This window comes from Thamnophis elegans, chromosome 12, assembly GCF_009769535.1.
Source record: "Thamnophis elegans isolate rThaEle1 chromosome 12, rThaEle1.pri, whole genome shotgun sequence".
NCBI classification, from domain to species: Eukaryota; Metazoa; Chordata; class Lepidosauria; order Squamata; family Colubridae; genus Thamnophis; species Thamnophis elegans.
Genome location: NC_045552.1, coordinates 60,095,619 through 60,237,772, shown reverse-complemented (window position 1 = coordinate 60,237,772; position 142,154 = coordinate 60,095,619). Strand labels below are relative to the sequence as shown.

Here is a 142,154-nt window from a genome sequence, read left to right as displayed (position 1 = left end):
GTTGGAGAATGCAAGTTGGCTTTGAATAGCTTTTTGGAGTGCTCAGTGGCTGTAGAAACAGGGAGAAAAGAAGGGTCAATACCTTTTCAAGAAGGAGTAGTTTTCACAGATTGCAAAGTGGCAACAAAATCACAGAGTTGGGAGGGATCTTGGAGGTCTTCTAGTCCAACCTTCTGCTCATTCAGGAAGCCCTACTCCATTCCGGACAAATGGCTGTCCAATCTCTTCTTGAAAACCTCCAGTATTGGGAGCACCCCCAACTTCTGGAGGCAAACAGTCCCATTGGTTGGTTTTTCTCACTGTCACAAAGTTTCCCCTTATTTCTATATTGTTTCTCTCCTTGATTAGTTTCCATCCATTGTTTCTCGTGCTGCCTTCTGGTGCTTTGGAGAATAGCTTGACTCCCTCTTCTTCTTGGTGGCAGCCCCTCAAACGTTGGAAGACTGCCATCATGTCACCCCGAGTCTTTCGCTTCATTATAACAAAGGTAAAGGTTCCCCTCACACATATATGTTAGCCATTCCAGACTCTAGGGGGGCGGTGCTCATCTCCGTTTCAAAGAGCCAGCCCTGTCCGTGGTCATGTGGCCGGCATGACTAAACGCCGAAGGCGCATGGAATGCTGTTCCCTTCCCACCAAAGCTGGTCCCTATTTTCCTACTTGCATTTTTTACCTGCTTTCGAACTGCTAGGTTGGCAGAAGCTGGGACAAGTAACAGGAGCTCCCTCCGTTACGTGGCTCTAGGGATTTGAACCTCCAAGCTGCTGACCTTTCTGATTGACAAGCTCAGCGTCTTAGCCACTGAGCCACCACATCCCCTTTCATTATAGTAGACATACCCAATTTCTGAATTTCTGAAAAGATCAGATGCCACAATCCTTTCCCTTCAAAAGGGCATCAGTGCAAGTACCAATCCTAGAATTCCTTCAGTGTGGAAGTTTTGTCTGGAGCTGTTAACCTCCAGGAATGCAGAAGCGTGGGAGACTGCCTTGCTTCACGCAGAGGAACAAAAGGGGAGATTGAACTGGCGAAGGAGAATATGTTTCATGGGCATTGCCCAGAATTCTTGGCAATTCCCCGTGGCGGCATCCGTGGCCTTCCGTCAGAGGCTCCTGGGTTAAAATAGATCAATTTGGGAACAGATCAAGGGAGCTTCAGGGTCTGAAAACTTCACTGGAAGAGAATGGCAAATAACATTTGCAGGCTCTCTCGATGCTTTTGCCAACTCATCCATAATGAGTTTATGACAAGTCAATTAAGCAGAAAGCTTTGTTCCCCTTCGGCATCCGGGGTTTTTTTCTCCTAAAAGGGAAAAAAAAGAGAGAAGACGGGACAAAAAGAAGGAGGAGAAAGGAAACCATTCCGTGCAAAACTGATAGAAAACTCCCAGCGGCTGGATCTCCTTGGAGATCTGGATTTTGAGAGGCGAAGAGCTGCAGAAGGGGGTTTAGCATCAATCTAGATTTGTTTTGAACAGTTTGTGACATGGGTATAAATAGTTGTCAGGTTTTTCAAAGGAAATGACTGCTCTGGGTTGCCCGAGGTGCTAAATCTCTTACCTCCCCTTGTGCTACGTATCCAAATACATCTCAGTCCGTATCAGGGGTGTCAAACTCGATTTCATTGAGGCTGCAACAGGGTCCTCTTTGACCTCTCAGGGCTGGGGGCAGTGGGGGGGGGCGTGGCTGGGGTGGGCGTGGCCAAGGTGGGCGTGGCCAGCTCAACGTCACTCGTGTTGGGGGGGGGCACCTGTTGTGGCCAAGCGCTAACGCAGGAATTCCCTGAGACCCTCCTTCCTTTTTTCTTTCCTTCCTGCCTTCCTTCCTGTCTCTTTTCTCTCCTTCCTTCCTTCCTCCCATTTCTCCCCCTTCCTTCCTTCCTTCCTTCCATCTCTTTCTCTAACCTTCCTTCTCATCTTCTTAGCTCCTTCCCTCCTTTCTTTTCTTCTTTTTCCTTCCCTCTTCATTCTGCTTTCTTCTTCTTCTAACATTAAGTTGCTAACCCCTATGAAGCGACCCTACTCCAACCTCTGCCACCGGCACCACAGTAAAGGAGAATATTGTGACTGAAGGTTGAAATGAAGGTTCCTTGGTGCCCTCTGAGCTTGGTTGTTTTCTGGCAGGCCTTTCATTACCCAAACTAGGTAACATCGTCAGTGCTATTAGGCTAGCACTGATAATGTTACCTTGTTGGATAACGAAAGGTCTGCAGGAAAACAACCAAGCTCAGAGAGCACCAAGGACCTCACAGGCCTCCCCCCACTCCTCCTCCTCTCCACAAACCTTACTCCCTTCCAGCACTGATGATGTTCCCTAGCTGGGCTAGGAAATGTCTGCAACAAAACAACCAACTGACTCTCTGTCAGGTTTCCGAAAGATGCCCACATTAATTTATGAGCCTCGAGCCAAGTTTCAAAAGAAATCCAGTCATTTATTAGGAGCGACATTTTGGCAATACCCAAGCAGAGTCAGATCTGACCTCACACATGTTACGACTGAACTTTGCCCCTGTTTCCCCCCCTCCCCTCAGTCTGTGTCATAAATCACATTACCCAACGAGGTGCTCCAGCAGGCTAGAGAATTCCACGCCTCGGAAGCCTGCTGCAGTAATCTGAGTTCCGATCCTGGCCGAAGGTATGCGTGGAATGTGCTCCCCCCTTTCCTCACCTGGCAACTCGATAACCGAGACGGAAGTGCTTTGTGAATTGACACCAACCTCAGAGAGCACCCAGAACCCCTCATTAGCATTACAGTTTTCAGGTGCGCCTACGCACAGGTAAGTGAGCCGCACGAGGACCCTCCCTGGATGAAAGTCCTACAGGAGGTTAACATTAACAAGATGAATATCAGATTATTTCAATCAATACACGGAAGCTGAAGCCGAGCAAAGGCATTTTCAAAAGCAAGAGAATAAAAGTTAGCAGTAACATTAAATCAGCAGAGGCAGCCAGACTGGAAAACTCTGTGTGACATTTTAAGATGCCTTCAAGCCCTAAAATACTATGATTGAATTCATTATCTCTCTGCCACACACTTGTACCATTTTCTTCCCAATTCTTTTTATTAACAGGAGCCCAACATAAAATATTCCACCATTCTGAAATATGGGAAAGGTTCAGTCAGGGGTTTATTTTTAACCGAGGAAGAGTATTATGCTGCGCTCTTAACGATCTGCAGACGAATTAATCAAACATGGTCAAACAAGAGTTAACTTCAGGTTATTTTGTGCTTTTTCCAAACTGGTCATTAGTTTGACCAAAACAATATTCCACAAAACATGGGTGGCCAGCCCATCCAACTCTGATAAATCTTCCAAAAAGCATAATATTGCTTAGATTTTTCTTTTTCTCGGTGCATCGTTTCTAACTATTGCTTAATTTCGGTGTTTTCAAAGTATATTAAAATAGTTCCCATATATGCCAGGAAAAGTGGCTCAGTGGCTAAGATGCTGAGCTTGTCAATCAGAAAGGTCGGCAGTTCGACAGTTCGAATCCCCAGCACCGCATAACGGAGTGAGCTCCTGTTACTTGTCCCAACTTCTGCCAACCTAGCAGTTCGAAAGCCCGTACAAAATGCAAGTAGAAAAATAGGGACCACCTTTGGTGGGAAGGGAAGAGCGTTCCGTGAGCCTTCGGCGTTTAGTCATGCCGGCCACATGACCACGGAGACGTCTTTGGACACCGCTGGCTCTTTGGCTTTGAAATGGAGATGAGCACCATTGCCCCCTAGAGTCAGGTACCACTAGCACATATGTGTGAGGGGAACCTTTTATGCCAAGAAAAGAGACGTGGCTACATATGAATCACACTGTATGGTGGGAATTTAATATTTCCAGGCTGGGAATGTGATTTCTGTTTAACGCTACTATTCGCAGTCAAGATCTTGAAAATAATCTCCAAGGTCTGTACAGTACGTTGTTCTGTCCAATAGAACTGGAAGGTCATATAATAGTGTCTTCTTGGATTCATTTTAGTTACCAAGTGAATTATTTTTAGATTCTATTCTTCTTATTGTTTTGCTCTTATATGCATCATCCCCCACGGTCACATGATCGAAATTAAGATGCTTGGCAACTGACTCATACTTATGACGGTCGCAGTGTCCCGTGGTCACGCAATCCCCTTTTGCAACCTTCTGACAAGCCAGGTTTAGTGGAGAAGCCAGATTCTGTGAACAACCATGTGAGTAACTTAACACTTGCAGTGATTCACTGAGCAGTGGTATAGCAAGAAAGAAATTGAATGTTATTTGAGGAGACGGTAGGGATGAAGAAATGAAACAGTTATTCCTCCATCTGGGTTGCGAATTTCATCCGTGGGCACCTACGGGTCCCTTTTTGTAATGACTCTCCTCCCCCCACCATCTTTTTTCCCACCCTGAAAGGTATTTTGCAAACTTGGGGCTTCCTCCGAGGATCATAGGGGAGAGAATAACTTGGTCCTTAACACCAATAAGACCAAGTGGACTACAGAAGGAATAGATCAGCCCTTGCTCATCCATGGAGACCGAGTGGAGCAAGGGGCCAGTTTTAAGTTTCTGGGTGTTGTCATAAAAAGAGGATCTGACCTGGGGCAACTCACACTGCGGCCCTGGTCAAAAGGGCCCAGCAGAGATTATACGACCTGAGGCTTCTCAGGAAGCAACAACTGAAGGGGAAACTGCTGGTGACCTTCTACCGCTGCACCGTAGAGAGTAACTTAACTTTCTGCCCCTGTGTCTGGTTTCCCAGTTGCACGGTGGCAGATAGGACGGAGCTCCAGAGGGGTCAACGTCATTGCCCAGAGGATCATGGGTTGCCCCCTCCCCTCTTTGGAAGAGCTTTGTAGCTCCCGCTGCCTTAAGGAAGCTGAAAGCATTCTTCAAGATCCAACTCATCCTGGGCACCCTTTTTTTTTTTGAACTATTACCATCAGGCAGCCGGTACAGGACAATAAAAACAAGGACCAATAGGCTGAAAAACAGCTTCTATCCCAGGGCAGAGACCTTTCTGGATTCTATTGCATAGTCCAGTATTAATACAATATCAGGGGTTTTCAATTCAGCCGTACAGAATGTGAGGGATGGGTGTTTGTATTTGTATTTTTATAGTTATAATGTACACCGCAGATGGCATTTAATTTCATCATACGAGGTGCAATGACAACGAAGTAAATTAAACTAGTGCCTCCTTCCTGTTACACGGTGACCTAATTTGGAAGCTGCGGTGTATAAACAATTGTGTTGATTGTTAGGGGATGTGCTAATCCCTTCATCCAGGCATGTCTTCGGGGTAGCCTGAGATGGAATTCTTAACACAGTCTTGGGTTTCGTGTTCTTGGGGGCAGAGAAGGGTCGGTGTGTGTCTGTGTGTGTGTGTGTGTCTTTGCATAAGTTAATGTTCAAAATAGCTCCAGCAGATCTCGGAGGGAAACCGGGGCTTCTGCCTCCTTTGAACGGAGCTATTGGGTTGTCTGCCAAATCCAACTTCACATCATGACTGGCGGCCGTTTCCTCTACTCCCAGCCTTGCCAAGGACGGCCAGCTGTGTGGCGCTGCAGCCATTTGTGCTCGCAGACAGATGGAGTTCTGTCTGGGGCCAGGAAGTCGCCATTGATGTGTGCCAGGAGTCAGGCAATTGCGACCGAATATCAGAAGGAGGGTGGCCGAGCCAAAAAGTGTGTACATAAAGCGTGTGAGGGTGTAAAGAGGGGAGATTCAAAAGGGCACTGAAGGCCCGGGGTCCTTTATTACCTTTCTGAACCAAAGAGCTGTAAAAATAAAAGGTTCACAAACGCCAACCTTCTTTTACGAGGTTCTCTGGCATCCCTGCATTCAGTCCCAGGCACGCAGAAGAATCCCCTCGTGTCCCGGTTGCCTTTCTCCCTGCTTGTGCGAAGGGAATTCGCTGCTGAATTTTCCTTCAAAAATGGAAAGAATTTGGGGGAAAGTCTGCAGGTGCTCCGCCAGTTATTTGGTGCAGGGGGAAGCTACAATGAGGGTCAGAAGCCCTGCAACCCACCTCCTAGACGCAGGAGAAGAGCAGGCAGAGGCTGGGGGCTGGGGGTGGAGTTAAATCAGTCATCAGCATAGAATCCTTACGTCTCCAGGAATAGAATGGAATACCGGAATAGAATAGAATGGAATAACAGAGTTGGAAGGGACCTTGGAGGTCTTCTAGTCCAACTCCCTACTTAGGCAGGAAACTCTACACCATTTCAGACAAATGCTTGTCCATGGTTGAGCCTTCTTGGAACTCCTGAAAGGACTTGGTTGTCGATTGGAGATAGATGATGTCATATCCCTCTCCCTCATAACCCTCCCCCTAGACATCATCTCTCTCCAGTCTACAGCACAGTCCTTTCTGTGTCACGAGAGCCACCTGAGTGGTTCCAATGGGTGTGTGGAGCCTTCTTGGAACTGTTGAAAGGATCTGTGTTGTAGTCCTTTCAACACCGTCTACAACACAGTCCTTTCAACAGGTCCAAGAAGGCTCCACACACCCATTGGAACCACTCAGGTGACCCTGAGGACACAGACAAACCTCCAGGTGGCCTCAACGACCCACAAAAAGGATGCAAATGTCCAGCTGTCTGCAAGGAACATAAATCCATTCCCCACCATCCAGTCAGAGCTGAAGAAGCTCCTTGGATGAGAAGCGAAACGTCTTCAAAGAGAAACCATGAAGTCCCTCTTGAAAAAAAGCACCTTTGGGACAGTCATGATCTGGGTGACGGAGATATAGATATTCAGTGTGGAGGGAGCTTTTCAAAAATAGAGTGGACCAGGATGATACAGTATAAGATCTCCTGACTTGAGCAGGAAATTGGACTGGAAGACATCCAAGGTTCCTTCCAGCCCGGTAATTCTATGTTTGTATGGTTTTCCATTGAATGGAAAAAGTTGACCACAGAAACAAGGAAAAATAAATAAATTTGGTCTAAGCTTTCTCACCTTAGTTCTCTCCTCATGTAAAGGAATGGTGGACATAAGCAGCCCCCCCGCCCTTTCAGTCAAGGAAGTCTTTGTGTATGAAACGCCTTTTGGCTCTTCATTACGGTGATCTAAAATGGTTGGATCCTGTTGTGGCCCACCAGTGGCCAGTGGAGCTGGCAGCAGATCAGGACAGTGAGGAGGTTGTGGAGGAACCTGGGCCAGTCCTGGACTCTGGGGAAGGCTCTGATGAGGAGGGCTCTGTGTCGGAGGCAGAGAGGGGGCCAGGGCCGTCTGACAGTTATCAGCTGCCTTCGGAGTCAGACATCAGTGGGGCAGAAGAACAGCTGGAGCCTCTTCCCAGTGTGCGCATGCACAGAGTTGCCAGAAGAAAAGAACAGCTCAGAAATCAGGGTAGACTTGGGAGTAAAGTCACAGGTGGAAGGTGATTGCCCCCCCCCATAGGAAATAATAGAGGAGCGAAAGGGGAGGGGGCTTTTTCAGGAAACATTTCGGTCATTAGATTCGTTTCAGGAGTGTGAAGATCTGTCTGTGAATCCCAGAGACTCTGTGCCCAGCCTTTCCTTGCAGAGCACCTCAGTTGGAAAATATCTACATGGCAGCTTTCCAAGCTTGATAAGGTCTGTAGTCATAAATATTCCTTTGAAAGACTGTTTGCCAGGCCTTGGCTGAATGTGAATGAAAGTGGTTTAATGAATTTAACAAAAGGGGTTTTGTCGGGACCAGGACTCTGCGTCGTGCTTTTTGGGGAAGCCCAGGTCAAAACAGATCCTAGAAAAGGATGACCGCCTTTGCTTCTGATGATTACAATCCCCTGACTTTTCATTTCCAGATCAGCGCCTGAGTTTTGGGTTCTTCTGTTTGTTTTCTGAATTGCTCAGAGCGCCCCTCCCCCCCTATTCCCCCAAAATGTCCTTTGCAGTCTTGGGACCAAGGCAGGAGACATAGAAATGGAGGATCTAGGAGATTTCTGCTCTCTGAAGATCCCCTCAAGACAACGGCCTAATTGTACATTGCAACTGAAGTTGTGAATGATTAATGCCCCCCAAATGGAACGATTAAATATGTAGCAAGTGTGCCTACCAACTAGATTAATTTAATTTAATTTTTAACTGAGCTTACATTTTAATTGAAATGAATCACCTTTGGTTTCCCTTGCATTCACCCATCGAAGGACAGCTGTTTCTTTGTAATAATTAGGGGGGAAATTGTGGCCTTTGACCTCCAAATGAGGCAGGGTCTTTGAGTGGAGAAGAAGAATTTTTCAAGGAGGGAGGTTTTACTTCTGGTCCAGGAACTGGCTAAGCATTTATAATTACAGGCTGTCCTTGAATTAGGACCACAATTGAGCCCAAGATTTATGTTGCTAAATGAAACACTTGTGAAGTGAGTTTTCCCCATTTTACAACTCCTCCTCCTCCTCCTCTTCTTTCTCCCCTTCTTTTACATCTTGGGGCGAAGGGAAAGGACGCGACAAGAAGTATGAGGAAAGTGACTTTTATTCAGCTCATAGTGGAACGATTCAACGAGGCGTATTTCGCGCCCTACATTTATACCTCCAGGTTTGAGTGAGGGACCAATGGGGCGTCGAGTAGCTCGACCAATCAGGGCGAGGATTGGACCGGCTCTGCCCGGGAACCAATCAGGAAGAGTCCTTTGTAGCTCGACCAATCAGGGCGAGGATTGAGCCGGCTCTGCCCGGGAGCCAATCAGGAAGAGTCCTTGTTCGCGCGCTTGTATTTCCCGCGCTAGTATTCAACACCCCTCCCCCCCCAGTCATAGAGTTCCTTTAGGAGGGGCAAACATAGTCTTGTAGGTAGGCGGGACGGTGGCGTTCTCGTCCCGATCTCCGTGGTTCCCCGGCGGTCGTCGACGGGGGGGGAACCGCTGGCGGAGGCGTGTCCGTGGTGGGGGCTTGAGCCGACGGCGCGGCCCCGCGAGAGGGCACTGGCTCCGGGTCCCGTGCCCGATGTCCGTCCGCCTGGGGTGGCGTCTCTGTGGCCAACGGGGTGTCTGGTAGGGGCCCCGTGCAGTCCGGTTGGGGTGTAGGTTCAGAGTCTCGAGAAGGGCTCCGCGGAAAAGAGTAACCAGCTGGGGTGCGCCTGCCCGGAAGGTTCGCGACGGCTTGACCCCCGTTCGCCGGGTGGAAACGGTCCGTGGGGAAAGGAGTCAATGGGGGTGGCTCCTGTTGAGAGCAGATTTCTGGGAAGCTGGGGCCGTCTCTTTCCGCAGGGAGGCGACGCCTTAACTGGTCCACGTGTCGCCTCCATTGTGTCCCGTCGGCCAGGCCGACCCTGAAGGAACAGGGGCCGGTCAGAGCTGTGATGGTTGCGGGAACCCACCGTGGATCCCCGGAAAAGGAACGGGCCCATACAGGATTCCCTAACTTAAACGCGTGGGACGGAAGGGCCCCCAGGTTGCTTGGCGGATCTCCTGCGTAAAGTGGATGGAGCCTGTCTAGGGGGGTTCGCAATCTCCTACCCATCAAGAGCTCCGCGGGACTTTTGTTGGTCGTTGGGCAGGGTATGGAGTGCTGGCTCAAGAGATAGGCCGCTACTCTTTCTTGCCAGTCGCCCTGGTCCATGCGGCCCAAGGCTTCTTTTGCTGAGCGAACTGCGCGCTCCGCCCGGCCGTTGCTAGCTGGGTGATAGGGGGCTGTGGCCGCGTGTCTGATCCCCTGTTCGGCCAGGAATTCTTGGAACGTGGTGGAGGTAAACTGGGGCCCGTTATCGGAGACTATCACATCCGGTAACCCATGGGTAGCGAACATCTTACGGAGAGCCCTTACTGTACTCTCTGCTGTGATGGAGGTCATGATTACTAGCTCCACCCACTTGGAGTAAGCATCGACCACTATCATGAAGTTCCGGCCGTGGAAGGGGCCGGCGAAGTCGATGTGTAAACGGGACCATGGGCCTCTAGGGATCTCCCACTCTCGAGGGGCGGCTATGGGGGGATTCGGCCTAGAGTTTTGGCAGATCCTGCATCGGCCTACGTAGTCTGCGATTTCTGTGTCTAACAAGGGCCACCATACGTAGCTACGGGCTAAGGCTTTCATTCGTGCTATGCCTGGGTGGTTTTTGTGGAGTGCGGGCAGGATTCGTGCTCGTAGGGCTGTAGGGATCACTACCCTATCCCCCCAGACAAGGCAACCCCCGTGAAGGGCGAGTTCGGCCTGTCGCACTTTGAATGGGCGGAAGTGTTCCGCTACCTTTTCCGTGGGCCACCCCCTCAAAACCCATGAAGCGACCTGAGATAGGACGGGGTCAGCCTTTGTGCAGGCTGCCACGTCCGTGGCAGAAACGGGGAGGTCGGATTCGGCAATGGACAGAACAGAGAGCGCGGGCACGTGGGCTGTGTCCGTCTCTGGCAGGGGGCAGCGGCTCAGGGCGTCTGCGTGTCCTAGCTGTTTGCCCGGACGGTATAACAGCGTATACGAGTACGCCGTTAGGAACTCTGTCCAGCGTGTCATGCGGGGGGACAAGATGGGGGGAGTCGGCTTGTCACCCGCCAGTAGCCCCAGGAGGGGCTTGTGATCCGTGACTAGGGTGAACTTTCTACCATAAAGGTAGTCATGGAACCGCTTAATGCCGGACACTGCAGCCAGGGCTTCTTTATCGATTTGGCTGTAGTTCCGCTCCGTGGAGGAGAGTGTCCGGGAATAGAAGGCTATGGGGGCTTCTGAGCCGTTTGGGAGGACGTGGCTCAGCACCGCCCCTACGCCATAGGGGGAGGCATCGCAAGTCAGAATTAGAGGCATCCTATCGCTGTACTGGATTAGGACTGCCGATGAAGTTAAAATATCCTTTATAGCCGCGAACGCGTGCGCTTCACGGCTACCCCATTTCCAGGCTGCTGACCGGTCAAGTAGACGGTGCAGCGGCTCAGCTAGTGACGCCTTGTGGGGGATAAAAGGGGCGTAGAAATTTAAGAGCCCCAGGAATGCTTGTAACTCCGCCCTAGAGGTGGGTGCGGGTGCATTTTTGATGGCGGCAACTTTGGAAGGAGTGGGGTGGATGCCTTGGGCATCAATGAGGAACCCCAGGAATTCAACTTTGGGAACTGCAATTTCGCATTTGCTGCGCTTTAATTTCAGTCCCGCCTCCCTGAAACGTGTGAGGACCTCCCGCAGCGTTTTCAGGAGCTCCAAGTGGCTGGGGGCTGCGACCAGGACGTCGTCGAAGTAGGGAACGACGCCTGGGAGCCCGTGGAGCAACCGCTCCATGAGGCTCTGGAAAATCCCAGGGGCGACCGAGACGCCGAATTGCAGACGGCGGCAACGGAAAGCTCCGCGGTGGGTGACGATAGTCTGGGCTGTAGCCGCATCGTCGTCTACGGGAAGCTGCTGGTAGGCCTGTGCCATGTCTAGCTTAGCGAAAATGCGGCCCTGTCCTAAGGAGTGGAGTAGGTGCTGTACTACGGGAACCGGATACGGGTTTGCCTGTAGGGCCAAATTGATGGTCGACTTGTAGTCGGCACATATTCTCACCGATCCGTCGGGTTTGACCGGGAGGACTATGGGGGTTTCCCAGCGGGCGTGATCTACGGGCTCGAGTACCCCTTGTTCAATTAACTTATCGAGTTCCGCATCTACCTTTGCTCTCAATGCGAAAGGGACCCTGCGTGCCTTTAGCCTAACCGGGGCGACCTGAGGATCGAGGCAGAGAGAAATGGGGGTACCCTTGTAACAACCCAATTTCCCGTCGAACACATCTGAGAACTCGTCTAGGACGCTATCTACGGGGAGGGAAACTACCCTGTGTACCCCTTCTATGGTGAGGCCCAAAGCGGAGAACCATTCTAACCCCAGGAGAGCGGGCAGGTTGTTCCTTACGACTAAAACTGGGAGTTTCCCTTTAAAATTTCCATATTCCACCCGGATGTGGTATAACCCAGCTGTGGGAATCCCATTTCCCTGGTAATCTAGGAGGGAGACCCTGGCGGGGCGCAGCTTTCTCTGGGGGACCCCGGGGCAAAGGCGGGAGAACAAAGCCCAAGATAGGAGAGAACGGGATGAACCGGAGTCCACCTCCATTTGGCAAAGCTGACCTTCGAGACGGACGGCGGTGCTTATTTTCCGGTGGCCGGCGGGAACGGGGGATGCCTGGTAGACCACGCAGTCGGCGCTGGGGGGCTGGTAGGTTGAGTGGCAGTCCTCCGTGCGCCTCGCGGGACGTGGCTGCTGGCGGCGTGGTGGTGCCGGGCGCTGGTCGCTGGGCTGCATAAACGACGGGGCTGGCAGGGGAGCCCGGCATACTCTGGCGAGGTGTCCTTCTCCTTGGCAACGGCGGCAGACGGCAGAGCGGTACGGGCAGGCTGTGCGGCTGTGGCGGCCGCCGCATCCGCGGCAAGGTGCGTTTGAGGCCGGCTGAACGGGTGCCGGTGGTTGCTGGGGTGGCCTCCGTTTGGGCTGCAGCCTCATCTGGCCGACGATTTCCTCCTCCTCCTCCTCCTCGTTTTCGGCAGGGGAGAGGTCGTCGACGAGGTTCGTCTGGGCGAGCGGCCCCGCGACGGTTTGTGCGGGGGGGTTTAGCTGGAGGCGTTCCATGTCGGCCGTGGATTGCTCGGAGAGTTCGGCGGCTCGCGCTATTTCCACGGCTTGCATCAGGGTAATCTTGTGATTCCGGAGCAATCGGCCGCGTAAGTGTGCGTCGCGGACCCCGCACACAAATTGCTCCGCAAGGTTTTCCTCCAGGTCTGCAAAATCGCACTGGGCGGCCACAGTGCGCAAGGCCTCCAGAAATTGGCTAATGGATTCATTAGCCCTTTGTACTCGGCGGCGGAAAGCGAAACGGCGTGCAAATAAAGAGGGTGAGGGAGCGTAGTGGTTCCTCAGCCTGGACATCAGCTCGGCCCACCCAAGTTTGTATGCTGGCCTCGGGGCGGCCAGGGCTCTCGCAGAGGCGAACATGGACGGCTCACAGCAGGACAGGAAGAAGCTGCATTTCTCCTCATCGGTCTGAGCCTGGTTTTTCGAAGCGATCAGGTAACACTCGAACCGCTCCATGAATCCGTCCCATGATTCTCCGGTGGCTCCGCCGAATGGCGCGAAAGGAGGAAGCGATGACGCCATCGTGGTGTGGGGCCGGAGAGGGGAGAGGAAGGACGAAGAAAAATTCGCGTTCGCTGCCGGAGTTCTCGGTCTGACGATAGCGTTCGGGCTGGTTCAGACGCGGTGGCAGCTGGCTGTTCTTCTTCGTGGTCGCGGGAATCGGGATCCCACCTTCGTCGCCAGTTTTACATCTTGGGGCGAAGGGAAAGGACGCGACAAGAAGTATGAGGAAAGTGACTTTTATTCAGCTCATAGTGGAACGATTCAACGAGGCGTATTTCGCGCCCTACATTTATACCTCCAGGTTTGAGTGAGGGACCAATGGGGCGTCGAGTAGCTCGACCAATCAGGGCGAGGATTGGACCGGCTCTGCCCGGGAACCAATCAGGAAGAGTCCTTTGTAGCTCGACCAATCAGGGCGAGGATTGAGCCGGCTCTGCCCGGGAGCCAATCAGGAAGAGTCCTTGTTCGCGCGCTTGTATTTCCCGCGCTAGTATTCAACACCTTCCCCTCCCTCTCCCCCCCCTCCCCAAGAAAAAACAGTCCAGTTGCCTTTTTTAAAAAAAAGTTTTATTAACTTTCTACTATTACCTTAATTACTGCTTAATAAACATTGTCTGGGTCATTTCTTTGCTTAGCAATACAAATTATATTCCTAATCTTTATCCCTTTTTCCCCAGCCATTGATAAAATAAATCCCATGTTTGGTAGCATTCTGTATCTTCTTTGTGTTTAATCTTCAACGTCAGTCTGTCCATTTCTGCGCAGTCCAATGTCTTTTTCATTATCTCTTCATCTTATGGTATTTCTTCATTGTTCCAATGCTGTGCAGATACAATCCTCGCTGCTGTTAATATCTGCAATCTTCCTATATAAAAATAGCTGTGTGTGTGAGTGTGTTCCAGCATAACTCTGGAACGCCTCGAGCAATTTCAACCAAACTTGGTACACAGATGACTGACTCTCTGGAAACAAATACTGTGCGGGGTAAGACACCCCTAACACCCCTTGGGATGTGTGTTCTGTTAAGATGCAGCCTGTTGTACCTTAAAATGGCTCCCACCGTACAGCGCAGTGCAGTTGCCATGGTAATAGTTTCACAGTACTCCACAAGGGGGCTCCCTCTGGTAAGGGGGGAAATCCAACATTAGAAATTACGTTTGGTCCAAACATTTTCCCCCTATAAACACCTAGGCCACCGCGGGTTATCGGCTAGTATTATATAAAAGAGTCTGGTTGCCTTTTGAAAAAGCATCCTTGACTTTGAGAGAACCATGATTGAGAACCTGATCTACAGGGGGACCATCCTAGGTGACCCAGAATTCCTGGTTTTTCTCCTCCAAGGGTAGAAAAAGGATTCCTGCCCCTTTGCCATCTTCAAAGCTCTTTTAGAGGGTAAAGGTCCTCCCCTCCGAAGTGGAATTTATCTTTATCTGAAGGACAAAGTGAGAAGACAACCCAGAATCATCTTAAACTCTCTTTTCCACAATGGTCTGGTGCCATTTGCTGCTGTGATGATTAAGCAAAGAACAGGCCAGGCATATATATATATGAACCAGAAGTAACTGCTGAGCTATTTGTTCCTGGGAGGAACACATATTTTTGATGTTGGGATATTTTTGTGTTTGGAAAGTGCATCATTTCAAGTGGCCAGTCCAGTCCAGTCTTGAAAGCTTCCAGGGATGAAGCTCCCATAACGTCTGAAGGCAACTTCTCTTCCATGGGCTGATTGTTCTCATTGTCAGAAAATTCCTCCTTATTTCCAGGTTGAATCTCTCCTTGCTCAGTTTCCATCCGTTATTCCTTGTCTGGCCTTTGGGTGCCTTGGAGAATAGTTTGACACCACCAGCCCTTTCCTCTCTGTGGCAGCCCCTCAAATACTGGAAGATTGCTATCATGCATCATATCAGATGTAAAACTGTCCACGAAACGTGTATATCTTTTTCTTGAAAAGTCTGCTGTGGCTCGCAAAGAGGATGTAGGAAAATGTCTGCGTGATTCCTGCAGGGTTTTTTTATTAGAAAAAGGCGTCACCCCAAATTTTCAGAGTCTACGCATAGCCCCCCACGCCCTCAGACCCGAAGGCAGCTTTCCTTTCTGCTCCTTCTCTGAAGACCCGGCTGCGGGGATCAGAGGGGAGGACTTAGCACAAATGTGAACACAAACAAATCTAATGATGTGAACCAAATAGACAAAATAGGCCGAGAGCTTAGAGCTCTTTCCAATTGAGGAAGAGAGTTTCCAGAGCCCTTTGCCAAGTGCAAATTGTGATGAATTATGAGCGGGGTTGGGAAAAAACAACGGAGAAAAATATATGATTAAAAGGCAGTCATTTCTAGCAACAGTCGCCTCAGTGCAACACACAAGCCATTTAAATTAGACACATCAAAGGGGAACAATTCACCATCGGACAATAGCGGGAAAGTTAGCCTAGCATTCTTTATTCCTAATTTGGCTTGTTACCTTCTTGAACTTCGGCTTTTTATTTTTTGTTTTAAATGCAAGCCATTCCCCCCCCCTCCCCAAGTCAGTTCAATGAACATTTTCTCTTTTTCTACGCTTGCCTCGAGGGACACAAAACAGAATTTCCCAGTGTGGCTTTCCCAATCGTTTCCCAACAGCATTCCCAACCCTTTTAGCATGGCTGGCTCGGGAATTCTGGAAGTTGAAGTCCTCCAGCCTTAAAATGGCCAAGGTTGAGAAACACTGGAGTTTAACAGATTAAGAGAGTTGGAAGGGAGCTTGTAGGTCATCTAGTCTAACCCCCCGCCCAAGCAGGAGACCCTACACCATTTCTGTCCTGTTTCTTCTTGAAAGCCTCCGGTGATGAAGCTCCCACCACTTCTGAAGGCAACTTCTGTTCCATGGGTTGATGGCTCTCACTGTCAGAAATTTTCTCCTTATTTCCAGGTTGAATCTCTCCTTGTTCAGTTCCCATCCATTATTTCTTGCCTGGCCTTCGGGTGCCTTGGAGAATAGCTTGACCCCCTCCTCTCTGGGGCAGCCCCTCAAATGCTGGAAGACTGTTATCATGTCTCCCCTGGTCCTTCTCTTCACCAGACTAGCCTTGTCCAGTTCATTGTGCAACCGTTCATCGTGTGTTTTAGCCTCCAGTCCCCTCATCATCCTGGTTGCTCTTCTCTGCACCCTTTCTAGAGTCTCAACATCTTTTTTATAGGGTGGTGTCCAAAACTGGATGCCGTACTCTAGGCGTGGTCTTAACTCTTGGTTGGAGTGACATCTTCTGCTCGGCTGGGAGACGTGTATTTCTGTGTCAAAAGGGGGCTTCCCTTAATAACTTTATTTCCCTATATAGATTGCTTTCATGACCTTGTTATAATTAGCTTGTTAATGAGCTATTTCCAGCTAATCCATATAATTCTTCTGACAGCTTGACAACTTGGGAGATTAACACAGTTTGACCAATATCTCAAATTCACTGGCATAGCTGGGGGCTCCCCCCCCCACACTTCTCTTCTGACAGTAGCGCAAAGATACCCATCTTTGATTAATGCACTCTACTCTGTCTGTGAACTCACATGTAGCTCCGAAATGCAACCCCATCCTTCACCATAGTTTCAGAGAATTAACTGCCAGCTACGTCTTGTGGTTTCCTGCCGGTAATTTCGGCTTCCATTCCGAAGTCACAAATATTTATCTCTAACTGTGGCTTGGAAGGTCCTTGCAGCAAGTTCAGGAGCCTCATTTTAGTGGGCTGGAGTAATGCATGGGAGGGAGGCCCGCTGGTTGAAGGCCTAGAATATGCAGAGCAACGGTTTCTGAGAGATGATGACCTTTATTAAAATACATCCAAGCTGCCTGTCAGTCAATTGCCCTATCAAGTAGCCGGATATGGTTAGGAAATATGCGCGTCCATCATTATATAATGCGGGATGTTCAAGTCCCAGCTCGTTTTGAAAGGCGCTGTGCAGATATTCATCTCAGTGGTGCAGCTGGGTTCCTTCTGCCCTCCAGCAAACCCTGCCTTGCATCACAGAATCAGAGTTGGGAGGGACCTGGGAGCAGTGGAGAAATCTTAAAAAAAAAATTGGTACCAGTTCAGTGGGTGTGGCTTGTGACTGGGTGGGCAGGGCCAACACTTTTTCACTTTTTAAAGCATTTTCTTCCTGCCGGTTTGGGCGAATAGGCAGGAGAAAAATGCTTTGAAAAGTAGTGGGGGGGAAGCTTCCGACGATCGCTGTGGATCAGCTGTGAGCAAAAACTTTTGGGTACCGATCCAGTAGTAATGGTGGCAGGAACCCACCCCTGCTAAGGCGGGACTAGAGCTCACCGTCTCCTGGTGTTTGGCACAAAGTCACCCAGCTGGCTTCCATGCCTAAGGCAGGACTAGAACTCACCGTCTCCTGGGTTCTAAGCCAGCTCCTTCGCCACTGCAGCAAAGTGGTTCACCGGTAAAATAGCCGAGAAGTCGATTTGTCTGATAAGGTTGAAGCTGTCCAGGATGCTTGATTGAAGAGAAGGTGCCCAAAGGAGATGCCTTCCGCTTGGGCTGCCTCTCCCCACACCTGGGAATCCTCACCTGAAGCGTTTGATGAATTCACCTCCGGCTGGTTTGTGTAAGAAACAAAAGACAAAATTAGGAGTCTGTTGACATCTTTTCCAACGAACGAATTTCATTACAAGGCAGAAGCTCTCGTGAACTTCAGCTCCCTTCATCGGATGCGGCTCACGGGAGCTTCTGCCTTTCAATGGAACCCATTCGTGGGAAAAGGGGCCACCAGACTCTTAATTTGGTTTCCCCCGGTGGACCCACGCGGCCCCCCTCCCCCACGTTCCTTGCGGAGCCCAAGAAGGATCAGGCAGGCCAGGAGAGTCTCCCCCTGGAGATGCCTCCCCCCCCCCCCCCATGGCTGCTGTCAGAGCCAGAGAAGGCCGGAAGGAGGTCCACCTATTGTCAGGCCTGCAGCCATATTTGCTTGTGGATCTGTGGCCTGCCACACTTTCTATTACTGTACTGCGCCTTTCCTGTTGTGGGAAAATGGGAGGAGGGGATTGTAAGGAGTCAGATGCTATGTAGCCATAACAAAATCCTTTCCAGAAATCCAAGGTCATCCTTTGTCTCTGCACCTCTGCACCTGACCGGAGCTGGATGGGTGGAACTGCCAGCAGGGCAGTGGGAGATTGGACCGTGGGATGGACTTGTGGGTGTGGAGGGGGAAGATCTTGAACTTTCAACTGGGTGGGGGAAACCGGGAAGCCTTCAGATTCGGCTTTTCCCAGATGTGCCAAGATGGCTGTCTTCATCAATTGGAACTTTGAGGAATCCTTTGCCTTGGACTCTGATTTAATTTTGGATGCTATTTGAAACCCTGACAGCTTCTCCTGAAAGCCGTTTGTCTTTGCCCTTTAAGATATCGCTTCTTTGAAACGACATGCCGGTTTCTTTGCATGCTAAGGAGCTGGCCTTCCGGGGCTGGAGAAGAGAAGTGAGGGCAAGCATGTCAAATCCTCTAATAGCATCCGGTAGGTAAAGACCATTTTCATCCTCGGCAGTGGGGATAAATGGACTTCTCTCGCCATGCGGGGACAGTTTGATGAATGGAAGGTCCACACCAGATGGCCGTTAGAATCCAAAGTGCACTCCTTGGATAAATACGCCATTAATCTTCCTGCAAACACCTTCCCAGCTTGAAATACGGGGCAACGGAGGAGCTGCAAAAGTCAGAACCGAGAGAATTTTCAGGTGATGACAGGCTGGAGGTGTCTTCTCTCCCTTCCTCTCGCTCCTACCCTCCGGACGGGAGCCAATAAAAGAGCGAGCAGCTTCGTTAACCTTGGTTAAGCTTCCTGGTAGTCAAGCATGTGGTGTAACCAAGGTTGGTTTGGTTAGTTGATGGCATAATTAATCACCCCAGCCTCCAATTTGGGGCAATATGATGGATGTGTCAAATACAATTGCTGATTTATATCCTCCCTCCCTTCTTCCCTCCCTCCCCCTCCCTCCCTCCCTTCCCTTTCTTCCTTCCATCCATCCATCCATCCATCCATCCTTCTCCCTCCCTCCTCCCTTCTTTCCTTCCTCCCTTCTTCCCTACCCTTCCCTCCCTTCCTTCCATCCATCCATCCTTCTCCCTCCCTCCCTCCTTCCCTCCCTTCCTTCTATCCATCCCTCCATTCATCCTTCTCCCTCCCTCTCTTCCTTTCTTCCTTCCTTTGCAATTTTAAGTTAGCTTTTTAGAGCATTTTCTCAAAGGCTGAGCTGTTAGGATGCTCCTCAGTGATATACATACAGGAAAATTTATTTTGCAAAACTTTTGCTGTGGGAGTGAGAGTTTTAAAAAGCATTGGAATATGACTGGCGATGTATGTTGGGTTTGGCCCGGAAAATCTGCAAGGAAGGTTCAAAAATAAAATCAAGGTGGCAGCCACAGCCGTGTCAGTCAATCGACGCGCCCCACATACCTGCTTTGTAAATGACGCTACTGAAGTCTTTCCCTTCGCCAGGAATAACCGCCAAATGGCTTATGCGTTGAAGGTTCCCATCCTACCCTTCCAAACTGGGGGATTGTACGGGATCCCTCCGTTTCAACTAAAACAAGGAAAGCTGAGATGGTGCCATTTTATTGGCACCTTCCTTTGTGAAGATGGAAAGTTTGATGCTCTTTTTATGATCACTGGTTGCTCTCTTGTGATGGAAACCACTGTCACTAGTTATAAAATATTCATGGCATTTTTTATAACCTCGGTTCGCACATTGCTCTAGGCCAATATGTGTCTCTATCTCTCTCTCTCGCCTCCCTCCTCACTCCCTCCCTCCCTCCCTCCCTTACTCCCCCTCCTCCTCCTTCTCTCTCTCTCTCTCTCTCTCTCTCTCTCTCTCTCTCCCTCTCTCTCTCTCTTGGTTTTGACAATGTATTCTGTGTGAATCTGGCCAGCTGGGATTTATTCAGCTAAACTGCAGTGCATCTCATTTGATTGTCATTGAGTAAATGCTACACAAAGGTCATTGCTGTTTCTGGAGCCTTTTATCTTATTTATTAAATTTATAGGCTGCCCATCGCACTGAGGAAAAATGACTTTGAGTAGCTAAAACATGCTTAACCGCAGTCAGCTATTAACTCAGCCGAATCTCCTTCCCAGGAGTTCAGGCCATTATAAATTAAAACAAACTGGATCAAAAATGATCCATTGAGAAATACGAAGTCCTGCCCCACATATTTTGAGAAGTGTATCCCAAGAGCTGTTCTGTTGGAACATCTTCATGACACTTTCTCCCTCCTAAGGAACCAAAAGACAGTTTTAGATGCAAGAGATTGGAACAAGAAGCCATGGGTGGAAACTAATCAAAGGGAGAAGGAACGTAGAACTAAGGAGAAATTTCCTGACAGTGAGGACAATTAAGCAGTGGAACAACTTGCCTTCAGAAGTTGTGAATGCTCCAACACTGGAGGTTTCTAAGAAGAAGTTGGATAGCCATTTGTCTGAAGTGGTGTAGGGTTTCCTGCCTGAGCAGGGGGTTGGACTAGAAGACCTCCAAGGTCCCTTCCAACTCTGCTATTCTATGTTTTTTTCCCCTATTTGGGGTAACTTGCTCATTTGCATGCAGTTTGGATATTGCCCTAATCAGCATTTGGGAAATCTCTTTGATATGGCTGGCCTTCACAGTAAACTCTCTATTAAGACAGGAGTTGGGGAGATTCCCTTTTGGCTACGTTTTTATGGAGGAATCACCCTGAAGGATAACTCCTTGGCTGAACAGGAGATCCTCGTAGCATGGCTAGGTGGGTGGATGGAATACAGGACCCCAGGAATTAGCCAGTCGGCCAATAAATCCCTCAGTAGCCATAGCAATAGCACTTAGACATATAGTGCTTTGCAGGGCTTTCCAGCCCCCTCTGAGGGGTTTACAGAGTCAGCCTCTTGCCCCCAACAATCTGGGTCCTCATTTGACCCACCTCGGAAGGGGGGAAGGCTGAGTCAACCTTGAACCGGTCAGGATTGAACTCCTGACAATGGGCAGAGTTAGTATGCAATACTGCATTCTAACTACAGGGAGGGAGGGAGGAAGCGAGGGAAGGAAGGAAGGAAGGAAGGAAAATAGTAATAGCACTTAGACTTACACACCGCTTCCCACTGCTTTACAGCCCCCTCTGAGGGGTTTACAGAGTCAGCCTTTTGCTCCTAACAATTTGACCCACTTCGGAAGGAGGGAAGGCTGAGTCAAACTTGAGCTTGGTGTGATTCAAACTGCCAAATTGCAGGCAGGCGTCAGTCGGCAGAAGTCACCTGCAGTACTGCGCTCTAACCATTGCACCACCCACAGGTTCCCACACCACACTCTCCCCCGTGTGATGGGAAGAAGGCCAAGGAGCCGAGGAACGATGCGCTTTGGAGCAGCTTCCGCGCTCCCCTTCAGCCGTGTAAACCCCCCAGACTTTGGACCGTCTCCTCCCGTCTGGACAGAAATGTCTGCCTGAAGAAGAGCAGCTTTGAAAGGATGGATGTGCCAAGAGCAACTCATTCCCCACACCTGCTGCCTGTGGCTTGGCACCGAACACAACCTGCACGCGGCTTTCCTGAAATGTAATCACTGTGTCACCTCATTGAGTGCTTAATCTCTGAGAAAGTTCCCTTTGGCCTCTCAGCAGGATCCTTCCCAGCCGCCCCCCCCCCCCCCGGTGCCTCCGTGTACCTTCTGCTCCTACTGCAAAGGGGTCCAGGGGGGAGGGAGGAAGCCGAGAACTCTCCTGGGAATCCTTCAGGTGCCGTGGGACGGTGGCCTCCCCCCCCCCCCCCCAAGCTGATCCGAAGCATAATGACACTGTTGGCTCAGCGTTCACTAAACAGGATCACTGGGTGGGCATCAGGCAAAGAACTTTCCGGCATAAGTAATGCAGGCAGGTAACTCTTGACAGACAACCAGGGGTTTAGTTCTGCGGTGCAGTGGTTAGAATGCAGGATGGCAGGCAAACTCTGCCCACTGTCAGCAGTTCGATCCTGACCGGCATCAAGATTGATTGCCTCAGCCTTCCATCCTTCTGAGGCTGGTAAAATGAGGACCCAGATTGTTGGGGGGCAAGGGGCTGACATTGTAATAGCAATACAGCACTTATATGCCGCTTCACAGTGCTTTCCAGCCCTCTCTAAGCGGTTTACAGTGTCAGCCTCTTGCCCCCAAACAATCTGGGTCCTCATTTGACCCACCTCGGAAGGATGGAAGGCTGAGGCAATTATGAGCTGGTAACACTCGAACTGCTGACAGCCACAGTCAGCAACTGCATTCAGAGAATGCTGTAAAGCACTGTGGAACAGTACATAAGTGCTATTGTCCTCCTTCTCCTCCTCTTCCTCCCCTTTTTTCTTCTCCTCCTCCTCGTTTTCACCTTCATAAGGAGAGAGGGAGGGAGGGAGGGAGGGAGAGTAGCCCTGTTGGTGCAGTGGTATTGCAGGCTAACTCTGCCCACAGTCTGCAGTTCGATCCTGACCACCTCAAGGTTGACTCAGCCTTCCATCCTTCCAAGCGGAGTAAAATGAGGACTCAGATTGTTGGGAAATATGCTCCAAAGTGCTACAGGGCGATGTATAAGTACTATTGTTATTGGTATTAGCAGCTGTTCACAGTTTCAACTGCTTTGGGAGGAAAAGTGACTTACAACAAGTTCTCAGACTTACTGATTGTTATAAGTCAGGTGATCAACATTGGTGACTGGCATATGTTTACAACAATCACAGCATCCAAGGGCCATTAGATCACAATTTGCAACCTTATTTGTGTATACATGGAAAGGTTATCGAAGCAACTGGAGGATTTCTTGGATGCCAACAGCATCTATTGGAACCAGGACGAATGATGAAATATTTGCCGAGGTGGCGCAGTGGTTAAATGCAGCACTGCAGGCTACTGCTAGATCAGCAGTTCAGCGGTTCAAATCTCACCGGCTCAAGGTTGACTCAGCCTTCCATCCTTCCGAGGTGGGTAAAATGAGGACCCAGATTGTTGGGGGCAATATGCTGACTCTCTGTAAACCGCTTAGAGAGGGCTGAAAGCCCTATGAAGCGGTATATAAGTCTACTGCTATTGCTATTGCTATTGTGTTTAAAAAGAAATAAAACCTTTGAATGGAACCAGGAGACGTAGGGATTTTTCTGAACTTGTGATGGTTTGTGATGACTCCTGTGTGAAATGAAACATGGAAATATTCCACACCGGCTGGGCATTTCATTTCTCCACCCCTGACACCCGAAACCCACTGATCTGTGGTGCTGATGGACAGGGACCTTCTGCGACATCTTGCTCCTGATTTGTGCTGGGCCAGAATAGCAGAGTTCTGTGTCCAGAGTTCCCGAAACTCCTTCCCAAATGGCACCTTGATCAAATCCAGTTTCGAGCTGACAGCTGCTCTGACCAAGAGGAGGAAACATCTAAAAGAGCTTCTCTTGATGAAGGAAATCATCACCGTATGGAACACCTGGTGCAGAGAAGAGCCACAAAGATGATTACGAGACCGAGGGCTAAAACATACAAAGAATGGTGGCAAGAACTCCGTACGACTAGTTTAATTAAAAGAAGGACATGATCACAGTGTTCCAACATCTAAGGGGTTGTCACAAAAAAGATGCCAACTGGTTTTATTGGCTAAGGCAGGAAACCTTGTAGTAGACAACCACTTAAATAGGAGCCAGCCGTGTGCAGCAGCTGCCAAAAAAGCCAACACAGTTCTAGGCTGCATCAACAGAGGGAGAGAATCAAGATCACGTGAAGGGTTTTAATACCACTTTACAAGGCCTTGGAAAGGCCACACTTGGTATATTTGCATCCAGTTTTGGTCACCATGATGTAAAAAAAATGTGGAGACTCTAGAAAGAGTGCAGAGAAGAGCAACAAAGAGGATGAGGGGACTGGAGGCTGAAACACGGATGCAGCAACTGGGTATGTCTAGTTTAATGAAAAGAAGGACCAGGGGAGACATGGCAGCAGTCTTCCAATATCTCAGGGGCTGCCCCAAAGAAGAGGGAGTCAAACTATTCTCCAAGGCACCTGAGGGCAGGACAAGAAGCAATGGGTGGAAACTAATTAAAGAGAGAAGCAACTTAGAACCGAGGAGAAATTTCCTTAATCAGTGGAACAACTTGCCTCCAGAAGTTGTGAATGTCCCAACACTGGAAGTTTTTAAGAAGATGTTGGATAGCCATTTGTCTGAAGTGGCTTAGGGTTTCCTGCCTAAGCAGGGGGTTGGACTAGAAGACCTCCAAGGTATCTTCCAACTCTGCTATTGTATTATTGTATTATTGTAAGTAGCAGCCAGGAGAAGAGAGTTTTCTTATTACAATTAGAGTCCTAAATCAAAAAAATTCTTTCTAACCCGGCTAATAATAGTTCCAGGAAATTCCAGGAATGGGATTGGAAGGATTATCTGTATTTACAGGTAAATTAATGTTATAACTAAGCGTGTGTATGCTAACTTTGGAGTCCTTATTGCTACATGACACTCCTGATTAATTTAATTCTTCGAGCAAAAATTAATTATTGCCTGACAATGGTGAAGTTCATTGATTCCCTCAATGGATGAATGGCTTGGGAAAATATGAGAAATAGCAAAAATAATTAAATTAACATATTACATGAAACACACACACACACGAAACCTCAATTGGCCTCATCGAAACAATTGTTTGGAACCTTATTAGACTCCTGTGGCTCGGAGTGATGAATGGTATCGTAGACCCTCTGCGTGGATGTTTCTTTTCTAGTTCAATATTATCAATATTCTCTCCCTGATTGTCTTCATCGTTATTGTTGGGAATTTGGGACGCAGCAGCTGACCCTGCTCTATTCCAGAAGCTTCTTTAAAAAAACCAAATACATTTTCTTTTTCACTGAAGAAGAAAGGACTGTGCACCAATCACCAGGAGACTGGGAGTTCTAGTTCCACCTTAGCCATGAAAGCCAGTTGGGTGACTTTGAGCCAATCACCAAGAGGTTGTGAGTTCCAGTTCTACAGAATAGGATAGGATAGGATAAAGGAGTTGGAAGGGACCTTGAAGGTCTTCTAATCCAACCCCCTGCTTAGGCAGGAAACCCTACACTGGATATCCAACATCTTCTTAAAGGCTTCCAGTGTTGGAGCATTCACAACTTCTGGAGGCAAACTGTTCCACTGGATTGTTTTAACTGTCAGGAAATTCCTCCTCAGTTCTAAGTTGCTTCTCTCCTTGATTCGCTTCCACCCATTGCTTCTTGTCCTACCCTTGGGTGCTTTGGAGAATAGTTCATCTTTTTGGAGGCCTCCCCAGAACAAGCCTTGTTCCTGGGCATTAAGAGGAAATGCGGCTAGTGGCAAAACAATTCAACAGTGAGGTTACCTTATCCCTCCCTTTATCCAAGGCCGTTTTCCCGCCTTCAAAGCAGGAGAAGAAAATGGGCTTAACAGCAGTTGAAAATGACACAATTTTTCATTTGAATCATATTGACCAATTTTTTTGGCGGGTGGGTTGCTACCTGTGGTGTCATTACCTGCAGCTTTATGCATTTCTAAGATCTCCCGTTCAAAATTGGCTTTCAGATTGACTCTGAGACGCACGCAATCTTTCTCGGCAGTATAGACTGTTTTGATAAAGATTCCCCTCGCACATGTGGGCTAGTCGTTCCTGACTCTAGGGGGTGATGGTGCTCATCTCCATTTCAAAGAGCCTGCGCTGTCTGAAGACCTCTCCGTGGTCATGTGGCTGTCATGACTCAATGCCGAAGGCGCATGGAACGCTATTCCCTTCCCCACAAAGGCGGTCCCTGGTTTTCTACTTGCATTTTTACATGGTTTCCAACTGCTAGGTTGGCAGAAGCTGGGACAAGGGAGCTCACTCCGTTATGCGACGCTAGGGATTCGAACCACCGATCTGCTGACCTTTCTGATCAACAAGCTCAGCGTCTTAGCCACTGAGCCATTGCGTCCCTCCTGTTTTGATAACCCTAGTCTAAATGTAGAGGAGGAAAATGAATGAGCTTGTTTCTGCCATGCCATTCACATGTATGTTACGCCCATCGCTCATGTTTAGCAGTATCCAGCGTAAGTTCTCTGGACTGTGGAAATGAAACATCTTTCAAATTTTCTACCTATGAAAAAAGAAACAAAGTATTAATAACAGAACAACAGAGTTGGAAGGGATCTTGGAGGTCTTCTAGTCCAACCCCCTTTTTGAGCAGGAGACTCCATGCCACACTGGACAAATGGCTGACCAATCTCTTAATCTTCAGGGTTGGAGCGACCGCAGCTTCTGGTGGCAAGCCGTTCCACTGGTTAATTGTTCTCATGGTAAAGAAATTTATTGTCAGGCCTGCAGCCCTCTTTTCTTTTGGGTCTCTGGCCTGCCACATTTTCTATTATTCTACTATGCCTTTTCTATTGTGGGGAAATGGGAGGAGGGGATTGTATGGAGTTAGATGCTATGTAGCCATAACAACATTCTTTCCAGAAAGCCAAGGTCATCCTTTGCACCTGACCGGAATTGGATGGGTGGAACTGCCAGCGTGGCAGTGGGAGATGGGACCATGGGATGATGGGCTTGTGGATGTGGGGGCAAGATCTTGAACTTTCAACTGGGTGGGGGAAACCGGGAAGCCTTCAGATTCAGGTTTTCCCAGATGTGCCAATGTGGCTCTCTTAATCAATTGGGACTTTGAGCGATCCTTTGCCTTGGACTCCGATTTACTTTTGGATGCTATTTGGAACCTTAGTTCTAGGTAGCTTCTCTCCTTGATTAGTTTCCACCCATTGCTTCTCATCCTGCCTTCAGGACAGGAGCCTTGGAGAACAGGTTGACCCCCTCGTCTATTTAGGAGCCCCTGAAATTGCGTCTTCTTCTTGCAGAGAAATACGACCACCATCCAAATACGGTGAATTTCATGAGTTCTTTGCATAGATCAGGATGCTTTGCTGGTTGATTTTAAGATTACTATACTTAGGAATAATTGAGCCATCCGGTTTTAATCCGGTTAAGAAAACGCCTCCCGTCCTTTGTCCCATCTCAAATGTATCTTCTGCGGAGCAGATCGGAAACCCAAGGTAGGGAAATGGGTTTCCCTTCCATCTGTCACTTCTTCTGTCTCAACAGTCCCACCTGGTCAACCAAGTAATGGGGATTTATCGTATTTTATTTGTTAGAATTTGTCAAAGGAGAACAAGGATCCCCTCTATGACTGGAGACGCCTTCCTTGGCTCTTCTCACTTTCAGCCAGCTCAAGCCTGTCTCCTTCTCTGCTGCGACCTCCCGAGTTCTGCCCTCATCCCGGCTTATCCTGGTAGCTTAATCACCACGAAAGGTTGCTTGGAGTGCAATTTTTATTCGTGTTTTTGGAAGGCCTGGGAGGAGGCCGGGCTTGGAACGGTTCCTGCTCAAACCAGATCCCGGTCTTGGGAGTCCAAGGCCAGAGCCGAAGGCAGGAAGGGAGGCCAGAAGCTCCCAGCATGCCATTTCCAGCTCAAACTTCCAGGGTTGGCGCCATCTCAGAGGCATAAACGGTTGAGTCAATCCCGCCTCAGACGTGCCAATCTCTACAAAGGCTCGTCAGTTGTCAAGCGGCCAAGAGCGGCTGAGGCTCCGCCGGCTTCTTTGGCTCCTGCTCAGAGGAGAAAATGCCTCCATTCCTCACCACTGCGGGGAGAAGTTAGTTGTTGCTTATGAAGTTAACCGATTCTTCCAGAAGTTCTCATAAATGTCTTCCGTTTGATCTGGGTGTCGGCCTTTGTCAAGCCAAACAGATTTATCAGAGGGGGGTTTTTTCCTAAGAAAATTACTGGGTGTTTCCACACACACCCCGTTCATCCACTTGAAAGTGAGGGCGCACCCAGAATTTTTGAAACTAGCATTCTCCCACTGTGTGTTTACAACAGGGAGGGAGGGAAGGAAGGAAAAAAGGGAAGGAGGGAAGGAAGGAGAGGGAGGGAGGAAATGAGGGAGGAAATGAGGGAGGGAAGAAGGGTCAGCGGTGGGTCATGTCAGGGGAGGGTTGTTGGGGTTGAAGTGCTGGGGGGGGGGTGTTGTGTGGGTTGGTTGAGGGTCATTGCCGCGGCTGGTTAGCTGTGCCATTAATATGAATTCCGAGGGGTCCACGGGAGGGGAGGGAGCAAGGAAGGAAGGGGGGAAAAAGAGGGAGGGAGGGAGGGAAGCAGGGAGGGCCATTGTTCTCCCCCCCCCCCCCGCTTTAAACAAATGGAGCCAAAATGCAGAAAGTCCCAAGTGATGGAGGTTAAAAGAGCCTCTGTCCCTGGTTATTCCGCATTTTCCCTTTCCTCTGCCTCTTCCTTTTCTTCCCATTAGAAAATAAAATAAAAGAATGGCTTTGGAGGGGAGGCTAATCCTACGCGAGCGAAATGTGCAGCTTTGTAAATTAATCCCCTTTTATACCCCGAGAGTTTCGCCTTTTGTCATTTGAGCAGCCGAAAAGCCGGGCTTTGCCGCTTGTGCCGGCTCACGGGACGTTTGAAATGCAAACTCATTCTCACGGCGGCCTTGCTCTGCCACAATGGTGCGCTTGAGCTTCAGGGAGAAGGAATCAGAGCCGTTGAGCCGGAATATTCTGAAGTTAAACTGCTTTAATAAGGCCGGAAGGCAGCGGGATGAGTCCCTTCCACATTAAGCGGGCTTCATTAGCACAGTCGGCAGCCCCGTCTCCGTCCAGCCCCTTCCTCTCATTCCTCTGCATTGGGAAGTACACGGCTTTCACTGCAATGTTCCAGGGCAGAGAATATTTTTTTTGGGGGGGGGAGAAAAGCTACACCAGGGCAATGGTTTGTTGCGCCGTCAGCCAGATGTTCAGACTGGGTGTTGCATTTTGGTCCACCCATCAGGTTCTTCCAATGCCAGCGGCTCAGGTCAGTTTGCCTGAACTGGTAGTAACAAAAATGCTATCGGTTCGGGCAAACCGGGATTTCCGACAATCAGCCGTGACACGTGATTTACATTTGCTAGAATCCTCAGATTTCCTGCTTTCTAGATAATCTAAACTGTCTGGCACAGTGGATTCCCCCCCCCCCCCCGTGTCCCATTTTGATGCTCTGCACATGCGCACTCACATTTGTGAAGCGGTAGCCAAGTTGATTTCACCCCTGCCTGGAAGAGGCAGATGTGGATGTTTTACGGTGTTCGAGGTCTCCTCACAGGATGTAACCTAGCAAAGCTGCCTTTTGCAATTGACTGACGGTGGTTTTGTCAATTCCACTGGGGTTCAGGTGGTCCTCCGGGTGTTTGGGGATTGCGCCCAAGGCACCTATGACTTTTGGTTCTACCTTTGCTGCCTTCTTTTGCCACACTTGTTCTAGTTCTATTTGCAGGTTTTTTATATTGTATATTATATTTTTATTATTGTGGCACAGTCAGCCAGATGTTCAGACTGGATTTGGCATTTTTCTCCACCTATCGGGTTCTTCCAAGGTCCTGGGATAGGACCCATGTGGACGTTTAATGGTATGAAAGATAGTGTTGCCAGTTGTAAGCTGTTTTGAGCAACGCTGCCTTTTGCAATTGACCGATGGTGATTCTGTCAATGCCGGTGGTGACAAAATAGCAACAGCACTGAGACTTATATACCACTTCCCAGCGCTTTACAGCCCTCTCTAAGTGGTTACAGAGTCAGCCTCTTGCCCTTCCAACCATCTGGCTCCTCATTTGATCCATCTGGGAAGGACGGAAGGCTGAGTCAACCTTCAGCCAGTCAGGATTGAACTGCTGGCAGGGGTAGAGTTAGTCAGCACTACTCTTTTCTCACCACTGGGAGGGAGGGAGGAGGAAGGAAGGAAGGAAGGAAGGAAGGAAGGAAGGAAGGAAGGGCAAAGCACTAGCAGTAGCACTTAAGACTTATATACAACTTCACAATGTTTTCACAGCCCTCTCAAAGCGGTTTTCAGGTTTTCAGCCTCTTGCCCCCAACAATCTGGGTCCTCATTTTACCCACCTCGGAAGGAATGCTTTGATTTTGTTAAAACTAGGGGTCACTTTTAAGATGTAGCAGAATTCTTTCTTAACGTTTTCCTTGCCAAAAAAAAAAAAAAAAAAACCAATTCTGATTTATTTGAGACTTGCATCGTTGAAGGCCTGTTTGCTCTTGCGTCCAATTTTAGTGTTGTTAAGCAATTGTGATAGCAATATCCCCATGCTTGTCTTTCTTTGTGCATAAAAGATACCCATGAAGAACTTGTGATTTTAAGGAGGCCTCCTTTGGCCACCCCAATTCTGGATCTGCTAGGTGGCGGTACCAGGGGTTTCTTTGGGTCAGGGGTTCGCCCAGGTTCGGGGAAACCCATAGCTAACATTATGGCCGGTTCGGAGAACCTCCAAATACCCTCCCCTCCCAGGGGTCTCCACGCAGCCTGTTTTGGATGCGAGGGAAGTGCAGGGGGAAAGGGGGGAACGGGCTTCCTGGAAGGCTGGAAACAGCCCCGTTTCTGGCCTCCACGGGGCCTCCAGAGCCTGGGAGGCAGTTTTCGCCCTCACGGGGGCTCGAGGAAAGCCGCTTGAGCCTGGGGAGGCTGAAAAATGCCCCCCCCCCAATGCAGGAGGCCGACCAGGCCATGCTCACCATGCCTACCCAGCAACCGGGCAGAGACCCCGCTTTGAATCCCGCCCACCAGAGAAACCTTGCGGAAAGTTCAGAGGGATCTTGGAAGGCTGAGCATCTTGTTTAGTTCCGTCTTTTGGTTACCTAGAATCTCCTCTGGATTATTTACATCCAGACCGCTGGCACCTCTCCCGCACGGGAGAATTTCCCCAGCCCTGCAAGGGAGCGGGAGGCATTTCATACCCCAGACATGTTTCTCCTCCGGCAGACTGCAAGTAATCAGAGCTACGAAAATTGGGCTGATGGATCGGGTAGATTAATCAATGGGGAATAAATGTTTGCTTGATTAACAGGTGCTCTCGACTTAACAGATTTTTAATGCAGCTATTAAAAAAACAGGGGAAGCTGCTGGCACGATCGGAAAGATATTTTTCATGAGGCAACGGGTACGTTGGGAAGGGTCCAATCTGGCAGGGAGGAAGACTGAAGCCTGGAATTAGCCTGGAGCCACTATGCCTTTTACTTTGACTTTTAATAAATTTATATGCAACCCAATCCCGTGGGACTCCGGGCGGCTACCGGAAAAAGGACCCAGGCTGACCCTAAGTTCCTTGGAGCCTTATCTGATTGTTCCCAAGGGAGCCAGGGCAGGAATGGGGATGGGAATAGAATAGAATAGAATAGAATAGAATAGAATAACAGAGTTGGAAGGGACCTTGGAGGTCTTCTAGTATAACCGCCTCTTAGGCAGGAAACCCTACACAGACAAATGGATATCCAACATCTTCTTAAAAACTTCCAGTGTTGGGGCATTCACAACTTCTGGAGGCAAGTTGTTCCACTGCTTAATTGTTGTCATTATCAGGAAATTTCTCCTCAGTTCTAAGTTGCTTCTCTCCTTGACTAGTTTCCACCCATTGCTTTTTGTCCTACCTTCAGGTGTTTTGGGGAATCGATGGACTCCCTCTTCTTTGTGGAAGCCCCTGAGATGTTGGAAGACTGCTGTCATGTCTCCCCTGGTCCTTCTTTTCATTAAACTAGACATACCCAGTTCCTGCAACCGTCCTTCATATGTTTTAGCCTCCAGTCCCCTAATCCTCTTTCTTGCTCTTCTCTGCACTCTTTCTGGAGTCTCCACATCTTTTCTACATCGTGGCGACCAAAACTGGATGCAAATATTCCAAGTGTGGCCTTACCAAGGCCTGATAAAGTGGTATTAACACTTGATTCTCTCCCTCTGTTGATGCAGCCTAGAACTGTGTTGGCTTTTTTGGCAGCTGCTGCACACGGCTGGCTCCTATTCAAATGGTTGTCCACTAGGACTCCAAGATCCCCCTCACAGTTACTATTATTGAGTGAGGAACCACATACGATGTACCTGTGCATTTCGTTTTTCTTGCCTAAGTGTAGACTTTTTTTTGTTATGAGAAAACCTGAACTTTTTTTGCTACTTTTTGTTATGTTACTGGAGCTCACCCTGTTGAATGGAGTTGGGTCTTGAACCTGCAATTGTTGATGCTCCATCTGACAAGCTCAGTGTCTTTAACCGCCGAGCCATCACACCCCTTAATTCCAAATGAATCCAGGCTAAATAAGTGGACTATCTGTGTACATTTGAGAGTTTGCACAACCTGCTTCCCCCACAAGAGTCACAAAATTACCACCCGTGGCTCCATCCCAGTCCTTAATTAACGGTTACCTCCTGCACTCAGCTCTGCAGTCAGTGAGTAGAGATGCAATCCATAGAAATGGTGTTTTGCTTCAATGTGTTGGACTCAGAAGGCTCATTCTGAGATTGCAAGGGCCCCCTCTGGTGTTACGTATCTGCCCCTGCTTCGTATACGGAGAGGATCTTGCTTAGCAGAAGGTGTAGGAACTACAGCAACATGCAATGAGAGCAAAACCAACAACGAGAAGAAGACCGGTTCTAGTTCTTGAAGTTGGACAGGAAAAGGATGGGAGGAGGAGGAGGAGGAAATTAGAAGACCAAAAACGGCAGTGCAAGGGTTGAAGGCCTTGATTTTAAGGTCAATCCTATATTGTCCACTTGTCCAGCGTCATGTTTAACCTCTTTTCACGGGTACCTAGAAAAAGGTTTCTGAGCACAGAATCCAAAAACGAACAGGAGGGTGAACGATCTCAGTACTTCAGCCAAGAATTCAATCCCGTCCGGTTCTCCAGAACTTGCTGGAGAACCTCTAGAGGTCCTGACCCCACAGAAGGGACAACCAGTGGTGGGTTTCAAAATTTTTTAGAACCTCTTCTGTAGGTGTGGCCTGCTTTGTGGGAGTGGCTTGCCAGCCATGTGACCGGGTGGGAGTGGCCAACTTGTAAAATGTGGTGAAACTCACTTAACAACGCTCTTGCTTAGCAACCCAAATGTTGGCACAGAAACTCTGGCATTTGAAGCACGCAAGTCTTAAAGCTGTCAAGTTACAAGACCCTCGCACCCCTAACCCTTTAGAAAAAAACACCCCAGGGGTGTTCAAACTTGTGGACTTCAACTCCCAGAATTCCTCCTCTCGCTCTTCATCTTGATGATGTGCGGACGGGCGGGGGGAGGGAGCTGGAACCGGTTCTAAACGGCACAGTAGATTTGTGGAACCTCTTCTGTAGAAGAGGCTGGAACTACCCTGGGGGCATCCACTGCGAAGCACATGTTGCTGAAGGAGAAAATGAAACGACTCGCCCATTCAAACCAGAGCCCTTCTCCTAGCCAGAGAGCAGGAGGACGAGTTAAAGCAAGCGCTCGTGGCGTCATCTGGCCAGTGAGTACCTTAACCTCGCCTGAGGGATGCGCTGAGTCCTTTTGGTACTCCACCCTCTTCTTAGCTGCTCACAGTCCTTTCTCAGATTCAGGGGGCCGAGCCATCCTTTGGCCGCGTCTCACACCTTCAGGCTTCCAGTAGGAACACTTGCCTGCTCCCGGTGTGCTCAAAGGCACCAGTGGCTTCACTGGCGGGAGGGAAGAAAAGAAATGGGAATTCAATTCAAGCTGCTTAGAATTTCCACGAAGCTCCAGCTAAAACTTCAGTGCCCAAAGTCCCCAAAAGTATTTTAGAAGCAGCTTTGATGCCCTGCGCCATTTTTTTCCTCGTAAGCATTTTTTAAAAATTGAGTTAGAGAGTATTGTAAAATGCAAACTACAAAAGTAAATAGAAGAGCAGTGAGGGGCGGAGGGGAAAGGGGGAAGAGAAGTGAGGAAAGGGGGGGGGAGAAAAAGTAGCATGGACTTCCGACTCTCTCCGTTGCAGTAAAATCAGGCTTTAAAATTAAATCACAGCTTTTTGCTTTTCCCATAATAGTATGAACAAGTCATTTCTGTAAAGATCTATTGGTAAAACCCAAAATCAAAGTTTTATTCTTTTCCACTTTGAGCACAAAGTTCAGAAACGGTCTCTGCGTGGAAACAAAAGCACTTTCATTCTTTTCTTTAATCAAAACAGTCAATTTTGCCATTTCAGCCGACTCCATCGGCTTCTGCAACCATCGGTCCATGCTGGGAATCGAAGTGCCCTTCCGTTTTTGTCCATTCAATAGTCTTGCTGCAGTCAACATATAGAGTAATAATATAGACAGTGAGGAGGTTTGGGGAGGAAGCTGGGCCAGCCCTGGAGTCTGGAGAAGGCTCTTAGGGGGGCTCTGTGTGGGAGGCAGAGAGGGGGTCATGGCCGTCCGACAGTTATCAGCTGCCTTCAGAGTCAGACATCAGTGGGGCAGAAGAACAGCTGGAGCCTCTTCCCAGTGTGCGCATGTGCAGAGCTGCCAGATGAAGGGAAGAGCTAAAGAACAGGGGTCGACTTGGGAGGAAGGCCACAGGTGGGGACGGTGAATGGCCACTCCCATAGGGAACAAAGGGGGAGCAAAAGGGGAGTGGAGTTTGCAGGAGACAATTGGTTCATCCCTGCATTCTTGCCAAGTATTGCGGAGTCTGAAAGATATCGACCTGGCCACTCTCCAAGCCTGATAAAGGTCAGTACTTGTGAACTACCTTGAAAGGCCTTGGGGGAGGAAAGGCTTTGCTGGAGAGGAATTCACTGTCAATTAAATGAAAGCGGTGATCAGGACGAGGGCTCGGCTTCGTGCGGCTGGGGAAGCCTCGGTCAGAACATTGAGCCAAAGGAAGTTTTTCAAGAGGCACCTGGACTTCCTGTGTTTTTCCCTGAAGATGTTTTGCTTCTCATCCAAGAAGAACTGGAGGCGTTTTCTGAATGAGAAGCAGGGGTGAAATCTATTTTTTTTTGCCCACTGGCTCTATGGGTATGGCTTGGTAAGGGGGGGGTCACGTGACTGGGGGAGTGTGGCCAACTATTTTTCACTTTTTAATGCCTTTTTTTCCTGCTGGTTCGGGCAAATAGTCAGGAAATGGTTTAAATGGTTTAAAAAGTGGAGGGGGGGAAGCTTCCGACAATCACACAGCTCACAGCTGATTCGCACTTTCGTCAAAATTTCATCACTATTTGAAGCCTTTTTCCCCTGCCTCTTCACCCCAGCTGACAGGAAAAAATTCCTTTAAAAAGCGGGCCGGCCGGGGGGGGGGGGGGGGAAGAAGCCTCTGACAATCACGCAGCTCACAGCTGATCCACGTGATCCTCGGAAGCTTTTTTTTACTACCAGTTTGCAGAATCGGTTTGGCTGAACCAGGCCGAACCAGGAGGATTTCGCCCCTAATGAGAAGCAAAACGCCTTCAAGGGGAAACCAAATAAGTCCAGTTGCCTCTTGGAAAAAAAAAGTGGCCTGAATGACCGAGAATCTCCTTAGACCTCCAACTGGAGTATTTTGGGTATCCCCCCCCCCCCGTCTCCTCTGCAAATGTTTCGCTTCTCATCCCTTCGTTGCTGCCTCCGTTCTGTTGTTATTGTTCTGAGCAATAACCGAGCTACAGATCACTTCAAATGGGGCCTCCAGGCCTTTACAAAGATACCGAAGGAAACCAGGGAGAGATTAGGATTTTGCTCTTCAATTGGGGGGGGAGGAATGGGGGCGGTTTGAATACTGCCTCCTTCCCCCCATCACCACCACTTGTCTTGCAAGACGCGTTGGCCCGCACCATTGCAAAACTGGCTTCAAGTCACCTCTGGAGCCCAGGTAGTCATTCCAGCTGGTTCACGGGCGAATTGTGGTTTTTACCAGTTGTGCAATAAATACTCCGATCATCAGAATGAAGGCAAAGGGGTTGCAGGCCTGTGCTGAAGGAGTCATTTGGCGCTTGCAACCAGCAGAAAAGATGGACGTTCGTGTCCCCAGGTGACCCCCTTTTCAAAGTGGCCAACGCAGGAAAGCCCAAAGTTCCCTTCGGCTCTGCCTCCCTTCAGGTTCCTGGAAACTAATCCAGGAGGGAAGGAACCTGCGATGAAGGAGACGCTTCCTAACATCGAGGACAATTAACCAGTGGAACAGCTGGACTCCAGAGGTTGTGGGTGCTCCATCACTGCACAGTCACTTGTCTGAGGTGGTCTAGGGTGTCCTGCTTGAGAAGGGGGCTGGACTAGAAGACCTCCAAGGCCCCTTCCAACTCTGTTATTCTATTCTATTTTCTCTACTCTACTCCCTACCCAACCCTATGTTCTACTCTACTCTACTCTACTCTACTCTTTCCTCTATTCTATTCTATTCTATATACCTTAAAAATGTTAACTCTTGGATGAGTGAAGCATCTTTCTTAGTCCCCCTCAAAGGCCGCCTGGCTAACTTTGTCAGGGCCAAAAGCGAGGCTGATCTGCAATGGAGATGCCATCCACATCCCAGAGGCCCTTGATGCTTAATTAGATCAACCAGGAGCGGGCGAAGAGATTGAAAGGAAAGTAATTAAAAACGAGAGTGCGGGAGGACTTTTCTCTAATACACAATGCAATTAAACTGCCTCAAAAACAGTTGGACAGTTTGACACTCCCGAAGCCTAGGTGGAGAACTTTAGGAGAGGTGGCGTGTTCAGTTTTCAAATTGTCCCAAGGGATGCATCGGTCTGGTGTGTGTGTGTGTGTGTTTGACTTCTTCTTCTTCATCATCTTGATGGGATTCTAAGTGAAATGACTCTTTAGGACAGGGGTGCAAATCTAAGGGGTGCTTAGATCTGGCGCATGGGGACAGCCTGGAAAAAGGAAAGGACTGGCTTGTGGTGCCTCTGAGTACCACCACCACCCCCGGTGCCCTGGGTTCACTGGCAGAGGGTAGCAAACAAACTGAAAACAAAAGAAAAGCAGAAATGTTTCCCCTTTTGGTTTGGAGCATGCAAGAAGGGACAGGAAAGGAGAAAGGGAACGGCAATGAAGAGGAAGGGAAGATGGGAAGGAAGAAGGAAGAAGAAGGAAGGAAAAAGAAGAGAAGGAAGGGAGGAGATTATAATGAGAGGGAGGGAGGGTCTCGGGGAAGTCCTGCCTTAGCCCTTGGCCACCACAGGTGCCCCTGACATGAGTGACATTGAGCTGGCCATGCCCAACCCCGGCCCTCTGGAGTCAAACCCAACCCTGATGCAGCCTTCAGTGACACCGACTTTGATACCCCTGGTTTAGGAGGTCTTCTTCTTTCCATGCGTGAATGGCCAGCACCGTATCTCCTTCCATGCCACTCATCTGATGCCATCGAGTGACAGGGGTGACGAGGGCAGTCCCAGCCGTGGCAGGGAAAGAGGGGGCCGTTAGAGGCAGAAATTAACATTGGGGAGGGGGGGGGTGTCCTGGTTCTCCCTTTTCACAGAATTCTCTTTTGGATCAACCCCACCGGTACAAGCTCCTGCAGGGGGCAGCCTTGCCTGGATTCAGGCGGATTGAATCTGTTAGGAAGTCCTTCATTTTTCTCTTAGCAACTGTTCAAAGGCAAAACGGCACTGGAGGAAAAAAGGGATTTATGACCAGTCTGTGCACTTACGACCATAGCAGTCATGTGATGACAATGGACAGGAGGCTCCGCCTGAAATAGTCATGCCCACCATGGCTGTCCTTCTGGGAATGGACAAATAGTCCCCTTGCCTTTGGCATCGGATTGGGGTCTCGAAGTCCCAAAGGAGAGAAGCCACCTTGGCTCCCATCAGGCTCAGCTCCAAAATTATGCTTCACGCAGCCATCGGAGGCATCAGTCAGGAGACGGCGTGTTCTCAGAAGGTCTCCTGTAGCCCGGTTGACTGAGGAGGATGTCCAGTTCAAATCAGCAGTGAGAAGAAAGGGAGGGAGGGGGGGAGGAAGGAAGGAAGGGGAGAAGGAGGAAAGGAGGGGGGGAAGAAGGGCGGGAGGGAGGAAAGCAGAGAGGGAGGAAGAAGGAGGGAGGGAGGAAAGGAAGAAATGAGAATGAGGAAAGGGAAGGAAAGAAGGGAGGGAGGGAGGAAAAGGAAAAAAGAGAAGGAGGGAAGGAACAGAGCAGAGGTGGGGTTCCTACCAGTTTGCACCTATTAGAACCGGTTCATCAAATCTACCGAACCGGTTAGAAGAGGTTCCACCAGTGGACCCGGAAAGCAGGCCACACCTACAGAAGAGGCTCCAAACATTTTTTGAAACTCACCACTGGAACGGGGGGGGGGAAGGAGGGAGGGAGGGGGGAGGAAGAAAGGAGAAGGAGGGAAGTAAAGAAGGGAGGGAGGGAGGAAAAGAAGGAAGGAAGAGGGAGGGAAGAAGGGAGAGAGGAAAAAGAAGAAAGGATAATGATGAAAGGAGGGAGGGAGGAAGGAAGGAAATATGGATAAGATGGAGCTATTAAATTAAGCTTTGAATAGTGGTTTAAGGAAGGGAATTTGACCTGCTGGGTGCAAGTTTCTCTTCTTCATATGCAGGCGGAAGTCAGCCTACTGTGGATGGGTTTTTCACTTTATTTTATATATATATACACAGACACACACATGCAACAGCTCTGTATCTCTCTGTGTGTGTTTGTTATTTCTTCTAACCATGAGAATCTCTTCAGGAAATTTGCTTAGCATCTATAGAAATTAGACGCCTCTCTGGAGTATTTTTCATTTCCTCTCGGCTATTTATTTATGTAGTTTCCAACAGAACTCTTGCTGGGTCATTGAATAGGAAACAGGCAGGGCCAGCTGTTCAACCAGCACTTACAGCCCAGCAGGGCCCAGCCCCATCAAGGGCAGAAGCTGTTCCTTCTGATTGACCAGAAACTCCTTAAATAAGTTTTAAAAACCCTTCCTCACGTCTCGGCAAGTGGCGTTTCCTATGAAAGTCAAAGGGAAGGTGTCGGATGCTTATGTGCCTAGGCAGATTCTTATGGAAAGACGGAATGCGTTTCTTCCCATGGAAACAGGCGGTAGAAATCCTCCATTTGTAAAGAAGAAATCCTATTCTTTCTCCTTTAAAGGGAAGGGAAAGTCTGCCTCCCAGAGTCTTATCCTACACGAATGTTTGGTATTCATGAATTCCCAAAGTCCCCACCCTGGGCCAAGAAGAGAAGCCACCTTGGCTTCAAAAATTAGGCTTTACACGACAATCACAAGGCATCACACAGGAGGTGCCATGTTCTCAGAACAACTCATGGCCAGGCTGACTCAGAAGGACGCCCGGTTCAAATCAGCAGTGTGAAGAAGAGGGAGGGAGGGAGGGAGGGAGGGAGGGAGGGAGGGAGGGAGGGAAAGAAGAAGGGAGAATGAGGAAAGGAGGGAAGGAGGGAGGGAGGAAGGAGAGTGGGAGGAAGGGAGGAAAAGGAAAGAAGAATGAAGAAGAAAGGAAAGAAAGAAGAGAGGGAAGGAGAGAGGAAGGAAGGAAAGGAAGATGGAAGGGAGAGGGAGGGAAGGAAGGGAGGAAAAGGAAGGAAGAAGGAAGGAAAGAAAGGAGAGAGGGAGGGAGGGAGGGAGGGAAGATAACCCTGGACCAAAGAGAGAAGCGATCTTGGCTCCAATCAATCTCGGCTCAATATGTTTTGCATTAATTAGAGTTTCCCAACACTTTCTGGCTTTTAGTGGTGTGCCCGAGACGACAGTGGCGTTGTGACGCATTGCAGGCATGTTTTTGAAGGGTCGAGAGGCTTTCGTTCCTACGTCACAGCCGCCACCTTGACTCAATCAAGAGTCCTTCCTGACCCAGGAGAAATTGCCATTCCGCCGTGACTTTTAATAAGGATTTGGATCTCTACTGAAAGGATCTGAAAAAACCTTGGCAGCTTTCGCAAAGTTTCAGCTTTGCCTAGAACGATCCTGAAGGAAATCCAACTGCTGTCAGCATTCATGGGATTGTCTGGGAGAGTTTGATCCTTCAGAAAAAGTAGATGTAAAACGAAAGGCCTCAAATGAAGGTTATTCCTGTGATGGGAAACTACTCCAGTTCCCTTTCACAGCTTCCTGCCAGCCGCATCTTCTTATATCCTTCTGGAAACCAAAGTTCTGTGAACACGATAATCTGATATGTCTACGAATTAAAAAGAAGCGTGACAGGTAGTCCTTGAATTACGGCGGTCACTTAGCAACCATTCAAAGGTGCGACAGGTTCCCCTTCCCCTCCCCAAAGGTACTTACGACTCGGTTCTAAAGTTCCCAGAGCCTCCTCGTGGTCACCTGACTGAATTTTGGGGCGCTTAGCAACCAACCCACATTTACAGCGATTTGCAACATGGCGACCATATAGTTTTACTGCGGTTTTTGCCGGAAAGCAGGCATCGGCTTCTGGTTCCCAGCAAAAATGCCCCATAACGATGGGTTTCCTTAATGACCACAGTATTTGCTCAAAGAAAGGTTGAAAAAAAATCAGGTTGGTTACGTAAGAAACTGCTTTACAACCATTCGTACAACCTCCGATTGTAATTGGCGGACTCCATTAAAGTTGTAAGTCGAGGACTATCTGTAAAGTGTAATAAATCCACCCTGTATCCATGCCGTCCCATGAGCAGATCAATTCTGGGCCTGTAGAGGAAGGAGTGATAGAACGTGGGGGCGGCGTTAAAAGAGGCACCAGCCTAGAATCCTTACGTAGCCGCAAGGGAGCTAAATCCAGCCTCCCTTGAATTCTGTTAACACTTAGCTAACCCCTAGTAGTAGGTGCTAACCCTTAGTTGAGGAGAATCCTGTGCATAGGCCTTTTAGCAACAAATTACTTTAACTGGGTCTTTTGCATTTGACAGGTTTTTTAAACTTAGAATAACTTTATTGTCATATACACTAATTGGCCTCCATCAAAATGAAATCGTGCTCCCTACAGCGCTCAAGGGGTCACCACCTCCAATATACACTACATCAGTGTTTTTCAACCTTTTTTGTGCAAAGGCACACTTTTTTCATGAAAAAAATCACGAGGCACACCACCATTAGAAAATGTTAAAAAAACTTAACTCTGTGCCTATATTGACTATATATAAGGTGTTTTTCCCACGGCACACCTTACACTATGTCACGGCACACTAGTGTGCCACGGCACAGTGGTTGAAAAACACTGCACTACATGATCATGACAAAATCAATCAATCAATACAAAATTATGCATATATCCACATATATTATATGACATGGAGAAATAGGGTAGCCCAGTCAGAAGCTGCTAGCCAAAACCTTGGAAATTTCTGGATAGGATAAGATAGGATTAGAGTAGAGTAGGATAGGGTAGGATAGGATAGGATAGGATAACAGAGTTGGAAGGGACCTTGGAGGTCTTCTAGTCCAACCCCCTGCCTAGGCAGGAAACCCTACTCCATTTCAGACAAATGGTTGTCCAACATCTTCTTAAAAACTTCCAGTGTTGGAGCATCCACAACTTCTGGTGGCAAGCAGTTCCACAGATGCATTGCTCTGTCAGGAAGTTTCTCCTTAGTTCTTGGTTGCTTCTCTCTCCTTGATTAGTCAAAACTGGCCCAGTTGACATGAAGAAACCAAGACCTTTTCAACTGGGAAGCGTCTCCCACTACTTCCATATAACGAATTCACTTGCTACAACTCAGTCTTGTTTACTCCTGATGAGGACAATCCTTTGGGCTGTTTCTCCTCGCGAAAAATACGTTCCAAACTATCACTCTGGAGAAGTGAACTGGCGGCTGTTGTGCTCTCTTGCCACTAAGCATCACTGTCATCCCCCCCCCTCCTGTGTTGCTCTGCAGGTCAGCCCCTCAACGTTGTTTGCAAAGCCTTTTTCGGCTTCAGTGGTGAGTCTGGCCCCATGATCTACTGGACGAGAGGGGAGAAATTCATCGAAGAGCTGGAAAACCATGTGAAAGAAGGCGAAATCAGGTACAGATGATGTTGTTGGCATCCCCCCTCCCCACCTCGTAATTTAGAAAACTGAGGGTGGGGAGAGAAAAATCTGTTTCATTTCCAGAAGTTAAAGTTAACAGCCCGTTTAATCTGAATTGCAAATTATTATCCGTGTTTGGAAGCTGATTTGCTGGGAGTCTGCTTTGAACAGTTAATCCTGGTGACTTTTGCAAAACAAAAAACAAAGCCATACAGAGGCAGAACCTATTTGTATTCCCCAATTATATTCATTTAACTAACGGAGGAAAATATTTCCTGGTATTTGCTCTCCAAAGAAGAAAGTTCAGTTTTTAAAACAATCTTTGTTGGTCTCTATGTTTTTGGTGAGCTCGATGCAATCTTTTTATTTTAGAGTTTAACTATTTTGGGAGAAATCTAGCCTTCTACGATTGGCTGGATTAACAGATTAATCAACAGAGTTGGAAGGGACCTTGGAGGTCATCTAGCCCTACCTCCTGCCCAAGCAACAGAGCCTGGAGCGTCACCTTGTGGAAGGTTGTTAGAATCAAATCCCCAGAGAACTGAGTCTTCCTGAAGTTCTGACCCAGCTCCCCAAACACCACAGACCCTCTGAGGTGAACCCAAAGAAAGGAGCGCCAGCAGCCCCGGCAAAAGAAATTCTCCAGCAGGCTCACAAGTCCATCCGGCAGGGAGACGAATGGTTGTCTGCCACACCTATTCACCTGCTCCCCCTGCCTTTGATCCCCAGAGCTCGGGTGGGGCTTCATTAGCAGTGGTGGCTCTTCCGTCTGAATGACCGGCCCATAGATTTCCCCTGCTCTCCTCTCCTCTGCCTTCTGCGCATCTGTGCATCAGGCACTGGGCCCAGCTGTTCCTCCTCTTCCTCATCAGCCACCTCCAGACCTTGAGGGCTGACGGACGGCCCAGGCTCTGCCTCTGCCTCTGCCTCTCTCTCTCTCTCTGCCAGCTCCATTCCAGAGGTGGGTTCCTACTGATTCAGTCCGGTTCAGCCAAGTAGGTAGTAACTCAGCCTGCCACGCCCTGGAACCAGTTCTGTCGGCCATGGCGCCATCTTGATTTTTGGTTCTGTGCAAAAACTTTTGAGCAGCAAACCGGCAATAATGCCGGCAGCAACACCCCCCCCCCTGCTCCATTCCCTCTCCTCCCTCGGAGCCCTCGGGCTGCCTTGATGCCGACCCTGACTCCCACGCTTCTTCCTCCCCCTCCTCCCCCTCCTCCTCCTCCTCCTCCTCCTCCTCCTCCCCCTCCTCCTCTGACTCGGCCACAACAGAACCTCATCCCTCCTTGGCCGGCTGCTGACGAACCCTCCAATGTTTCTGTTTTCTTTCAGGCTCCTCAAAGAACACCTTGGAGAAAAAATCGTGGAGTTAACATTAATCTTTGACATTGTGAAGGAAGCAGACCTGGCCAATTACACCTGCCACGTGGAGAACAGGAATGGGAAGAAGCAGGCGAGCATCATTCTGAGAAAACGAGGTATTTTTCTCCCTTTTCCTTTTTTTCCCATTCCTCTCTCCGCCAGCATAGCTGTGAATTCTGAAGACATGAAGGCGTCTATTTTTCCCTCCTGAAATATATATATATATATATATATGATTAGATCAGATTAGATTAGATTTAGATTAGATTATATTAGATTTATATGCCGCCCTATTCCCGGAGGGACTCAGGGCAGCGAACAACTCAAGGGGGGAAAGGGAGCACAAAAATACAAGACAAGCATTTAAAATAGCCAACAGCCACACAAGTCGAGAGGGGAGGGGAGCTCATCAACCCAAGGCCTGCCGACACAGCCAGGTTTTAACGGCTTTTCGGAAGGCCTGGAGAGAGGTGAGGGTCCGAATCTCCGCGGGGAGTTCGTTCCAAAGGGCCGGAGCTGCCACAGAGAAGGCCCTCCCCCGGGTAGTAGCCAGGTGGCATTGGCTGGTAGACGGAACCCGGAGGAGGCCGACCCTGTGCGATCTAACGGGTCTATGGGAGGTAATTGGCAGCAGGCGGTCTCTCAAGTACCCAGGTTTTTTTCAATATATATAATATATATATTATACTCCTTCCGGAATTGAATGGGCTAAGAAATGAAATGCGGTGAAATGGGCAGCTTTACAAATGCATCAATCAATCAATCATCATCATCCTCGTTTAATGACTACATAATCCCTCGTGGGGTGGAGTCTGGGCAACTGAATGGAGCTCCGTGTTTACTGGCCGGATGCCCTTCCTGTCGCCAAATCAATCAATCAATCAATCAATCACTAAAATAAGAGAAGAGCCTTCTACAAGCTACTATTAAACAATGGCTGAGTGCCATATGCAAAACTAAAATCACTAAAAAGACCCGGAAGGGATCCCACTGCGTCCCAATTCTTCCTTTCTGTTCAACTCGAGGGTTAGGCCTCTTCCTTCAGACCACTGATTGTCTTCTTAGCCTCTTCCACGGGCTCTGGTGACTGGGGTTCCCCCCCCCCCCCTTCTTTCCTTTAAACCTGCCTGGTCAATTTATAAAAAATGATTTCCCTGCCACTTCCCATGCTGCCTGAACATGCTTTCTTTGTCGGAGAACACGCTGAGTGCAAAATCAGAGCCTTGTTAGGTGTTTGAGATTTTGCTCAATCCATAGGAGGAAATTGGTTTGACTGTCGGTAGGCAAGAAGCTCAGGGGGAGCGCTTGGAATTAACGACCTGTTCGCATGCAAACACATGCCTGGGATCGAGCCCAGGAGTTGCATGAAAAGCAATTTATGGGGGGGAAATTTACAACAGAGATGGTATGGCAGGATCCAAAGGGATCTTTAACTCTTTCCCTCATCAAATCTTCTCCGAGCTGGTTCGTGGCTCCCCTGCACAGTTCCAACTCAGCTGTGATGTATGCCAGGCCTCTTAAGCATGCTGTTGTGGCCCACCAGTGGCCAGAGGAGCTGGCAGCAGATTCGGACAGTGAGGAGGTTGGGGAGGAAGAAGGGCCAGTCCTGGAGTCTGGGGAAGGCTCTGAGGAGGGCTCTGTGTCGGAGGCAGAGAGGGGGCCAGGGCCGTATGCCAGCTATCAGCTGCCTTCGGAGTCAGAGATCAGTGGGGCAGAAGAACAGCTGGAGCCTCTTCCCAGTGTGCGCATGTGCAGAGCTGACAGGCGAAGGGAACAGCTAAAGAACAGGGGTCGACTTGGGAGTAAGGCCACAGGGGGAGGATGAATGGCCCCTCCCAGGGGAACTAAAAGAGGAGCGAAAGGGGAGTTTGCAGGAGGCAATTAATTGGTTCGTGACTCTCCGAGACCCCTTGCCAAGTTCTGCATATATCAGCCTGGCAGCTCTCCAAGCCGGATAAGGTCTGTGGCTGTAAATCCCGTGCATCAGACTGGCAGCAATGCCTGGAGCAACTCACCCCTGGGTGCAGTGACAGAGGGATCCTTTAATATTTACGGTGGAGAATTGGGGTTTGTTTCCTGAAGCTGGATGGGTGGGGGGAGGGGGGCACTACCTCACCAATCCTAAACATTGGAGTTTCAACACAGCCTCTGTTTTGTACTCTAGAATATTGAAGTACTGGTGGATAAAAAAATCTTGGTGGCCGACTCAGGCTGTAGAAGCGGGAACATCCCCCAGTTCCTAGGCTGCGATTGGAGAAAACCAATGGGCTGGGCAAAAAGACGCACATTCTGAATCAGTGGTCAGCTTGTCACAGAAGGCGGCTGATGTGCCTCCAAAGAGCGGGAGGTTAAAGTGACATCTGCCGGGAGCTCCCTAGCTCAACCGTGGCTTGTCTGACTTCGTCATCCGGGGATCCCAAGAAGCTTTAGATCAGAAAATAGGCACCAGGCTGAATCTCCATGTTCTTCCAAACTCCCGCTTGATTGGTCTGAAGGTGCACCTTATTCCGTGACATTTCACTGACAAGTCAGTGAATTCCAACCATAAATTGCAGGGCCCAAAAAGCTTTCAGGAGGAAAAGTTAACCGTGAACGTCAAGAGTGAGTAAAAGCTGTGTAAAGTTTAGAGCGATGTTGAATGACATATAAACTCACTCACGGGCCCATCCAAGTTGGAGAAGCATTATGTTTCCCCTTTTGATTCCTGATAGTGTCTGAGTTTTATGCCTTTTGCATTGCTTATTTATCATGGCAATAAATACCGGTGCTGAGATAGAGCGTAAATTAGTTTATCTTTTCAATGTCTCATAGCATTCCTCTGGTTTCTTTAACGGGTGGGTGAACTAGGAAGCAAGATTAAGAATGCCCCCGGTTGTGAGGAATGGCCCCCGTGAAAGGATGACAGGCAGATTCATGAAGTATTCCATATTTTTTTTCTGGACCTGGTGGCTGAGTGGCTAAGACACTGAGTTTGTCGATCAGAAAGGCCGGCAGTTTGAATCCCTAACGCCGCGTAACGGAGTGAGCTCCCGTGACTTGTCCCAGCTTCTGCCAAGCTAGCAGTTCGAAAGCAGGTAAAAAAATGCAAGTAGAAAAATAGGAACCACCTTTGGTGGGAAGGGAACAGCGTTCCGTGCGCCTTTGGCATTGAGTCATGCCGGCCACATGACCACGGAGACGTCTTCGGACATCAGCGCTGGCTCTTCGGCTTTGAAACAGAGATGAGCACCGCCCCCTAGAGTCGGGAATGACTAGCACAGATGTGTGAGGGGAACCTTTACCTTTATGAGGCAGGGTCTCAAGCGATATGCCGGTCTCTTAATGGGTGTCTCCCATGGCATTGAGCGATGGTTGTCATGAATCATATTGACTTTCCACAGTTGGGTGCTGGAAGCAAGAAGTGAGTTAAACTGGGGGGACAGGGTTGAGAACATTTTCACAATCCCCCCTTTCTGGCCCACTGGGGAGTTTTGGAAAGCATTTCCATTCCCTTTGGTGCTACTCTGCTACTAATCGTTTTGGAAAGGGCTTTTGACTCCAAAGAAGGTGAAAATAATGTGGGTGGGTGGCGAGTGAGACTCCAAAAGACCGGAAGAAGATTTTTGGATGAGATGCAAAGGGAATAAGCCAAGAAAGTCCAGTCGCCATTTGGAAAAAGGGGAAAAAAAGCACCATTGGGCCAACCACAACATGGATGATTGAGAATCTCTGTAGACCTACTTTGGAGTCAAGTTTGGCAAACTTTGTGGATATATGCATGGAGTTCACGTTGGAACAGTCGGCCATTGTCTTCTTCTAATATTTTCTTTTCGTTTCCCGAGCTTGGAATTCCTTGGTAGCCCCATCCAAATCTCAACTATGCCTGATCTTAAGTTCTAAGCCCAGAAAAGATCGGCTAAGTCTGGAGTGTCCAACTCAAGGCCCGGGTGGGGGGGGCAGATCCGGCCCCCAGGCTGCTTTGATCTGGCCTGTGGGGCTGTCCTGGAAACAGCCAAGGACCATCCCACGGGGCTTCTGCCCAGGAGGGCTGCGGGCGGCTCTCCTGAGCTCCGTTTTCACTGGCGGAGGGTTGCAGGAGGCCATCGCAGCATAAAACGGAGCTCTGGAGCCCATTTTCACTGGCAGAGTGCTCGAGATACCACAGGTGCCCCCAACACGAGTGACATCGAGCTGGCCACACCCACCCTGGTCAAATACAACCCTGATGCAGCCCTCAAGGAAATTGACACCCCGGGGCTAAGCCGTTCCGTTTCCTAACTTATTCTTGTCTTATTCTAGATCTGATCTCCAGAATCGAACTTGCTGGAGGTTTGGGAGCAATATTTCTCTTACTGGTGATACTCGTCACCATCTATAAGTGCTACAACATAGAGCTGATGCTGTGCTACAGGCAGATGTTTGGAGGCGATGAAGCCACGGATGGTGAGTAGACCTCTGAACAGCTTATCCAACGCCCCTGATGTGGATCAGCCACCGAAAGTGTCATCTGAAATAAGAGAAGCTCCGTCAACGGAGGGAGCTGGAGAGAAGGACTCTCTTTGCTCTTCAGATCTTGCTGAGATGCAATACCAGCCCTTCCCAGTTGGGTTTAGCGGTTAAGGCACCAGGCTAGAAAGCAAGAAACTGTGTTCAAGTCCCACCTTAGCCACGACTTTGGATCACCAGGAGATGGTGAGTTCCAGTCTCGCCTTAAGCATGATAACGAGCTGGGTGACTCTGGGCCAATCACCAGGAGGTGGCGAGTTCTACTCCCACCTTAGGCGTGAAAGCCAACTGGGTGACTAACAGTCCTTCTCTTTTAGCCCCGTTCCACCCAGGAGAAAAGAAATGTTGCACCTTCCCCAAATCTGATCATTCACAGCCAGATGCCCTCCGTGCAAATTAAAGGAATTGCCATAATTTGAAGAACAGGAAAGAACAAGCCAGATTCCAATTGGCTACTTAGACTTTCTGAAGTCCTTGGTGCCGTCTGAGCTTGGCTGTTTTGTGGCAGATATTTCGTTGCCCATCCAGGTAACATCAGTGCTGGTGACCGAGGGGTTTGCTCCCTCTTTAAGATCAAAACGTATCATCTCCAGCAACCAACATCCAGAGAAGCAGGGATTAACACCAGACCAACTATCAAGCAGAGAACAATACCCTAATCAGAGAATTACCAAGAAGAAAATCACCCCCTCCCCCCCCCACACACAAATGTTGCTTTGGCCAGCTACCGTACAGGGAGCAAACCTCATAGCCCCCTTCTACACTGATAATGTTACCTAGTTGGATAATGAAAAGTCTACAGGGGGGGGGGGGGACGACCAAGGACAGAGAGCACCAAAGACCTCACAATTCAACTCTGAGCTCCAACCCTTCTCTGCTACTTAACAGTTCCTGAGTCAGAAACCAGTGATTGTTTGAATTGATTTTCAGCAGTTTCTTAAGCACGGACAACTCCAGTTATTTGCAGAGAATTGAGGCTTTATAAGCGGGCGATTCTTTTGACTTCACTGCATTAGCGGTTTGATCTTCGTTCTCTCGAAGTCGCAGGAGATTAAATCATTCTAAGGATCTTCAGTCACAACCTCTCCCTTCCGCAACAGACTTGCAGTTCTAGGAGGGGATATAAAATTTGATGTCTCTGCATCAAAATGGGCTGTGATAAACGTACCTGAGAGGTTCACGCCAAGCACTCAGATTGAATAGATCAGCTTCTCTCTACCATTAACGTGAAGGATGGTTTCAGGGACATTGTTTCGCTGCCTTCCATTGGCTGCTTCCTTCATTTGAGATGAAAACCCAGAAGTGAAAGGGCCACTCGAGCCTTGGTTGACTTTGGAGGGAGAGAGTTGTGTTAGCCTACAGTGGCAAAACATCGGGAGGGATCCGGTAGCAGGTTTTCCGACAGGTGTAGCTCATTTCTTCAGGTGTGTCTTCAGAAATGCTCCTGCAGCTCCTGAAAGCTGATGCTCATTAGTGGAACCTGCCTGTCAGAAAAGGTGCTATCACAGGGATGGTCTTTTGGGTGCCCAGTGCCGGAAGCGTCTCTGCGCATACCCATAATGCAATGTGCATGTTCTCTGTGCGCCCCACCCCTGCGCATGTGCACATGGCTCCCATGTGTGTCCTGGCCCGCCCCCCCACATGACCCCCCCATGCATGCGCCTCACCCGCCTGTGCATGTAGGAGTATCTCCCGCTTGCGCCCCCCGCATGTGCAGCAGGGGTCTGAAAATCAGCTGGCTGGTGGGAGGCGTGCATGCATGTATGGCAAAACTGAGCTGGAGCGATGGCTTGCCTGCCCACCGAGAGGGCTCTGTGTGCCACCTGTGCTATCGGCATCCTGGTGCTATCGCTTCCCTCCTGCGTTGCCTCCTTGGGTGACGGAATGGGCACCTGGAGGAAGAGTGGGGGAGAATCCTAGCATGACCATCATGGTTCCCCACAGAGGAGGCAGAACATTCCAGAGGGGTCCCAAAACAAGGGACTGGGTGTGGGAGGTAAGAGGAGGTTCAGAGTAGCTAGACTCAGGGTTTATCCATTAAGTTAGAAGGTTGCAACTTTAGACTGGCAAGATTATGTCCATTCGGTATCACTAGATAAGGAGCTGGAGTCAAGTGGGTGTCCCTGAGCTGTTCTTTGGCCTTGGGATCCTGGCATCTCGAACTGTGGCTGAATTATAAACCTACTCCGTATCCCTACTTCTGCCTCCAAGATGCTTCTGTATAACTCAGTGTTTAAGAAACATTGACCCAGAACTACCTATGACAGTTGTTGGGCGGGGAAGGCATTCGGACATGCGCAAATCGCTTTAACCGTGGGGAGAACTTCTCTTCCTTCTCCTCCCAAGACCTGTGGTTTTATTTGCAGACAACAAAGAATACGACGCCTACCTGTCGTACACAAAAGTCGATCCCGACGCATTGGACCGGGACAACCGGGAGGAAGAGCAGTTTGTCCTTGAAATCTTGCCAGATGTGCTGGAAAAGCAATATGGATATAAGCTCTTCATACCAGACCGGGACCTGATCCCAACCGGGAGTAAGTACTGATCCACTGAAGGTTTGAGACCACTTCTTAAATGTCTCTCTCCCCCACCCCCAGCCCTGCAGTTTATGGCAAGACGCTTCCATCATTCTGGAAAAGGTAGAGTTTGGGTCCTCATAGTGGTGGGATTCAGCTGGTTCGGGCTGGTTTGGGCAAACTGGCTATTACATTTCTGGCTGGCTCCGCCCCTTCCTGCCCCCGCCCCTTCAAGGAGTCCCCCCCCACCCCGTTTTTGCTCCCAGGAGGCTGCAGGGAGGCCAACTAGGCCCAAAATGCGGGGAGGGGAGATCCTCCCCCCCTGCGGCCCATTTTTGCCAGTCACCGCCAGTAGTGGAATCGAGCCCCTAGAGCACATTTACAACCCCTAGTAGGGCAGAAGATGAAGCCCAACCCAACGAGTCACATTCTGGATTGGCCCAATGTGCGAAACGCCCCGTTTGATGGCAGAGACGCAGGGCCAGCGCTGTCCGTTAATCCTTTCCCTCGACATAGTTCCACCTAATCGTCATGAAGGAACCCAGATGAAAGCGAAGAATCAGGTACATCATTGCACGCCACCTACAGATGTTAGGAGCTGTCTCTGTGTGAGGGGGGTTCACAGATTTAATTCCGTGCACAGCTGGTGTTGCTCCGAACTTGCTTTTGAAAGGAGGGAGCAGAATCAAAGACTTTGAAAGTCGATGCAGGAAGGGAACAAATGCTTTCGATGAATCAGCTTCCTCACAGGTGCTTCCAAAGTCAGGGCTGCATTTTCTTTCTCTGTCCATCTGTCACGCAGACGCGCCAACAAAAATCTCCATCATTGTAATTTCGGAGAGTCATTAAGCATCATCAAAAATAATGTGCATTGCTACCTGACACACTGGCTTTTTAAAAAAACTGTATCTATATCTCTCTATCTCGCAGCTCAGCATAATGCTGCCTCCTTTCTTTCTTCCTTCCTTTCCTGCCTTGCAAAACCGAGATGATTCATATAGTTTTGAGCAGATTTGATGCTTTCGTGCAGAAGATTAAGGAATGCTTAATCACCCGCTGATGATGATGGTGCAGAATATAAATGGGAACGAAGGACTGGTTCCATTCCAAGCCGGCTTGGGTTCTGCAACTTGCAGAAGCTTCTGGATCTGGCAGGGAAAGCCAACTTGGGATGCTTCTGAAATGCTCGTTCTGGTTGTTCACATTAAACGCATCTTTGATTGGCTTTAACCCGGAGCAATTAAGACGAGAGTGTATTCTCAGAGGAAGCGCGTCTCTTAAAGCCAGAGAACGAGAACAATTCATAGAATAGAATAGAGCTACTGTGGGGAGGGAGGGAGGGAGGGAGGGAGGGAGGGAAGGAGGGAGAGAGAGAGAGAGAGAGAGAGAGAGAGAGAGAGAGAGAGAGAGAGAGAGAGAGAGAGAGAGAGAGAGAGAGAGAGAGAGAGAGAGAAGGAGCGCTATGCTTCCTAGATGGTTCTTGGCTTGGTGGCCCCAGGAGAGGAGAAGAGTGAAGAACTTAGGAACTTCCTCCAGAAGTTGTGAAGGCTCCAACACTGGATGTTTTAAGAGGATGTTGGATAACCATTTGTCTAAAGTGGTGTAGGGTTTCCTCCCTAAGCACCGGGTTGGACTAGAAGACCTCCAAGGTCCCTTCCAACTCTGTTATTCTAACTTCCTGGGGTGAGAGTATCAGGCTAGTATTTTGCATAGCAATAGCAACAGCACTTAGACTTATATACCGCTTTGCAGTGCTTGACAGCCTTCTCTAAGCAGATTATAGAGTCAGCCTCTTGTCCCCACAATCCGGGTCCTCATTTTACCCACCTTGGAAGGATGGAAGGCTGAGTCAACCTTGAACCTGGTGAGATTCGAACTGCCAAATTACAGGCAGCCGGCAGTGAGCAGAAGTCGCCTGCCGTACTGCACTCTAACCACTGGGCCACCACGGCCCATTTATTGGCAGGGTGCTGTTTTGGGCTCACAGACTGAAGGCAAAAATTTTTGCAAGGTCAAAGGAGAGACCGTAGAATCTGTTAATGCTTAAAATAGCCTGGAAATTAGGTTTCTCGGAACCAACCCTCTCTAAGCGGTTCACAGCCTCTTGCCCCTCCAACAATCTGGGTCCTCATTTTACCAATCTTGCAAGGACGGAAGACTGAGTCAACCCTGAGCTGGTCAGGATCGAACTGCTGTCAGTCGGCAGAGTCCAGCCTGCACCAGCTCCATTGCTCTCTCGCAGGACAGGCTTCGTAAGGGAGGCAAACGTCCGCGTTGGATCTCCGGGGAGGAGCTGCCTGGCAATCCTCGTCATCAGAAAGAGCAGATCAGTTCAGATCATTTTGCAGGCCGTTTCTGCCCATTTCATTCAAACTGGAAGGCGAAGGAGACAGAAGGAGGCGTTCGCACGTACTGTGCCAAATGGGAACGTGGCTTGCATGACGAGCCCCGATCGGCTCCAGATTCAGTAGAAAGGGCCTGACCTTGATGAGACCTTCCTCTCCTCTCCTCTCCCCCTTCCTGTCACTCACATTTGATCTACATTTGACTCTAGGGAGAAAGAAAGACGCCTGCACCCCAGTTAGGAGTCTTCTCCATCTGTAACCCCCAAAACAGCATTGTGTGTCTTCTCTGTGTGTCTCTGTGTGTGTCTTTGTGTCTTTGTGTCTTTATCAACGTTGAAAGTTCTGCTCCATGATTTCCTTTTTTGTTTCGTTTCTTTTTTTGGCCAACCCCACCCAACCCAACCCAGATGTTCACGGGATGAGTTCCATCTGGAACAACCCCTACAATGTGCTCTTTCTTCTGCAGGCTCTTCTTCCAACTGGTGCCCCTATCTCCCAATGGAAGGAGAGTTGAAAGAAGTAAGTAGAGTAGGACCTTGGCTAGGTTGTCCCACCGGGCGATCTCAAAGCGCTCAGCTGTCGAGCAAAATCTGTGCCTCCGAATCTTGTCGATAAATGACTGGAAGGGATGTGCGTTCCTGGGATCAAAAGACAATCCAACCCAAACTCAGCTATCCATACCAGAAATCAAGATGCCTCTGCCATTTCCATAACGTGTGTGGGGGAGAAATGGTCATTTGGCAATATGTAAATCCCTCAACTAGGCTCTCCCCAAGTTGGTGGACCTCCAGAATACATTGGACTGCAAATATCCAGCAGCTTCCATCTGACCATGTTCACACAATGCGCTGAGCCAAAATTCACCGTGACGACTGTGAACGGCACATGAGGTTGAGTCAAGGTCTTCTAGAGAGGGGGAGAAGACGTTAATTTTAGTAGGAGGGCCGTTTGGAAGGGTGGAATGTCATCAAGGGTTGGTACAGATGCTCAGACCTGATGCAGAAACATCTTAGAGTCCTACCAGGTCAAGACAGTCCAATCTGCTGTCCATGCAGATGACTTTGTGATTATGGAAAGGCCATGAGGGATACCGAGCATTTCTCCAACTCTTAGGAGCTCGTGTCAAGAAAAAGCTTTTTCCAAAGTTCTCCACTCGTAGGCTTGTTGGCTCTTGGAATTAGACTTGACCCTCTGAGCTCAGTGTCCAAGCCAGGGGTGGGATCCTACTGGTTTAACAACTGGTTCGCGTGCCAGACACACGTTGCACACACATGCGCAGTTTAGAGAAGACTCTGGACTTCCGGGTTGCTGCTTGTGAAGGGAAGCAGCCGGGGCAGCCCACTCTGCCATGCCACTCGGCAGAGAAGATAAAGGTAGGTAAGGGGCAAGTGGGCAGCTCCACTTGCTAGTGGGAGCGAACCAGTTCACCCGAACCGATCCGGGGTAGAATCCCACCCCTGGTTCAAGCCCAGTGAAAACAGGAGACCTGGAGTTTCCTTGGCCATTTAAACCGTTGGTGGCCCTGGTCAAGATCAATCTGTTCCCTTCTCTACCCCCCATTTTGATTGCAAAACTTTGTCTTTCTTTTTCTCTCTCTCCCGCAAGTATTTCTCTCTTTTACTCTCCGTCTTATGATTTGCAGCCTATCTAGAAGACCTTGCCCGATGTGTAGAACAAAGCCGCCGTCTCCTGATCGTCCTCACCCCGGATTACGTACTCCGACGCGGGTGGAGCATTTTCGAGATGGAGAACCGGCTCCACAACCTGCTCCTCAGCGGCGAGATCAAAGTCATTTTCATCGAGTGCCCCCACCTGAAAGGGAAAGTCAACTACCAAGAAGTGGAAGCCTTGAAGCACAGCATCAAACTCTTCTCGGTCGTCCCGTGGAAAGGACCCCCAAGCAACAAGCTGCATTCTAAATTTTGGAAACGTTTGCTCTACGAGATGCCAGCCAAGAAGAAAGAGGTGATCTCGCGGCGCCAAGTCCTGGATTCCGCCGAGCAGGGCCTCTTCGGGGACCTGCAAACAGTGCCTTCCATCGCGGTGACGGATACTTCGGCTACTTTGGTGTCCTCTCAGGCGGACTTGGGCAATTATCAGCCCGCCAGCGCGGCCCAGATGAGACATTACTGCAGAGGTTACGAGTACAACGTGCAGTGCGCCACCCTCCCGCTCTCTGCCCTGAGCAGTAACCACCACACGTACTGCAATATACCCCTGACGCTCCTCAACGGGCAGCTGAGCAGCAGCGTGAAGGATGTGCAGGACTTCCACAGAAACCCCCCTTTGCTCCCCTTGTCCAGCAGAGAACTGAGCTTCACCAGCGATATATGGTAGCAAAGATCCAGACTTCTTTTAGACCGGCTTCGCAATGAGCCAGAATTCCTTAAAATGAAAAACGGAGAGAAAAATTACCTTCAAAAACCGACGTCATCAGGTGCCAAACTCTTTTTGCCAAGTCACAAAGTAACTCGCTTTTATACTTGAACCTCTCTTTGTTTACATTTACAAAATTGTTAACAAGGGGGATGGGGGGGAAGCTACTTTTTTAGCCAAGTTCTGAGTTTCCTGCCTTTTAAATGTACAGAATGGTTTGTGCTTTATGAGAGAGAGAGAGAGAGAGGGAGAGAGAGAGAGAGAGAGAGAGAGAGAGGGAGAGAGAGAGAGAGAATGAGAAAGGGGGGATATGGGATCGAATAGTATTTTGAAGTAAGTTGACAATGAGTTGACTTCAGATGCTACATACTATAGAGTAAGACTCCATATTTATATATATATACATATCTATCTATCTCTCTATATATATTAGTACTTCAGAAGTTTAAATGGTTTTTTTTTTAAATAGAAAGAACTTAGGAACCATACCCGTCATACGTGTGAAACACAAGTAGTAACAAACAAGAAATGTCAGTCTCGCATTTCGAATTGTGCTAAAGGACCATTCCCATCCAGGTTGCCCTGCAGATCTTTCCAACAGGATTAACAAGCACCGTGTTGTTATGGCCGATGGACCACGCAAAGCCAGATGCTGACCTCTGGTTTTGGCTCTGCAATCCCCACGGCTGGAAAAGATTCCCGTCCACTCAACAATTCTTTGTCGTTTTGTTCTCCGACTAATACTTCATCGTTTGTGACGGTCGCCATTGTGTTTCTCCAATCCTTTAGGAAGTTGACTGCCCTTTAATTTTCTGTAAATTCTTGGGAAAACGTGCATTCATTCTGGCTTTCCGGGTGTCTTAGGAACTTCCTGTTGCATTTGACGTGCTGAGGATTGCAACGTTGTTAAAACAGTTTGCAGATTTGAACGTTTTCTAACCTTCTCAGCTCGCATACTAAATGGTCATATACGTATCTGCACAGGGTTGTTATTATTTTGGGTTTCTTTTTTCTTTCCAGGTAAAAAAGTATAACGGTTTAATGGCGTTTGATAGAAAAAATGCCAGCCCAGAAAAGAGAGAAAGGAATAAAACAAAACACACACACATACACACAAACACAAAAACACACAAAAAGCACAGCAATACTCACCAACAAAAGTGTTGAATTGCTTTGGTTACCAGTCATAATAACATTTGCATCGATAATCATCGAAAAACGGCAGTAAGCATTTACTCTAATAAAAGGTTACTCAAGAGTGTGTCCCGGTTTCCGTCAGTTCTTACTTTCCTGGAAAAATCAAAATTGCTCTTCAATTTATCATTCCAAGCTGTCATGCCTTTTATTGTCTCAGGACGTGGAAAAAACGCCTGTTTGCTCGACATCTGTGTTACTTCTGTCATGTGTTTTTTTCTTCTGACATGGTGGCTCAGTGGCTAAGACGCCAACCTTGTCGATCAGAAAGTTCGGCAGTTTGAATCCCTAGCGCCGCGTAACGGAATGAGGTCCCATTACTTGTCCCAGCTTTCCTAGCAGTTCAAAAGCAGGTAAAAAATGCAAGTAGAAAAATAGGGACCACCTTTGGTGGGAAAGTAACAGCGTTCTGTGCGCCATTGGCATTGAGTCATGCCGGCCACATGACCACGGAGACGTCTTTGGACAGCGCTGGCTCTTTGGCTTTGAAACGAAGATGAGTACCACCCCCTAGAGTCAGGAACGACTAGCAGATGTGTGCAAGGGGAACCTTTACCTTACTTCTTTAGAGTAAGAAATTCGGATGTTAAGATGTGTTAAGATTCCCCAGTCAGCCTAACTGGGGAAATTCTGGGAACTGAAATCCATACCTCTTAAAGTTGCCAAAATTGGAAAACACAAAAATTGGATTTAGAACAGTGTTTCTCAACATTTTCTTCACCCCCACCCCTTTAAATACCTTTTGGGGCCACGCATCATGGCCACAGAGCATGGCCATAGACTCTCCCCCCCCCCAAGACTTAGTTCAAGATTCAGGTGCTAACATTTCTTCAAGCTGTCGTGGACCCCCCTGTGATGACATTGCAGCCCTTCCCACCAGGGTTCATGGACCACAAGTTGAGAACAAGGGGGGGCTTCAAAAATTTCAGGTCCAGTCAGCCTCCTGCACCATGGCGGGGGTGGGGGTGGCGCTTTGACCTTCCCCGGGCCTTGGGGGCTTTCCACCAGCCTCTGGGAGGGCAAACGCTGCCTTCCCCGGCTTCCGGAGGCCGGATACGGGCCTGTTTCCTGTCTTCCGGGATTTCCGGGAGGCCTGTTTCCCGCCTCCTGGGAGGGGCAGGGTGGGAGGGGCCACCAAGGGGTGGGATTTGGAGCTTCTCCAAACCAGCCATAATGTAGCTACAGGTTCTCCTGAACCCGGGCAAACCCATAGCAGCCCAGCCCTGACTGGGAGCGACATGATAGTGGTCGTTCAAATTCACAGGGGCTGCCCCAAAGGAGAGGGGCTCAACCCTTCCTCCAAAGCACCTGAGCGCAGGACGCAAGAAGTGGAAACTAACTAAGGAGAGAAGCAACTTAGAACTACGAAGGAGAAACTTTCTGACAGTTAGAACAATTAATCAGTGGAACAAAAGTTGTCTCCAGAAATTGTGGATCCTCCAACACTGCAGGTTGTTAAGAAGAGGTTGGACAACGCTTTGTCTGAAGTGGTGTAGGGTTTCCTGCCAGAGCAGGGGGGGTGGACTAGAAGGCCTCCAAGGTCCCTTCCAACTCTTCTCCTCTCCTGTAAAGCACCATGAAGCGGTATGTACGTCTTTAGTGCTATTGCCGTTGTTATGGCTTTGAGGCGCAGGGGAAGAACGGATGCTCCATCCAAGACGCTCAAGGGTGTAATCTCAGGGTTTGGGCGTTTGTGGTTTGGGCGTTCCGTGCCACCTGCCCAGTTGGCTGTGAAATGCCAGGCGGGCAACATGGGAATAGAAACCAAGCTTGACAAAACGGTTGAGGCGGCGTCTCCTGCCGCACAGACAGGCCTGGCCCAGGGTGGAGAGTCAGGTGGTGCAAGCGAGCGTGTGGGGCCCTCGTCAGCCGGTCCAGGTGCCAGAAACAGAAGTGCAGCAAAGCTCCTCGGATGTTCTGATGCCTTTCTCATTTCAGCCCCCCGCCACGTCTTGAAATCTCTTGCCCTAATTTTTGGTTGGTTTTTTGGTGCAACCATGACCATATTTGATTCATCGGATAACCTCATAGGCCACTAAACGAATGGCTGTAAGTCAAGGACTTACCTGTGAAGCAGCTTTGTACCGGGAGTCCTCGGCTTACGAACCACAATTTTTTTTCCCCAAAGAATTTTTTATTCTCTTACATCCCACTTTAAGTCTACATTCACATAATCGTCGTTCTTTACATTTATCATTCTTATACATTTATTATTCCATGTAATGGGTTATAATGTACAGTTTGGGTTGCTTTGTTTCCCATCCCTTCCTCCTTTGTAACCCCGACCTATTTTCCCTTTCTTTTCTCCCTCCCTCCCTTCTCTACTTCCTTCCTTCCTCCTCTCCTTCTCCTTCCTTCTTCCCTTGCCTTTCTCCCACTGCTTCCTCTTCCCCCTCCTACCTTCCCTCCCCCCTTCTCTCTCTCCCCCTTACCTGGCTTAGGAACCACAAGTGAGCCCCAAAATTGCTGTGGCTAACTCAAACATTTGTTAAGTGAATTTTTATCGCCACAGTCGTTAAGCGAATTGTTGCATTTGTTAAGTTAGTCCAGGTAGTCCTCGACTTACAGCAATTCATTAAGCGACCGTTTGGAGTCCCAATGGAATTGGGAAGAGGGACGGATGACAGTTTCCCACACTTACGGCCGTCGCAGCATCCCCACGGATTCAAGGTCAAAATTCAGACGTTTCATATTTAGGACGGTTGCTCTGTCCCAGGGTCACGTGATCCCTTTTTGGGACCTTCTGACAAGCAAAGCCAACGGAAAGCCGGATTTATTTAACGACCACACGGTTCACCTGACTGGCATGGTTTGCTTACGTAACAGTTGTGGCAAAAAAGAGGGTGATGACATTGGTCGTAACTCACTTAGCAACCACCTTACTTAGCCACAGAAATTCTGCTCCCAATCGCGGCCGTACGTCCCGGCCAACCTGTGTACACTTATTTTTAATACATGAAAACCGTATTCAGTTGCATTTGCTTGTCTGGCTGGTTAGGAAGTTACTTTTTCAACATCTCATTTTGGATATCCTGTGTATTCTTACAGCCAGGATCTGTCAGAGGAAATGCACAATCACACACACACAGACAGAGACAGAGAGAAAGAGACTAAAAGAAGTTAGCTTGGAGGGTTCTTACTAAACAGAGCTAAGCTCATTGCAAATTAACATGTTGAGAGTGCAGAGAAGAGCAACAAAGGCGATTAGGAGGCTAAAAGATATGAAGAACTAGTTGCAGGAATTCCGTATGTTTAGTTTAATGAAAAGGAGGACCAGGGGAGACATGATAACAGTCATCTAATACTTCAGGGGTTGCCCCAAAGAAGAGGGAGTCAAGCTATTCTCCAAGGCACCTGAGGGCAGAACAAGAAGCGATGGGTGGAAACTAATCAAGGAGAGAAGCAACTCAGAACTGAGGAGAAACTTCCTGACAGTCAGGACACTTAATCAGTGGAACAACTGGCCTCCAGAGGTTGTGAATGCTCCAACACTGGAAGAGTTTAAGAAGAGATTCGACCACCATTTGTCTTAAATGATCTAATTTTTCCTACCTGAGCCGGGGGTTGGACTATAAGACCTCCAAGGTCCCTTCCAGCTCTATGATTCTGTTGTTCAGCTGAGAGGATCTACCAAGGGGCTCTCCTTGGCTGTCCATTCTTGATCTTTAGCTCTTCATTCTGCTGGAATTCTTGACTCAATACGGAGTCGTTATTTTCCTACAATCAGTCCGGAGTTCAGCCCTTCCTGAATTCCATTGACTCTTATCCAGGGGTGGGATTCAGCTGGTTCGAACCGGATGCTAAGTTTACATCTGGTTTGCTGAAACGGTAGTTGCAAGGACTGGCTGGCCCCGCCCACCCTGCCCCTCAGGGGGGTCTCCACGCAGCCCGTTTTGGAGGCCAGGTAAGTGCAGGGCCCGCGTGGAAGCTCTGGGAGGGTGAAAAACAGGCCTCCTGGAAGTTCTGGAGAGCGTCCGGAGCCCAGCGGAGGCTGTTTTTGCCCTCCCGGAGGCTCAAAGGAAGCCTCCGGAGCCTTCCCCCGCCATGGTGCAGGAGGCTGGGTAGGCCACACCCACCATGGCCACGCCCACCCAGCAACCGGGCACAGAACCGGTTGCTGCATTTTTTCTATCCCACCCCTGGCTCTTCTCTAAGGCCGATTTAATGCGGACTGTCAGTTGAACTAGATTTTTCAAGTCTATAGACTTGAACAATAAATTATCTTAAGTAGAACTTAATTAGCACCCTGATTCTTCACACCTGACACCTTTATAGGTATCGACACCCCCAGCATCTGAAGATTCTTTTCCCCCAAACCAGGCTTGCTTAGTTCCATTAATCCTACTCACATCGTTATAATAATATTATACATAATATACTCATCTTCCAACTTTTGATCCTTTCCTCTACATGCTGATTTTAGAATATTATATAGAAATATGCATAGTAATATTTTCCCCCTTTCTAATTTCTACCTCTATTCTGAATCTTAATAACGCAAATCTTACATTGGTAGGAATTCCATTTCTAACCATCATCGCTTGCCCCTTTTGATCTTTTGATTCTTGTTGATTTTTGGAAGGTTGTCTATAGGCCTCCCTTGGGATTTTGTATGAATTACCTTCATCAAGCTCATCATTCCAGCAACCTTCTAAATATTACCATTAAAATGGTTAGCATTGGAGTATTTGCTCCCCCAGGCCTATCACCAGGGTTCCTAATCAGAGCATCTATGATGAATTTTAACTTGAGAGCATCAGTGGGCAGGAGTTTTACCTGCTGGCAGCCACCTCTGTGGTAGATTGAGGTAGATTGGGGGCCACAGAGGCAAATTAATATGCACACCCAGCTGCCCACAATTTTGTATAGGTGGTTCAGTGGCTAAGATGCTGAGCTGGTCGATCAGAAAGGTCGGCAGTTTGGCGGTTCGAATCCCTAGCACTGCGTAACTGAGTGAGCTCCCGTGACTTGTCCCAGCTTCTGCCAAGCTAGCAGTTTGAAGGCAGGTAAAAATGCAAATAGAAAAACAGGAACCACCTTTGGTGGGAAGGGAACAGCATCCCGTGCGCCTTCAGCGTTTAGTCATGCTGGCCACAGAGACGTCTTGGGACAGCACTGGCTCTTCGGCTTTGAAACGGAGATGAGCACCGCCCCCTAGAGTCAGGAACGACTAGCACATAGGTGCTAGAGGAACTTTAGGGGTTTTTTCACACACAAGCATTTTTCTCCCCAGAAAAATTCCCCCATTGTACAACTTGGGAAAATAAAATGGTGTGGGCACAGCATTTCTTTTTGACTGGGAAGCACTATGGTATGTTATATTTATTTAATTAATATATTTATAGGCAGCCTTTCTACGCTTGGAGAATGTCTAAGGAACAGGCGCATTAACTTAGTTGCAACCAATAATTAATGAGTCTTAAATTGGCTTGCCAGGTTATTTGTCTCGTTGGTTTCTCTAGCATTTCTCATGAGTAATATAGTCTTAAAGGCTGGCTCTCTTTTTTTTAAAAGTAATTTTACAATATAGCATTTTAAAAACGCCGAGCCGGAGAACAATAAAGTCTCAAGCAATTTAAACAGATGGCAAGTTAAATTAAAATTGCTTTCCGCACTTAATGCTACATCTCCCACAAAGGGGAGGGGGGAAATAAGAAAGAAACAACTCTGTTCTTTATTACCTTGAAAAGGAATACCACATTTTATTCCAAAATAAGGAACAGTTCCTTAAACCATCCCACCCAACCCATCCCACGCAGGGAACTTTGTGCCCCAGTTTTCTAGTGAAGAGTGAAGGAAGAGGGGAAGCACACACACACACGGCTCTCCTTTGGATGCCCCCCAAGACAATATTTATGCTAAAGGTGTACATACCTCATAAACAGTTCTGGAGAGATGCTTTGGATCTCACCTGTCTGTACCACCTTCCTCCCCTCTCTCCTGTCTATTCTTTTCCTTCTCCCCTTCTTCCTTTTCTATCCTTCTCCCTCCCCTCCTTCCTCCCTCTCCTTCCTTCCATCTGTCTTCCTCCCTCTCATCCCTCCCTCCCTCCGTCTCTCCCTCCATCTATCTTCTTCCCTCCCTCCCTCCATATTCCTCCTTCCATCCCTTCCTCTCTCCATCTCCTCCTTCTCATCTGTCTTCCTCCCTCCCACCCTCCCGCCTTCCCTCTCATCTCTTCCTCCCTCCCTCCATCTAACTCCATCCCTCCCCATCTCCCTCCCTCTACAGTGTTCCTCCCTCCCTCCCTCCCTCCCTCCCTCCCTTTCCTGTCTTCCTCCCTCCGCCTCATCTTCCTCCCTCCCTCCCATGACCCTGAATACAGAATACCGCTGCATTAAATTTCGATGAGCCAGTTCTTTTGTGTGGCAACACCTTTAGCAGAACTCTGTGGGGAAAGAGGGGTTGCTTGAAGAGAAGAGGAGGCGCCCCCACTTCCCCTCGGCTTTCTCAACGGGCAGCTGCTCTCTTGTAAACAACAGCCAACTCGCCCCGATCATTTTCCAGAAGCAAAGAAAGAAAACTATACTTCCTGCATGACCTGTGAAGAGCCAGTCTGGGTCTGAGAGGCCCAGGACCCCCGGGAGGGTCCCACCACTTCCATCCATTTCCTTGCACGCTTCCTCTGGGTCCCCGTTTTCCTGACCAGGAAATGAGCAGCTTCGTTTGAAATCAAGGTGTTTCTTATTTTCTTAGTTAGATTTTTTTGGGGCAAACTGGAGATTTTTCAGGAAAACACTTTGGATGTTCGTGATGTCCCCCCACCCCCACCCCCAAGCTCAGCTTCTTTTTCTCTCCAATCGGGGCCCATGGGTGAGTTCAGATGGTCCCCAGAAGTGAAACCAGATCGGATGGGTTCAGCTTGAAGGCTGGGAAGAAGAGCTGAGAGTAAAAACCAACCTTCCTGTGGCCGAGGACCACGAACGAAGCCGTGGTGGAGTCATCAAAAGTTTGACCCTTTTGCCTTTCTAGAAAACATCTTAGGAGGCTTCCATTCCCGTCCGGTGGTGGTGGTGGTGGTGGTGTGTGCTGACTCAAAACCACCACAGTCCTCGTTTCCAACAGTTGTGCGTCACGAGAGACGTCTGGCGAGGTGGAAAAATGCACAGGCACATGAGATCTGGCCATGTTCACTTCCCCTTAAACGAGAGGGAAGGCTGGCTGGCTGGTTCTTATAGATTTCCCCAAAGAACTGGGTTAGGGGGCAAGCAGTTTTACAGCCTGCAGAATGCAGAAGAGCACGGGGGTGGGGGGGAGGGCATGGGGCCAGAGTGAATCGAACCTGGTGCAAAAACCTCAGTTCTCCGCATCCCCATTAACCTAGGGGTGGGGTTCAGAAATTTTAGCAAGGGGTTCTCTGCCTAGTTGCTTGGGGGGGGGGAGGGTGGCCATGGGGGGCGTGGTCTACTCGGCCTCCTGCACAACAGTTTGGGGGGGGGGGCATTTTCACCATCCCCAGTCTCCGGAGGGTTTCCTCTGGGAGGGCAAAAACGGCTCCCCTGGGCTTCGGGGGGCCTCTGGAGGCTGGAAACTGGCCCATTTCCAGGTTCTGGAACTTCTGGGAGGCCCGTTTTCTGCCCTCCCAGAGCCTCGACGGGGGCCCTGCACGTTGCTGGCTTGACGAATGGGCTGCATGGAGACTCCTGGGAGGGGAGGGGTGGGTGGGGTCAGCCAGTCCTTCCAACTCCCGGTTCAGTGAACCAGATGTAAAATTAGCATCCAGTTGGCCCGAACTGTTCCGAATCGGCTGAATCCCAGCCCTGTGCCATTATGGGTAGGGCTGGTGGGGTCCTAGGAGGGGTGGGAGTTGGGCTCCTCTCCCTTCTGCAGGGAGAATGCTCAGGAGCTGCTTAAGGCCACCGTTGCGAATGTGAGAGAGAGACACCCATTTGCAGAAGGTGCTGCTTTCGTGGCTTCTCAGTTCTGCTTCTTGGATGTTGAGATTTATCGAAATAAATGGGCTTCCTGCTCTGGGAGGGGGAGATATAATAGCAAGAAAATATGGGGAGAAAGAGAGGGAACGGCCAGGCTTTGAGGGAAACAACCGGCCCTCGGCTGAAGTCATTGAAGTTCCTCTTCTCACTTCCCTTTCCTGCAGCCAACATCCTGAAGTGTCTTAACACAGACATCTTTTCTTTCCTTCCTTCCTTCCTTCTTTCTTTTCTTTCCCCCTTCCTTTCCTCCCTTCCTTTCTATTTTCTTTCTTTACTTACCTACTTACTTACTTAAATTTGGTCTAACGTAAAGCCAGTTTGGTGTAGTTAAGGTGCTGGCTCAGAAACTGGGAGACAGGGAGTTCTAGTCCTGCCTTACTCATGAAAACTGGCTGGGTGGCCTTGGGCCAGTGACCAGGAATTGAGCGTTGTGATTTCTAGTGCTGTCTTAGACTCTTAGTCACGAAGGCCAGTGACTTTTGGCCCACTCCCTCTTTCCACCCACCTCACAGGACTGTTGTGAGGAAAACATGAGGAGCGAAGAAGCATTAAGCACATTCCCCACCTTGAGTTATTTATAAAGTAACACAGTGGATTAAAAAATAAATACAAATATAATGAATACAGGCGGGAAGACTTTCTTTAGGCCAACTCCTGCCTCCTCCTTTCAAACTGGCTCTTCTTTAGCAGGGCCCAGGCCGAAGTGAAATACTCAAGAGAGTTGCTGTATGCAAAAAACACCCCTCTCTCCTCTAATTTTAACTTCTCTGTCCGGAAGTCTTCAGCCTGCAATTTGCTCCTCTGTTTAGCCTTGTTATTTTTTAAGGTGTGTGTCTACCTCGATATCTACAGTTACATCCTCCTCTCTCTCTCTCTCTCTCTCTATATATATATATATATATCACTCTCTGCCCCAGAGTTATAATTTGTACAATGAACCTGAGCCTTACTCGCAACTCTGCGTCACTTCTAGAAAGTAGGTTAGCCACGTAAAAACACCCTTTTTTAAAATAAAAAGTTTTTTATTAGATAAACATTAAAAACATTGGCCACAGTGCGACATTTCTGGCATAAGCGTTTCCATAGAGTGATGCGATCTTACAAGAATTACGTTTTATCTCCTTTACATAGATGTATGTAGTCAGTCAGCTGATCCTTTCTTATATAGAATTACTGATCATGCAAACACATATCCTACTCCTCCCTATCCCACCTTCTTAAGACCGTACTTCCCAATTCTTGTCTGTGTTTTCCTGTCCCGGCCTTTCCCCTCCTTCCTAACCATCGGGACCATTTGTCCCAGATTTCGTGGTGTTCCGTCTCCCCCTCGTCTTTGACCTCCGGAGTCAGCCTGTCCATCTCTGTGCACATCAGCATCTTATTCATTATTTCTTGTTCTGAGGGAGTCTCCTCATTTTTCCATTCTTGTGCAAAAAGCAGTCTTGCCGCCGTTAAAATATGTGGACTGTATAACATATAGTCCACTTTTGCCATGTTTTTCTTTTGTGATCCATAGTAGAAATAATTCTGGCCTCAACTCCATCCTTTGATTTAGCATCTCTTCCAAATACTTTCTTATCTGCTTCCAAAAAGCCCTCACTTTCGTGCCCTCCCACCACATACGGTAGAAGGTCCCTAGTGAAGCATTACATTCCCAACATCGGGGCGATAATGTTTTGTTAATTTTAGCTAATCTTGTCTGTGGGATGCAGTGGAGGGTTTCAATTTTTTTTAGAACCTCTTCTGTAGATGTGGCCTGCTTTGTGGGAGTGGCTTGCCGGCCATGTGACTGGGGGGCATGGCCAACTTGTAAACTATGTGGTGAAACTCACTTAACAACGCTCTTGCTTAGCAGCCAAAATATCAAGCTGTCAAGTTACAAGACGGTTGCACCCCTAACCCTTTAGGAAAAAAACCCCAGGGGTGTTCAAACTTGACAGCTTTAAGACTTGTGGACTTCAACTCCCAGAATCCCTCCTCTCGCTCTTCATCTTGATGATGTGCGGACGGGCAGGGGGAGGGAGCTGGAACCGGTTCTAAACGGCACTGTAGATTTGTGGAACCTCTTCTGTAGAAGAGCTTAGAACTGGCAGGGACCCACCCCTGGTGGGATGTGCCACCTGCAGAAGATCTTGTCTAGGTTTTCCTTATACATGCACACACCCTCACTGTGGTTGTTTTTGTGGTTCCCTCTTTCCGTCAGCAATGGAAGCTGGGGTAAGACACACAAACTCCCCCCCCCCCATCGCATGGCAGAAAACCCTTTTAATTGTTTCAACTGTTTTAGAATTATGTTTGTTTGTTTATGGAATATAGAATTCTTTATGGGCCAAGTGTGATTGGACACACAAGGAATTTGTCTTCGGTGCATAAGCTCTCAGGGTACATAAAAGCTATAAGTGATAACTCCTGATCATAGTCATCATAAATACATTCACCGAGTATCACAAGATCCAACGCTTAGTGATAGTCATAGGATAATAAATAAGTAATCAGAATCATACTAGGAAACTAAATAAAACAATATAAACCATAAAGATAGAAGCCACAAGGTTATAGTCATAAGTAGAAAAGAGATACTGGAGGTCTGCGTTCAAAGCCTGACTGGTCTTTGGTGAAGAGGAGCAGAAACATTTGGTTTTTGCAAGGTTTTCCCTGACATCAACCTTGGCCACAAGCAGCTTTGCTTAACCGGGAACCATCCAGCTGCCCTGAGACTACGGGTTGCAGAATCCCCAGCTTTTCTTTGGCTGGGGATTAGGGTCCTAGTAGTAGTTCTGCCTTAGGCAGGAAAACCAATTGGGAATCTCTCTGCCTTCCCCCCCCCCCACAGTCCACCTCACAGGGTTGTTGTGGGGAAAGTAGGAGGATGGAAGAGTATTATGGATATTTGCTGGGAGGGAAAGGAAAGGAAGAGAGAGAGAGAGAGAGAGAGAGAGAGAGAGAGAGAAAAAGAAAGAAAGAAAAGAAAAGGAGGATGGGATGGAGGGAGAGAGGGAAGAAAGAAAAAGAAAGAAAGGGAAAAGAAAGGAGGGAGGGGAGTGAGGGAGAGAGGGAGGGAGAGAGAAAAGGAAGGAAGGAAGGAAGAAAGAAAGAAAGAAAGAAAGAAAGAAAGAAGAAAGAAAGAAAGAAAGAAAGAAAGAAAGCTTGGGGCGGGTTAACGGCTTCGGATGGGGCTTTGCCCAGTAACCGGGGAGCGTGCAATGCACGTGGATCCGAGGCAGCCAGCAGGGAGAAGCGGCTGTGTGAAGAAGGCAACTGACGGGGACCCCCCCTCCCTCCCTCCCTCCCTCCCTCCCTCCCTCCTGCAGCTGCCCCCCAGCCGGCCCAGCTGTTGCATCCCCTCCCCCTCCACGTCACTTCCTCGCAAACTTTTCCCGGGGAAGCTCTGGGCGACAGTCGGTGTCCTTGCGAGCATCTGGCCGGGGGAGCCGCTGCCTCCGCCTCGGCCTCTGAGGAAGACGCCAAGTTGCTTCTCCTCCTTCTCCTTCTCCTCCCTTCCTCCCTTTCTGTCTCTTTCGCTCCCCCCGCTCTTCCCCGGCTCTGCATGCCCGGCTCCCTGCGCGGGGTCCCGCCGGCCGTGCCGCGGCCATGGGCGACGGCTGAGCCCGCTAGAACCGCCGGGTAGCCGCGGGCAGCAGAAGCCGCCGAAGAGCCACCTAGCTCGGCCCGCTCCTCTGCACCGGCGCGCCGCCCGGAGAGCCATGGCCAGCGACTGCGCCGCCCGGAGCTTGGATAACACCGACCTCGGGGCGCTCCGGGTAAGCGGCGGCTGCTGCGGGGGCCGAGGAGGGGGCGGAGGGGGGGGAGAAGCCGGCCTCTGCGCTCCCACCAGCCCCGGAGCCCCCCGGCCTCGGGCCGTCTCCGCTGGGCGCCAAGGCGCGTCTGAGGCGAGAGCCCCGGGCCTGCAAGGGCTGCAAGAGGAGCAGCCTTGGCTGCAGGTCGTGGGAACGCCCCGCCACAGGGGCCGGGGAGCCGGTTAACTTTTGAGGAGGTTGGGCAGCCACACACACACACACAGGGAGAGGGAGAAAGTGGAGAGAGAAAGGGAGAGAAAGGGGGCAGGGGAGGAAGAGAGGGAGGGGGAAGCTGAGATGGAGAGAGAGAGAGGAGGGGAAAGAGAAAAGGCTAAAAAAAGGGAGAGAGAGGGAGAAGTCAGTGTCTCTTTGCCTTCTTCAGTGTTCGTTTCCATTCGCTGCTCCTGTTTGCACCTCAAAAAAGGTGAGCCCACCTTCCCCCGCTTGTCCTCCCCACAACCCTGCGAGGTCGGCTGGACAGAAATGGGATTTGAACCTGGGGCTCATTGACAGCGACTGTAACTGGCGACCATGTCCTCTTGCTGCCGGTGAACGAAGTGGGCTCTGAAGCCTCCTCCTTCCTCCTTCCCTGCTCCCGGAGCTTCCTGGTTTTCTTGCAGACCTTTCGTTACCCAACTAGGTAACATCACCCACATCCCCCCCGGGGTCAGCGCAGCTTAAATCCAGCCACAGGACTTTTCTCCTCCGGAGGAAATTGCTGTACAGAGAGTCCTTGATTTACGACTGCTGTCAAGCCCCAGTTTTCCGTTGCTGAATGAGATGGTTCTTAAGTGAGTTGCGGCCCGTTTTATGACCCTTCTTGCCACGGGTGTGAAGCAAATCACGGCGGTCGTTAAGTTAGTAACCCGGTTGTTAAGTGAATCTGGCTCCCAAATTGGCTTGGATTGCAAAAAAGGGATGACCCCGCGGGATACTACAACCGTCATAAATATGAGTCAGTGGCCTAGCCATTATTTATGAATTTGGATCACGTGACTGAGGATGCTGCAAGAGTGAAAAATGGTCATAAGTCACAGTTTTTTCAGTCTTCTTGTATTTGCAACGGTCACTCAATGAATTGTTGTAAGTTGAGGGCAATCGAACAACTTTATTGTCACTTGGATTGCACACTAATTGGCATCCATTAAAAACAAAATCTCACTGCATCCAGCTCTCAAAGGGTCACCACCTCCAATTTTACACGACTGAAACACGACAAGATAAGTAAACAAACGCAAAATTATGTATATATACCCACAAATATTTTATGACACAGAGAAACAACAGTCTAGTTCGGATGTATACATGTTTATGTGGAGAAAGGTGGCTATTTTCCCCCTGCCACCCCCCCCCCCTTCAATTGGAACTGGCTGCATTTGAAAACTGTTGTGTGTTTTTCTGCTTGAGAGTTTACAGCAGGATACGCACAATGAAGCGATATGCTTGTTCCTGATATTGCCCTGTGGGTATTCCTGCTAGAAGCCACCCAGCCTCTCGTGAGAGGGTGGGATATAAATTTTGTCGCCACTAAATAAATCCCTGACGGTCAGGAAGTAAAGAGGACGGTTCACAGCTCCTGGGTTGGGTCACCCTTTCAAGCCCACCAGGATTGGGCTGCCGTTTGTCGGGAATGGTGTAGGGTCTCCCGCTTGGGCTGGGGGGGGGGTTGGACTAGATGACCTACAAGGTCCCTTCCGGCTCTGTTAATCTAAAATACATGTCATCCTCAACTGAATGACCAGAATGGAGCCCGGAATTTCTGTTGTGAAGGGAGATGGTTACTAAGTGAGTTTTGTCCCATTTTATGACCTTTCTTGCCACAGTCATTAAGTGAATCACCATCAAGTTAGTAACCCGGTTGTTAAGTGAATCTAGCTTTTCCCTATTGACTTCGCTGGTCAGAGGGTCGCAAAAGGGGATCCGCGCCCCAGACACTGCAACCGTCATAAATGTGAGTCAGTGGCCAAGCATCTGAATTTTGACCTCATCATCATGAGGGGGGGGCGTGCTGCAAAGGTCGTAACTGTGAAAAACAATCAAAAGTCACATTTTCCAGCGCCGTCGGAACTTTGAACAGCCTCTAAGCAAACAGTTGTAAGTCGAGGAGTACCTGAAATAGAATGAGGTTTTTTTTGTTCTTGGTTTTTGCAAATCTTCCAGCCAGGTTCCTCGATCTCTTTTGGAATCCTTGATAGGATTCTTCCGATCCATCCCAGATCTTTTAAATCTCGGCAAGGGCCATAACCGGAACTGCAGCAGCCTTGAGGTGGAATCAGAGCTAAGGCCGAATAAAGAGGAAATGCTACTTCCCGATGTGTTTTTATTAGTATTATTCAAAGAAACTGAAACGGCCTTTGCCTTTTCTGTAGCCACATCAACGCTGGTGACTCATAAGGAGACCGAGAGTGCGGATGGGCCACGTTCCTCCTCAGATGTGCTGGGTGGGGCAGATTAAACTATCTAAGTGAGGAAAGGGAGGAAGTGAGGCAGAAAGCCTGCGTTTCCTTTGATCGGCCCAATGTTTCATCTGCCCCTCCTGGGAATCTTCAAAATGTGAATCCGTCCAGATCTGGAGGAGGATCTGGGGAAAGAGCGGCCACAATTCGCTCATGAATTGGGCCCATGGAGAACTTCTGTGTTGCATGTTGCAAGACGATAGATTTGAACCCTAAAAATGCCCTTCTTTGCGATGCTGTGGGCCCCACTCTCTGTACTTAGGGGCTAAGCAAAGCTGAATTCTAGAACTGGACAGCACCTGGTCTGCAACGGTGGGTTCGGTGGCGGTGGCGGCACCCTCTCAACGGTGTTTGAATCATGAAGTTCGAATGGGTTACAGTTGCAAACTTGATTATTTGCGTGATGGGCTTCCTGAGTTTCTACAGCAGTTGATATTTTCCTTGTTGATGTTTACAATAAGCTTGTAAGCTCCCTTCATTGTTCAAATGGGGAGAGGAGGAGGAGGAGGAGACGACATTCAACCAGTGGTGGGATTCAGCCAGTTTGCACCACCTTGGGAGAACCGGTGATTAACTTTCTGAGCAGTTTGGTGAACTGGTTGCTGGAAGAAATCTTTAGGGCAGAGAACTGGTTGTTAAATTATTTGAATCCCACCAAAGCATCCAACCACTGCACATCGTGTCCATGCTCTTAAGACCCCATTGTATTCCATTTTGAGGAGCTTGTAAGCTCCTTCATTATTCAAATGGGGAAAGGGGAAGGGGAGGGAGGAGAAGGGGAAGGAGGAGAAGGAGGACCGAAGAAGGAGGAGGGGAAAGGGAAGAGAGGAGGGGAAGCAGGAGAAGGAGGAGGGGAAGGAGGAGGAGGGAAGGAGAAGGAGGAGGGGAAAGAAGAGAGGAAGGAGAAAGAGGAGGGGAAGGAGGAGGGGAAGGAAAAGAAGGAGACATTCAACTACTACACATTGTGTTCATGCTACATTGCATTCAGTTGTGTCCAACTCTTGATGATTCTACGGGCACAGCCGTTGACTTTTTCTATGCTCTGCCCGGTGTTAGCTTGGATGGCGTCCATCCAGCCGCCCCGTTCTTTGACGGGAGCTCCCATCCCAGCTCAAACCAACTGTTGAGATGAGTTGGGTCATCAGGCCAGTCAGGCGGACTTCGGTCCTCCATCCTGATGGATTTGGCCTCCTCTGGGCTGCCGGCCTTTGCAACAGGAAGCCAAAGGTTTTCCTTGGCCCTCGCAGAGAGTAAACTCCCAGAGTGGCCCAGGGGCTGCAGGCGGCCGGGAATTTACCACCCTTCTCCGACGCTTGGAACTCCGAAAAGCTTTAGGGGATGAAGTCTCCCCATCCAGAACTTTTCCATTTGCACGTCTGAACTTCATGTTTTAAAGATGCGTCTTTGGCAGCTTCAGCTTCTTTGAAGATTCAGAATTCTGAATGCCTCCTTGATGTCACTTATGGCATTCCACCCCACTGACCAATGTTTTGGATAGGGGAAGAGTCTGGGTTCATTCTCATTCCCCCTCCCTCCCCCCCCCTCTCTCAGTGCCTTAGGACAGGGACGGTGCCAGTCATATCAATGACTCAACCGATGCGCAGAGGGTGCCTTAACCTCTTTTCAGCGGGTTTTAAAAACTTGGCAGAACTCATATTTGCTGGTGAGACAAAGGCGGCACGAAAGTTCTCTGGCAGACCCAAGGATTTCCTGAGCCCCACCCTTCCCAGCTTGTTTGGGGGCAGGGATCAGCTGACCTCATAAAGGGAAGAGCAAAACTTTGGATGGCCCTCGTCCAGGAATTGCTGGGAAGACATGCAGAAAATAAATCCATTTTTTTAAAGCAAACACGAGATTTAGGGAGGGAGGGAGGGAGGGAGAGAAAGAGAGAGAGAGAAAAGAAAGAGAGGGAGAAAAAGAGAGAGAAAGAAAAGAGAGAGAGAAGAGAGAGAGAAGAGAGAAAGAGAGGCAGCTGGCCCATAACCATAGAGCGTACGCCCAGAGCGGCCACTGCCTGAAGACTCGGTTTGGAAGCCGCGGAAAAAGCCACGCGGTGGCCGCAGCGGTGGTGGCGGAGGTGCCCTGGCTCTGCGGAGAGAGCTGGGCCTGGGCATCGTGAGTCTGGCAGGTGTGTGAGTGAGAGCAGAACAGCCGCTCGTGCAACCCCCCCTCCAGCCGTGCAGAGTGCCATTTACTGCCATTTCGAAGGCGCCAAGCCACAGGCGCTCACGCGGCTTGGCGATACCCCTAGGTCAGTGAATGGCGCCGTGCCCGGCTGGAAAGGGGGTTTGCCGGGTGGCTGCTCATGAGTGTGGTCGCTTCATGGCTGCTGCGCTGCTGTGACAGCGCAACACAGCCATTCACCCATGAGGCTGTGCCCGGCTCTTTGGGGGCCCTCTCGCAAGAGACCAGCCGCCCAGCTACCCCAAAACAATAAACCCTCCCCCCATAATAAGGCCCAAGCCATATTTTGTGTGTAAAAAGAAAATAAGACCCTGTCTTATTTTCGGGGGAACATGGTATATAAAAATGGGTTCAGTTCCAAGTGGGGAAACCTGGAGGCTGCTTGGAAAGATGGTTTAATGGTGGACAGGATCACGTGGTTTGAGCTCCTGGACAGAAAAGGGGGATCATCAGATGCTTCCAGATGTTGGGTGAAGAAGAAAAGAGAGACAGAGATGCTGAAAGTTCCTGGTTTTACGCCCTCTCTGGCCTTTGATCTTGATCTTGTCTTCTGATTGGTTGGCAGACTCCCAGGGGGCCATGCAGGGGCAACTCTCTAGGCCGTGAGACGACGTTTGGCTGAGCATCGCTTCTTCCCAGGTGCCCTGTGATGAGATGGGAAAAGGGCTGATACAATCATGCCTTAATCCCATCATCCTGGAGCTGAAGGGGGAGGTCTTTGTTATGTAGAATAGACTGGCCCAGGCTTTTTAAATGGCCCATTGACAAAGGGGGGGACTATTAAGGGTGAGTCTGTTTCCTGCCTAAAAACACGTTTCTCCATTTCTGATGTAGGGAAATATAATATTCTGCCTTTTCAATATTTCCCAGGATATTTCACTTTTCTAGGAGAGGTTTTTTTTTAACTTCCTACACAACAACAACAAAAAAAACACATTGTGCAAATTCTGCATTTGGAATAAAGAGGAATGGTGCCCAGGGCACACAAAAATTTCTCCCACAATTTTGGTTAAACTTCGGGGGAGTTCTTTCATATATCCGGGGGGTGGGAGGGAAAGATCCCGTCGGGAACCACATCTGACGTCTTTGGCCGGGCAATTTCTATTTTATTTTTTGGTTGTGGGAACAGACAATTGGAAGGGGCTGCAAAGACGGACTCAATTATGGTTTTTTTCTCCTCCTCCTCCTTTCTGTAGGTTCCTTACAATTTGAGGGGAGGAATCTCGCAAGCTTTTTAGGCCGTGGTACAGAAGTCACAGAATGGAAAAAATGGAAAGTCATTTTGGAGGCGGCAGCAAAAGAGGAGAGGGGCAAAACTGCTTATTGGAGTCAGAATAAGAGAATGACAGAATTGGAAGGGGCCTTGGAGGTCTTCTAGTCCAACCCCCCCCCCTTGCCTCAAGCAGGAGATCCTATATGCCCATGATGGCAAACCTATGGCACGCATGTCAGAGGTGGCACGCAGAGCCCTCTCTGTGGGCACGTGCGCCGTTGCCAGCTGCTCTTCTGGATTCCGGCCAGCTGGTCTTTGCAGGCAGCAGAGCACCAGAAAACCGCCTGAAAATGGCCAAAAAAGGCGGCTGTTTCCGGGCGCTTTCAGACCCTTTTCAGGGTGTTTTTCAGGATGGTTTTCAGGGCAGTTTTTGGAGTGCCTGAAAAAGGCCAGAAAACGGGTTGAAAAGCGGCCTGTTTCTCAGCCAGCTGCTCTTCCGGCACACACATGTGCACCAGCCGGTTGGTCTTCATGGGCGCTGGAGCACCAGAAAACGCCCCAAAAACAGGCATGCATTCGCTGGCCAGCCAGTCTTTGGGTTTCCAGTGCACACCTGCACACGCGTGTACACACCTGGTGCCGAAACAGTTCACCATCCCTGCTCTAAGCCAATTCAGGGATGGAGCACCAGAACCTCTGGAGAGAAGCTGTTCTACAGGTTGATTCTTCTTCCCACCGTTGGGAAATTTCTCCTTAGTGTGAGGTTTTTTTTCCTCTCCTTGATTTTTTTTTAAAAAAACTTGAACGCCCAAGGGGGCACCCGGATTTGAACCAGGGACCTCTTGATCTGCAGTCAAATGCTCTACCACTGAGCTATACCCCCTTCTTGTGAGCACTGGGTGCTTCCACTGAGACTCCTGCTGTTGCTCTCTTACTGCCACACTGGTCCTATAATGCAGTTCAGCTCCACCGTGCCCCACCGGCTTCTTCCTCCTTCGGTGGCAGAAAGTAAGTTTCCAAGCGGAGAATCGCTGGCTTTGTTTTCCCTGTGAAGTCAGGAAGACGCCTGGTTGTTACCAACCCGCCTTTGCCTTTGAAGTGTGTTTCACTGCCAGGCAAATGTGCAATCCTGGACTCGGAAGTGCGGGTGGCAAAAGGAGGAAATGACTCTTGCTGTCCTTTCACTGCAATTCAGCTTAACAACAGTGGAGGAACAGGGTGATCCCTGATGATGTTGCCTACTTTGGTAATGAAACGTCTGCAAGAAAACAAGCTCAGAGCGCACCCGGGACCCCTCCTTTCAACCCTGGGCTGCAAATATTCTCCTTTACTGGCGCATTCCAGGAAGTATCTGCTTCCTGGCCAAATGCAGAATGAGTGAAACAGGGTAGGAGCTGCAGGGGGGCAGCCCCCCCCCTCCCCGGTATCAGCAAGAATCTAACAACCCCTTTTCTGGCTGACCAGTTTTATTCAAGAGCATATATTTTGCTTAGCTGCCCCACCAGAGACACCAGAGGCATCGATGACTCTCTAATCCTATTCCTTTCCGTGGAGTTTCACCTTTGCAAAATTGCATTTGGTAGGTGTGGACTTGAGTAGGCTGGAGAAAAGGGCAAATTTCAATATTTTAAAATCAAAATTAGGGTCTCCCAAAGAGGCTTTTTCAGGAGGCAGCTGGACTTTCTTGGTCTTCTTTTTTTCTTTTGAAGGTGTTTCACTTCTCACCCAAGAAGCTTCTTCGGCTGACAGGATAGTTGGGGGGGGGGGGATGGAAGGATTTGTATTCCTTGCAGAATGCATCCTTCCATTCTCCCACTATCCTGTCAGAGCCGAAGAAGCTTCTTGGGTGAGAAGCAAAGGTCTTCAAAGGGGGGAAAGTCCAGCTGCCTCCTGGAAAAGCACCTTTGGGACAACCTGGAAGACGGAGAATCTCTACGGACAAAATTAAGATGTGACCTTCCTATGTTGCTTCTGATCCTTGGGGGTCCCCAGGGGGAAAATCCTCTATATTTCTCTATATGCAGAATGTATCTTGCTTATCTGATTGGCAGTGAGGTGCAAGCATCTCCAGGGAGGGTGTGTGTGTGTGTGTGTGTGTTTTAACTTAACAAGTGAAATTAAACTGGCTGTTGTGTTGAAAATAGCAGCAATCCACCGCCAGGCTCAGATATTCAACTTGGATTGACTCTTGTTCCACTTGGCAAGCCGTCATCTATTACAGTCTTCCAGGCCAGTCAGGTTCTTCATTGTCCCAGAATTAGGACCGTTTCCTTGACCATCAGTTTTTGTGTCCCTGGACCATTTGAGGGGCTGCTTCTGCCAAAATGGCTGCGGTTTCCTTTGACAGGTGCCAACCGTTTGACCCAACCATTTGTCACTCGGATGTTAATGACTCTCATGGATTCCTCCACCATATGGTCTCTCCCCTAGTCTGGTCTTCATCATAGGAGGAGGAGGAGGAGCCCAGTAGGGCGAAAGAAACCCAGGCCGGGAGGGAGGGAGGGAGGGAGGGAGGGAGGGAGGGGGGGGAAAGGGACTTGAAGGCCACCAAGTGTGTCTCCTCCTTGGTAAACGTCTGGGGTTGGCGGCAGAGGAAATAGGAGCGTAAGGGACTTCCTTGATGCTAAAACCAGATGGAGATTTAAGACTTAGCAACGTGGATGTTTATTTGCTGTAGTGGTTCAACCAGTTTGCTATGCAGTTCAGATTGGCTAAGCCAAGCCACTAGATCTCATGGCTGTTGACTATCTATCAATCAGAATAGAACTGGAAGGGACCTTGGAGGTCTTCTAGTCCAGCCCCCTGCTCAAGCAGAAGACCCTGTACCATTTCAGACAGGTGGCTGTCTAGTCTTTTCTCTAAAACCTCCGGAGATGAGGCACCTACAACCTCTGGTGGCAGGCTGTTCCATTGGTTAATTGTCCTCACTGTTGGGAAGTTTCTCCTTAGTTCTAGGTTGCTTCTCTCCTTGATGAGTTTCCATCTGTTGCTCCTTGTCCTGTCTTCAGGTGCTTTGCAGAATAGCTTGACTCCCCCTTCCCTGCGGCAGCCCCTCAGATACCGGAAGACTCCTGTCGTGTCTCCCCCAGTCCTCCCTTTCCCTAGATGACCCATTTCCAATTCCTGCAACCGTTCTTCATATGGTTTTGTCCCCAGGAGTCCAGACCCAGCGTCTTACTTGTTATTCGCTCTTTCCAGAGTTTCAATGTCTTTTTTGTCATGTAGTGACCAAAACAGGATGCCGTATTCCAGGTGTGGCCTTACTAAGGATTTATAAAGCAGTGCTAATACTTCACCTGATTTTGATTCTATGCCTCTGTTTATACAGCCAAGGATTGGATTTGGCTTTTTTTGCCCCACACAACTGGCTCTGTGACTTAAAATAGGCATCCTCAAACTACGCCCCCCCCAATGCAAAGTATCCGACCTGTGGAGTGATGGGATGAAAAGCAGCTGCCAGCTTGTAAAGAAGTGCTTTAAAAGTCTTTAAAAACAGCCTTTCAGATGTCTTCCACTGCCATGTAATCCATTAAAGGTCTTTAAATGTCTGTAAAAGTCTTTAAAAACAGCCTTTCAGATGTCTTCCACCGCCATGTGATCCATTAAAGGTCTTTAAAAGTCTTTAAAAGTCTTTAAAAACAGCCTTTCAGATGTCTTCCACCGCCATGTGATCCATTAAAGGTCTTTAAAAGTCTTTAAATGTCTTTAAAAGTCTTTAAAAACAGCCTTTCAGATGTCTTCCACCGCCATGTGATCCATTAAAGGTCTTTAAAAGTCATTAAAAGTCTTTAAAAACAGCCTTTCAGATGTCTTCCACCGCCATGTGACCCATTAAAGGTCTTTAAAAGTCATTAAAAGTCTTTAAAAACAGCCTTTCAGATGTTTTTCACTGCCATGTGATCCATTAAAGGTCTTTAAAAGTCATTAAAAGTCTTTAAAAACAGCCTTTCAGATGTCTTCCACCGCCATGTGATCCATTAAAGGTCTTTAAAAGTCATTAAAAGTCTTTAAAAACAGCCTTTCAGATGTTTTTCACTGCCATGTGGTCCAGGGCGGGTGGATGGGTGGGTAGGGAGGACGCTGCTTTTAAAGTAGTGCTTTAAAAGTGAGTGGGTGGGTGGGGGACATATCTCCACCTCTCCTGGCTTTTTTCAAAATCAGCTGAAGTTGGCTAACACTAATTCAATTGCAACCGCAGTACAATGTCCGAAGGAGAATTCGCCCACTGCTTTGATTCTTCCCATATATAAAGTACATCCACCAAATTGGTTGCTGGACAATTTTGGTAGATATTCATGTGAGCATATACACATGTGTGGCAAAAAGCAAATCAGTTTGTGAATTTTCCTCCAGGCTCAAAAGACCTTTAGCCCTGAAATCCCAAACAAGCAGGCCCACACTTCCCTTTGAACTAGTAGCGTATGTATGTTGGTTAAAACCGTTCTTCATTTTAGATATTGTATTATATTTCATGTTTCTTTGCACTACAAATGAAGATACGTGCAGTGTTCACAGAAAATTGTTCAGGTTTTTTTCAAACTATAGTCCGTCCCCCAACAGTCTGAGGGACCATTATCCCTCCTTAATTCACCATTGGATTGTGTGTGTGTGTGTGTGTGTGTGTGTGTGTTGATTCTCCACTTCTTCCACCTGCTTCCAGCGTCTCTCAATGCCCATCTTGGGGGTTTCAGTTGCAGTCTTAATTGGAGCAGTTCCAGGGGTGGGTTCTGGCCGCCGTTACTACTCGTTTTGTGGCTGAAAGAATTTGCTCTTACATTTGCAAACCGATAGCGAAGGTAATTTGATTTCACCCCTGATTTACATATTCAAATCATTTTAGGGTTTTTTTCTTTTTAAAAAAGACAGCCTCACATTGCGATGGCTACCGTTGGAAATAAACATATTTTAAACTTCATTTGCATCCTCAGCTGAAGCAGAAGTTAAATGCGTGTGCCCCAGTCTACGGAAGAGGGTTGAATTTTGCTGTGGTGGCCTGACCTTAGCTGCCCTGTGATTTTGGATGTCCGTCCTTCCCCTCTTTTCCAAGCTGTTTTTAGAAAATAGAAATTGCCTGACCCCGGGGAGGTTGATTCTACTTTAATTTTGGGTTCTGTTGCTCTGTTCTCCGAGAATAGATGTGGCGTGATCATTCCAACAATCTTTCAGAAGTTCTTAACCACAAAAAACATGGAAACATATTTTTGTCTCAGTTTGGTCCAGAGAGGAAATATTTGTTAGTTTCTTTATAGCAATCAAACTTAGACCTATATACCACTTCATAGTGCTTTACAGTCTTCTCTAACCAGTTTACAGAGTCAGCCTCTTGCCCCTCCAACAGTCTGGGTCCTTATTTTATCAACCTTGGAAGGATGGAAGGCTGAGTCAACCTTGAACCAGTCACAATCAAACTGCTGGCAGTGGGCAGAGTTATCCTGCAATACTGCCTTCCAACCAGAGCATGACTGAGGCTCTTATTGAATTTATTTGCCACTCATTTTGTAGCGAACGATTCTGGGCAGTTTCCAACATTAAAACATTAAAACCCTGAGTATTCCTTTCCTGCAGATGGATCTGTGTGTGTGTGTGTGTGTGTGTGTGTAAAAAACTATCTACCTATTGCTTTTTAATGGGCCAGGGGGGATTTTACCCTCATCGTTTCACGGAGTGTGTTGAAGAGTTGAAGTATGTTCAGATGGTACAAAGACTGCATTTTACCCATGTTGCCTGTCCTGGAGATGGTTGAAGAGTTTACGTATCAAATTGATACGGCCACCCATTTCACTCTGGGTGATACACCACCATCAAGTAAAACCACAAATCTATCAAACAGTCACTACTAAAGATTGAAATACTTTTTAAAATTAAACTGTGTGGCCCACAAGGCACAGAGAGAGGGAATGGAGTTAGGTGTGTGGAGTGCGCGTAACCATCAACTGTGGTTCCTCTACCCCAAGATGCTGAGCCAAAGAAACCACATAAAGAGTTGGAGGCAGTTTGCAAAACTCAGCCAAGAAGCCGATCTTTCCAAGAAGGAAACTAACTCCCTGTAATTTAATTTTTTTCTAGGACCCAGCTGGAATATTTGAACTAGTGCAAGTCGTTGGGAATGGGACATATGGACAAGTCTATAAGGTACGGGATATTTCTGAAGAATGGATGAATAAAAAAAATTAAAATATTCAATTCTTTTCCACTCCACAGTGAATTAAAGTTAGATAGAATAGGCACCATTAGCCATGAGTTTAATGTCAGTCAGAACAGCAGCGAGGGCCTGGTGGCTGATTTCTCCGCTGGTGGAAAGGGGGAAGGGAGACAGTCGCGATTTGGCCATGTTCCTTATATTAGTTTGTTAAGCCAAACCTCAAGGCATCAAATGTGGCCAGTGATTAATGCAACCGAGCCTTGAGGGGATGTGATGCTGTCATGTAACTAATTCCATCCGATTATAAAGCTCAGAGCCACTTTGATTGATGGTTGAACATCCATTCCAACTGGTGCTTTTTTTTTTTTCTTTTTCTGCTGACGTTCACTTCCTTGCTGACACGTTCTTGTGGTTATTGTGCAACTTTGGGGCTGTTTGGATATGAAATGAGCCGTTGTGCATATCGCAGCAGGGATCGGCTTTTATCCGGGACAGATGTTTGAAAGCTTTTTTTTTTTACAAGAGATACAGCTCGGAGCTTTGATCTGTCACTCATCCATCAGGTGTGAAACCAGTTGGGCCTACCGGTTGTCCCAAAGCCACGTGGTCGGCCTTAATGCAGCAAGAGAAACCCACTTCCTGTTTGTAAACCATAGGGATTGGTTGACACTTTAGGCCAGTGTTGGCAAACCTTTTCAACACTGGGTGCCAAAACGGGAGCGCATGTGCGGGGGTGAGCGCCGGAAACTGGAAGAGCAGTTCCCTGGAACTCATGCGCATGCCAGGAAGTCGAGCTTCCGGCTTCCGGCATGTACATGCGCGCCAGTCACCTGGTCTTCCGGTTTCTGGTGCAGATTCGTGCATGAAGACCAGCTGGCCAGCGCGCATGTGTGTGCCAGAAACCGGAAGCTCAGTTTCCTGGCATGCACATGCCTGCAAGGGAGCTGCTCTTCTGGTTTCCAGCACTTCCACGTGCGCAAAGATCAGCTGGCCGGCACGCATGTGACGCACCGGAACCCGGAAGAGCAACGGGCGATGGCTGATGTGCCCAGAGAGATGGTTCTAGGTGCGACTTCTGGCATAGGTACCACAGATTCGCCCTCACAGCTATATCCCATCTGTAATAGTTTTACAAACAACTCAAGGCTCCAGAGATCTCCAGCGCAACTTCCTCCTCCTGTTTTCTGCCCAACAACCTTGTGAGGTGGGTTGGGCTGAGAGAAAGGGACTGGCCAAAGTCGCCAACCTGGCTTTCATGACTAGGTGGGACTAGAACTCACCGTTGCCTGGTGATTGGCCCAAAATCCACCAGCAAGGCGGACTTGGATTCCCCATCTCCTGCTTTCTAACGTGGCGCCTTAACCGCTGGGCTGAACCGGCTCTCTTACGGCTTCCTGAGATGTGTGGACCTTAAAACCAGCCCAGGGGAACGTTGGTTAGAATAGGGCACAATCTTAAAGCTGGTGAGAGAAGCTGAAGATCTGTTTGGAGGCAGAGAAAATGGATGAATCATGCAAAACCGTTTCCAGAACTTTTTTTCCCATTTAGAAAAAGAAAAGGAAACTGCTGAGCGATGGGGCTTCTTTGTGCCAGACTTTAAGAAGGGTTGCATTGTGCAGGCATGTGGTTTGCACAAGGCCTGCTGGAGTCCCCTGCAACCATTTCATGCTCTGCCCCATTTTTGGGGGAACAGAAGGCTCCAGAGCAGGCCAACGATCTGGCACGGTGGGACTCCTTTGAGCCTGGGAGCAATTTCGTGGTTTGGGTTGAAAGTAACACCTTCCTGTTTCTGGGTTTTGCCTCAAAGCATCCAACTCAACCGCCAGGAGGCAGCCAGCAGAGGAACCAGCAACGTACAAGAGAAGTCATCTTTGAGAAGTTAGAAGCCAGAGCAGAGGGCTTAGAATTGAATCCCAAAGGGGCTTTTCCAAGAGGCAACTGGACTTTCTGGTTTTTCTTGGAAGACGTTTCGCTTCTCATCCAAGAAGCTTCTTCAGAGAAGAAGAGGAAAAAGAGGAGGAGGAGGAGGAGGAGAAGAAGAAGAAGAAGAACAACTACTGCTATTACTGCTACTACTACTACTACTACTACTACTATTACTACTGAAGAAGCTCCTTGGATGAGAAGTGAAATGTCTTCAGAGAAAAACCAGGAAGTCCAGTTGCCTCTTGGAAAAAGCCCCTTTGGGACAACCAGGACTTGGATGACGGAAGATCTCCACAGACACGTAGAATAGAATAATAATAATAGAGTTGGAAGGGACCTGGGAGGTCTTCTAGTCCAACCCCCTGCTCAAGCCGGAGACCCTACACCATTTCAGACAAATCCAGTCTCTTTTTGAAAGCCTCCAGTGACGGAGCATCCACAACTTTTAAAGTCAAGTTGCCCCATGGGTTGATTGCTCTCACCGCCCGGACGTTTCTCCTGAGTCCCAGGCTGCTTCTCCCCTTGGAGAGTTTCCGTCCATTGTTTCTTGTCTCGACATTTGGTGCTTTGGAAAACAGTCTGACTATTGTCTGTCTTTTGTATGAGCCCTTCAAATATTAGACGAGGGCTATCGCATCTCCCCTAGTCCTCCTTCTCATTGGACTAGACACGCCCAATGCCTGTAACCAGGCTTCGTATGTTTTAGCCTCCAGCCCCCTAATCATTTCTGGCTTTGTTAAATTAGGACTGGTGGAAACAGTCTACCCAAAACCTCAAAGCTTGAAATGGAGAAGTAGCAGTGTGCTAAATTAAAGAACCGCTTATCAGGAAGTGCTGAAAGAGAAAAAGGCGGTTAACCAACACAGGCTGGAATAATAATAATAGCAATTATTATTATTATTATACAATTGTATCACAGCGGCCAGTTGTTTCGCCGGATTTGGCATTGGTTACTAGTCGGGCCCCACCCAGGGGCCTAGGACGTCGTAACGTATTTTCGTAATATGCGTGCAGATCCAAGCAGTGCGGCTTTTTGCATTTGACTGATGGTGATTTTGTCAATTTTTAACTGTTTCAAATTATTATTATTGTTATTATTATTATTATTATTATTCAAACAGATTAATAGTTAATAACACAAAAAGATTAATAATTAATAATTCAAACAGATTGATGATTCTATTAAAATACAGAGAAAGTCAAGCTCTTGTGGGACTTCAGAATCCAGACTGACAGGCACTTGGCCCACAACACACCTGACATAACAATAGTTGAAAAGAAAAAAGTTTGGTTCATTGACATTGCAATACCTGGAGATGCACGAATTGAAGATAAACAGCAAGAAAAAATCACAAAATACCGGGACTTGCACATTGAGGTTGAGCGACTATGGAAAAAGAAATCGTGTGTTGTAATTGGAGCCCTTGGAGCAATTCCTAAAGGGCTACCTCGCTATTTGGAAATTTATCAGACTTGAACATTCTGATTCTACAAAAAACCACCTTACTTGGAACAGCTGATATCCTCCGACGTTACCTTAACAGCTCCTAGGTCCTTGGTTAGGACTCGAGCTGCTGAGCTACCAACCAGCCCCAAAGGCTGTGAATCTCACCACAGATTAACCATGTAGTAATAATAATAATTCTACTATGGTGTTGAGCTTCCAATCTGTTGAGTGTTTCCTCTAGATAAGCCTTGCCAACTGCTTAGAGATTCTTTGATTTGTGTGTGTGTGTGTGTGTGTGTTTTAAAAAAGGAGACTTCCTTTACTGACTGAGCTTCAGATGCAGAGCTGCAGGGAAGGCAGAGGGGAAATCACTCCTTCCTGTATTCTCCTACAACAAATGTGGCATCCTTAAAAGTTAGACTCTTCCTCTGCTTTGATTTATTTGCAGCGTTACTCACTTCTCCCGTGTCTGTCTGAGCTTCATCAGATCTTCCGTGTCGGTGCTAATGCCTCTCTCACCTAAGTGGATTTGAACAGACCTATAAAATGACAAATTGTTGCAGGCTCTTGACACCGAAGCGTTTGGGAGATTTACATCCCGGCTGCATATATGTGGGAAAGGGCTGACCCATTTCTGCTGTCGAGAAGTAGGCCAGTTGTGGCTTGAAGACAGTCTTTAGCAACTTCCGTGTGGCCCTGCAGGCACTTGCTAAATTTAAGCTTGGGGATTAAGTGAAGAAATTGTGTCGAACTTTAGCTGCTGAATTATTTTGATCCCGATCTTTTCAGCTTCTTTTAGCAAGAGCACTTAGAGTTATATACCGCTTCACAGCGCTTTCCAGTCCTCTCTAAGCGGTTTACAGAGTCAGCCTCCTGCTCCCAACAATCTGCGTCCTCATTTGACCCACCTCGGAAGGATGAGTTAATCTTGAGCCTGCTGTGATCCGATCTGCCAAATAGCAGGCAGCCGGCAGGCAGCAGAAGTAGCCTGCAGTACTGCACTCCAACCACTGCGCCACCATGGCTTTTGATCTGTTCCTCTCCCTCTTTAGGAATTTCAGATCTGTAACTCAGCGCTAAGAGTTCCGTGGCAGCGGCTGGATGGTGTCCAGGGAGCCTGCAAAATAAACCCGTAGCAATAGCGCTTGGACTTATGTACCGCTTCACAGAGCTTCCCAGCCCTCTCTAAGGGTTCACGGAGTCAGCCTCCTGCCCCCAACAATCTGGCTCCTCATTTGACCCACCTCTGAGTCAACCTTCAGTTGGTGAGGATTGAACTCTTGGCAGTGAGCAGAGTCAGCCTGCAATGCTGCATTCTAACCACTGGGCCACCACAGCTGACTAAATCTCTGAATATCTGTAAGAGGTTATATTTGGTGTGAAAGAATTCAGGTAGTCCAAACCCTGGCGGATTAGAGCAAAGGATTCAACTCCTCACTCAAGCAGGGGACCCTATGCCACGTCCTGCTAGCACTGATGATGTTACCCATTTGGGTCATGAAACGTCTACAAGAAAACCACCAAGCTCAGAGAGCACAAAGGACCCACACACACACACACAATTCAACCCTCAGTTCAACTTTCTTCTATTGATATGCAGGACATTTCCAGCTTCTAAATGTGGCTCCAGGGAAGAAAGGCCAGCTCTGAACCTTCCTCTAAAAAGCCCTTGTTTAATATCTTGCTTCTAGGTGACTTCAACCAGAGGTTCCTCAGAGGCCCTTCAGGTGTTATGTCCCTTTCTCTCCAGCTGCTAGTATATCAGTCATTTAGCTATTGGTGGGCGCTTATGGGAATAAGAGGCTTAAAGTCTCCCCTGGGTTGATTTCTCTCTATAAATTTACCTTAGAAGACAAAGTAGAAGCAGGACAGTGCAGGGGACTTAATGCACCTTTGATGTAATGGCTGACATTGGGGGCACACGTAGAAAATCCAGTTGGGATCTCTGCCGTAGGAGACAAAACCTCTCCCCCTTTCTCAGCAGAAAGCTCATTTTTGAAGTTTTATTCCTGGAAAAGTTTTCTCCAGAATGATGAAACCCAAAAGGACAAGTCTTTGTTAGAAATTAAGCCCCCTCGGGCCCATTTTTCCATTCCTTATGGCAGAAAAACTCATTAAAATTGAGAAAACGATTAATCTTCCTTGATTAGCTGTTGGCAACCAGCGATGTAAAATTTTGTAAACCTTACAAACTTCAACCACTTATTGAAATGTAATCTGCTTTTTTTTAAACGTCTGTCTGTATATTAAACTATTGCATTTCCCTCCCACCCTCCTCTGGGTATTATTAATTAACCAGAATTAGCCATAGACCTCTGCACTGCATTAAAGTAATTTCCCAAGAATTATTCCTATCAGTGTTAATGTAACTTCATTAGTAGCCAATGAATAAAGCTTAATTCCCATGCTTTTTCATTCTAGTTTTATGGCGACTAGCAGCTGACCAGGACTTTCAATAAATTAACTTGGGCAAAGATTTCCCAGCGATCTAAACATTCTTGATTTAATCGACCAGGGAAGTTAGAAGAATATTTCCTTGCTGGCAATGTTTGGGGTTTAAATGAGGGTGCCAGCTTGTCTGGGAGGGCTTCACGCTGCCCTGTGAAACTTTCAATGCCTGGAAACTGTTGGAAACAATGGTTTCCGATGCAGGAACTCCAACCGTGACATCAGCTGGGTATAAACTGAGGGCAAATCTCAGGTTGAGCTACAGCGAGTATTTTACAACATTGATCTTTGCATGGGAGTGAGAGATTTTGAGGCAGATCTGTGTAGATCCCAAATTGTTTTAGAATATAGAGCAGAATAGAGTAGAAATCTAGACTAGAATAGAGTAGAATAGACTAGACTAGAATAGTTGGGACTTTGGAGGTCTTCTAGTCCAACCCCCTGCTTATCCAGGAAACCCTATACCTATACCATTTCAGACAAACGGTTGTGCAATCTCTTCTTTTACAACATTGTTTTACAACAATTTTACAACATTGATCTGTGCATGTGAGTGAGAGATTTTGAGACAGACCTATGTAGACCCCAAATCATTTTAGAATAGAGTATAGAGTAGAGTTGAAGACTAGGCTAGAATAGTTGGGACTTTGGAGGTCTTCTAGTCCAACCCCCCGCTTAGCCAGGAAGCATTTGTTTACTAAAAGGGGTTTTGTTAGGACCAGGCGTCTGCCTTGGGCTTTTGGGGGGAAGCCTAAGTCAGAAGATCGATTAGATTCGTAAAACGGTTCACTGACTGGAAATCCAGTGGTTTGCATAGAAGGAACTCCTGCTTTCCTACAGATTTCCCTGCTGTCCCCGTGCCGAGGATGTTATTTTTTTTTGCTTTATGTATTACATTTCTTTGCTGACCAGCGTGGGGAACTCTGAGCAGCTTCCAATGTTAAATCAGGACGTTAGATCCCCCTAATGGCAGAATATCGATTTCCCATTAGGTGCCGTGCAAATTGTTTGAGTTGGCCTGGAAGCGGCTTTCAAACGGCCGTTTTATGATGATGGATTCCAGGCGTCGGCTCGTACCATTGACCGGGCTATCATGAGGCAGCTTTCATTGGCTTTATGGTTCCTCCTTTCTCTTTTTTCCAGGGTCGCCACGTGAAAACAGGGCAGCTGGCGGCAATCAAGGTTATGAATGTGACCGAGGTGAGCAGAGACACGAATTGCTTGGGGAAAAACAGCCACGGACGTGTTTCTCAAAAGTCTCCTTCGGAGGCCAGGAATGGCTGCGTTTGAGACTCACACAAGGACTGGAATCCAGAGAGTCAAGGGGAGAGTTGTACAGGCAGTCCTCGACTTACGACTGCAAGGGAGCCCAAAATTTGGATTGCTAAGCAAAACATGGGTTCCTTGAATGTTGCCTGTTTTACGACGCTTTGTGGCCCGGTTGTTAATTGAACTGCTGCAGGCGTTAAGTGAATATCGCGGAGGTTCAATGAATCTGGCTTTGCGGGCCAGAAGGTCGCAAAAGGGGAATCGTGACCCGGGGACCAGGGGTTGGATTCAGCCGCTTCACACTGGTTCAGGCAAACCGTATTTTTCGGAGAATGAGACGCAGCTTTTTTCCTCAAAAAAGAGGCTGAAAATCTGGATGCATCTTATATACTGAATACAGCATTTTTTTGCCTCCCGAAGCCCCGCCCCTTCACCAAAATGGCCCCGCATAGCCTTATGGAGGCTTTCAGAGAGCCTCTGGGGGCTGGGGAGGGGAGAAAAGAGCAAAAAAAAACAAAAACCCAGCCCCCAGCAGCACTCTATAAGCCTCCATAAGGCTATGCAGACAAAAAACAGGCTCGTTTTCATGAAAAACGGGCTGTTTTTTTTCTTGTTTTTTGCCCCCCCCCCGAGCACTCTGCAACCCCCCCAAGGCTATTCATGCCTCTTTTAAAAAAAGAAACAGGCCTGTTTTCGTGGCAAACGGGCCGTTTTTGGGAGGTTTGCAGAGTGCAAAAACTCCCCCCCCCCTTTTGGAAAGCTCTTTAGCTGGTTGATGAGAATGAGATTGACCAAGTGCTGTCCCAGCAGAAACAGAGTCTTAGGTGCTGCAGATTGTCAGCAATTTCCTTCTCCAGCACATGGATAAATACACCTGGAAACATCTACATATCTACCTACTCTCTCTCTCTCCCTACCCACCCACTGTATTTTTCTCTCTCTCTCTCTTTCTATTTCTCTCTCTCTATCCCTCTACCTACCTACCAACACAGACTCTCTCTCCTCCTACCTACCTACTGTATTTCTCTCTCTCTCTCTGTCTCTCTCTTCCCCTTTACCTACCTACCTAAGTACTCTCTCTCTCTCCCTACCTACCTACTGTATTTCTCTCTCTTTCTCTCCCTCTCTATCCCTCTACCTACCCACCTACCTACTTTTTTAAAAATTTGCCTCTTCAAAACCTTGGTACGTCTTATACTCCGGTGTGTCTTATACTCAAGTAGAAAATGCAAATAGAAAAATAGGAACCATCTTTGGTGGGAAGGTAACAGCGTTCTGTGTGCCTTCAGCGTTGAGTCATTCTGGCCACATGACCACGGAGACAGCGCTGGCTCTTCGGCTTTGAAAGGGAGATGAGCACCACCCCTAGAGTCGGGAACGACTCGAACGAACAGGGAATTTTACCTTTTACCTTTTCTCTGGCTTGATGCTTTCTTAACCTCCTGGTCTCTCACCAACCAGCCTCTTTTCCCTTTGGAATTTAGGGCAATGTTGCAGTGCTGAGACAAGGCGAAGTTGTTGGTTCTATTTCTGTTTTTGTGGTCTCCGTTCCTCTTTTTTTTTTTTTTTAAAGAAAGGGCATAGATTTTAACGACCGCTGTCCTGCTTCGTAATCATCCTGAACTGGGGGATCTAAATTCAGCAGCTTCACATTTTTGCCTTTGCAAGCAGTGGGCCCTAAAATTGCCTCTGCTGTCTTCTTCCAAGGCGGCTGGCACCGTTTCCCCCTCAGCTGCTGCTGCTCTGGGTCGCTTTCCGGCTTCATCTCTGAGCTGCTGAGCTGCTCCATCCAGAGCCGCTCAGGCAGCAAGATGAGGGAGGCTGGTCACCACGGGATAATCGGCCCATCTGCCAGGCAGGAATCTGTCGGTAGTGCGTTTCGGGGAGGGGTGGTGAGAACTTCCCCATTGCAGTGGCTGCACGGGCCAGGAGATTTGGGTCCTGCCCACTTGGCTTTCGGAGGTCCGACGGAGCAAAGTGGGCAGGGCGCTTCTTGGCGAGGTGGAAACTTGGTGGCTTTCCCTGGATCCAAGGGGAAATGGAGGGTGACGGGAGCAGAGAATGCTGGTTGGAAAGAAAAAAAAAGGCTAACCCAACATTTGGTAGGGCAGCATATCCTTTGCATGTTCATGTGTGAATTTCAGAATAGTTTGCAAATGTAGTGTTGTAGCCTGCCAGTGGCCAGGGGAGCTGGCAGCAGAGTCAGACAGTGAGGAGGTTGGGGAGGAACATGGGCCGGTCCTGGAGCCTGGGGGAGGCTCGGACAGAGGCAGAGATGGGGCCAGAAGATCTGTCCATGAATCCCAGAGACTCTGTGCCCAGCCTTTCCTTCCACAGCTCCTCATTTGGACAATAGTTACATGGCAGCTTTCCAAGCTAGATAAGGTCTGTGGTCATAAGTTCACCTTTGAAGGACTGTTTGCCAGACCTTGGCTGAATGTGAATGAGAGGAAGTCACATTCGTTTAATAAAAGGGGTTTTGTTGGGACTCTGCCTCATGCTTTCTGGGGAAGCTTCGGTCAGAACACACAGACACCAACCATTGGATCTCAACAGTGTTATGTCCATCAAGCCACCAATGTCTCCTTGGTGTGTCAGAGGCCTTTATGTTGCCTAATAAACCAGACTAATACCTGGCCAGGGTTTTGGTAGCGCCAGAATAACAGCATGCAAAGACAAGCAGGAAGTGGCCTAGGCTGCTTCTCCCTTGGTCTGAAGTCAGGAGAATTATGGAGAAGCTCCTAAGATACCGTGTTTCCCTTAAAATACGACCTACTCCGAAAGTAGGACCTAGCTTGATTTTTTTACACATGCACCCAATATAATAAGCTCTAATTAAGAGCCCTCCCACTCCAGGGTAGACAGGTAAAAATTAAGCTTGGGGTATTTGTGGAACTGCCCTACTCCTTACTTTCCGATAGTTGCAGCCAGGCCTCGCCCACCTCGGCCCATTTCTTCTGCAGCCGGCAAGGCTTTCCTAAGGCCTCTCCAGAGCTCCGTTATTGGCTACAGAGGCCTTCAGGAAAGCCTTGCCGGCTGCAGAAGAAATGGGCCGAGGTGGGCGAGGCCTGGCTGCAACTATCCGAAGCTGAAGAAGTCCCCGAAGGCCTCTGAGAATGAAAAGGAGGCTGGGGGTGATGGGCACAAGTGAGGGGAGTCAGTGGATGACATACCCCACCCAAAATAAGACCTGGCGCCTTTTCTGGCAGCAAAAAAAATAAGACAGGGTCTTGTTTTTGGGGAAACATGGTTACTGTCACCTCTATTTTCATATCCCGCCTTTTTGTTCAATTTAGGATGAGGAGGAAGAAATCAAACTGGAAATTAATATGCTGAAGAAGTATTCTCACCATCGGAACATTGCGACCTACTACGGTGCTTTTGTCAAGAAAAGTCCAGCAGGTCAGGATGACCAGTTATGGGTAAGTCTCTTCCTCTCTCTCTTTTTTTCTGTGTTTGGAAATGTAGATAACTCTTGGTTCCCAGGGAGGAACTAATTGGTTCTTGGATGGGTTCCTCAGCTGACAAAATTGTATTCTTCCCGGGTTTCAGTGAAGTAAGAGAAGTTCTCGGGTGTGGTCAGGAGAAGGATGAGCGAACGGTGGGATCTTTGGTGCTCTCTGAGCTGGTTGTTTTCTTGCAGACATTTCATTACCATACCAGGTAACATCTTCAGTGCTGATGACATTATCTAGTCTGATAATGCAACATCTGCAAGAAAGCAACCAAGTTCAGAGAGTACCAAGGACCCCACAGTCCAACCCCAGCCTCCAAATATTCTCTTCTATGGATTAGCAAACTTCAAAGCGTTGCCCGGTTTTCTATTGTCTTGGTACGTTTTGTGTTTCTCTCCACAATTTAGTTCCATTTGCATATTTCCTCCACACCCACAGTGACCCCAGTGGCCACATATGGGGAACCCCAAGGATCCTTGATACAGATATCTTTAGGGTACCATCTGGGTCTGGCTTCCCACCTCTTCCTTGACCAGAAGTATGAAGAGTTGTTTGTGGGAATCAGACGGAGGTTTCGTACTAATGCGTTTCTCAGGCCTGCAGCCCTCTTTTCTTTTGGGTCTCTGGCCTGCCACACTTTCTATCATTCTACTACACATTTTCTGTTGTGGGGAAATGGGAGGGGGATTGTCCGGAGTTAGATGCTATGTAGCCATAACAAAATCCTTTGTAGAAGGCCAAGGTCATGCTTTGTCTCTGCACCTGACCGGAACTGGATGGGTGGAACTGCCACCATGGCAGTGGGAGATTGGACCATGGGATGGACTGGTGGGTGTGGGGGAGAAAGATCTTGAACTTTCAACTGGGTGGAAAAAACTGGAAAGCTTTCAGATTTGGATTTTCCCAGATGTGCCAACGAGGCTCTCTTCATAAATTGGAACTTTGAGGAATCCTTTTCCTCGGACTCTGATTTAATTTTGGATGCTATTTGGAACCCTGGCAGTGTTCTTTTTAGTTGTAGCATGCCTTTTAACAAAATCCAGTTGAATTCCGTGTAGTTTCTGGGAGGTAGGATTTAATCTTTCAGCCACCAGAAGTAGCCCTCTAGGCTCAGGTGGAAGGCCTTGTCGCTGGTTCCTAACTTCATGGCCCGTCTGTCTTTTTCAAAGAAAGAAATAAAAATGACAAGAGACTTTGCCTCTCTGCTTTCTCCTTTCTTTTTTAGAAGAAGACACCAAGATATGGGAATCTTTGCTCTGCATTATCTCTTAAAGAGGCCAGAAACCTGCTAAAATCGGAGGAGGAGAAAGTTTAGGGCTGGTCAGGGAGATACCGGAGGGGGTTGAGAAAACTCTGGGCGAGCAAAGGAGCCTCCGCAGAGGGTTTTCTCTGGATCTCCTCTCATCCGTGGATTTAGACGTTAGGCCCAAAGGCAGAACGCCGCATTCCCGGTAGCCTTCGGGTCTTCGCTAATCTCAACAATTTTGTGGTTGCGCTGGGAGACGGGCCACCGTGAGTGGCCATCTGGAAGCTGACGGATAGCCACCGTAATGGCCGCTTTGCACAGTTGTCCGTGTAATTAGGGATTGTGATTAGAGCAGAGGAATCTAATGGAAGCAGTTGTGTCAATTGGGTCTCTGCCGTCGTTATTGTAGAAGGGCTTCCATTGGGGTGAGGGGCTTCGGCAAGTAATACTCTATGGGGGCCCCCTGGGCTTTTAAGGCTAATATTTCAACTGTTATGTTGAGGGCACTGAAATTGATGATCCAGTTCCAGTTCTTTTCTCTTTCTTTCTTTCTCTTTCTTTCTCTCTCTCTCTCTCCTTCTCTCTCACTTTTTCTTTCTCCTTCTCTCCCTCTCCTTCTCTCTCTCTCTCTCTTCCTCCCTCCCTTTCCCTTCCTCTCTCCTTCTCTTTTTCCTTCTCTCTCCCTCCCTTTCTTCTTCTCTCTCTTTCTCTCCCTCCCTCTTTCCCTCTCTTTCTTTCTCCCCCGTCTCCCTCCCTCTCTCAATCTCTCCTCCCCCTCTCTCTTCTTTGTCCTCTCTTTCTCATCTCTCCCGCTTTCTCTTTCTCTTTTTTCTCTCTCTCTTTATCTCTGTCTCTCTTTTTCCTCTCTTTTTCCTCTCTCCCTCGCTTTCTTTTTCCTTTCTTTCTCTCCCTCTCCCTCTGTCTCTTTCTCATCTTCCCCCCCTCCTCTCTCTCTCTCTCTCTCTCTCTCTCTCTCTCTCTGATATAGTTGATTTGTACACACGGCAAAAGGGGCCCCTGGAAAGAAGGAGACTATTTGTAGCTCAGGGTTGAAAAATGAAGGCTTCTTGGTGCTCTCTGAGCTTGGCAGTTGTCTTGCAGACGTTTCATTACTCAACTAGGTAATGACATCAGTGTTAGAAGGGAGTGGGGGTTTGTGGAGTGGAGGAGGAGGAGGAGGAGGGAGGCTGCGGGGTCCTTAGTGCTCTCTGAGCTTGGTGGTGGGTTTTCTGCTTTTGCTTTTCCGAGCCACCCAGTCCAGAGAGCACCGAGGAAAGAAAACATGCCTGTTCAATTGCAATCAGAGTTTACCATATTCATTGCACTGATGATAATTCTCTAATCTTACAATATTAATAACCAGCCTTATTATTCGAGGCATTTGTACCCAGACAACACACTGTTTAATGGAAGAGGATATGTTCAGGTTAAAAAATAAAATAAAATAACGATTAGAAAGAATTTAGGAGAAAGAGAGAAGACCTGCCTGTAAACTTTCTGTACCAGCAGCCACCGTTTTGTTTCTAATCTTCGTCTCCCGATTCCCCAGCTGGTCATGGAGTACTGTGGGGCCGGATCCGTCACAGACTTGGTGAAGAAAACCAAAGGGAATTGCTTCAAGGAAGACTGGATTGCTTACATCTGCAGGGAGGTCCTCAGAGTAAGTCTCTTGCGGTGGGAATTTTGGGCTCTTCAAGGCTGGCTCGGAAATGACCAACAGATAAGGAATCCTCAACTTACAACCGCAAATCGAGCCCAAAATTTCCGTTGCTGAGCGAGACAGGCGTGAGGTGACTTTTGCCCCATTTTACGACCACTTACGGTTGTTAAGTGGATTCCCACAGATGTACATTAGGAACACGGTTGTTCAGTGAATCTGGCTCCTCCCATGGACTCTGCTTGTCGGAAGGTCGTAAAGGGGATCAAGTGACGCTGCAATTGTCATAAATATGAGTCTGTTGCCAAGCTTCTGAATGTTGATCACGTGACCCTGGAGATGTTGCGACGGTCGTAAGTGTGAACAAGGGCCCTAGGTCGCCTTCTTCAGGGCCGTGGGGTCATCTAAATCAGTGTTTCTCAACCTTGACAACTTGAAGTCCTGTGGACTTCAACTCCCAGAATCCCCCAGCCAGCTATGCATAGCTGGCTGGGGGATTCTGGGAGTTGAAGTCCACAGGACTTCAAGTTGTCAAGGTTGAGAAACACTGATCTAAATGCAGCCCGGGGCATTTGGTCCCTTTCCTGGGGAGTCCAGTGCTGGCTCCCAGCAATTGCAGGACAACCTCAAAAGGCCACGAGAGAAACCCTTGTAAGTGGAGCTCCACCTCTATCGCACAACCTTTGTGAAGTCAAACCTCACAAACCCACAACGTCTGTTGTCTACGTTTTTTTTAACGTTTTGAAGAGAAGCCCACCTGGGGTCTTTCCAAAGCTTGGGGTGATGAACCAGAGCCTCCTCCTCCTCCTCCATCAACTAGCTGGGTGCAAGTTGTACCACAATCCCCCCCCCCCATCTGGGGAGTGGAGGAGCACCTTGATGTCTCTTGAAGGCACCTGGTTGGGGGAGGTTGATTATTCTGGGCACCCCTCCAGGCGTGGCATCCAGCCGGTTCGCACCAGTTCAGGCGAACCGAATGTTAATTTTGCATCTGGTTTGCCGAACCGGTAGTTGCAAGGCCTCCCCTCCCAGGAGTCTCCACGCAGCCACTTCATCATGCCACGTAAGTGCAGAGCCCGGGTGGAGCCGCTGGGAGGGCAAAAGATGGGCTTATCGGAAGCCCAGAAATGGGCCCCTTTCCAGCCTCCAGAGGGCCTCCGGAACCCGGTGGAGGCCGTTTTTGTCCTCCCAGAGGCTCGGAAAAAGCCTCCAGGGTCTCCTGGGGAAAACGCCCCCCTTGCTGTGGTGCAGGAGGCTGAGTGTGCCATGCCCACCAGGGCCATGCCCGCCCAGCCACAGGGCAGAGAAGCGGTGGCCACCGTTTTTCAGTCCCGCCCCTGGCACCTGCAGTAGGATTTGATCGTTTCTGCGGTTTGAAAAGATGCAGAAATGGGCCAGGAGGTTAAAGCTGGGTCATCTTTCTTCTAGGGCCTGTCTCACTTACACGCCCACCATGTCATCCACCGAGATATTAAGGGGCAGAACGTGCTGCTGACGGAGAACGCGGAGGTGAAATTGGGTACGTAGCTGAGGCTTCTGCTCTCCGTGTCGAGTCTTCCAGGCTCCTGCGTGACGAGCAGCCCGGATTGTCTTCAGGGCCACAAGCTTCTTGTGAAAAAAAGGCTGGAGTACAGGTAGCCTTACGGACACACTTTGGAGAAGCTGAATCCAGGGGATCCACCCTTAGAGCGGACGAGAGAAAGGCCCCTCATGGCAGAGAAGGTTTGGGAGAGGATTTTGCTGAAAATGCCCAAATGCTCCACTGGTTAGCAGCCCCAAAGCCTCTAAATCAAAAGCTACCAATTTTGGCTTGGCCCATTGGCCGACATTCTCTGAACAACTTCTCCTTCTCCTCTGAAGCCACAGTTGCCAAAGTTATTGCTTCTTTTCCCCCCCACTCTTTGCAGTTGATTTTGGGGTCAGCGCTCAGCTGGATCGGACGATTGGCAGGAGGAACACTTTTATTGGGACACCGTATTGGATGGCACCTGAAGTCATCGCTTGTGATGAAAACCCAGACTCCACCTATGACTACAGAGTGAGTTTCCCCATTGAGGTCTCTCTACTCCAAATCAATGGAAAGGAATCATACATTTGCTCCTTAGTAGGTGAAAAAAATAATTTCTCCAATTGAACTTTGCAATAGTATTAATCGGGGTGTCCGACCTTGACACCCTCAAGATTATCTGTCTGTCTGTCTGTCTGTCTGTCTGTCTGTCTGTCTGTCTGTCTGTCTGTCTATCTATCTATCTATCTATCCATCCCTCCATCTATCCGTCCTTACCTGGCAGGGGAGACACCGAGATCACCCTTCTATGAATGTATTACCTATCCATCTATCCACCCACCTATTGTCTATCTATCAATCCATCTATCCATCCATCCTTCTGTCTATCCATCTATCCAAGCATTTATCCATCTGTCACCTACCTATCCCTCCATCTATCCATCCTTCTATGAGTTTATCACATATCCATCCATCCTATTTATCCATCTGTCTGTCTGCCCATCTGCCCTCCTACCTATCTATCTGTCTGTCTGTCCATCCATCCGACCATCCATCCATCCATCTATCTCTGTCATCAGCAGGAAAGTGGAAAGAAGGTTACCGTATATACTCGAGTATAGGCCGACCCGAATATAAGCCGAGGCACCTAATTTTACCACAAAAAACTGGAAAAGTTATTGACTCGAGTATAAGCCTAGGGTGGGAAATGCAGCAGCTACCGGTAAATTTCAAAAATAAAAATAGATACCAATAATGTTTTTGAATATTTATTTCAAAGAAAAACAGTAAACTAGCGGTGTATTCAATGAAATACTTCACTCACCTCATGATGCTGATGTCCCGCTGTGATGATGATGTCCCGTGCAGCCGCGGGAGCGATGTCCCGCCTCCTATGACACACGGCACAGTGATTCCTATCATTGGATCACTGTACCAGAGGAGGTGGGACATCGCTATGTGGCTGCTTGCCATAACACGGAGGAGGTGGGACATCGTTGCAGAGCGGCAGGAGGGGGAGGAAGGGGAATCGTAAGACAGCCCTGCATTACATTAGAAGGTGAGGAGGGGGGATGGTGCGGTGCGCGCTGCGCGGCAAACTGACACAGAGGGAGGGGAAACTCACAGGGGCACTGGGCCATTCACGAGCGTCACCCAGCGGCATGGCCCCGCCCCTTTTTCTCCTCCATTTCGGGCAAATTTTTCACTGACTCGAGTATAAGCCGAGGCGGCTTTTTTCAGCCCAAAAAGTGGGCTGAAAAACTAGGCTTATACTCGAGTATATACAGTAAGTGATTTTCTCACTTCCGAAATTCTCTTTCTGACCCAGACAGAGACACACATGGCTGAATGTATTTTCATTTCCTCTTTTTGTTCTCCGAATGAGCTGCTTGGCTTAGCAGAGCCTTCGGTCGGTCATAAATATTGCCTTTTATTCTATTTGAAATGCAGCCCTCCTGGACTTTCGAGCCAGCATCGTTTCTGTCTCACCTTCTATGCTTCATCTTGATTTCTGCCCTTTCTTTCTTCCCTTCCTTCCTTCCTTCCTCCGTGATCGATGCACAACTGCACTTCGCTCCGATTTGAAGCTATGAATCCCTAAATGAGGGAATGGGGCCAAGGATGCTTCAGAAGGGACTTCCAACTCTGCACGAATCCGGCCTTTCTTGACCACTCGTTAAAGGAGCCCTGTCCGCTTTGAAGGAGGAGGATGGAGCTGCTTTAATGAGTAGCAAAAGGGCGACAGGAACTCTTCTGAATTCTTCTGCAAAGCGAGCATCATCTTTAAAGTCAGGCCCAGTGGAAATAAAAAACTATTTTGCAGGAAAAAGAGGGAAGAAGATACTCAAAGGTTTTCTTTATCAATGCTCCTTCATTTGATGCTCGCGGCTGCTTCAGACGGCTAGGGAAGATGTTCCCCCATGTCGGCCACATTGATTATCAGCTAGGCCAGTCATGGCTAACCTTTTTGGCATCTCACCCCCGTGTGCCCCGCCCCCTGCGTATGCACGCATGACCCCTCTCCCATGCTCCCCCCCGTGCATGTGTGTGTGACCCCCCCATGCCCCGTTTTGGGCCTAGCAGGCCTCCCTGCAGCCTCCTGGGACCAAAAATGGGGCACGGGGGGTGTGTGCCGCACCCCCCTTGCTCCCCCACCCCCTCGTGTGGGTGTGTCTCCTGCATGTGCCCCGCCCCCTGCGCATGCGCCGGCAGAGACCCGAAAATCAGCTGGCCAGCAGGAGGCACTGCACTTCAAGTTGCCAAGGTTGAGGAAGAATGAATTAGGATGAGAATCACTGAAGTGAATTTTGGCTTCCTTCATCTGGTTCTCCAGCTCCACCCGATACGCAAAGCCCTAAAGAAAGCTCTTTGGCTCTTGTTTCCCATTCATCAACCACCTTTGTTTTCCAGAGTGACTTGTGGTCCTTGGGCATCACCGCCATCGAAATGGCCGAAGGGGCTCCCCGTAAGTTGACTGCCTCTTCCTCTTGGGGGCTTGTGGGTTATAGGTTATAGGTTTATTACATTTATATGCCGCCCTATTCCCCGGAGGGACTCAGGGCGGCTAACAAGCCCAAGGGTGGGGGCATCTTCCAGCAGGCTGCTTTCAACCCAGGGACCATCTGAGTGTTCAACCGTATCACGGAATGTCATGTTTGGGAGTGAGTGGGTGGCCTAGAGGTGGGGCTCTCTCCTCACAATCAGGGGGCTGTGAGTTTGATCCTAGGTACAGTAGAAGCAGATATTTCTCTCTCTGTGCATGATGAGAATATCTCTGCCGAATGAAACTCCGCATTGGCAACAGGAAGGGCATCCGGCCATTAAACACTCTGCTAGGTCCATTCAGTTGCCCAGACTCCACCCCACAAGGGATTATGGGGTCATTGAAAGATTAGGATGATCACAATTTCATGTTTGGTTTTGGTCATCACATTATAAAAAGATGTGGAAGGAGTGCCACAAAGATGAACAGGAGACTGGAGGCTAAAACATATGAAGAACGGTTGCAGAAACTGGGTGTGCCTAGTTTAATGAAAAGAAGGACCAGGGGAGACATGGTTAGTAGTCTTCCAATATCTCAGGGGTTGCCACAAAGAAGATTTGGAGGTCAAGCTATTCACCAAGGCACCTGAGGGCAGGGCAAGAAGCAATGGGTGGAAACTAATCAAGGAGAGAAGCAACCTAGAACTAAGGATAAGTTTCCTGACAGAACAATTAATCAGTGGAACAACTTGTGAATGCCCCAACACTGGAGGCTTTTAAGAAGAGATTGGACAAAACTTTGTCCAGAATGGACCCTTCTAGTCCAACCCTGCTTGAGCGGTTGGACTAGAAGACCTCCAAGGTCCCTTCCAACTCTTATTATTCTGTAATTTCTTTGCATCAAAGGGTGTGTCCAGTGACTAACTCTGCTCTTGTTAAAAGAAAAAACAAATGGAACTTCTACTCAAGTATGTGTCTTATATACGACCTTCTTACCCCCTTTTGAAGTCATTGCGTGGCTTCTAAGCCACAAAAATCTCCTCCTCCCCCCGTCCTCCCCCCCCCCCCACGCTGGGTCGCAGCTGCAGGCATTGTGGTTTTCCGTGTCAGACAATACAGGCTAGTATGGAAATAGTGAGGCCTTAGCAGCTGAAGGGAATCGTGAAAATGAGCAAGGCCTTTGCCTTGCTAGAAGAAATCAGCGCAAAAGGAGGAGAGAAAGATGTTTCGCACATTCGTAGTCGTCTTCCTTGTGGTTGTCAGAGCAAGCGAAGACCCTTCCCATGTAGACTGGCTGAGTTGGAATTGCAAGTGTGGCATTTTGCAAAGCTGAGTTTGACTTTCACACACTGCTTATCACTCAAGACCAGTTGAGACACGCAACCGGATGAGTGACATGTTGTCTAGCCAATCAAAGGACCCTGTGTCCATGGGGAGAAGAACCTTCTGAAGATGTTCATTGGTGGAAGAACAACCAATAACACCTCCGTCCTGTCTCTGCCTCTTAACTGCCCGCATCTTCCATGGGGCTCCAGCAGTGATGGATCGAAGGTGGTTTGGGTGGATGAGCCTGGGAGAGGAGGAAGAAGCAGGTCGATGGCCTTGAGCCCCGGGATGGAGTACAAGGTGTTTTCTGGAAGCTAATGGATGGTCCTAAGGGGGTTTAGAACGTGGGTTGACAAGAAGATCTGCATTGTGGAGAGAAGGGACAGGGATGGGGCTTGACTGAGCTGCCTGGTGTTGATGTAACCTTCAACGGTGCTCACCTCGTGCGGGTGATTTCTGGATCGTCACAAAAACTGTTTGAAACAGGGGGGTGTCCAACCTTGTGGCCTTTAAGACTTGTGGACTTTAAGACTCCTAGAAATCTCCAGCCAGCATTGGGAATGCTGGGAGTTGAAGTCCACAAGTCTTAAAGTGGCCCAGGTTGGAACCTCCTGGTTCAGATGAAGCTTCCAGGCTGCTTCTTAGGATCTCACTGTGCAGGGACGGGGTGGCTCAGTGGCTAAGGCGCTGAGCTTGTCGATCCGAAAGGTCGGCAGTTTGGCAGTTCAAATCCCTAATGCTGCGTAACGGAGTGAGCTCCCGTGACTTGTCCCAGCTTCTGCCAACCTAGCAGTTCGAAAGCAGGTAATAAATGCAAGTAGAAAACCAGGGACCACCTTTGGTGGGAAGGGAACAGCGTTGCGTGCGCCTTCAGCATTGAGTCATGCTGGCCACATGACCATGGAGACATCTTCAGACAAGAGCTGGCTCTTGGGCTTTGGAATGGAGATGAGCACTGCCCCCTAGAGTCGGGAACGACTAGCATGTATGCGCGAGGGGAACCTTTACCTTTATACAGGATTAGAGGACTTAAGGAACAGTGATGGGCAGTGGGGAAGTAAAACCAGCTCAAAGTATTTTTTTTAAATCTTTTGTGTTTGTGTGGATGTGTTTTTTGTTGTAGCGCTGTGTGACATGCATCCCATGAGGGCCCTCTTTCTGATTCCACGGAACCCTTCCCCAAAACTGAAGTCCAGGAAATGGTAAAGCATCCGTTTCAATGATAATGAACGTGTTCTTGTCTTTATGGGTTCCCCAACAGTGGCCTTCTCATCACGTCCTTCAGACTGAAGTCCAGGGGCTCTCCTGAGTGGGGTTGGGTTTTTTTTTTGGGGGGGGGGGGGGCAGACGTCTCATCACCCAACTAGGGAACATCATCAAGTATTAGAAGGGAGTGGGGTTTGCTCTCTGTTCATATCTATCTATCTATCTGACTGGCTTGCTCTGTCAGTGTTGGTGGAAGCGATGCTTTACTCTTGGTAGCACTGATGATGTTATCTAGCTGGGTAATGAATTGTGGGTGCTCCATCACTTGAGGTTTTCAAGAAGATGTCAGCCAATTGTCTGGAATGATGATAAGGTCCAGCTATTCTCCAAAGCATCCGAAGGCCGGACACGGAATAATGGAGGGAAACTGATCCAGGAGAGATTCAACCTGGAAATAAGGAGGAATTTCCTGACAGTGAGAACCATCCACCCATGGAACAGAAGTTGCCTTTGGAAGTTGTGGGAGCTTCATCACTGGAGGCTTTCAAGAAGAGACTGGACCGCCATCGGTCAGAAATGGTGTAGGGTCTTTTTGGGCAGAGGGTTGGACTAGATGACCTGCAGGGACCCTTCCTACTCTGTTAATCTGTAACTGTATCTGCAAGAAAACTACCAAGCTCAGAGAGCACCAAGGACCCCACAACTAAAAGACTAGGAACACACACACACCCAAAAAAGAGGAAGAAAGTCAAAGTAAGCAAGCCATGGTTAGTTTGCTCATTCATAAGACTGTCCATAAGGTTAGTTTAACAAGGCAGCATAAAAGCAGAATCCTGGCTAGGAGGACCTGGGAGACCAAAGATTTTGCTGGCCTTTGAGGGGAATGAGAGGACGACGAACGTTCTCCATAAAGTTAAACTGTTTGTGTCATTTTTCCCGATTTCCTTTTTTTTTTAGGTCAAAAAAGTTTCTCAACTTTGTCGACAGTTGCTTGGTCAAGAATTACACGCATCGCCCTGTGACGGAGACCCTGCTCAAACACTCCTTCATCAGGGACATGCAAAACGAGCGCCAAGTACGGATCTTGCTCAGAGATCATCTAGACAGGACCAGGAAGAAAAAGGGGGAAAAAGGTGATTCCCTCCCACCTTCTCCTCACTCTTGAATTTAAAGGGTGGTTTGCATGGAAGGCTAAAGCCTCACAATCAGTTTGTGGCTCAAGTGATATGGGATGCAGGGGCTCAGTGGCTAACACGCTGAGCTTCGGTGGTTTGAATCCCTGGCGCCGCGTAACGGAGTGAGCTCCCATGACTTGTCCCAGCTTCTCTAGCAGTTCGAAAGCAGGTAAAAATGGAAGTAGAAAAATAGGGACCACCTTTGGTGGGAAGGGAACAGCGCTCCATGCACCTTTGGCATTGAGTCATGCAGGCCACATGACCATGGAGACATCTTTGGACAGCGCTGGCTCTTTGGCTTTGAAACGGAGATGAGCAGTGCCCCCTAGAGTCTGGAACGACTAGCATGTATGTGTGAGGGGAACCTTTACCTCAAGTAATGACAGAGGAAGGCAGATCGTAATTGGGAGTAGAGGGAGGCTCCAAGACGTTGAGCATGACCCAAACTCCACCTCCTTGTGATGGACATAAAAAGGGGGTGAAATTTTGAACACAGGGCCTCAGTGGAAACGACTTTTTGATCTCTCATGCGGATCCCTTTGACATAAATGGTTAATCTTTGTGTGAGTCAACTTCCAAGATGCCCAGCTGGCATTCTTCAAGATGAGCTGGCTTCAATTCCCAGAATTCCCCAAATGGCAACCTTTAAGATGCCATAGATAGATAGATAGATGATAGATAGATAGATGATAGATAGATAGATAGATAGATAGATAGATAGATAGATAGATAGATAGATAGATAGATAGATAGATGATAGATAGATAGATAGATAGATGATAGATAGATGAGAGAGAGAGACAGACAGACAGAAAGACAGAGCAATGTGTTAGCTCAATTCCTTTTCTCCATGTGTACTCCCCCCCCCTCTTCTCTTACACATACACACGCACACGCGCACACCAACACATGTTCCATGCCTGGAACAATCCCGTTTCTTTTGTATAACTTTGCCTCCTCCTCTCTTTCTTTCTAGATGAAACGGAATATGAGTACAGTGGAAGTGAGGAAGAAGGGGACGAGTTGAACGAAGACGAGGGAGAGCCAAGGTATGGTTTTTGGATTTGCAGGTCAAACCGGAACAATTCCGGAATCGTCTCCTAAAAGGGCCCAGCCTCTCCCGGCCCCTTGAGGTCCACAGGTCTTAACGTGGCCGAGTTTGGACCACCTATTGTGGTCAGGGTCCCAAGTGACACCCCCAACGAAGGAAGACTCCGAGGCTCGAGTTTCCTCAAAGTTCCATTTTATTAGAGACGTCATATTGGCACTTCTGGGAAAGCCCGAATCTGAAAGCTTCCAGGTTTTCCCCACCCAAAAGAAAGTCCAAGCGCCTGCCCAGCACCCACATGCCCATCCCATGCCCTGATCAGGCACCGTTCCAACTGGAGATGCCTCCCAGTCACACCCCTCCAGGTGCAGGGCAAGATGTCCTTGACTCTCTGAGAAAGGAATGCTATTTTGACTATATATCACCCACACTCTCTATAATCCCCCCTCCAGTGGTGGGTTTGTACCGTTTTTACTACCGGTTCGCTTGTGCGCACACGCTTTCTCTCTTGTGCGCGTGATGCTTCAGCGCATATGCGGAGCCTCCCCCCACTGCCACTACCGGTTCAGCCAAACCGGCCCGAAGCGGGACCGACCCACCTCTGCCCCCCTCCCATTTTCTCACAGTAGAAAACGTGGCAGGCTGAAGGCCCAACGCAAAGGATGCCTTCCGGGCCCGGCACAGGCGACCGTAGCCACGAATTGGGTTCTGCAAGAAAAGGTGGGAAGAGAAAGATTGCAGCCACGGTCCGTGTGGGTTGGGTGTGGAAGGGAAGGGAGGAGGCAGCTAAGGAGCCACCAAATCATCTTCTTCTCTTGGAACAAAGCCAAATAGAAACTGTGCTGGGCCCCTTCCTCCCACCACTGCTGAGGGTTTTTTGGAGGACGTTCAGCTTAACTAGGGCTGCATTTTTCCAGGGCTTCCGTGGCCTCTGCTGCACCCCCCCCCCCCCCAGAACCTCAGCAGATGGGATTCCATACAAATTCCAAAAAAAAAAGATCATAATAGCTGAATCCGCCTTTTGTTCTTCTTCCAGTGTTTTGCTGTTTGAATGCAAAGTGTGAACAGATGCTAAAATTGGTTTGGGGGAGGCAGTGGCGAAGTGAGGTCTCTGGCGAAGAGATAATCAGCTTTCGGATGCTGCGATTCGGAAAAGTTGCTCAAACAGAGGCCGGTCTGGCAGCTGAACCAGGAAGGGTCTTTTTTTGCTTTTGGCATCTTCTAATGCTGGGAGTTTTTTTGGTATTTGCTGGGCTATCTTAACTCTAGAATTAGTCAAACTGATTATCCTTTCTTTCTCGCCCCTCCTTTTCTCTTCTATCTCTCTTTCCTTTTCTCTTTCTTTTTCTCTCCCTCTCTTCCCCTTTTCTCTCCGTTCTCTCCTTCACTTTCTTTTTCTCTTCATTTTTCTCTCCCCCCTATTTTTCTCTTGTTTCTCTCTCTTTCTCCTTCTCTTTCTCTCTTTTTCTCTCTCTTTCTCATTTTCTCTCTCGTTTTCTCTTTTCCTGTCTCTCTTTCCCTCTCTCTTCTCTTTTTCTGTATCTCTCATTGTACACCCATGTGTGTTTTTAAATGAAGCTCCATTGTGAATCTCCCGGGGGAATCTACCCTGCGCCGAGAGTTCCTCCGACTTCAGCAGGAGAACAAATCCCGTTCGGAAGGCCCCTGCCTGCAGCCCCTGCAATGCCAGCAACAGAAACGCCAGGAAAACTACAAGAGGCTCCTGGAAGAGAGGCAGAAGCGCATCGTGGAGCAGAAGCTGCAGAGGAAGAAGCTGGAAGATGTAGGAACTGGGGCTGGGGGGTTTTTTTTTTGAGGGGAGGGGAAGGGTGCTGTGATTGGGTTCCATTATATTCGGCCGACCTCATCCTGTTCCTTTTCTTGTTTTCTTTTTATAGGATAGGGATAGAGATAGGGCAGGGCAGGGGTAGAGTAGCGTGCTATTTCAAGCCTAGGACTGACCTGCAAACACCCATGGGCTGTATTTTCTAAGAATGCCCTGGGGTGCTTCGGTGAGGCCCAGAAGCAATCTTGGGGTGCGGGGAGGAGATGCCGGAGGCCCATGCTTTCATTTGCAGTTGACAAGTTGGCCTTTAAGAGAGGAAAGCGTTATGGCGTGTCAGTGGTGAGATTCAAATAATTTAACAAACGGTTCTCTGCCCTAATGACCAGCTGGGTAGGCGGGGCTCGGTGGTCATGTGACTGAGTGGGCGTGGCCAACTCAACGTCACTCACGTCGATGGGCGCTTCGCCTTGGCTGTGACAATGTCATAAGGGTTAACCGGAGAGGCAGTTTCTGTAAGCAGAGCAGAAAAGACGAGGCTAGAAACAACACCAGAGTGTTTCCTTCCTGCCTTCCTTACAGGATTAGCCCTGTGAAGTGGGGAAAAACAAAAGGAGATTTCTTCCAACAACCGGCTCTCCCAAATAGGTGCGGACTGGCTGAATCCCACCACTGGTTTTGGCCTCAAGCTAGAAACTGGGATTTCACGAATTCCCAGTTGCACCTTGAGCACAGGGGGAACCGGGTGACCTTGGGCCAGACCCTCTCTCTCAGCTCTAGCAAGGAGCCGAGGGCCAACCATGCCTGGAGAAACCTTGCCAAGAAACCTGCAGGGACCTGTCCAGGAGTCAACGTGGCCTTGAAAGCACCAAAAACACAAAAGCCCCCTGGCCTTCCAGGGTCTGTTTTGGAGGATCTGGAAGGCCACATCTTGCCCTCCTTCTCTGAGGCCAGAACTCTTGTAGACGAAAAGAGCCCTTTGGACGTCTTCAGGCTGCTTTGCCACGGGAGACGGAGCCCTGCTGGCCAACGGTTAGACAGCCATAAATAGAGAAGCAACTAAAAAGAGAGAAAGGGGGGTGGGGAGATGATAGGTAAACAGATTTGATAGATAGAGAGAGAGAGAGATGGGAGAGAGAGATAGCTGAGAAGGTAGGTAGGTAGGTAGGTAGGTAGGTAGGTAGGTAGGTAGGTAGGTAGGTAGGTAGATAGATAGATAGATAGATAGATAGATAGATAGATAGATAGATAGATAGATAGATAGATAGATAGATGATAGATAGATATGATAGATATGATAGATTTGATAGAGAGCAATGTGTGTCTGTGTGTGTGAGAGAAAGAGAGAGATAGAGAGATAGGTAGGTAGATGGATGAATGGATGGATGGATGGGCAGACAGGGACAGAGAGATGATAGAAATAGATGAGATGGATGATGGATGGATGGATTTTTCCATCTTTTTTTTATTGCTCTCTCGCATGGACAGACCAATGTTGGGAGGGATTCCTCTTGAGGAAGAGATTTAGCATCCATCTGTTCTTTACTTCAGTACCGGCCAGATCTAGTTGTTTACTTTCAACCCCGTGGGAACTAATGTTCACAGTCAGAGTGCAAAGGTGCAACTGGACGAAGAATAACAGAGTTGGAAGGGACCTTGGAGGTCTTCAACCTCCCTTCTCCAGCAAGGGTTGAATGTCTTCAAACATTTGGCATATGGTCTTCTGTTCTCCTCGTTGTGCTAGAAAAAGGATGCTGGTAGCTAGAACGATTCAAGTGATGGTGTAGTTCTCTTAATATATTGTCGTTCTTCCATTGCTAAGTCGTGCCCGATTCTATGTTGGTACACAGAGAGGTATAATTTGGGATCTATTTATCTCCAGGAAAAGGAGATGTACAAAGAGCTTAATTTAAAATTTATGCTTGGTATGGAGAAAGGGGATGAGGAGAGAGAGAGAGGAGGGGGCAGAGGGAGGGAGAGAGGGGGGAGAACAAGGAAGGGGATCAATATATAATATATATTTATATATTATATATTTTATAATATATAAAATATATATAAAATATATATAAATATATATAAATAAATATATATATACTTAAAGCTAAATAGCTTGAAATAGATCTATACTAGTCTCCCTTTATTTATTTATCAGCATAAATATAACATATATATATATATATATATATATATATATATATATATATATATATATATATATATATATATATATATATATATATATTCATTCTTCATTTGGAAGCTTGCTCAGGACAATTTCGTATCCATTTATTTGTGGGTTGAATGATAGCCAAGTGCAGGAAGTGGGGGGATTTCTCGGGGAAGTGGACGGTTTCCACTGTGCTTAGAATCCGAGGGTGTCAGAACGATGTTGCACAATGCGACCTACGAAGGAATCCTTGACTCCGGGTGTGAGATGCCCCTGAATAAAGAGATGAAATGAAAGCAATGATTTCTTGGCCTCTCTTCAGCATCAGAAAAAGGAAGAGCTTCGGAAACATCTGGACCTCGAAAAGAGACACCTGGAGGGCCAGGTGGCCCCAGGCAGCGGGCAGAAGGATAAAAGCAGCCGAGAGAAGCCAGAGGAGGCCTGGTGCAAAGGGGATGCGGTCCAACTCGCAGGAATACAACAGGTGCGGCTGTCATTGGACAGAGGAGACATCTTTGGAGTATTTTTGCATCCAATCAGAATAGAGCGGGGAAGGGACCTTGGAGGTCTTCTAGTCCAACCCTCTGCTCGAGCAGGAGACCCTAGACCATTTCAGATAAGTGACTGTCTAGTCTCTTCTTGAAAGCCTTTGTCGATGAAGCACCCACAACTTCTGGTGGCAAGCAGTTCCACTGATTAATTGTTCTCACTGTCAGGAAGTTTCTCCTTAATTCCACTCTCTTTATGTTCAGTTTCCATCCATTATTCCTTCTCCGGCCTTCGGGTGCCTTGGAGAATAGTTTGACCCCCTTCCTCTCTGTGGCAGCCCCTCAAATATTGGAAGACTGCTCTCCTGTCTCCCCTGGTCCTTCTCTTCCCTAGATTAGCCATATGCAGCTCTTGCAACCGTTCATGGTATGTTTTAGTCTCCAGTCCCCCCCATCCTCTTGGTTGCTCTTCTCTGCACCCTTTTTAGAATCTCACCATCTTTTTTTACAGTGTGGTGACCAAAACTGGATGCAGGATTCTAGGTGTGGCCTTACTAAGGCTTTATAGAGTGGAATTACTACCTCCCTTGATCCTGATTGTATCCCTCTGTTAACGCAGTTCAGGATTGCGTTGGCTTTTCTGGCTGTCGTTGCACACGGCTGACTCCTATTTAGCTGGTCGTCCACTGAGTCTCCGAGGTGCCTCTCCCAGTGCCCCCCCCCCATTCCCCAGTGTCCCCTGTGGTTTCAGATGCGGGAGATGGCCTCTGCCGTTGCTGATTCTCAAATGAAAGGCACGGTGGTCCTAAGCCCGTGATGGCAAACCCATGGCATGCTTGCCTGAAGTGGCACACCGAGCCATGTCGTCTGGCACACGTGGCGTCACCCGTTCCTCTCCCAGGTTTCTGGCGCGCAAGTGCGGGGGCTGATCAGCTGGCCTCCATGCGTGCGGCAGTGCCGGGAACTGGAAGTGCTGGTCTGGCGTTTTCCGGTGTGAGCATGGGTGCCGGCCAGCTGATTGTCCTGCACGCAAGCACGCCAATAACCGGGAGACCACCTGGCTGGAAACTGGAGGTTCGTTTTCCAGCGCGCGCATGGCCCCTGGGGAGCTCCTCTTCCGGTTGCGGCCCAGACGCATTCCTGAGTGCGCTCCCTTTCCCAAAGGCTTCTCCATCACTGTCCTAAGCCAACTCCAGCGACCTCGCAAGGGATCTTCTCTGGATTACAAGGGGCTTCTTGTTTCTTTCCCCTTCTAGAGACGAGGCGACGGAGGAGGAGCTCAGGGGAAGAAGTTTCACCGCACTCTTCCCAAAGATCAGTCGCAACTCCTCTCCCTCCAACACGACCACCAGCAGAAGAACAAGGAGGCCCCCAAGGTCCTCCATCTTCCACAGGGACCTTCGTCAAACTGCCTGAGCAAAGAGGGGAAGGCAGCGGTGAGATTCGCTTACCTTCCCTACCACTTCCCATGTGCAGAAGGTCGCGCATTACGTCTTGGGGGCGGGGGGCAGCCTACTGCAGCCGCTACCGGGTTGCCCGAACCAGACAGAACCGGCTGAATACCGTCTCTGGGTAAAACCAGTGGTGAAATCAAAACATTTTCCCTACCGGTTCTGTGGGTCGGGGTTGGTGGGGGTCATGTGACTGGGTGGGCGTGGCCATGTAGTCATGTGACTGGGAGTTCAAAAGGCAGAAACTCACTTTAACAATATCCTGCTGGAGCAGGGGGTTGGACTAGATGACCTCCAGGTCCCTTCCAGGCCTGGATTGCTGTGCTATTTCTAGTATCCTCTGAAGCTGCGTCTAGTGCCAAGTTTGTGGTCCTTCCTCCCTCTCCTTTTTCCCTCCCTCCCTCCCTCCTTCTCTTTCTCTCTCTCTCTCTCTCTCTTTCTTTCTTTCTTTCTTTCTTTCTTTCTTTCTTTCTTTCTTTCTTTCACAGCACCCCCTGTTTTTGGCCTTGCAGGCCTCAGGGAAGCCTCCTGGGAACAAAATCAGACCCCAAATGCTAAAAAAAAGTTGAAAAAAGTTCCTGCCATCGCACAGCACAGCTGATCCTAGGAACTTTCTTTTAACTACCACTTCGGGTGAACCAGCCCAAACCAGTAGCATTTCACTCCTTGGTAAAGCCCCACTTACTAAACACCAACCCTTCTCTGTGTTGGATTTGGCCAGTTGCCATCTAAAAACAGTTTTTAATTTAAAAAACAAGAGCAGCCAAACAGGCTTTAGAGGGAAAAAAGAAGCGAACAATTGGCATTTGGGGTTTGGGGGAAGGGGGGGGGCTCTCTGAGCTTGGTTGCTTCTTGTAAAAATCTCACCGGGGGGTGGGGGGTGGGGGGGGGTGGGAACCACCATTTCTTTCCCTCTCCAGCCTGCAAAATAAATAGATTGTTGTTTTGGGCTGAATAGAAGCCTAATTGAGGGACTTATTTATTTATTTGGTAAGAATGCTTTCGAAAGGAAAGAGAACGATAAGAAAAGACTCATTCATCGATGAGTTAAAAACAGCCCTGGGAGACAAATCACAAGACCATCTCCAGATGTAGCAGGGCAAACCGAAGAATAACAGCAGCCTTCGGAGGACATCCAGGAGATTGCGAAGGGAAGGGAAAGGGGGGAGGGATTATACGTCTTAGATGGAGCTTGAGTCTCAAAAAAAAAAGAGAGAGAGAGGAAAACTCATATGCAGTTATGGAGTTTTCTCCTTCTTGAGTTCTCGTCCCTAAGAGCAGAGGCTCTCCAATCTGACTACTTTAAGACTTCAAGAGGCAAGTGGAGTTTCTTCTTTTGTCTTTTGAAGATGTTTTACTTCTCATCCCAGAAGCTTCTTCAGCTCTGACAGGATACGGGGAGTGGAAGGATTTATACTCCATGCAGACAGCTGGTCCTTGGCATCCTTTTACAGAACGGACACCCTTTGAATGGTGGGGGAGTCGGAATAGATTTCCAGAGGAAAAATTGCAGACTACAGGAACCATTTGTGCTTCTACTCAGGTGACCCCGAGGACACGGATAAATCTCCAAGTGTCCTCAGTGACCACCTAAAAAGAATGGTCATCTAGTCCAACCCCACTGCCCAAGCAGGAGACCCTGCACCATTTATGATGCAATGGCAGTTGAATCTCTTCTTGAAAGGCTCCAGTGATGAAACTCCCACAACATTTGAAGGCAACTTCTGTTCCATGGGTTGATTGTTCTCACTGTCAGAAAATGTTCTCCTTATTTCCAGGTTGAATCTCTCCTTGTTCCGTTTCCATCCATCATTTCTTGTCTGGCCTTTGAGTGCTTTGGAGAATAGCTTGACCTCCCCCACCCTCCTCTCTGTGGCAGCCCCTCAAATACTGGAAGTCTGCTACCAAGTCTCCCCTGGTCCTTCTCTTCACTAGACTAGCCAGGCCAAGTTCCTGGAACCGTTCTTCGTATGTTTCAGCATCCAGTCCCTTCATCCTCTTGGTTGCTCTTCTCTGCACTTTCTAGAGTCTCAACATCTTTTTTTATGGTGTGGTGACCAAAACTGGATGCAGGACTCTAGGTGTGGCCTTACTAAGGCTTTATGGAGTGGTATTGGTCTCTCCCTTGACCTTGATTGTATCCCTCTGTTAATGCAGCTTAGGATTGCATTGGCTGTTTTGGCTGCCGCTGTACACAACTGGCTCCTATTTAGCTGGTCGCCCACTAAGAGTCCACAATGCCTCTCCCAGTCCCTGCTCTCAAGCCTGGTTTCACCCAGTTTATATGTGTCCTTTGGGCTTTTCTTGCCTAAGTGTGAGACTTCCCTGTTCTCTACATTGAATTTCATTTTGTTAGATAGGGCCCAGGGTTCACGTCTGTGAAGATCCATCTGGAACTTGAGCCTGTCTTCTAGGGTGTTGGCTATTCCTGCCAGCTTAGCATCCCCTGCAAAGTTAACTAATTTAAATTTAATTTAATTAATAAAGACTAATTTTAACAACTACAGGGATTCCCTTCACAAAGGAAGGGCAAGAAAAGTCATCAAATGGGCCAAAACTCACTTAACCCATTTCTCATTGAGCAACAGAAATTTGGGGTTCAGTTGTCGGTTGAGGATTACCTGCGTTTAAGATTTAAGAAGAAGCAGGGAGGCAAAGGGTTACTGCTCTTCCCAGCTTTGAGAAGTCAAACCATAAAAGCTTCTCTTTTAGCACTTCCACGTGTCCCGTCCCCCCCCCGCCCCCCCTGGGCAAAGGGAAGAGTGAGAACTCGGATGCTGAAAAGGGTGGAAGCGGATGGCGAAAAGTCAGTTCCAATATCCACTTGCATCTCTGTCTTGTATTCAAAGCGGCCTCTTTGGAGAAGGAATAGAACGCATTGTAAAATACAGCCCAGGCCACTGTGGTTAAATTTTAATCCAGATGTATTTATTGTGGAGTTCTGACATTAGCAGCTGTAGGCAGCGAGTCTCCGTAGGAAATGCGGCGCAGTCACTGGACACAAACTGGGTCTGACAGTTTCTTTGGACACCGACATTTCTGTCCCTTGTGTTTTTAATCTGACACACACACTCACACACACACACACACACATATATACACAGGGGTGGGGGGAGAATTACAGGTAGTCTTTGACTGAGGACCACAATTGAGCCCCAAATTTCTAAAGGAGAATAGAATTGGTGGGATTGGACCCACAAGGAATTTGTCTTTGGCACGTAAGCTCTCAGTGTACATAAAAGATCTCAGTGATAAATCCTGATCACAGTCAAGGGAGGGGTTAATGGAGGCAGAGACCAAGGTGAGAGACCAATCTCCCAGTTGCAGGTAGAGGAACCAGTTGAACGTGGAGTCAAAGTGAACCTCAAAGGTGGGTGTGGAATGGAATTCTGCACCACATTGTAGGCAGAGAATTGAATTGGGAATTGGGAGAATTGGAACGGAATGGAATAGAATGTAGAACATGAATGGAACAGAACAGAACAGAATTCTTTATGGGCCAAGTGTGATTGGACACACAAGGAATTTGTCTTCGGTGCATAAGCTCTCAGTGTACGTAAAAAATGCATTCATCAAGAACCATAAGATATGACAGTTAGTGATAGTCATAGGATACTAAATAGGCAATCAACATAAATCATATTAGGGAGCTGAATAAAACAATATAAATCGTAAAGATACAAGCAACAGTCATAAGCAGAAGGAGATAAGTAATAGGAAGAATGAGGAGAAGAAGAATAGTAATAATACAGTCTTAGTAAAATAGTTTGACAGTGTTGTGGGAATAGTGATGGCTTGCGGGAATTCTGTTGTTAGGTGCTAACTTGTTAACTGAGTTTTACGACCTTTCTTGCCAAAGTTGTTAAGTGAATCACCGCAGTTGTTAATCTAGTGATCCGGGCGTTGGGCACATCTGGCTCCCCCATTGACTTCGTTTGTTAGACGGTCGCCAAAGGGGGGGTCACGTGACCTTGGGAGACAGCCACGGCCATCAGGATGATCCGGCCACCAATTCTGATCACATGATCATGGAGAAGCTACCAAGGTCATGAGTGTGAAAAAACGGTCACTTTTTCAGTGCCCCCATAACTTTGAACAGTCATTAAATGAACTCTTGTTAAGTCGAGGATTCCCTGCTTATCAAAATAAGTGGGATTCTGCATTTTTTGAGAAGGCTTACTTTATTTTTACTTTTCCCCCCGTAGTGGATTAATTTGAAGAATCTATCCAAAGTGCTTGTCTAAAACCCTCACGATCATTTTTCTTTCAGCTTAAATCAAGCTGCAAAGAGTTTGACTCTGCTATCAATACAAACTGAGAATACATTTATTTCGCCATAAACCCCCAAAAAGCAGTGCTGAGCTAGCTATTTCAGTGAAAGCCTCCAAAGAAGAGAGGACTTTCCTGAATATCAAGATTTGGATCACACTGCCTGCATCCAATTTTGGTTGCCACGATGTAAAAAAGATGTGGAGACTCTAGAAAGAGTGCGGAGAAGAGCAACCAGGAGGATTAGGGGACTGAAGGCTAAAACATATAAAGAATAGTTGCTGGAACTAGGTATGTCCAGTTTGATGAAAAGAAAGAGTAGAGTAGAATAGAATAGAGAAGAATAGAGTAGAATAGGGAATGGAATGGAATAAGAATAGAGATTGGACTAAATAGAGAATAGAATAGAATGGAAGAGAATACAATAGAATTCTTTATTGGCCAGGTGACACACAAGAAATTTGTGCATAAGCTCTCATTGTAAATAAAAGCTGTAAGTGATAAATCATGGGTGACACGATAGCAGAGTTCCAGTATTTGAGGGGCTGCCCCAAAGAAGAGGGGCTCAACCTGTTCTCCAAAGCACCTGAAGGCAAGAAGCGATGGGTGGAAACTGATCAAGGAGACATTCAACCAGTGGTGGGATTCAGCCAGTTCGAACCACTTCAGGAGAACCGGTTGTTAACTTTCTGAGCAGTTTGGTGAAATGGTTGTTGGAAGAAATCATTACGGCAGAGAGCCAGTTGTTAAATTATTTGAATCCCACCACTGGAAGCAACTTAGAACTAAGGAGAAATTTCCTGACAGTGAGAACAATTCATCAGTGGAGCAACTCCAGTAGTTGTGGAGGCTTCTTTTTAAGAAGAGATTGGACAAGCATTTGTCTCAAATGATATAGAGTTTCCCACTTGAGCAGGGGGTTGGACTAGAAGACCTCCAAGGTCCCTTCCAACTCTGCTATTCTCATTCTAAAGTTTAACATCTGATCAGTGGGGTATTGAATATCAATACACCGAGGAGGACGGGGTATTAAAACAATCCGTCATCTATACCGCCTAAACCTTTTTATTATGTATCTCTTGCTGTTGAATGGAGGAGGTTCAATTTTGTTGATTTAAGTTTTTCTTTGGAAAAAGAAAAAAGGAAGAGCAAAGGGCTGGCAAGAAATGCGTGGAATATGCCTGTATCTCATCTTGGAGCGAAGAGAGAACAAGATAAATCGGGATGAAGTTACATCCTCCGCGGAATAACAATACCGGGTCTTGTGATTGGTTTCTCCGCAGGCGGAAAAGCAGCTTCAGAAAAGCAGCTACGGTGTCCAGCCAGACTTCAACTGGACAGCGGTCCTCAGCCAGGAGACCACCCCTCACGGAAGGCTGGGTTCTGGCAGTAGTTCCAGCCCTTGTACCCCAGCTCTGCAGCGAGCGGTGGGGGCCCAGGTGGGAAGTTCTCCCCATTTTGATCTGACCAGGGGGGGATAACGTGGTCCTTCTCCCCATCCCTTTGATCTATTCTGACTTAGGCTTCTCCAAAAAGCATGAAGCAGACTCCTTCAAAACCCCTTTTGTTAAACAAATGTGAATTCCTCTCATTCACATTCAGCAAAGGCCTGGCAAACACTCTTTCAAAGGTGAATTTATGACCACAGAGCTTATCTAGCTTGGAAAGCTGCCATGTCAATATTTTCCAAATCCGGTGCTGTGCAAGAAAAAACTTGGCACAGAGTCTCTGAGCTTCACGGACAGATCTTCACACTCCTGAAACGAACGAATCGTTTCCTGCAAAGGCCCACTCCTCTTTCACTTCTCTCTTATTTCCTATGGGAGGGGGCATTCACCTTCCACCTGTGACTTTACTCCCAAGTCGACCCTGATTTCTGAGCTGTTCTTTCCTTGTGGAAGCTCAGTTGGAGAAGGGAAACCTAGATAATTTTATTTGCTGCTGTTCCTCAACAGCTTAAGGCAGTTCTATTCTAGTAGGACAATCCATTTTCCGTTTTCTTAATCCAGTCTTTTGGAACTCCTGAAAAGCCCCAATCGGCGGTTTACTTCCTTTCCAGCATCAAGATTATGTCATCCTGTCCTTTCCACCTGCTTTGGCAATTGTCAGACCAATTAATCACTTGTCTTCTTCACCCCACTGCCAGCTTCACATCTCTTTTCCCCACCCTCTCCCAACGGACAATGCTGTTCGAGCCCAGCATCCACAGGGCTGGCTTTGATTGAGACGCTCCGGGATTTGTCAATGCCGCATTGTTCCTCCCAGATTGATGCACCTGCTTCTGAACAAGATCAGGTCTGTTCAGATTTATCCATGGAGATTCTCCATCATCCAGGTCGTCCCAAAGGTGGTTTTTTTCAAGAGGCAACTGGACTTTCTGTTTTATTCGCTTCTCATCTAAGAAGACAGCTGGTCATTTGCATTCTTTCAGAAAATGGTTGAGGCTACTTGGAGGTCAGTCTGTGTCCTCAGGATCACCTGAGTGGTGCAAATGGGTGTGGAGCCTTCTTGGAACTGTTGGCCTCAAGGACTCTCCAAAAGGACGCAAATGACCAGCTGTCTGCAAGGAGTATCCATCCTTCCATTCCCCACCGTCCAGTCAGAGCTGAAGAAGCTTCTGGGGTGAGAAGTGAAACGTCTTCAAAGGAAAACCCAGAAACTCCAGTTGCCCCCTGGGGAAAAAAGCACCTTTGGGTCTGTTCAGATTGCTATTTGCCGTGACATTCAAGGCTTGTTTTTAAGGATTGATTCGGGGATGATGGGCTTGCAGGTACCACAAAAGTCCTCAGATGGTTGTTTTTCCACTGGAAATATTTGGCAGTGCATAATTTGTGCAACTTCAGGCATTGCAAGCTGTGCTCCACGGAGCATGGAGGAGGGTGCCTGGTGGCATCTTTGGCCCTTGTTAAAGAGGTCACACGATGCACCCTCGGCTCAAGTGCAAAGAATTCTCAGTTGCTTCTGAGATCTGCAAGCAGCCATCCAAGCTCACCAGCCTTGGAGATGCCGCTGACAATGTCTGATTGCCATTTTGGAGTCTCCCAGGAAGATGGTTGGTTGTAGCTTGAAGGAAGCGTTTGCAGTTGAGCACGAGTTTATGCGTTGCAGGCAACTGTTTTCAGCTTTCTGGACTCTCTCGTGCTCCCCTTCATCCTCCCCCATTTTGCAGCAACCGCCAGTGGCATGGAGATAGACAAATGGAGGATGCGATATCATGCGACTTCCCCACTTTTAATTTTTTCTTCTCTCCTCGCAAAGATAGAAGGAAGGAATTTGGGGCTTTATCCAAGGGATTCCCAAAAGGTTTTGCCTTCCGCCTTGATTTTCCCCCCTCTCCCCTTTTGCTGGTGGCCTTCCATATGCCACAACTGCCCTTCATTCCACCTGGTTTTCAAATGGAGACTGATCGAGTTTGTCCCTGACGTTTTCTGGCTGCTCTGCCGCTCCCCATCCCACCCGATCCTTCTTCCCTTTATTATCCCAGGACGCCAACATTAAAGCTGCTCTAGAAAGAAAGGGATGCAGTGGCTCAGGGGCTGAGACACTCACTTGTCGATCAGAAAGGTCAGCGGTTTGAATCCCTAGCGCCGCGTAACGGTGACTTGTCCCAGCTTCTGCCAACCTGGCAGTTCGAATGCACGTAAACAGTGCAAGTAGAAAAATAGGGACCACCTTTGGTGGGAAGGGAACAGCATTCCGTGCGCCTTTAGTGTTTAGTCATGCCGGCCACAGGACCACGGAGACTTCTTTGGACAGCGCTGGCTTTTCGGCTTTGAAACGTAGATGAGCACCGCCCCCTAGAGTTGGGAACGAGTAGTACATGGGTGCGAGGGGAACCTTGAAAGAGAGAAAAATTCAGCATCCTTTGGATTTGCACTTGAGTGAAATGTTTGCAGAAAGGGAAAAAACAAACTCAAGTTTCATTTCTGAGGGATGGGCAAGGCGCAAATAGACCAGGAGGTAGCCAGCCTGCTCCGAAACGCTGTGTGAAATAAAGCAATCTTATTTCTCTTATTTCGTTTTTCATCCGAAATAAGCAAGCTTGCAGCACAGGGAGAGGGAAGGATGTTACGGCCCTTAATCAGTTGAGACGCAGAGGAGAGAAATGTCGGCCGGTGGACAGAGAGCAGCCCCTTGAGGGGGCCAGATCCTCCTGATGGAGAAGCCAAGGGAGAGGCTCTCGCCACAGGCTCTCCGCTCGTAATTCTGCCAGAATTGATGATGTGCAGAATCCCAGTGAATCAAACTCACCGCAGTTGTGGCAAGCAGGGTTGGGAGAAGGCATCAATCTATGGCGGGGCTCCTGAGCCCAGACCGGCCTTCTTCTCGGGCGGAGGGTGATTAACAGCCGCCTCGGAAGGTCACGGAGCCCCCAGCCGTGATGTGTTACTGTCACCGACGCGTTTGCGGCTGAACGTTTTCGGGGTGGAATTGGATGGATGGCTGTTTCCCCTCCAAATAAGTCTATTAGGCCTAGTAGGCGCCTCCCCCCTCCCCCCCCCAGATGAACAAAGACGGCGGGTTGTTGGGAAGTCATGATGTGTTGCTGAATTGTGGTGGCATTTTGGAAAGACTCTGGGAAGAGTTTCAATGCAAAGTCAGGAGTTCTTATTCTTATTCCTGGCCTAAGAGTCTCCTTGGCGTTCCTCAACGTACGTCCACAACGGAGACCAACATTTCTGTCACTAGACGAGACAGTTGTTAAGTCAGTTTTGCTCCATTAGATGACCTTTCTCGATGCAGTTGTTAAGCGAATCACTGCAGTTGTTAACTTAGTGATTCGGTTTTTAAGCAAATCTGGCTTCCCCATTGACTTGGCTTGTCAGGAGGTCGCAAAAGGGGATCATGTGACCCCGGGACACTGCGACCGTCGTAAATGTGAGCTTGGGAAAGGGATGGAGAAGAAAGTAGACATCAAATTAAATCAAGAGGTAGAATCACTGGAGAGCTTATCTGAGTAGCAGATTTTGGTGACAAGAACGCTGAGAAGAAGCAAATTTGAATAATTCACAGAAATTGAAATGACTGGGAAATTCCTTGTGGTTTCCAAGGCTCAGTCGTCATCGTTATCTTCTTTTAATGACCCCATAATCCCTTGCGGGGTGAAGTCTGGGCTGAGTGTTTACTGGCCGGATGCCCTTCCTGTTGCCAATGTGGAGTTTTATTCATTGTGCCCAGAGAGAGAAATGCCTGCCTCTACCTAGGATCAAACTCACAGCCTCCTGATTGTGAGGCGAGAGCTCTACCTCTAGGCCACCGTACCACCAGCTTCCAAGACTCTGTATTTAGATTAGCCTTAATAATATCTGTATCGTTTCTGATCTTGATTTGATCAGCTGGGCGGCCATTAAGAGCCAACTAAGATGGTCCTTGTCAGGCGTGAAAAATCGGGATCACGCATTTAAGTTCTAGTTACGATGATTTATTGCCCATGAAATACGCAGGAATCGGTCAGGAGTAAATTGTCCTTGGAGTTAACAGAATTGAAGAAAGGTTGTCCAGGCTGATTCCTCTCTTGACGCCGTCCCCAGGGGGTGCCTCTCCACCCGAATAGTATGACTGTTGCGCTTTTAACGATGTATTGTCTTCATGTGTGTAACTTGTTTTGTCCTTCCCTCCCCCTGAATTGTGAGCCGCCCTGAGTCCCCTCAGGGAAAAGGGCGGCATACAAATAAAGTATATTCTATTCTACTCTATTCTCTCCTTCCCCTGAGGCTCCTTGGCCTGATCCACAGGGCCAAAGTCCTGCAGTCGATCGCGCACGCAGCTTAAAGCTTAGGATTCCCAGCCTCGCATAAACGGAGCAAAATTAAGGATGCAAATTGATGGAGACGCCCTGGAGGGGATCGGCTCCAGTTCCCCCAGGTCGTCTCATCTGGCAAACTTAAGAACTGGGCCACGAGTCGCCTTTCCAGCAGATTCCCTGCCGCCTGGGTCCCTTGGCCAGCCCAACAGCTGTCCTTGCGGCTGCTGCCAGTTTGATTTACCAAAATGGCCTCCGTGATGGCGCCGTTTGTATCTCGCGGCGCTTCATTTATAATCCACAATGTGCCACCAGCGGTTTCTTCAGCTCTGAGTTTTAGAAAAACAGTTTTGAATAACAGGATCGTCATCACGGGGAAATTTCTCTCTGCTTCCTTTCCTCACCCAGAACGAAAACCTCCGAGCGAGTCGGGATGTCTCTCACCGCAGTTTGCTGCCTGAGGTCGCTGTCTCCCCCCTGAGCCCCAGCCAGGATGAGGGGTTTTGGAGTCTGTCTCAGGCTGAGGAACAACCCCCAAAGGTAAACGGCCTTTTGGAAGGACCTTTGGAAGAAAGAGAGGAGAAAAAGGAAGGCCGGGGGGGGGGGGTTTCCTACCTGTTCGGACCAAGTTGGTGCAGCCGGCAGCCCCAGAACTGCTTCTCCTGAGGGACCTAAGGGTTTTTCAGTTCTGCGCATGCACTGGACAATTTTCAGTGCAAAAATTTACTTTTTATTAATTTTTTTTAAGGTTTTGCCATTGTGCAGATCTTTTTATTTGCACGTGCGCACAGAGTGCAAAAAAATTTGAGGCACCGAACCATCAGTGATGGTGGCAGGAACCCACCCCTGAAGTGAGAGTATATTATGGGATGTCTGTGACTAATAATAACTATCACCACTTTTGTGGGGCCATCACTTTTTTTTTTCAAACTATGATCCTGCGGCAAGATTTTCTAGCCCATAATAACTCTGGATACCCCTGACAGCTAGAAACAACCGACGAGCATTAAAACAATTCCACCTTGGGTCTTGTACATTCCCTAGTTTGTTTTTTATTTTCATTTTTTCCTCTCTCTTGGAGGTCTTTCCTGGGGAAACTTAGCATGGTGCCCATTTAACAGATTAATACAGTTGGAAGGGACCTTGTAGGTCATCTAGTCCAACCCCCCCTCCCAAGCAGGAGACCCTACACCGTTTCTGACCGATGGCCTTCCAGCCTCTTCATGAACACTTCTGGTGATGAAGCCCCTACAACTTCTGAAGGGAACGTCTCTTCCATGGGTTGATGGCTCTTGCTGTCAGAAAATTTCTCCTTATTTCCAGGTTGAATCTCTCCTTGGTCCGTTCCCATCCGTTATTCCTTGTCCGGCCTTCGGGTGCCTTGGAGAATAGCTTGGCCCCCTTCCTCTCTGGGGCAGCCATTGACAAACGCCAGTGTAGACGATAGTACAAAAAGATTGCAGATGGGATGGGTTCTGACTCTCCTGGACTTTCCATCTTTGTAGGTTCCTCAAAGGACGACCTCCACGTTCTACACCAGGGATCCATGTGGGCAACAGAGTTTCCCTCCCAGGTGGGTGCAGCTCCTTTCCCTTTCGGCCTGCGTGCAGCTGAGCGGCCGTCAGAAAAGGGTACCTTGGGCCCTAGTTCAAAAGTCCTTCGCGAGCCCCCAACTCAGCATTCCGGAAGGACCGAATTGCCTTTGGTGGAAGCCTTTCGCGTAAAGGCGAGAAGGGAGGGAGGGAGGAAGCAAAGAGGAAGGAGTGGGGAAAGGAAGGAGAAAAGGGAAAGGTGAAAACAGACCACTTCGGGGCCCCGAGGAAATGGCTTTGTTGTCATTCCTAAGAGCTGAGCTCAATTCATAGGCATTTTTACTCTTTTAGCCGGAAGGGGGCAAAGGAGGTGACTCTGCTCTGGTGTTCTGACCGAGGCTTCCCAAGAGCATGAAACCCTAACCCCGTTTATTAATTGGCTGTGAATTCCGCTCATTCACCTCCAGCAAAGTCTTTCGAGGGAGGATTTACAGTCACAGACCTTCTCTGGCTTGGAAAGCTGCCAGGCCGAGATCTGCAGAACTTGGCAAGGAGTCTTGGAGAGTCACAAAATAATTAAGGGAACTAATGGTCTCCTGCAAACTCCACTCCCCTTTCGCTCCTCTTTTATTCCCTCTGGGAGGGGCCATTCATCGTCCACCTGTGTCCTTACTCCTGAGACGGCCCCTGTTCTTTAGGTGTTCCCTTCTCCTAGCAACTCTGCGCATGCACCTACTGGGAACAGGCTCCCGCTGTTCTTCTGCCCCACTGATGTCTCCGACTCTGAAGGCAGCTGATAACAGTCAGACGGCCCTGGCCCCCTCTCTGCCTCCGACACAGAGCCCTCTTCTTCCCCAGAGTCCAGGACTGGCCCAGCTTCCTCCCCAACCTCCTCACTGTCTGAATCTGCCGGCTGCTGGCAGGCCACAACATCTGGTTTAAAAAAAATTGTTTCCAAGTTGGAGAAGTATTTGGGGTTTTAATGTTCACCTGGCATTGGGGATGAGCATTATAAACCTTCAAGAGTATTATTTCCAAACCTCCATGGGCAGGACTTTTTGATAGTTTGAATGGAAATGTTGTCACTGTGGTTTTAGACATGCTAGTCTGGAATTGATTATCTCTTTGAAGTGTATTGTAATATTGAGTTTTTACAATGGGGTCGTAAGAATATGGACACAGTGTTTAGTGGCTGAATGTAATCTCTTCCTTCTCCTTCTCCTTGTTCTCTTTCTCCTACACCTGCATCATCACAATCTCCTTCCTCTCTCCCTCCCCTCCTCCTCCCCTTCCTCCCCTCTCCCTCTCCTGTTCTCTCCTCCTCACCCTCCTCTCTCTCCCCTTCCTCTTCCCTCCCCCTCCCTCCTCTTCCCTCCCCCACCTCTCCTCCCCCTCCCTTTCCTCTCATCTCCCTCTCTCCCTCCCCTCCTCCTCTCCCCTCCCCCTCCCTCCTCCTCCCCTTCCTTCTCCTCCCTCTCCCCCTCTCCTCTTCCTCCTTCTTCTCCCCCTTCTTCTCCTCCTCCTTCTTCCATCTTCTCTTTCTTTTTGTCCCTGTTCTCCCCTCCTCTTCTCCTCCTTCTTCCCTTGTTTCCCATTCTCTTCCTCCTCCTCCTCTTCCTCTCGTCATTACTCTTTACAGTCCACATCAGCCACTCCCGGGGGATCCAAAAGCAAAATCCAGTCACAAAGATTTCAGTGGCAACAAGCCAAAGGACCTCACGTCCCATCCGAACAGCCAATCAGTCCCAGGTAATCTCTTGAGTCCTGCTTTAGACTCTCTGCGTGATCCAGCCAGCGTTTCAATTTCCCAAGGAAAGAGAATGTGGGGAAGCAAAGTTGTGGAAGAGAAAAAATGCTCTGTTGCCTCTGATTGTCTGCTAACTGCTTTCCTCATGCGAGCCCCATCTTAAGGTGGCTTTATCTCTGCGTGGGTGGACATCTGCACTCTCCATGTTTTCATTAACTTCCAGGGCCGGCTGGAATCCATACAGGAGCTGTTGGTCTTTGCAAAGAATTAATTGGTTGTGATATTTCTCCTTCTTCTTCTTCTCCTTCTTCTCCTTCTCCTCCTTCTTCTTCTTCTTCTTCTTCTTCTTCTTCTTCTTCTTCTTCCTCCTCCTCCTCCTCCTCCTCCTCCTCCTCCTCCTCCTCCTCCTCCTCCTCCTCCTCCTGCCTTGGCCTTTTATTTTACCCAGCAAGATATGCAAATGTGTCAGTCAGAAGAGCCGGAGGGCTGCCTTGAAAGGAGGAAGGAGAATATTTCCATATGTTTTCCAGAGCTTGGATGGAAATGAGTCAGTGGGTGGAGGAGACAGAAGATTAGCCGAGGGGTCCTTGGTGCTCTCTGAGCTTGCTTGTTTTCTTGCAGACGTTTCATGAGCCTAACTGGGTAACGTAATCCATGCTGGTAAGGAGTGCAGTTTGCAGTAAACACCACTCCCCTCTAGCACTGATGAGGTTGCCTAGTTAGGGTCACGAAACGTCTGCAAGAAAACAAGCAATCTCAGAGAGCACCAAGGACATCCCTCACTTCAGCCTTCAGCCTTTGGTGGGGAGGGAAGAGCGCTCCGTGTGGCTTCGGCATTGAGTCATGCCGGCCACATGACCACGGAGACGTCTTCGGACAGCGCTGGCTCTTCGGCTTTCAAACACCCCCCTAGTATTGGGAATGACTAGCACGTATGTGCAATGGGAAGCTTTGCCTTTTTAATTTTAGACTGTGAGGTTTATTTTAGTTGATAAATGTTTTTTGGAGTGTAGAAGCCATAAAATTAGTCTTTTGCTTAATGAAAAATTAAATTTTGGTTAGAGGTTAGTGAAAATTTATATATTTTTTCCTCTATCCAAGTTCAGGGAACTTCGTAAATTGTTGATGGAGCTCAGGTTACGAACCACTGTTTTTATCTTATCTTAGCTAAGTTAAATTTATTCAGAGTGCTCTCTTTTAAAACTTTCCAGGGTTTTGCCACTCTAAAATGTCCTTGAAGCAGCATAGAGGTGTTGTACAATAGCAAAAAAACAAAAAACTCTCAAATCCATTTTATAAAACATAGTCACTGGGGATGAAAGAACCCACTGAAGTTTCTTTGTGTTCTTTACTAGTTCAAGTACAACAAATATGCGAGGCACAAAATGCATCTGTTTGGAAGGGAAGAACAGTTGAATTGTATTGCTTTGGACAATTTGCTGACAAGCCGTTCCCTGGGGCAATCTATAGGCATCTGAAGATGCAGTGCTCTTATTTAAATGATTAAACAATATGCATGCAGCAGTAAATATTTCTCTTTGCAACATCCAGAGTCCTCCAGAGTAGGCGACAGACCTCTCCATTCCTGTAAGAGACCTGAAAATGCATCTCGTTCAGGCCAAATTTCAGTAAGTTTTCCCCCCTCCCCCTTATACCTTCTCATTCTTCTATGGCTCCTGCGAGATTATTGTTCCCTTCTGGTCTCAAGGTTCACTTTGGTCCTCTTCTTTTCCTTTCATTAAAATTCTTCTCCCACTCCCCTTTTTAAGGGTTTTTACTCTGACCCCTAATGGATGTCTTTAAAAATATGTATCTTTAACATGCTTCTAAATGCATCAAGAGGTGCTACCAAACCCCTATTGCTAATGAGGTCCTCCATAAAATCAACTATTGCAGTCCTAAGTTGCATTAACAGAAGGATACAATCAAGATCAACCACTCCATAAAGCCCTAGTAAGGCCACGCCTAGAGTACAGCATCCAGTTTTGGTCACCACCCTATAAAAAAGATGTGGAGACTCTAGAAAGAGTGCAGAGAAGAGCAACCAGGATGATGAGGGGGCTGGAGGCTGAAACTGACAATGAATGGTTGCGGGAACGGAGTATGTCTAGTTTAATGAAAAGAAGGACTAGGGGTGACATGATAGCAGTCTTCCAATATCTCAGGGGCTGCCACAAAGAAGAGGAGGGTCAAGCTGTGCTCCAAAGCACCTCTAGGGAGGACAAGAAGCGATGGGTGGAAACTAATCAAGGAGAGAAGCAACCTAGAACTAAGGAGGAATTTCATGACAGTGAGAACACTTAATCAGTGGAACAGAAGTTGCCTCCAGAAGTTGTGAATGCTCCAACACTGGGAGTTTTTAAGAAGATGTTGGATAACCCTTTGTCTGAAACGGTATAGGGTTTCCTGCCTAAGCAGGGGGTTGGACTGGAAGACCTCCAAGGTCCCTTCCAACTCTGCTATTCTATTATGTTCCTTCCTCTGTTATCTGAGGGAAGAGTGGTGGAGAACTCCTCTTGGTTAAAATAAGTGTCTTGATGGGGATTAGTGTAGTGGCCCCCTCAGACAAGATGTCAACTCTGAACATCAGCACTTGCTTTGAAGTCAGGTTGCTGGATCCTCAGGTTGATTCTGAGCTGCTCTTCAGAGCTTCAGGAGGATCTTCTGGACTTGTCTGAGAAAGTCCAGCTCTTGCACAAACTGCCAGGGTTCCAAATAGCATCTGAAATTAAATCAGAGTCCAAGGCAAAGGATTCCTCAAAGTTCCAATTGATGAAGAGAGCCATCTGGGGAAACCCGAATCTGAAAGCTTCCCGGTTTTCCCCACCCAGTTGAAAGTTCAAGATCTTGCCCCCCATACCCACAAGTCCATCACATGGTCCGATCTCCCCCTGCCATGCTGGCAGTTCCACCCATCCAATTCCGGTCAGGTGCAGAGGTGCAGAGACAAAGGATGACCTTGGATTTCTACAAAGGATTTTGTTATGGCTACATCGCATCTCACTCCTACAATTCCCCCCTCCCATTTTCCCCCAACAGAAAAGGTGTAGTAGAATAATAGAAAGTGTGGCAGGCCTGAAGTCCAAAAAGGGAAAGGTGGGTGCAGGCTTGGCACAAAGCATCTTCTGAATCTCCCATGTGGAGAGTATTCTCTTGAGGAGCCAGAAGAAAACGCCACTCCTGAAGGATCTGAAGGACACTTTCATTTCAATGCGAAGGTTTGTCGTTGGCATCCCCTAAATCAGCCCATGGGTTGATCCGGAGACCAGCAAGCGCTCGAACCAGGAGGAAGGGGGAGGGGACTAGAGGTCGTCCTGGACTTACAACCCTTTGCTTGATGACGATGTTTGTCCATCGTGTCCGAAGAGGACCTTGGCATCTAACAGGTGGTGGGCTGTCCACGATGTGTCTGCAGGTGGCTGGTAAGGCCTCTACGGGCACAAAATGTTCCTCCACGTGTTGGGCAGACATGTGTGGGCACCACTGTCGCAGCGTTTGCAGCCGTGGCTTTGCGGAGTGCTGGCTTCTCTCGTGCTACGGTTGCCTCCTGTCCTCAGATGCCTGGCAGCCTTGGTGGATCAGCGTGCGCCATGTGGATCTCATGCCAGGGTTTCCCAGGAGGTGGTGTCGATTTCCAGGGACTTGAAGGAGGCTTCCAACATGTCTTTGCACCGCTTCCTTTGTCCCCCCGTGCGATCGCTTTCCATGAGACAACTCACCATAGAGGAGCCGTTTGGGGATGCTATGGTCTGGCATCCTTGCAACATGGCCTCCTGCCCAGCGTGCCTGGGCTTCCCTCAGCAGGGCATGAACGGATGGCAGGCCTGCCCTGGGGAGGACCTCGGTGCCTGGCACCTTGTCCTGCCACCGGATCCTCAGAATTCCACGGAGGAAGGCCGTGTGGGAGGGGTTCCTGTATACAGTCCCAAGTCTCACTGGCATCCATCCGGGTAGTTAGCGCCACTGCTTGCTACACTCCTGACCGTTTCAAGTGACAACGGACCATAAAAACGGAGGATCAATGGCTTCATTTAATGACTGTGGGGTTTGCCTTACGACCGCTGCAAAAATGGATGAAATCAGGCCCAGTTACATGGTGACACACTTTACGATTGTCAAGGCTTACAACTCAAATTGTGGCCCCTCAATTAGAGTCATAAGCCAAGGACTTCCTGTTTGCTTAAAACTGGGCCTTCCCCAGGAAGGGCTGTGGTTGTTCAAATAGTTATTGTATTTTTATTGATGGTGGCTGCCTGCATTCCAATCTATTTGGAGAGGATCTTTTATCCTTGAAGGCCAGGATGGAAATACTTGCAATAAATCATGATCAAAGGAGGGACAGAAGGAGGGTAAAATTAAAGACTCCTTTGAGGTTAGCTCAACTCCTAATCCTTTCCTGGTCAGGCCAAACAACTTGTTCTGGCCAATGTTGCAATATTTTATTTTTCTACAATCTAAATATATAAAACTCTTGTGTGCATAACTCCGGAACGCCTCAAGCAATTTCAACCAAACTTGGTACACAGATTACTTACTCTCTGGAGACAAATACTGTGGGGGTAAGACACCCCTAACACCCCCTCTCGGGGTGTGTGTTCTGTTAAGCTACAGCCTGTTGTGCCTTAAAATGGCTTCCACCATACTGCCGCAAAATGGCTTCTACTGTACAGCGCAGTGGAGTTGCCATGGTAACGGCTTCACAGTACTCCACAAGGGGGCTCCCTCTGGTAAGGGGGAAAATCCAACATTAGAAATTATGTTTGGTCTGGACATTTTCCCTCTAAATAAATACCTGGGCAAGGTTATCGGCTAGTATATAAATATTCATAATAAGAGTACGTATTTAAAAGTGGCTTAGGTCAAGAGCTCCGTTGTGTCAAGGCCTTGTACGTGCTGAAGCTACAAACCACATTCTTCTCATTCTTAGAGTCCAGCTTTGTGGAACAAGGAGAAAGTTGGCAGCCATCTGCTCCGGAAGTCTCTAGAATATTCCTCCTCCAGCGACGAAATGTGCAGCAGCGACGAGGATGATGAGGGTGATGGACACATAAGGTTGGCTCTGCCCATCTTCAGCCTCCAACCACAAATGACTAACTTCAAAGTTAATAGAATACGAATAGCTTAATTTGTATTAAATTAAGGAGGTTTTTAAGAAGAGTCTAGACCAGTGGTGAAATGTAAAAAAATTTGCCACCAGTTTTTTGGGCGTGGCTTGGTGGTGGTGAGGAGTTTCATGTGACTGGGTGGGCGTGGCCAACTTTAAAAACTTTTTAAAGCATTTCTACTACCTATTTGCCTGAAACAACGGGGAAAAATGCTTTAAAAAGGGGGGGGGGAAAGCTTCTGCTAATTGCGCAGATCAGCTGTGAGCCGCGCAATCGTTGGAAGCTTCCCCCCCCCCACTTTTTAAAGCATTTTTTTCCTGCCATTTTGAGCGAATAGGCAGGGAAAAATGCCTTAAAAAGCAGGAAAAAAACTTCCAAGGTCCGTGCGACTCACAGCTGAGCCTCGGGATCCTCGGAAGTTTTTTTTTAGTACCGGTTCACAGAACCAACGACAATTGTCCCTACCAGTTTGTTTGTACCGGTGTGAACCGGTAGCATTTCACGCCTGGTCTAGACCAGTGGTTCCCAATGTGGGGCTCATGCCCCACCGGGGGGGGGGGGGGGGAGAGTTGATTTTTAACGTGGCCCATTTGAACCTTGTTTAAACCAAGTTAAGGGCCTTTTAGGCTTCCTCCGCATGAGTAGAGTTAACCTTTTGAGTAAAATAAGAATTATATGTCACCGGGGGGGGGGGGGAGATCAAGATTTTAAAGGTGCCTAGGTGGGACATGGCCCAAAAAAGATTGGGGCCCCTGGTCTAGCCAGTCTCTTGTCTGAAATGGAATATGATCTCCTGCTTGAGCAAGGGGCTGGACTAGAAGACCTCCAAGGTCCCTTTAGTCCATTCCATTCTATTTTTTTGGTGGCCTCCCCGACAGTTTTCATCCATTTAAAAAAAAGGGTCACTTATCCCTTAAAATCCCAACGTGGAAATATCAGCAAACGCGAGAACGATATTTTGCTGTGTGCATTTTATTCTTTCTGAATGCCTGCATAATTAAACACCAAAACATTCAAATAACTTCGGTTTAAGGAGAAGGCGATGATCTCCTCCATCCAAGAGATGGTCATATGTCCCTTGCCCCCACTCCCCCAATCATATCGCAGACCTGGAGAGCAGATTTCACACATATGCCAGATGGCATCGATCGAAGATTAGACACAATGAATATTGCACCTTTTAATTCCGAGTGGAGGTCCATGAATTTCGAGCTGCACGGATTTCTGATGCATCTTTCAACGGTTGGGTTTCCCTACAATGAGCCCAGCTGTCAGTGCTGACCCTTCCTTTTTATAAGTGCTGCCTCCGCGCTGAATGCCGACGAATGCGCTCTTTTAACGGTGCCAATTCTCCCGTGACTCGGAGGAGGGGCTGCCCCGCGTGATCAGAAAGAGAGAGGTAGCAAAGCGTGCCAGGATTTTGGGAGAAAAGCTTGGTGCTGGCAGAAGGCGCGGGGAGATGAAAGGAGGGAAGACACACACTTAGCTTAGAAAACTTCCAAACTTAAATCTTGAGGATTTCTACTTAAAAGGATGAAGTTAAATGTGAAATATTATGCCTGTCCAGTGCAAATAATTCTTGACTTACAATATAGTTCATTGAGTGACCATTCGCAGTTACAACAGCACTGAAACAAAGTGACTTAGGATTGGTTTTCGCATTTACGACCGTTGTACAAACGTGGAACAAACATGGAAATGTCTGTAGAGGTTCTCAGTCATGCAGGTCGCAGTTGTCCCAAAGGGGCTTTTTCTGGACTTTCTTGTTTTTTCTTTGAAGACGTTTCTCTTCTCATCCCAGAAGCTTCTTCAGCTCTGGCTGGATGGTGGGGGATGGAAGGATTGATACTCCTGCAGACTCTTGCAGACAGCTGGTCCTTTGTATCCTTTTTAGAGGGTCGTTGAGGCCACTTGGAGGCTTAACTGCGTCCTCAGGGTCACCTGAGTAGTGCAAATGGTTCTTGTAGTCTGCAAATTTTTCCATTCCTCCTCCCACCCCATTCCAAGGCTGTCCATCCCAAATTGCATAGCTAAAGGTCTGTAGAGATTCTCAATCATCCAGGTCACAGTTGTCCCAAAGGGGCTTTTTCAGGAGTCAAGTGGACTTTTTTTGTTTTTTTCTTTTGAAGACATTTCGCTTCTCATCCAAGAAATAACCTTTTAGCTATACAGTTTGGGACGGACGCCCTTGGAATGGAGTGGGAGGAGGAATGGATTTCCAGAAGAAAAATTGCAGACTGCAAGAACCATTTGCACCACTCAGGTGACCCTGAGGACAGAGATAAACCGCGGTAGACAAAAGCGCGCTCGACGAAAGCACGTACGTGACGTCATCACAGCGCGACGAAAACATCGCGCTGTGATCGATAAATGTAAAATTAAAGCGCAAACCTTACCCTAACCTCCCCAAACCTAACCCTAACCCTAAACCTAACCCTTAACCTAACCCTAAACCTAACGCTGACCCTAAACCTAACCCTTACCTTTATGTGAATCGGCTTGCTTTAATTTTATTTTTATTTCAATTTTTAATTTTTTTCGTCGCGCTGTGATGACGTCACGTACGGGCTTTCATCGAGCGCGCTTTTGTGGACCGCGGTTTTGAGGCCTCAACGACCCTCTAAAAAGGCTGCAAATGACCAGTTCTGTCTGCAAGGAACATAAATCCTTCCTTTCCCCACCATCCAGAGCGAGCTGAAGAAGCTTCTTGCATGAGAAGGGAAACGTCTTCACAGACAAAACCAGGATGTCTCCTGAAAAAAAAGGCACCTTTGGGACTTAATGGTTTTGGTTCTTGGACGCTGCTGTTTTTTTGTGTTTTTATTGTTTGTGTGTGTGTCTTTCCTTTGGCGTCCTTCTTGGAGGGTCTTAAAAACGTGTTTGTTTTCCTCTCCTTCTCCTGCGCTAATTGGGATTTGTCACTAGGCAACCGCTGGGCAACGGAGTGACCGGCTTCTCCAGGGCAGGAGCTGCTGATGGGATCGAAGGGAACGCTCCCCGCCTTCCCCCTGCGGAGGATCGCCAGGTGAGGCTTTGCCAGGGTGGCCAGAGGAATCCGGCGGATGGGTCCAAAATAATAATAATAAGAAGAAGAAGAATGGAAAAGCCCCGTTCCCTTCTCCCCAGTTTGTAACTGACCTTCACACACACACACACACACACACACACACACACACTTTTCTTTTTAATCGTCTGCTGACACTTTGGTTGTAAAAATTACCCTGTGTTGTGAAATTCCCTTTCTTGGTCTTTGAGAAAGAACAGAAAACCGGACAGGACAGAATAAGGATAGGATGGAATGGAATAGAATAGAATCTTTATTGAGAATAGAAATAGAAATAGAAGAAATAGGAATAGGATAGAATAGGTTTATTGCCAAGTGTCATTAGACACACAATTTGTCTCCAGCGCAGAAGCTCTCGGTATACATGCAAAACAACAAATAATCATATATCAAAGTAATAATAATCATAATAATGATGCCAATAAGAGAATAGAACAGATGAGAAGGATAAAAGTCATACAGTCATAACTTTTTCCAGTGCCGTCGTAACTTCAAATGATCACTAAATGCATGTTGTAAATCGAGAACTACCTGTAGTTCCTTTTTGAAAGTTACGGGAAGATACAGAAAGGAAAAGAGGCCTTTTAAAAAAAGGACACGCATATCTATCCATATTCTTGTTAAATTCAGTTCCCTCGGGATTCACGCTCTGAACAAGTGCACTAAATCTCCACGTTAGCCAGATCTGATCCTTTGGTTTACGGGAATTAGAATAATCAGATTAAAAGCAAGGGAATTATCAAAGGTTATGAAGTCAGCTTAAATGCTTGGGAGATCAGAGCTTCATTTAAACCTTTTCTTTTAGCCCGTTGAAAACCTCCCCAAATTTTTAAAGAAAAAACTCCTGTGAACTTTGCTGCTGTATTTGACTTACAACCAAAAATAGGACACTGGTAGGCCAGGTAATTGTCCAGGGAGTTGCGTCCAATTTTACAAAGTTTTTTTGCACTTTTTAAACAGATCACATAATTGAGACGTGAATCTTAGCGATTTAAAGACTGTGGAAATTCACTTAATTATCATCTTCTTTTAACGACCCCATAATCCCTTGGAATCTGGGCAACTGAATGGAGCTGAGTGTTTACTGGCCGGATGCCCTTCCTGTTGCCAATGCGGAGTTATATTCAGCAGATACATTCTCTTCATGCCCTGAGACAAAACTATCTGCCTCTACCTAGAATCGAACTCACAGCCTCCTGATTGTCAGGCAAGAGCTCCACCTCTCGGCCACCCCACCACCAACAATTCACTTAATAACTGTTCAGAAATGAGGCAAAACTCACTTGAGGACTGTCTCGCCTAGCGACAGACCTTTGGGGCTCAATTGTGGCCCTGAGTTGAGGCCTACCTGGGCTTCCTGCTGTTCGCCATGTTTCCATATTTTCCCAGTGAGTGATTCGGCTTTTAAAAACTTTGGGTCACCTCTGGATTCACGGTTGACCTGCTTGCATCTGCCGAGCTCCATCCCAGCCAGCAAAGTCCCTGGCAGACAGTTCCCCTCTTCTAAGCCAGCAATAAACCATCTTTTTTTGAGTCCTGGCTTCAGATTTGCTTGGAGAGGAAGAGGCAGCATCACATTATCTGCAGTTGCCTCCCTCTCGGCTCTGCAGCCTTCCTGCAACTGCCAGACTTTCAAATCCAGAGGTTTTGCAGGATTATGAAGCTGAAAGGATTCAAACCATAGTCGGGCCTGGAGCCAGCTTGATTCTGGGTTAAGCCTGCAAGCCTCCTCCGATTTGAAACAGCACCGTTCTAATAAAAGGCAATGTTTGCAGGCAAATATATTCTTTACACATTCCGGTAGAAATAAAAGCTTCATTCCTAAATTCGCTTCTCCTGTCATTCAAGGCGGCCCATCAATACAATCTGAAGAAGGTTTATTTCTACTGCAAGAGAAATCCACAATGGACCTTTTTTTTTTATTTCATTGACAAAGATTTTGTGAAGAACAAGGGGGTGGTAGCTTTGCTGCCTTCTCAAAATTTGGCAAGGAAGACTTTCTCTTTAGAATCATAGAATCCTAGGGCTGGAAGAGACCTTGGAGGTCTTCTAATCCCCCTGCCCCCCCCCCCCCGTCCACCACCGAAGGCAGGATACTGCATATCATCTCGGCCAAATGGTTGTCCAATATTTTCTTGAAGACCTCCAGTGATGGAGCACTGATAACTCCAGGAACCAAGCTGTTCCATTGATTAATTGTACTCACTGTCAGGAGAAAGTAAAAGAAGTAGTAGTAGTAGTAGTAGTAGTAGGAGGAGGAGTAGGAGGAGGAGGAGGAGGAAGGAAGGAAGGAAGGAAGGAAAGTAGAAGAAGAAGAAGATGAAGATGAAGATGAAGATGATTTGCAGCTCACTCCAGAGTTTAAGGCTTCCCAAGCTTCATCAATTACACTAAATCAGGAAAAAATGGTTTTTGTGTGTGTGCGTAATGACACACGAATCCATCACTCAACTGCAAGAGGGTCATTTAAATATGGACTTCCTGATAAGTGGTAAAAAGAACTTATTTGTAAGTGATTTTGGGTGGTGAAGGAAAAAGTTTGGGAAGTCCTTCCTTAAGGACATTCTGGAAAAATCTTTCTCCACTCAGCCCCCATGCTAATATCTGGAAGGAAGGAAGGAAGGAAGGATTTTCAGTTGCAGATGTGAACAAGAGAGTCATGCTATCAATGAGACACAGAAGTCTTCCCGTTGTAATGCTGTTTTCCTGACCTACTAGGGTCTCTTGATCTCAGGCAACTGAGATGATAGATAGGCTGGTGGACAATGTGGAAGATGGACATCTGAGGAACCCCACAGACCATGCCCAGGGTCCTTTAAAGCCCATGTTGTCCAACAGTATCTCCTTTTCACCACCATATGATTGTATTCCATTCCCCTGACCCACACAGAGTGTTGACTTTCCTTCCGTAATTTGATCTCCGTTGGCCTTGAGGTAGGACAGAGATTTGGAGAAGTTTCTCTAAGGGCTGCTACAAATAGGAAGAAAGAAAAGTGGAGAACGGAGGGGGGTGGAACCTTCTCTAACCCTGGTTGCAACCTAGGGGTTCAATTTTGTTGTTTGGTGCAGGATAATGGTGCAGGGAAACACGGCTGTGGCGCTGGTGAAGAATTCTGGAGCATGAATAACCAAAATTACCTGTTGCCCGACCTCCTCCAACAGAGTCAGATTTCGGCAAACCCGATGAAAACCTCAGCTCAAGAACTTCAGAACAATCTTCCTGCTAACCAGGTCAAAGCTCTGTAACAAATGTTAAACTTAAAAGCAGGGGTTGGATTCAGCCGCTTCGCACTGGTTCAGGTGAAGCGGGTGTTAATTTTGCATTCATCATGCCAGGTAAGGGCAGGGCCTAAGTGGAGGCTCTGGGAGGGCAAAAAACAGGCCTCAGGAGCCCAGGGGGGCCGTTCTCACCCTCCCGGAGGCTCAGGGAAAAAGCCTCTGGAGCCTGGGGAGGGTGAAAAAGCCCCCCCCCCTGTGGTGCAGGAGGCCAAGTAGGCCACACCCACCATGGCCACGCCCAACCAGCAACCATGCAGAGAAGAGGTTGCTAACATTTCTGAATCCCACCGCTGCTTAAAAGTCTGGGTTTTTTTTAAAAAAAGGGGGGAAATGAGGAACTTCTTATCCTGGTGACCACCACATCTCGTGTGTATGGGGAGAAGTAGAAGGGACATGAGTGTCCAACTGCTTAATAGTTGCATAGCTCTGCAGAAATGCAAGTCAAGACGGGCCCCGAGAAGTGATGCATCTGAGCTACCATTGATGAGAGAGTCCGTCCATGGGGAGCTGAAGGAGCTATTTGGCTTCGGATATTTCCCGGAGGTTGATCAGATCTTCTTCCCGCTCCTTCCCCTGGTAGTCTATTATCCACACCCACTTCTTGTATTTAAAGATGGAGAAGAAAGCGATGGGGTAGATCTCTTCTGTCCTGCTCCTAAGTAGAGTATCACCTCGTGGTCCTGTCTCTTTCTCACATCATCCCGTTGGGTTTCGAGGGACCTTGGCTGGATTGACTGCTTGAGTTGCTGAGTTCTCTCCCACCAGCAAAAACCGCAGTTCCACTTCAGGGCTGCAACCCCAAGGAATCAAACCCAAAGTACGTGAGATCTCACCCGGTTGACTTCTTGCTTCATCATCTCCTGCCGTCAGCTGCGGCTCTTGGAACCTCGCAACGAACAATTGGAGATATATATATCCTTAATTTACTTGTGATTCTTATTTCTACAGCAGGCACTGAACGCTGCCAGCAGCCCTTCCAAAAACAGCTCTTCTTCCACATCTTCTTTTACATCCTTCATTGATCCCAGACTTCTCCAAATCTCGCCTCCTACCAGTCCGACTGGACCAAACTCTGGTTCCCGTGAGTATAGACAAGATCACCCTTGCCTCTTTTACCAAGTGGGTGGAACCAGCGGTGGCATTCAGCAGGTCCTGGCCAGTTCTGGAGAACCGGTTTTGAGTAGTTCGGGGAACCGGCAAATCCCCCCCCTGACTGGCTCCACCCCCATCTGTTCTCTGCCTCCCGAGTCCCAGCTGATCAGGAGGACATGGGGATTCTGCAGGAGCCTTTTTCCCCTGGAGCCCTCCGGAGCCTGGGGAAGGGAAAAAAACACACCCCCACCCCGGGAGGCCGAGGAGGCCACGCCCACCATGCCCACGGCCACCCAGCAACCGGGCAGAGAACCTGTGGCTAACGTTTTTGAATCCCACCGCTGCCCAACAGCTTTGTTCGTGACTCTCCTCTGCTTTCCCTCCCAGCGTCCAATGTGAAAATGGATCCTCCCAGCCGGCAAAGTACGAGAAAAGGTTCTGTGGTCAACGTCAACCCTACAAATATCCGGCCGCAGAGCGACAGCCCCGAAATCCGCAAATATAAAAAGAAGTTCAACTCCGAGATCTTGTGCTCTGCGCTGTGGGGTGAGTAAGCAGAGAGGAGGTGACAGCCAATGGGGTCCTTCCTCTGCCCTTCCGGTTGATGTAGTAGGACAGGCGCTTTTGAATGTAGAGCTCAAATGTGCTCCGTGTGGGCTCATCTCTGCTCATCCTGGTTTGGCTTTGCTGATTTATCCGTGGTTTGATTGTGGATGGATCCAGGCACTGTGCTCTACTTAACAAACTGTGGCTGAGCCATGGCTTAGTGTAGTATCTGGATACAGTCATTGAATGCTAGGGTGACCGAAGAGATGGATATTCAGCCAAGGAACCATTCTTGAGCATGAAGAGCAGGTGGGAAGATATTGCACTAGGAAACTGATTTGTTTATTTATATCTTTATTAAACCTTTCTTGAACCTCAGCAAGATGTTGCTCTATAGAGTCTCTCTGTCACACACACACACACAGCAGGCTATCAAGTCCGGCACAGAGATGAGTGGTTCTCTGCCACACCTATTCATCTCCTCCCGCTGCCTTTGATCCCCAGAGCTCGGGTGGGTCTTCGCTAGCAGCGGTGGCTCTTCCATCCCAAGGACCGGCCCACAGATTTCCACTACTCTCCTCTCCTCTGCCTTCTGCGCATCTGTGCGTCAGGCACTGGACCCGGCTGTTCCTCCTCTTCCTCATCAGCCACCTCCAGACCTGGGGGCTCTTGACTCTCCCTCTGAGGGCTGACGGACGGTCCAGGCTCTGCCTCTGCCCCCCCCTCTCTCTCTGCCAGCTCCACTCCCTCTTCCCGCTTGGAGCTCTCAGGTTGCCTTGATGCTGACCCTGGACTCCCACGCCTCCTCCTCCTCCCCCTCTGATTCTGCTGCTGGAGGGCCCAGCGCCCGACAAGCCACCTCAAACCTGGCCCCCTATCCAGCTGGTGGAGTCATTGGGAGTGGTGAAGGAGGTTTGGCATCTTCTCCCAAGGTCTCCATTGAGATGCATCTACTTCCCTCAGTTTTGGAATGTCCTGAGGGCGTCCACTGATGGTCCCCGTGGGTTCCTGCCTCAAAGTCCAGAATCCCCAAAGCAGGACTCCCCTCTCGGTCGTTTCAGCTGGTGTCCTTGTGGTTCTCCACCGGCTTCCATTTTTCCTCTTCCTCACATCAAGCGACAGGCTTCACAAAGCCAGCACAATATTTTGCTCATGGCTTTCCGCTTCAACTTAAGTCTTAAATGGGAAACAAAGTAAACGAATGAAAGTGCCAGGAAAAAAATTATCCCAGGGAAATGTAAATTTACAGTTTACAGCTCTCTGGGCTTCGTTTGATGTATGTTTGGAAGAGGCCAAGTTTTTAAATTAAGAAGAGAAGAGCATAGCAAAGCCGGTAATGATACGTGTGCTGAGGTGGAGAAGACTATCTTCTTATCAGCCTCTCGCTTGGAGCACCCTTGGCCTCCTCCCCATCTCACCCCACGAGACACAATTCTTCCGTTTTCCTCATTCTCTCCATCACAACTTTCCCTCTCAGCCCTATCAAGAGGGCCTAATGAAAACCTCACTTCCCTCCGGTGTCTCTTTGAATAAGTGGAACAGCCGGCCTCCGGAAGTTGCAAATGCTCCAACACCGGAGGTTTTTAAGAGGAGATTGGACAACCCTGTGTCTGAAATGGCATAGGGTTTCCTGCCAGAGCAGAGGGGTTGGACTAGAAGGCCTCCAGGGTCCCTTCCAATTCATCTGCAACCCATCCGCATTGGCTGGCGGGTAGAAATCTGTTCTTGGATTTTCCAGGCGATTTGCTTTGGCCCAAACCACGCTTGAAAGGAAAGGGGGTTTCCTAGAGTGAGCTGACGCAGCTCTTCCAAAGATCCACTTGTCAGTCCCTGCTATGTTCTTTGCATGTCAACAGGGGTGAATTTACTGGTTGGATCCGAAAACGGGTTGTGGCTTCTGGACCGGAGTGGACAAGGTCGAGTTTACTCCTTGATTAGCAGGAGACGCTTTCAACAGATGGATGTCTTGGAGGGGCTAAACGTGCTGATCACCATCTCAGGTTTGTTTGCTGTCTGAAAACCTCTGGGCCAACGTTCAATCCCAAGCAGGGAGAGAGCGGGAGGAGGATTCCACTGTACGCTGGATTTTAAAGATTTTAAACACTGGGAAGAGGCTCCAGGTCTTCCTCTGCCTCACTGCTATCTAGCTCCGAAGGCCAGATGGCCCCGGCCCCCTCTCTGCCTCCCACGCAGAGCCCTCCTCAGAGCCTCCCCCAGCCTCCAGGACTGGCCCATGCTCCTCCCCAACCCTCCTCACTGTCCGACTCTGCAGCCAGCTCTGCTGGTGGCCCACAACACCATCCTTGGAGGTTTTCAAGAAAAGATTGAATAGCCATTTGTCCGCGACGGTATAAGGACTCCTGCCTTGAGCAGAGGCTAGAAAACCTCCAAGATCCCTTCCAGCCCTTTCATTCTAGGATCCAGCTTAGCACAACTATGACAGTGATGTAATTGTCTGCCGAAATAAACTTTAATGTCCCCCTCTCTTTTTTCCTTCCGTTCCAACCCATGCAGGCAAAAAGAATAAGCTACGGGTATATTATCTCTCTTGGCTACGAAACAAGATATTACGGAATGACCCCGATGTGGAGAAACGACAAGGCTGGGTCTCAGTGGGCGACCTAGAAGGCTGCGTACACTACAAAGTTGGTGAGGGTCTTCTTTTTCCTGGAAGGGCACTGGACACCCTTAAAATAAGGGTCAGGCAAAATGAGGTCATTCTAGATAGGAAGGTAGGTAGGTAGATACCCATCAGTATCTATATATCTATATCTATCTATCTATCTATCTATCTATCTATCTATCTATCTATCTATCTATCTATCTATCTATCTATATCTATCTATCATCTATCTATCTATCATCTATCTATCTATCATCTATCTATCTATCTATTTATCTATCATCTATCTATCTATCTATCTATCTATCTATCATCTATCTATCTATCTATCTATCTATCTATCATCTATCTATCTATCTATCATCTATCTATCTATCTATCTATCTATCTATATCTATCTATCATCTATCTATCTATCTATCTATATCTATCTATCATCTATCTATCTATCATCTAGCTATCTATCATCTATCTATCTATTTATCTATCATCTATCTATCTATCTATCTATCTATCTATCTATCTATCTATCTATCTATTTATCTATCTCTTTATATCTGTGTTGTCTCTCTGTCTGTCTGTCTATCATCCATCTCTCTCTCTTATCTATCGATCTATCGAATCCACATAGATATATCACTTTATGGATGCTGCTGAAAATCCTTTCTCTCTCTTTCTCTTTCTCTCTGTCTTGAGAAGGCTGCTAGGATTTGAGATGTTATATATTCTAAATAATAGATAGATATCTATTATTCAAGACAAGGTTAAATACAAAATACAAACCTCACTCAAAAAAAAAAAAGAATCCATAAGAAAAAAAAGGGGGGGGGAAGGACACAAAGCAATCAAAACATTAAAACGGTGCATCGAAATAAAACCCACCACAAGTACACATAATATGCCCTCTAGTCAATACTGATCAGTACCTTATTCCAACATTAGTTCCCACCCCTTGCAAAACAGAAGGTCATTCTTTCAAGGGGGTCGTTCTTTGGATGCTCAGTTGAAGACACCCAAATATCAGGTGAGATACAACTCCCCAGGGTTGGACCTCTGTTCTAAAAAAATCAAGGTTGTAGTCCTGAAGAAACCCAGTGTCAGAGGCCCCCAACCCAACCCAGGTCCTTTCATCTCTCAGAACTTAAATGCACTTCCCCATCTCTTCATTTCTCCCAACAAGGGATGGTGACGTCAAGAAGGGAAGAACTTTCTGGCCCCCTTCCCATCGTTATCCAGATAACACAGTGCCCCACAGGGCTCTTGGAAGATCTGAGAGCTGATCATCAAATCGGCTTCCACCTCTCCAAAGCTGCTCCACATCCCGTAACTCGATCTCCCCACTTTTCATGGGGTTCCAAGATGGGTCGAACCAACTCTTGTCATCTTCAGACAGCAGCCCTGGGGATTATGGGGACTGAAATCCAGCGCATCTGGTGGGCATCCAGTTGGAAGACCCTTGAGGGTCAAATTCATGAAGTTCAGGTTGAACACGGCTGACTAGTCTGATGTCCCTTCGATGGATTAGATCAGGGGTGTCAAACTCAATTTCATCGAGGGCCACATCAGGCTTGTTTGACCTGGGAGGGCGGGGGTGGGGGTGGCCAGGGTGGGCGTGGCCAGCTCGATGTCACTCTTGTCCAGGGTGTAGGGGGTGGCCCAAGCACTGTGCCAGAGAAAATGGGCTCCCGAGCTCCGTTTTCAGCTGCAACGGCCTCCTTCAACCCTCTGCCAGTGGAAACGGAGCTCAGAGGCACCGGGGGCCGGTCGTTTGCTATTTTCGGGGGGGGGGGGGGGGGCAGCCAGACATAAGCATCCCACGGGCTGAATCCGTCCCCTGGGCCTTGAATTTGACACCCCTGGTTTTGAGTATTATGGGCACATGAGATGCGGCAAAAAATAAAATAAAAAATACACAGAAGCAATTTCACGACAGAAAGACATGACAGAAAGCAATCTGTTTATTTATTGGCACAATCTAGATTTGGAGGTTAATGCAACCCTTGTTTGCGCAACGCAGGATCCCAGAATATATCTCACAACTATATACAGTGTGCTGAGACAAGTTATTTACACACAATCTGTAGAATGAGAAGCGGGCTGTTGAGATAATATCCTACCAAGATTTATATTATCATTGATGCTCTGTTTTTAACATAAGTCATTGCATAATGATTCTGCTGGGGCTTGATTACTTTCAGTTCATTGTAGCTCTGAATTATTCCCGAATGAATATGCAAATGAGGAGGCACTGTAGTAGATCCAGAAGCGGGAATCCTGGGATAAACCGGGCAAGGTCTTTGCCTGACCCTCAACTCTCTACGGCATCGTAGATCAAATCCCGTTGCGTTCACAGTAGATCAAAATCCTGTTACATTTGGCTACAGGCTCTGGCTGTTTAAAGAGTGATTTAGAATGCTCTCTCGATCTTCATGCTCAGCCAATTAAAAAAGGAATGATTGCCTTCCAGTGAAATACGAGAGGATCAAATTTCTGGTGATTGCCGTGAAGAATTCGGTGGAAGTCTACGCTTGGGCTCCCAAGCCCTACCACAAATTTATGGCTTTTAAGGTAAACGGCAGAACTCAAATCGATCCAATTAGCGCCTTTTCTGTTGAGGGTCCTGGGGATATTTGGCTGAAGAATCGAAGGGAAAAGATTTTCAACCGACTGCATTTCATCGGCTTTGTAGGAGGTGGGGGTGGAGGGCAGTCGAGAGAGGGAAGTGGCACGAATCTGTTGTAAATCTATTTTATGGCTCAGGGATGGCTAACCTTTCTCTCCTTGTGTGCCGAAATTGGCGTGTGCTCCCCTCACCCCGCACATACGTGTAACCACCCCCGCACCAGGGCTGAAACCCAGCAGGTTCTGACAGGCTCTGGGGAACCAGTGGCAGAAATTTTGAGCAGTTCAGAGAACCGGCAAATTCCACCTCTGGCTGGCCCCAAAGTGTGGGGGGAAGGAGGATTTTGCAGTCTCCCTCCCCTGCCACGCCCACCACGCCATGGAACCGGTAGTTAAAAAAAATGAATTTCACCACTGCGCCACACCCCGTTTTGGGCCTAGCAGGCCATCTTGCAGCCTCCTGGGATCAAAAATGGGCTATTGGGGTGTGTGTGCAAACCCCCCCCCATGCATGCATGACCCACCCACCCACACAGATGTACCCCCCCCTCCACGTGCATGCCCCTGTCTCCCACATGTGCGGCAGAGACCCAAAAACCAGCTGGCCACTGGGAGGCATGCACGCATGCGCAGAGGAGCTGAGCTGGGAGACGGCTCGCATGCCCACAGGTTCTCCATCACAGCTACAGCTTTATCCAGACTCTCCACTCGTTTGCGTTTCAGGTGGGAGAAGAGCAGGCAGAGCCGGGGGAGACGGAGTTAAATGTGTCAACAGCCTAGAATCCTGACTTTGCCACAAATGTTCCAAGTCTAGTTGACCCTTAAGTGGCACCAATCTAAGGCTGGCCTTTAATTGGGTGGATTCTTACTGTGTGTGTAGGCCTGAATAGATCTTTTGTGTTGGAACGGGGCTGACCCTTCGTGCCCGGCGTTTCTGCCTGTGCCGGCCTTTCTACTTATATCCACTCTGTTGTTATTGTGTCTACTTCATAAGGGAGTTGGAAGGTGCATAGGCAGGGAGTTTGAGTCCCTTGGGGAGGTGTCAAGATCAGCAAGAGGGCAGCTGCGGGGTATCACCATCCGTGCCCAGCCCTTTTGTATGGGGATCAACACCACACGGGCAATGCCACGCCCATCCTCTTGCGCGTTTGAGTCCCTCGGTTGGACATAGGTGGTCGTGGGAATCTGCTCAGACCTGGGTTGATAATCACATGTCACCGTTCTCCCAGTGGTGAAGGCAGACGTGTTGATCATCTGTCTTTCTGCAGTCCTTCGCCTCGCTCCCTCAAAAGCCGCTCTTGGTCGATTTGACGGTGGAGAACGGGCAGCGGCTGAAAGTTATCTACGGGTCCCTTGTGGGGTTCCATGCCATCGACGTGGACTCCGGCTCCGTGTATGACCTCTACTTGCCGACACACGTAAGTATCTCCCTTGGAGACCCTTTCAGAGACCATGAGGTCTGCGTCAACTTTCCAGGCCGTGAAATTGAGATATGGACCAGGGATGGCTAAGCTTTTTGTCCTTGCGTGTCCACAGCGCACACATGCAGGCCCACACCCATAATGGGTGCCCCCACACGCATGCGCACATGACCCCCCCATACGCTCCCACGCGCATATGCATGTGACCCCTCCCCGCACCTTGTTTTGGGCCTAGCAGGCTGCCCTGAAGCCCCCTAAAACCCAAAACGTGGCGCGGGGGGCGCAGCCCTCACGCATGCACACACGTCTCTCGCATGCATGTGCGTCTCCCGCATTTATGGCAGAGACTCAAAAATCAGCTGGCCAGCGGGAGGCACTCACACATGCACATGAAGCTGAGCTGGGGTGACAGTTCACATGCCCACAGAGAGGGCTCCGTGTGCCGCCTGTGGCAAGCCTGCCATAGGTTCACCATCACGGATATAGACTCTACGAGGTGGTGGTTAAGAGCACTTTGTCTCTTAACTATCCAGCTGGATTGGTCGAAGACGATGATGATGGTGTTCAGTGGTGCCACAGTAGTTAGAGTGCAGCACTGCAGACTATTTCTGCTGACTGCCTACAATTTGGCAGTTCAAATCTCACCAGGTTCAAGGTTGACTCAGCCTTCCATCCTTCCCAGGTGGCTAAAATGAGGACCCAGATTGTTGGGGGCAAAAGGCTGGCTCTGCAAACCCATTAGAAAGGGCTGGAAAGCACTGTGAAGCGGGATATAAGTCTCTTTGGCTACCCTTCCTTCCTTCCTTCCTTCCTTCCTTCCATTAGAACGCAGTATTGCACACTAACTCTGCCCATTACCAGCAGTTCGATCCTGAC

General features: G+C 48.4%; 2 protein-coding genes and 1 non-coding gene across 4 annotated transcripts in view; 2 read left to right on the top strand and 1 right to left on the bottom strand.

Moving 5' to 3' along the window:
- IL1RAPL2 (interleukin 1 receptor accessory protein like 2) overlaps positions 1-55,989 on the top strand; it is a 381,614-nt gene extending 325,625 nt beyond the window's left edge. For both annotated transcript variants that reach the window (XM_032227415.1, XM_032227416.1), the window contains exons 7-11: positions 41,511-41,640; positions 42,977-43,122; positions 47,285-47,428; positions 49,858-50,028; positions 53,998-55,989. In XM_032227415.1, coding sequence (XP_032083306.1) covers positions 41,511-41,640; positions 42,977-43,122; positions 47,285-47,428; positions 49,858-50,028; positions 53,998-54,692 — 1,286 coding nt within the window. In that variant the 3' untranslated portion in view covers positions 54,693-55,989. The remainder of the gene's footprint in view (positions 1-41,510; positions 41,641-42,976; positions 43,123-47,284; positions 47,429-49,857; positions 50,029-53,997) is intronic.
- Positions 55,990-67,233: 11,244 nt separating this feature from the next.
- NRK (Nik related kinase) lies at positions 67,234-141,368 on the top strand. The gene is made up of 28 exons (XM_032228568.1): positions 67,234-67,620; positions 79,576-79,641; positions 86,616-86,672; positions 90,038-90,163; positions 92,992-93,102; positions 94,528-94,618; positions 95,007-95,137; positions 97,517-97,571; positions 100,038-100,116; positions 101,078-101,253; positions 102,272-102,344; positions 103,922-104,126; positions 106,619-106,780; positions 108,041-108,220; positions 113,788-113,943; positions 118,656-118,787; positions 119,753-119,820; positions 121,419-121,528; positions 123,078-123,154; positions 126,454-126,578; positions 129,557-129,656; positions 132,765-132,926; positions 133,923-134,055; positions 134,454-134,612; positions 136,469-136,612; positions 137,127-137,261; positions 139,703-139,803; positions 141,126-141,368. The coding sequence occupies exons 1-28, from the start codon at positions 67,564-67,566 to the stop codon at positions 141,366-141,368; spliced, it is 3,414 nt and encodes a 1,137-aa protein (XP_032084459.1). The 5' UTR covers positions 67,234-67,563.
- Positions 74,321-74,392, bottom strand: TRNAC-GCA. Its single transcript has one exon. It is a non-coding gene; the product is annotated as a tRNA-Cys (tRNA).
- Positions 141,369-142,154: the final 786 nt, after the last annotated feature.

Bases quoted from the DNA above. Each gene is read 5' to 3' on its own strand.
- NRK (XM_032228568.1), top strand. From the start codon at position 67,564: ATGGCCAGCGACTGCGCCGCCCGGAGCTTGGATAACACCGACCTCGGG. The intron at 102,345-103,921 runs GTATGGTTTTTG...TTTTAAATGAAG, and splicing joins GAAGACGAGGGAGAGCCAAG to CTCCATTGTGAATCTCCCGG. The intron at 108,221-113,787 runs GTGAGATTCGCT...GTTTCTCCGCAG, and splicing joins GCAAAGAGGGGAAGGCAGCG to GCGGAAAAGCAGCTTCAGAA.